General features: G+C 48.6%; 6 protein-coding genes and 1 pseudogene across 9 annotated transcripts; 3 read left to right on the plus strand and 4 right to left on the minus strand.

Annotated features, from left to right (window-relative positions):
• Positions 1 to 1,872: 1,872 nt before the first annotated feature.
• On the minus strand, positions 1,873 to 15,429 carry SERPINA11 (serpin family A member 11). 3 transcript variants are annotated; one of them, XM_081227845.1, is made up of 6 exons: positions 15,376 to 15,429; positions 11,497 to 12,142; positions 9,816 to 10,089; positions 6,437 to 6,584; positions 4,170 to 4,291; positions 3,911 to 4,017 (listed from the first exon to the last, which is right to left on the minus strand). In XM_081227845.1, the coding sequence occupies exons 2-6, from the start codon at positions 12,137 to 12,139 to the stop codon at positions 3,990 to 3,992; spliced, it is 1,215 nt and encodes a 404-aa protein (XP_081083971.1). In that variant the 5' UTR covers positions 12,140 to 12,142; positions 15,376 to 15,429; the 3' UTR covers positions 3,911 to 3,989. The 3 variants fall into 3 exon arrangements, with proteins under 3 accessions (XP_081083969.1, XP_081083970.1, XP_081083971.1); XM_081227843.1 differs by lacking the exon at positions 4,170 to 4,291 and having other exon boundaries at positions 1,873 to 4,017; XM_081227844.1 differs by lacking the exons at positions 4,170 to 4,291; positions 15,376 to 15,429 and adding an exon at positions 12,834 to 12,840 and having other exon boundaries at positions 1,873 to 4,017.
• A 3,895-nt stretch (positions 15,430 to 19,324) lies between these two features.
• Positions 19,325 to 27,124, minus strand: LOC308614115 (uteroferrin-associated basic protein 2-like; the record flags this gene model as incomplete). The annotated part of the gene is made up of 4 exons (XM_081228308.1): positions 19,325 to 19,531; positions 21,574 to 21,721; positions 23,440 to 23,707; positions 26,497 to 27,124. The coding sequence occupies 4 exons, from the start codon at positions 27,122 to 27,124 to the stop codon at positions 19,325 to 19,327; spliced, it is 1,251 nt and encodes a 416-aa protein (XP_081084434.1).
• Positions 27,125 to 37,053: 9,929 nt separating this feature from the next.
• On the minus strand, positions 37,054 to 44,022 carry LOC308614116 (serpin A9-like; annotated as a pseudogene). The gene is made up of 4 exons: positions 43,978 to 44,022; positions 41,237 to 41,507; positions 38,942 to 39,079; positions 37,054 to 37,253 (listed from the first exon to the last, which is right to left on the minus strand). The product of its transcript is annotated as a serpin A9-like (transcript).
• Positions 44,023 to 54,824: 10,802 nt separating this feature from the next.
• LOC308614209 (serpin A12-like) lies at positions 54,825 to 66,049 on the minus strand (the record flags this gene model as incomplete). Its single annotated transcript, XM_081228425.1, has 4 exons — positions 54,825 to 54,953; positions 56,574 to 56,721; positions 63,431 to 63,701; positions 65,416 to 66,049. The coding sequence occupies 4 exons, from the start codon at positions 66,047 to 66,049 to the stop codon at positions 54,825 to 54,827; spliced, it is 1,182 nt and encodes a 393-aa protein (XP_081084551.1).
• Positions 66,050 to 68,869: 2,820 nt separating this feature from the next.
• SERPINA4 (serpin family A member 4) lies at positions 68,870 to 99,326 on the plus strand (the record flags this gene model as incomplete). The annotated part of the gene is given in 10 exon segments (XM_081228309.1): positions 68,870 to 68,925; positions 70,383 to 70,516; positions 92,642 to 92,937; positions 92,941 to 93,304; positions 97,028 to 97,224; positions 97,228 to 97,281; positions 97,283 to 97,302; positions 98,193 to 98,298; positions 98,302 to 98,352; positions 99,129 to 99,326. Coding segments are annotated over 10 exon segments (1,476 nt in total).
• A 5,739-nt stretch (positions 99,327 to 105,065) lies between these two features.
• Positions 105,066 to 115,588, plus strand: SERPINA5 (serpin family A member 5). The gene is made up of 5 exons (XM_081229131.1): positions 105,066 to 105,146; positions 111,094 to 111,715; positions 113,044 to 113,314; positions 113,673 to 113,820; positions 114,568 to 115,588. The coding sequence occupies exons 2-5, from the start codon at positions 111,109 to 111,111 to the stop codon at positions 114,754 to 114,756; spliced, it is 1,215 nt and encodes a 404-aa protein (XP_081085257.1). The 5' UTR covers positions 105,066 to 105,146; positions 111,094 to 111,108; the 3' UTR covers positions 114,757 to 115,588.
• A 12,876-nt stretch (positions 115,589 to 128,464) lies between these two features.
• Positions 128,465 to 137,236, plus strand: SERPINA3 (serpin family A member 3; the record flags this gene model as incomplete). The annotated part of the gene is given in 9 exon segments (XM_081228310.1): positions 128,465 to 128,487; positions 129,183 to 129,234; positions 129,236 to 129,312; positions 130,994 to 131,199; positions 132,884 to 133,015; positions 133,018 to 133,156; positions 135,819 to 135,915; positions 135,917 to 135,973; positions 137,042 to 137,236. Coding segments are annotated over 9 exon segments (978 nt in total).
• Positions 137,237 to 141,833: the final 4,597 nt, after the last annotated feature.

Consider the following 141,833-nt stretch of genomic DNA (forward strand, 5'->3'; position numbering starts at 1 on the left):
ATTTTTGATATACATTGTTCGGCATCTAGTAAAAAATGACCAGGCATAACAAATAACAGAAAAAAAATAACTGAAAATGAAAAGTAGAGAATAAATACTCACAGGTATCTAGATATTGGAGTCATCAGACACAGACTTTAACCATGATTATTCTGTATAATAAAATAGATGAAAAGATAGAAAATTTCACAGAGAAGTGGAATCCATAAGAAGAATCAAAACTCTAGTACTAAAAAATTAAAATATCTGCAATTAAGAATAAAATAGAGGTATTTAACAGCAGATCAAACAGAGCAAAAGAGAGCAGAAGTGAGAGATGGGCAAGTAGAAAATATCCAGATTAAGGCCAGAGAGAAAAAAGAATAGAAAATGCAGAAAAGCACATAAGAGACATATGGGACATGACTGGAACATCTAATATATGCATAACTGTGGTCCCAGAAGAAGAAAAAAATTGGAATACAAGCAATTTTTAAAGAGACAGTTTCTGAGAAGTTTTCAAAACAGACATCAAATTGCATTTTCAAGAAGTTATATGAACCCCAAGCAGGATTAATACATGAAAAACTGTACCTAGGGACATCATTTTAAAGCAGTTGAAAGACCAAAAAAAAAGAGAGGAGAGAAAGAATGTAAAGAAGCCAGAGGGGGAAAAATTCATTACCTTCAAAGGATTATAAAAATTATAGATAACTTTTCAACTAAAAATGTGAAAGTCAAATATAATGGAGTGACATATTTCCAGCGCTGAAAGAAAACATCTGCCTACTTAAAGTTCCATACCCAGTAAAATTATCCTTCAAGAATGAAGGCAAAACAAAGGTGTTTTTATCTGAATCCGTCTGGTTCCTTGAACAGGAAAACAGAGGCACTGCAAGTAGTTTTTGTAATAAAGGGTTTTATTATAGGAACTGGGGATCCCATGAGTGTGGGTGGATTGGGGCTGGTATGAAGTTCTGGAAGGCTGCAGCTGGGGAAACAGAGAAAGTCACCAACTACTTTAGCTTGAACTACTGGAGTGGACAGGATGGCAAACAAACATTGAAAGCAAAACAAATTAAAACAAGCTAACAAGAACTTCTGACAAACAAAGCTGGAGGGCTTGGCTTAATATCAAGACTTGCAGAGCTGCGATAATTAAGATGGTGTAGTACTGACGCAAGAAAAGACAAATAGTTCAACAGAAGAGTAAATAGGAGTCTAGAAAACACCCTCTCATACTTGGACAACTTTAAAGCTCTCAGCTCTGTTCCTGGCTGGAATGAAGGGAGAACATTTATGTCCATTTTCATGGACTCTGTGATACTCATGGAAACTTGAGGTAGGGTGACAGTGGCTTTAATGCTATTTTCCCCACGGGGTCCTGTGTATACGTGTAGGTTGTACCTGGCCAGAGGCTTAGTTGAACATTCAAAGCCTATTTACCTGCTTTGACCCAGGGGCAAAATAAGTGTAGCTGGGACTCTACGGCATGGCAGAAATGATTCGAGACCCACCAAAGAGAACATCACAAGATCTTAAAAAATATACATTTTAGGTAGCTGTTGACTTACCTTGAAAATGTTCAGGTTCTTCATGAACTTAGGTTACCAGGAAGGAAGTGTTGGTGGCAGGGATAGATTGGGAGTTTGGGATTGACATGTATACACTGTCATACTTAAAATAGATAACCAACAAGGACCTACTGTATAGCACAGGGAACTCTGCTCAGTATTCTGTAATAACCAAAATGGGAAAAGAATTCAAAAAAGAATAGATACAGGTATACGTATAACTGAATCACTTTGCTGTACACCTGAAACGAACAGTACATTTTTAATCAATTATACTCAAATATAAAATGAAAATTAAAAAAAGAAAATGATCGGGTTCTTCTAGATGGTTAAAAGTTCAGTTTGAAGTATAAATACATATGGAATCTCCACTTGGGGAGAAATTTACTCAATTCACAGATGACTGAAAGTGACAGCTTAAGATGGGAAGAAAGAAAACAACCCAGTGAATGATCACTAACAATCAGGTTTCCAGAGAGAAAACCTGCAGGCTGTCATCCACGTGTGCCTCTGCAGTCTCAGCCCTGATCCCTGGGCCAGCGGCTCCCTCTGGGCGCCCCAGTGCCATCACAGTGAATGTCCCTGTCACAGCAAAAGTCCCTGCAGCAAGAGCAGTCTTGCCCTCCAGATGGAATCTTTCATGCCCGGGCAAAGTCCCTGAAGGCTCTCCATCTACACCTTTGGGTTCTGAGGATGTGCTACCTATGTGGTTTCACTGGGAGGGTTCACATCTGGCACCTGGACCAGTGGCCACTTGGGGGATTTGGACATTCCCTAGACCTGAGCTATGCTCCGTGAGAATAAAGGACAGCCTTGAGGGCTGGGGCAGCCAAAAGAATAGGGTGGAGATGAACAAATGTTCATTGAGCACCTACTGTTTACCAGGTGCTTAATGCTTCACATTCGTGACCTCATTTGATTTTCACAATTCTGTAACTTAGGTTTTATGTTTTCCATTCTTCAGAAGAGACTGAGGCACAGAGGGATCAAGCATCATGTCCAAGGTTGGCTGACCGGTGGGAGGTAAGAATTCACTAGTGTCCAGAAGTCTGCCTCAACGCTGGCATCCAAAGCCTCCAACCCTTGACCTCCAAATCTCTCTCCATCATGACCTTCCACTGTGACCCTACATGAACTTTCTGTTGCTGCAAACCTAGTTTTCTCTTCTTAGAACATACATTTTTCTTTCTTTTCCCCCGTGGCCTTTGCCCATAGTGTGTCTCTTCCACCCTCTCCGGGACTATCTTACCCTCTTTCCCTTTATTTAAGGCTTCCCTTGTTTTCAAGACCCAACTCGAGTCTTGCCTCCTTTGTGTGGGCGTGGGGGAGTTCTACCACTTGTGATTTTTGGTACAGCTTCTTCCTAGACATGTACCACACACAGCCACCCTCTAGGTCTCGACACTGACTTCATTGTGGGGATGTATTGTCACATGTATGGTACATACATGCAGCTAAGATGGCATTTCTGAGTTTCCCCACCACTTCCAGATTGATGCCTTTTTAAGACTGGGGGGCACACTTGTGGGAATGGGACTTCTGACCTCTAAACAATGCATCATTGCCTCTGAATACTGCCCCCGAATTCATCCCACTGACCAAGATTGTGCCTTAAGCCCACTGTCTCACCAGGCCATGTCAACCATTCCACTTTCTTTGATCTTGGGGTTGTCCTTGGGCATTTGACCTCCGTTTCTGGATTGGCCCATTATTGCATTGGCCTATCCTCACATCCCCTTCTTTTCATAGAACATGTCTTAGAGACCCTGCCCCGGCTTCAATCTCCTCTCAAGGTGAACTAACTCCTGACATCGAGGCAATGACGTTTCAGGACGACACTTTGCTGCATAGCCAAGATCGGCCACTATGAAGTGAGAGTGGTGCTTATTCCTCCTGATATCCTTTGTGCCTTTTCCTAGGACCCAAAAGACACTCAGGAAAGATCAGCAGTGGCGGCAGAAGTGGTGGACGTCTCTGAGGAGACCCTAATCGGAGGCTGTTCTCACCTCCAAATTTCTAACCACAGTTGACACTAGATTGGAGGAGATTGTAGAGTGAATGACTGACCGCTGTTCTGCGTGCTCACCCCCCCACCCCTTGTAAGCATCGCCCCTCACTGTTCACAAAACCCAAGGCCAACTTTATTAGCATCTTTGCACACTGATTAAAGGGTCCTCAGAGCAACCCTGAGATGCAGGCTGGCGCTGGCCTTCCTGTTTTTCAGGGAGGGGACAGGACACCCCCTGGCCTCCTACCACCGTCACCCCGCAACTGGGTTGACGACTTTTCCCAGGAAGAGTAGGGTCTGGGTGGTCACCTCCCAAAGCAGCACCAGGAAAGGTCGGTTGAAATGGGCGTGTGGGGCCGACGTTGTGTTCAGAGTCTGGGGCTGGGAGAGGAGGCTGGAGGCCACACCTGCCTCTGTTCCCCGCTCACTCACGTCCACCGCCGCCTTGTGTGACACCTAGAAGGAGAGAAGAGGGGCAGAGACAGCACTGGGGCAGGGCGTTTCCAGGGGCCGATGCCACCTCGTGCGGCACGAGGGAGATGGAGGCAGTCACCCCGTTCAGGTCCCGCCTTCCCAGGCAGCACTCCAACCTTTATTTCATTTCCCACCTGGTCCCGGTTTCTCCGTCTCCATCATTTCCTGGGGAGTCACCCTCACCGTGCTGTTTGTTCTTTGAAGGGGAGACAGATGGGCCTGAACAGGGCTGAGGGCTACCTGAGCATGCACCAGGCTGCAAAAACCCAACAGCGACTTTTAGGGGCATTTCCCAAGCACCTGGGTGCACGTGGCACAGACCCAAGTGTCATTTTCTGCTACGAGCTGCATTTGCCCTCTTTCAGCCTCAGTTTTCTCATCTTTAAAATAGCTTGCTCATCTAATTGGCTTTATTTATTTATTTTTTATTGTAGTAGAGTTGCTTTACAATATTGTCTTAGTTTATACCATACAGCAAAGTGAATCAGACATACGTATGCATATATCCCAATTAGATTAGGAGCTCCAAAACAAAAAGCACGCACATTTTAGAGATATGATGAAAGGTACTCCCATCTTAAAAAATATTTGCATTTTAGAATGTTGAAATTGGTGGATCAAGGTCCTGATTTGATAGGGCAAGTATGATTATAAATTAAAGAAACTTTTTTAAAAAGGTTCTGAAGAACCTGGGGGCAGGACAGGAATAAAGATGCAGACGTAGATAATGGACTTGAGGACACGGGGAGGGGGAAGGGTAAGCTGGGACTAAGTGAGAGAGTGGCATGGACGTATATACACTACCAAATGTAAAATCATAGTTAGTGGGAAGCAGCCGCATAGCACAGGGAGATCGGCTCAGTGCTTTGTGACCACCTAGAGGGATGGGATAGGGAGGTGGGAAGGAGGGAGATGCAAGAGGGAGGAGATACGGGGACATGTGTATATGTATAGCTGATTCACTTTGTTACACAGCAGAAACTAACACACCATTGTAAAGCAGTTATACTCCAATAAAGATGTTAAAAAATAAAATTTTTTAAAAAAGAAACTTTTAAAAAAAAACATGAAAAATGGATTGCTCAGCCTGAGTCAACGGTTTTCAAAATAAGCTCAGTGAAACCAGGTTGTCTGATGTGCCGAGCCCTCCACTGGGCTCCATGAAAACAATTCTGTTTTTTTAAAACCTCATTTTCACACAACTCCTTAGGAAGGATTCTGAGGCTTTAACTAAAAAAAGTTGAAACACATTGGTGTTGACAGTCTCTTTCATTTCCGAAAAGTCTATGAAGAGATAAATCTAACATCTGAGGTCACTGTGGAAGAAATTCTGTAAAAAACTAAACTATTTCTTTTCCTTTTTGTTTACCTTCTCCACAGAGGGTGCACATGCGCAATCACACACACACACACACACACACACACACACAAGACCACATCCCTGTTCCTTGGTTTCACATTCCAAATCTCAGCTGGTCTTTCCCAAATAAAAGAGAGTAAACTTTCCTTATGAAATTTCTAATAAAGACCCAACTGATAATGACTCTATCTTAGGAAGATGATGGAAGAACAGAGAAGGGTCTTTTTTTGCCTTCCCCCCTGTGGAAAATTGCATTATTATTCTCAAGTATGAACTCTCCCTTCCTGTAGGATGTCATCAGCCCTCGCCCATGCCTTGTGGCTTACAGGAGGTCACGAGCCCACCCCATTGACGATGGTCTTGACTGTGGGACTTGCTTTAGCCAATGACTTGTGAGTGGCCTTGACAGAGACCACACGTGAGGAGAAGTGTTAAGAGATACAGCACATTATCTCTGCTTTTTTCCCACTGCTATAAGAATGGTATGTCCCAAATAGGAGCTTCTCCTTTGACCTACATTCTAGAAGAAAGAAAACATGAGAAGTAGATCTGTAGCCAGATGGTAGTGACACACCTCTGACATGTCATATGGCCAGGTAATAAATCTCTGTGATGATAAGGCACTGAGATTTGGGGATCATTTGTTATTGCAGCAAAACTGATGGATATACTTCCGGTTCATGTCCACTACTCTCTATAGCTATAACAAAGGCAGATAGAATCTCACCACCTGCCCTCGGAGGAAGTTTAAGGGATTAAAAACAAGGCTAGTCCCACACCTGGGGAAACTCTGGCTCTGTGGATGACCCTGAATGTGTGTCTACTCTATTCAAGACTCTGTCCCTGCTTTGAAGAATATAAAGGTCTAGAAGAAGTGGGTGGGGATGGAAAGGGAGATGCTTATGAAAAGAAGCCTTAAAGATTGTGATATTAAAAAGCCAGAATAGAAAAAAGGGGGAAGTTGACTTTCAAATGCACCTCATGTCAGAGGAGAAAAGACACCCCGCCTCTGCCAACACACATCCACACTCACCACCTTACCCTGGAGATAGTTCTGTTGAGCTGCCCAGTGATTCCTGAGAAGTCAGCTTCTAAGTTGAATAAGCTGGTGAGACCAATATGGGGGAGTATCTCTTCCAGGTTATATGTTCCAGAAATGGAAAACCTTGGCAAATGCAAATCCATCAGGCTGGGGAGAGAATCAGATGGAGAAGCGCTGCTGTCTTGTTATCTGTGCTGCTTTTGCCCTGTCTGGGGGCAGCCCGAGCTTTGGGAAGGAGATGTGCTTCTCAGAGTGTGGGAACCAGTCTTCTCATGACACTACCTGCTGTGCCAGGACATTCCACAACCCAGAGCTTCCTTCTCTTCAGACGTCACAGAGAGTCTGTGTGTGGATCTGAGAAGACTCCTGGCATAGCCATAGGTCTTCGTCTTTGTCACATTTCTGGAGGGCTTTCTAGGTGCCAGACATTGGATTACAAGGCTTCACTGATTGAAGCCATGTAATAACCATGGAAGTTAAGTACTGTTAATATTATCCCACCTCCATATCCGATTCATCAGCAAGCTCTGTTGGCTCAGATTCTGAACTATATCCTAAAACCATCTACTGGCAACCCCCTAATAGAAGGTGCACCATCTCTCACCTGTCTGAGCTTCACGGCCTGTTGAAGATCTGATGAGAGATCATGCATGTACAGTGTGGGCACAAATCAATGGAATAACTCTCCCTCCTGTTATTGTCATGCCTTTGCCATCAGATTGCCATATTCCTTGTGTTACATTCACAAGTTTCTTGTGACCCATAGAAAAGCTGTCCCTTTCTTCCTGGGATTATTCTCCTCTGGAATTATTGTCTGACTGTTGCCATGACACCTGCAAGCTTGCTTAGTTAATACCCAGCTTGGAAACTTCTGCCTCGAATGAATTCAGATTAGAGATGCTAATTCAGGTTAGAGCATCTTTACCGGTTTAACTCCTGGGCCAATATGAGGGTCCAGATGTCTAACTGAAGTGGGAGGTAGTTGGAAGTCAGGGGTTGAATGGTGAAAAAAAGGAAAAAAATGTGGACAACAGAAAACAGGGCTTACTTGACATAATTTTTTCACAGGTAGAACTTGGAGAGTAGGCCCTACCAGGGAGGGGGCTTTGAGTACAGTCTAGCTGAGGGGTGTCTGTTAGAGAACCCAACGTACAGTAGGTGTTCAATCAGTGTAAATGAAGAAATGGAGTTACCAGGAAGCATGATTCCTCTGAAAAAACTAACCTTTCTCACAGCTGAATGGAGAGAAACCTGGCAGCCTGAATTTTCCAAGTCTGAAAGCACATTCAAATGCTGCCATGAGGGCTTCCCTGGTGGCGCAGCGGTTGAGAGTCCGCCTGCCGATGCAGGGGACACGGGTTCCTGCCCCGGTCCGGGAGGATCCCACATGTCATGGAGCAGTTGGGGCCGTGTGCCATGACCGCTGGGCCTGCGCATCCGGAGCCTGTGCTCCGCAACGGGAGGGGCCACAACAGTGAGAGGCCCGCGTACCGCAAAAAAAAAAAAAAAAAAGAACATATGCTGCCATGATATTGTAACTCTCGGGCACAGGAAATGGTATCAGGGAGCATCTGAGGTTTAGAAAAATAACTTGGATTGGTTTTGATTTTTTTTTTGCGGTACGCGGGCCTCTCACTGCTGTGGCCTCTCCCGTTGCGGAGCACAGGCTCTGGACGCACAGGCTCAGCGGCCATGGCTCACGGGACCAGCCGCTCCGTGGCATGTGGGATCTTCCCGGACCGGGGCACGAACCCGTGTCCCCTACATCGGCAGGCGGACTCTCAACCGCTGCGCCACCAGGGAAACCCTGGTTTTGATTTTTGAAGGTCTAAGTGGGAGGTCAAAAGAGACCCTTCCTAAGGGGAAACCTACTGGTCTAGAAGATCCTATAGTATTTCCTCCTGTGATGGGGGAAGGGGCAGGTTCACTCCAAGGGAGCTTAGGAATATGGGGCTGGAATCAGAAACTGACCAGAGCTATGTAGATTCACAGACAACAGGAATAATACTTTAAATCCTGGCTTCTGTTCTTCACCTGTGTCTCTTTTATTTGGTACTTGAATCTCTACCCCAAAACAAAACACCCTTTCTCTATCCTTGATACCCCAATGTCACTGGGGTGCTGAGAGAAGGCTCCCGTGGACATGCAGGTGACTGATACCTACCAGTTGGTGATGGGGGATTAAAGATGGCCATCAAGATGTTTAGTCTATACGCTCCCCGTCCCTTGAATCTGGTGGGTTCTGTGAAAGATCTGATCAATAGAATATGGCAGAAATGACACTGGCAAATTTCTGAGCCCAGGCCTTAAGAGAGTGGGAGCCTTTACTTCCTGCCTTTTAGAACGCTCCTTCTTGGGACGCTGAGCTGTCATATAACAATATCAACTGTGCTGAGCTGCTGTGCAGAGAAGCCCAAGCTAGCCTCATGGACATGCTGCATGGAGAGAGAGGTGCCTGCTCGGCCCTTAGCTCTCAGCCAGCTGGCCAGCCCAGCCTCCAGACATCTGAGTGGAGGAGTCTTCAATGTTCCACCCCTGGCCACCATCTGACTCCATCCTTGAGAGCCCCAAGTGAGAACCACCCAGCTGAGCCCAGTCCACCACAGAATTGAGAGAGATACCAGATGGGTTTTTTTCAAGCCATTCCATTTTGGGATGGTTTGTTATCCAGCAAGAGGTAATTAGAACTTGAGGCCAGATTTTATCCCAGAGTGCCCCATAAAGGAAGATACATTTCAAGAGTGGGTAGCTGGAGTATGGGGTCTAGGGAAACCAGAAAAGGCTAAAACCACTGTGAGAAAAACCACAAACCAAAAAGCAAGTGAGGTGGAAGGGGGTAGGTAGAGATTCCCCCAAACTGGCAATTGGCATTTTGATTTTTACAATGTCTTTCTTGGTATTTAATTTTTTTAAGAAATGTTTTAATTAAAACAGAGGCACTCTTGAGAAATACCCACTGTTCTGTGGGGGTCATAATTATTCTTAATAATTGTCCTTGATCTGATTTGTTGCCTACACTTAACTACCTTCTGGTAGTAAATTATTATTTGGAGAAAAAGAGAAGAGCAAAGGCAGAAAGATGTCTGGGAGGGGATAAGAATGATTAATGCCTGGTGAGCACTTCTCCTGCACCAGGTACCAATTTCATATTCTATACATATTAACTCGATTAATCCTCCAACCAACCAGTGTGGTGGTTATTATGGCCCCATTTTACATGTGAGGAAATTCAAGGCCCGAAGAGCAAGAATTGCCCAAGACCACACAGTTGGTTAGCTGGTAGGGCAGTGAGCCAAGCCAGGGCTTAGGGTCTTGCAACTGGAGTTGATCAAGCCCTGCTCGAGTTCTTGAACAAAGTCCTTGCACTCTGGCACTTACCTGGGGAGGAGCAGTTGATCCCATTTCCTCAGGGTCTCTGGCTGCAGGGCATCCTCCACCTGAGCCATCTTTCCCGGGTCAGGGAGGATCAGCAGGGCCAGGGCGTTTCCACTGTATTCCATCTGGAGGACGGTGCAGGCCATCTCCTGGTCGTAGAGGAACCTGTGCATTTCCTTTTGGTGCATCATGGGGATGCGGAGAGAGGTCCTCTCATCCACAAAGAAGCTCTCTTGCTTTGGAGTCTGGTAGCAATTCAAAGGATGCTTCCACTTGGCTTAGGACACAAACCCCACAAAACCATGAGAACAGACTCTAAGACAGCAAGTTAGGCAGACATGCACTAAGCCACACTGGTTAGAGATGCAGAATCTGTCACAGTCTTGTCCCCGTGTGTAGTATCTCGTCTCTTTCTACTTATAATCTCCACTGACAACCACCTCCTGACTTGACCTCCTGAAAGCACCGATCTTGGTGACAGGGAGAGGAGGTTGGCTCATCCTGTCCCTCATGCCCACTTCCAAGTGACCAAGTACTGCTGATTCTGCCTCCAAAGCCACACCTTGATTTGAGGCCACCGTCTTACTTTGAACCATCTCACTAAGCTAACTTGTCTCTGTTCTTCCACCCTTATTCTCCTCCAACCATTTCCCAAATTGTAGCCAGACTGAACTTTCTACAACAGGTATGTCACTGCACTGCTTCGAACTTTTTGGTGATTTGGGGATCCCAAGATAAAGTCTAGGGTTCTCAACACAGCCCCTGATTACTTTTTTTATTACAACTCTCAGCACTCCCATCTAGGCATTCCACTATTGTGTTCTATGCTCCAGTCCAACTAAATTTGTTTGTTTCTTGAAAGTCAATGGCAGCTCTTTTCCTTGGCCCTTTCCTTACCTTTGGAGAATCAAAGATGATTCAGACTCAGACCGTAATGGTTGAACCCATGGTTGTGAGGGATACACACCAACCCTAGGATAGCGGTTGCCTCTGGGGAGGGATCGAAGGAGGAAAATGGGACCAAGGGATGATTAAAAAGGAATTGAACTGTATCTGCAATATTACATTAAAAAAAATAAAATAAAAATCTGAAGTAAATAGTAAAAATGTTAATACTTGCTAATTCTTGGTGGGGGGGAGTGCATGGTGGATTCTATGTCATTCTCTGCATATTTCTGTAGGTTTGAAATAGGCAATAATATAAAAAATAAAATATTTCTCTGAAAAATGAAGTATTAATAGAAAAGTGAGATTGAGTGTCAGTGGTATTAAAAGTCAGGATAAAAGTAGAATAGGAAAAACATGGCAAGAGAAATCAAATATTGATAAATTAAGAAGTAGCCCTTGGGCTTCCCTGGTGTCGCAGTGGTTAAGAGTCTGCCTGACGATGCAGGGGACACGGGTTCGTGCCCCGGTCCGGGAAGATCCCACATGCCGCGGAGCGGCTGGGCCCATGAGCCATGGCCGCTGAGCCTGCGCGTCCGGAACCTGTGCTCCGCAACGGGAGAGGCCACAACAGTGAGAGGCCCGCGTATGGAAAAAAAAAAAAAAAAAAAAGAAGTAGCCCTATAAGAACATTATTTAAATATGCAGAGGTAACTTTCAGAAGAAACAGCTACAGGCTTCTAGAGAGGTGCCTTTTAGGGGCAGGGCTGGGGATGGAGGAGCCGGAGGCAGCCCTCACCTTTGAAGAACATGTAATTCAAGAGAACCATGAGCGTGTCTTGGGTGAACTCCTCCAGGCAGTCCACGACCTGCCCATACGTTTGCTTCCTCACGAAGTCATTTATCTGCCTCCTAGTTGTATTAGAGTCCGTGAAATTGACAGAAAAAGCGAAAGCCCGGTACAGCTCCCTGATGTTGTCCAAAAAGTGCTGCTGAGGCTTCAGCTGCTTGTCCAGGAACAGGGAGTTGCCTACTTTCAGTTCAAGTTTGGGGCTGGGCAGGTCAAGGGTGTGGATGAGGCTCTGGAAGCCCCGGTGGATGTCAGCTTCTGGGGTCTCCGTGAGGTTGAAGCCGAGGCCTTCCAGAATCTGAGCTGGAGTGTCACCTTGAGCCCCCAGAGAGAGCAGGGCCAGGGTGCTGGAGATGCTCACCGGGGAGAAGAAGATGTTTCCTGAGGTTTCTGCTGCCAGCTGCTTATATAGACGCAAAGCGAAGTTGGTAATGGTGGGTGTGATTTTGCGGTAGGCGGGGAGGGCTTCCGAGAGCTGGCCACGGGGAGCTTCAGGCACCCCCAGGCTCTTATCTCCGCGGGCAGGAAAGGGCTGCGAGTAGACAGAGGCCAGGATCCCCGCTCCCAGCAGCCACTGCCACGCTGGCCCCATCCTCTAAAAACAAGAAGGTGAACACGTCATTCTCCTTCATAAATAGCTTCACAGTGTTTCATGTTTACACCGCAAAACTCCCATCCAAACTGGATCCCACAGAGGTGTCAGGCGGGGTATTGTAGAGCAGGGGTCCCCAACCCCTGGGCCGCACAGCAAGAGGGGAGCAGCGGGCAAGCAAGCAAAGCTTCATCTGCCGCTCCCCATTGCCTGCATTACCGCCTGCACCATCGCAACGCAGCTCCGTCCATGGAAAAATGGTCTTCCACGAAACCGGTACCTGGTGCCAAAAAGTTTGGGGACCGCTGCTATGGAGGGCGGGGCGGGGATGAGCCAGCGGGCTCCAGACGCTTTCCCCCAGGCTAGAGTCAGAGCAGCGGCCTCTTGTCTGCTTTACACATTGATTTGACTATAAGATTTTGCTGAGAAAAGGACTCTAGGCTATTAAAAAAAGAACTTCCGTGGTCTTTTCTGCCTGCCTTCCTCCCTGCATCTATCTTTCCTCCCTCTCTTCCTTCCTTCCTTCTTTTTCTTTTATCTTTCTCCTTTCCGGGCATTTTTTCAATCACTCATTAACTTTCAAAGACTGGGGCAACCCTCAGTACTATGGAACAAATGGTCAGGACACTGTGACACGAGTGATGTTGGGCTTCCCCTGCACCTAGGTGTTGCCAGGAACTAGAATCTTGCTCACTGGAGGGGAGAGGATGACGTGTGGAACTCCTGGGCCAGGCTGTCCCAGAAGAGGAGTGCCCTCTACTTTTCTGGTCTTCATTCGCTGGAGTGTGGATGCGACGACCAGCCTTGGGAACCTTGCGGGTGGGCACAGCTCATGAGGATGAGGGGTGGCAAAGCCGCAGGATGGATGGAGCCTGAGGGTGGGGAAGAGACAAGGAAGATCTACTCTGTCCCCATCAAACCTGCTATTTCGAGTACCTCTTGTCACACGCAAGGGCTGAAACCTGTAACTTAGTTGATGGAGAGTTTAAGGAAAGATATCTGTTAACTTGTATCCCCCACCCCACAAATTCATATGTTGAAGTCCCTATCCCCAGCATGTCAGAATGTGACCTTGTTTGGAAATAGTGTCATTGAGATGTAACTAGTTAATATGAGGTTGATATGGGCCCTAATCTAATACGACTGGTGTTTTTGTAAAAAGGGGAAATTGGACACAGAGATACACACAGGGAGAAGGAGATGTAAAGATGAAGGCAGAAATCAATCAGGGTGATGCTCTACAAGCCACGGAACACCCGAGATTGCCAGCAAACCCCCAGAAGCAAAGAGAGAGGCCTGGAACAGACTGTCCCTCGGAGCCTCCGAAGGAACCAGCCCTGTCAAACACCTTGATCTTGGACTTCTAGTCCTCAGAACTGTAAGAATCGGTTCCTGTTGTTTAAGCTGGGTGGAAGTTTGTGGAAGTTTGTTATGGCAGCCCTAGGAAACAAATGCAGTAACTCCTGTGCTTTAAGTTATAAAATGTGCCAGAAGAGCCTTCGTGTCACCTGAGGGGGTCAAAGTGCTTCAGGGTTGGGAGCGAAGCTCCAGCTTGAGGTGAAGCTGCAGTGTAGACAATGTGCTTGTCACACACACATCCCCACGTGCACACACTCGGACCCCCCCATCCCCCGCCTTGCTGTCCTCCGTAAGGTGTCTCGTCCCCTCGCTCCCTTCAAAACTGACCCTGCTGTTGTCCCATTGCCACAGTGGCTGTCCACAGTTAATCACCCCATCCTTGTTGCTCATCTGTCCTGATAAATTTTGTGTCTTAATTAGCACCTTTAATACCTTTTGCCCAAGCCAATGATCTCTGGGTCGCTTACATATTTTTGTAGATGATTTACAGCGCCTGGTGCTCTAAATACCCAACCAAACCCCCAAGGCCAGTTGTCAGGAGGGACGAATCTAGCCGCATTATCGATTACATTGAAACACATTTGCTGGTCAAAGTACTGCAGGCAGTTTCCCAATGCCACGTCCTACCCCCTCCAGCACAGCTTGCTGTAGGCCCGCTTAATTTCTCTTCATATTGGGAAGCAGAACAATTTAAAATTGGTCTGCTCCTGGGGAAAATTAGAAGTACAGCTGTAATAAAACTATTTCCAGTTTATTCTTTTTACCCCAATGAACTCACCACCATTTTCTACTTACTGAACCCCCAGGATACCCAAACTTGCAGAGGACCTACTTCCCAGAGGACTGAATTGTAAGTCAGGGGATCCGGGTTTGAATCAAGGCTCTGCAGTTAAATCCCTGGGTGATATATGTAAAGGAAGCTCTCTGAACTGCAGTGTGTTACTTGCAAAATGCAAATGACAATGCCTACCTCCTGGGGGTGGGGTTGCTTGTGGATTATAAGACATAATATCATGTATATAGCACGTGGCACATAGGAAGTATGCAGTGTTAATTTTCACTCCTTTCTACTGAGGCTGGATATAGTTACACCCAATTTATTCCTTTATTCCTTTTCCAGAAAGATCCCAGAGGAAAATTAAGAACTCCATGAATTTATTATAATAACCCTATTTGTTATTTCTTTTATGGTAGGGATATTAGCTATATTGTATCATTGGTTCCCAGCCAGATTTGTTCTCAAATGCAGGGGGAGGGGTGTGTGTGAAGCGGGGATAGTATTTGGATCATCTCAAAGTCTGGAGAAGGAGGTGCTATTATTGGAGTTTAATGGGAGAGAGAAAACTCTCGAAATGCTAGAATAGTCACAGCCAAAGAAGAAGGGTCCGTCCCAAATGCCAGCAGTGCCCCAGTGGAGAAAAACTTGCTTAATTTCTTTAAATTGAATCCTTATGAGAACCTTAAGACCTTGGTAATATTATCCCTGGAGAGAAACACCTATTAAGGAGAGAAACACCTATTAAGTGGCAGGGGCATGATTCAAATTCCAGACCAGGCCCCTGAATCATCATTCTTTCATATAACAGAGTTTCCAATAAAGTTGCTGCAACAACTTTATCATTTTGTTTTGGGTTTTATTGTTCCGTTTTCTTGTCTAACTTCGAGGAATACTGGGAGCTTCTCAAAAAATTTAAAGGCCAAGTTATCCATAAAATGTTATTTAAAACCTGAAGTTCCTACTTCAAGCCTTAGAAGGAGTACATCATCACGTTTTCCCTTTAGGGGACTCAGTTCTCCCATTTATTCTGCCAAAGTGAGAGAGAGAGACAGAGAGCTGCCACCCCGGCCTTCATTTCAGACACAAGCGTGGTACTCACAGTAAGGTCCCTGGGCTGGGAGCCCTGGGTCTTCAGCACTGCATCACCTCCTACCCACAGGAAAATAGTGTTTGAAGATCATGGCAGCCTAGTCAATATTTGTCAGGTCAATTCCTGGAACTGGTATGAAAACAGGAAGTGACCTTTTCTTCAAAGTTTCTGCCCTGCCGGCCTGTCCTACAAAGTGAATTGTGATTCTGGACCCAGCTTGGTTTGAGGATATTCTCATGTTGGAGATGGCAGCAGGTTGTCGCGATGCGGTGGCTGTTGATCCATTACCTGGGTTTGGTGTGTTCCAGGCAGTTTTCTTTATGAATCACTCTCACAATAGTAATGTGAAAAGTTAACTATACCTACTGTGATGATCATTTCACAGTATCTGTAAATCAAACCATCATGCTGTATACCTTTAACTTATACAGTGATGGATGTCAATTATTTCTCAATAAAACTGGGGAAAAAATGCGAGAGGCATGATTCTCTCTACTTTACAAATGGGAAGCTGAGGCCCAGTGAGGTCAGTAACTCGTCCGCTCACTAAGTGGGTGGTGGGGCCATCCTCAGAAGACAGACCTGACCCCCCAGCTGAGGCCTTCACTACAACGATAAACCGTTCCGGTATTTTACTGATGCTTTAAATAAATATGATCCATGTACAGGAAAAAAAAAAAGACTGGAAGGAAATTCAGAGAATAGAGCAAAATTTTCTCTCCCGCCATATCAAAAGCTTTGTAAAGTGGGATCATTGATTTTTGTTTACCTAAGATCTAGAACCAAGCGTGGAACTAAATGAATATTTTTTATGAGTGAGTCTTTTGGTGATGGAATTGGGTAACTTTTATGTTCTTTGTAGATTTTTGTCTTCTCTTAATTTCTCAAAAAGAGCATGCATTTTATTTTTAACACAAAACAATAAAACATTGTTAAAAAGTAGAATTATTTAATTGTACACGTAAAGCAAAATAAAAGCTCATTCAGGTTGGCACAGTGGTTCCAATCAAAAGGCACTTTTAAAACATAAAGGCTCCTAGGATACTGAATCTGATGCTATGATAGGGTGGGGCTGGAGGTACCTCTGGCCCGTCTGGTGTGTTAAAGCCCCACTTGGAGAGCAGAAGGTACTCACAGTAGGACCCAACTGGTGTGTGCTGGAAAGGTGAAAGCCAAGGACACTTTGGCCAGGCACTGATGGAGTCTGGTACACCCACTGATGTTTGAGACGCTACCCCTGGGTCTAGAACAGTGCCGAGAACTTTCTGGGTGTTTTATAAAGACACATTTGCAGTATGAATAAACAAAAAAATTGAAGTACACGGCCAGAGTTCCTTTCTCACTTAAGAGGAATCCAGTTCACTCTTGGCTTGCACATAAATTACTTGGCGCTTTACAACCATGTGTCACGCGCTAGGGAAGAAGAAACAATCCCAGGAGACTCACATTTTGGAATCTATTACAGACCCCTCCACAGTAGAGACCCTCACAGAGCTGTGGTGGGAATGAAACGTTTGTACATGGGCAACGTTTATGCAGTGCCTGGCCCAGAGCAAGGAGAGAGAGAGAGAGAGAGAGAGAGAGAGAGAGAGAGAGATTTTAAGGAACTGGTTCACACACGTGATTATGGAGGATGGCAAGTCCAAAATCTACAGAGTAGCCTATCAGCTTGGAGACCCAAGAAGATTGGATGTTGCAGGTCAAGTCCAAAGGCTGCCTGCTGGTAGAATCCCTTCTTGTTCAGGGGAGGTCACTCTTTGTTCTATTAAGGCCTTCAACTTATAGAAGGCAGTCTGCTTTACCCAAAGTCCACCAATTTAAATGTCCATCATCCCCCAAAACACCCTCACCAAAACATCCAGAAGAATGTTCGACCACATATGTGGGCACTGTGGCCCAGGCAAGTTGACACCTAAAACTAACCATCACACATGTCATGTGTTAGTAGGAAAGGGGATTGAGTACCACGTCCTTGGGTTGCTTGGTTTCCTTCCTGGGGTGCAAACCTTTGACCTTGGTGCACAGACACCTCACCTGTGTGTCCAATCTCAGAGTCAAGGGGCAGGAAAATGTGCCCTTACACATATGAAAGTAAACTTCTCTCACCATCAACCTTGGAATCACTCCAGCTCACTGCTGCAGTCATAAAAAAAAAGCCTACCCTGGCCTCTAGTGAAGGCACCACATTTGTGGCACCAAAGTTTGTGAGATGGCACAGCTCACCATGAGTTTGGGCAGATGGGCTTTGTTAAGTCTGTAGAGTTGACCTGGGTGCCTACTGCTTCTCAGTCGTTTCCTGGGCTTTTTCCTGTATGTGCCAATAATCTTCTTGGTTCACGTGCCACTGCCTACCTCCCTTTAGCATGTGGGACACTGGACCCTCAATATCCTCCATGAATACTCTCTACTAAATGGGTCCAGGCCCCCAACATCCTCACGAGCACCTTCCCCCTCTGCTTCTGCCGTGGATCTGCTTGGAGATAAGCCATACACCAGCATGGATATCTAGCCCTTCCTCCCTCTGGTTATGCTGTTGACTCACTTCCTGCACATTTTCTAGAACAATCTATTTTACTGTTCCTCTCTCGAGTTAGCTTCCTTATTGAGCTACTTCTCCAAGCTGCTCTTGTGGCCCATCCCCAGGCCTCTTCTTTCTTGGAGCTTGGGTTGTAAGTGGTGATGAAAGTGACAAGCTCTTTTCTTGGGCGTTTGAGCATCCTTGTTAAAGGAATGAAAGTTTTAGCCCTGAAGTGACTCCTTTGGTAGTGGATGGAGTTCCTTCAGGGTCACATCGTACCCAGAAGAGAATACTTGGGTTGTGTCCTAAACCCCACCACAGAGGGACTTCTGTGGTTTGGGGTGACCAGCCCTCTTCTCATCCAGTCCAAGGCTCCTGGGTCTAATTGTGGCCCCCCAGGTAGCTCTGGCTTGGTCATGTCATCGCATGGCTCTGCAGTCAGTCCCCCCCTGCCTCCAGTCTCATTCCTGGCCTTGTGTTTTCAGCACTGAGCCTGGGCTCTCTACCAGAAGAGTTTTATTTCACCCTCTGTCCTAGTCTGCTGCAGTTGCTGCTCTGAACTAGCCCACCCAGGCAAGGTTCCGTCTCTTGGGTATCACTCTTGTGTCAGCCTGTTTGGCCAGTGTCTTTGCCAGCTGTGCCCATGGCCTCTGGATCTGACTTCCCTTGTCAAATGTCTGGTTTCCATCAGATTCCATGATCCCTCCCATATGTCCAAGGCAAGTCATGGCCAGCCAACTAGTTCCCAAGTCCCAGCCTCTCAAACACACACACACACACACACACACACACACACACACTCCTGTTTTCCCCTCATCAGTTTTACTTCCTTTCCAGTAGGGGGCAGTAATAACTCCCTCATAGAGAGCTGTTGTAAAGATGAAAAGAGACTAGAGCATGGGGCAGAGAAGCCGCTGCCAACATATCTGGGATTCTCTGCTTCTCCAGGTATCCCCATTTCCCCTTGGAGCTGGGTGAACACATGGAAGCCCACCGAGGTGTCTGTGGGTACCAACCCTCTTCCCAGCCTCCTCTCTGCTGTGGGACCTGCCTCTGCCCGGAGCTGCCTGGGGGAGTTAGTACAGCTCCTCTTGTACAGATGAGACGACAGGCTCTGATTGCCAGCTGGACAGGAAGCAAGGCTGATGAGACAGTCACCGATGGAAACAGCTCCCCCGCACCTGCTCACCCCCTCAGAATTGCTTCCCTGCCTATGTCAGCCTTCTTCCAGGACAGAAGGTGTCCCAGCCAAATGTCTCTGGCAGGCCCCCAACCTGCTTCTTATCCTGCTCTGTTCTTGGACAGAAGACCAGCAGTGGCCCTCCCCACTCCATTCCCAGACCACACTTCTCAGTCTCAGCATTTTGATGCACAGGGTGGTGAATTGTATTCATTTTATTCATGACCAGCTAAGTTCCTGCGCAGCACAGCCTGGCCCCTCTACTCAGTTTTGGGGTTTAAGACTTTGCCCACAAAGAGGTCTCTTTGAGTCATCTGATCCTCCACAAACAGCAAGAAGGGTCTATTGAACTTCACGACCACAGGGACCTCCTTCGTGTCCACGGGGACCTTCCACACGTCCGCGTCCTTGGCTGCATCCGTGACTGAGCCATGCTCGCTCACCTCTATCTCAGCTTGATGCACGGCCTGGGAGAGACAGTTTCCCTCTCAGCTCTGGGAGTGAACTCACCTGGCTGGCTGGAGAACAAGCTGGGGCGGTGTGCCCAACAATCTCCTGTGGTCAAGATCAGGGAGGCAGCTTCCCTCCATGGCCGATGGCAGGTGGAGGAAAGCTGACTTCCATTCCTAGAAAACCACCCTCAGCTCCCAGCAGCTGGGTTCACCATTGAAGGCCAGACGTCCCCGAGTGGGGTTGATACTAGGGTTGGTAATTGTTGAGTTCAGACTTTTTCAGCGCAGGGCAGACAGCTCAAGGTGTTAACATGTTTAAAAGGGAGGAAAGGGGAATAAAACACCAAGGAAGGCTGGGTGGTCTGTAGGCTTAGAAAAAAATCCCATAGAACGACTGAGAGATAGTCATTTCCAACACTTTCAAGAAGGTTGTGATAAAAACTATTAGGGGCTAGTTTTTCTTGTCTCCATCCATGTAAGGACAATTTAACCTCCGTGTGAAAGTGCTTGTGCCAGAACATGCAGGTTGGCCTCCCTGATCTGCAAGAGGCCCTGCTGGGGAATGTGGCCATGACATTGCTTGCATTACTGGTGATGGATTCAACATCTCTCAAACCCAGCCCAACAACCAGCACTCAGGGCACACCTGCCAGGTGGGTTCTGTTTGAAATGGACATGGTAAGTAGTGCTTACACCCACTGGGCCATGGGAAGCACGGCATCCCCTCGGGGTCCCAAACCTGGGAACTCCATCCAATGTCTGTGAGTGACAGGTTCATCATTTCCCAATTAAAGAACAGGACCCCTGCCCTGTCCCGACTCCCAAGGTCATTGGGAGACTCGAGCAAGAGAAACCATGAAAAAGTGCTTTGTAATTTGTCAGGTGCTGTATCATGGGGAGAGACTGTGTTTGCTATTTATGTCCTGGGCAAAGTCCTCAAAGTACCCTGGCCCCTATGGTGGCCACAAAGCAGCCAGCCAGTTAGTGACCTTGGTGGAGTCATTGGAGGGCAGCCCCTGTGCCCACCGGGATGGGTAAAATTATCTCATAAATAAATGTTCCCCGGCATCTGGATGTCTAACTGGCACCTCAAGTTTAGAGAGCCAGTCTCCCTCTGCTCCCCCAAACCACTCCTGCTCCATCTTTCCTGCCTCAGGCATTGGCTCCCTCGTTTCCCAGGCTCCAGCTTACAAACCCGACTCTTCCCTCCCTGCTCCCCAGCTCTGTCTTCAAAAGGCACACAGAGCCTTCTCACCACAGCTAACCCTCTCTCGAAGGTCCCATCCATCCTCCATCACCTCTCACCTGGGTTACCCGCCAAGCTTCCTAATGGGTCCCCCTCTTCCTCCAGGGCCATTGCCTGTTCTCCGCATGGCAAAAAGTGGTCTTTTGTAAAACATATGTCAGCTCATGTCAGCCTCGGTGGTCTCCCATGTCAGTCAGAATAAACCCCCATCCTGTCCAGGGCCTGGGACACCTACATGGCCTGGCCCTGCCTGATTTCTGCCCTCATCTCCTACCAGGCTCCATCTTACTCAGCGCTCTAACTGCCTGGGCCTTCTTGGGGTTCCTCAAAAATTTCAAGTTCCCATTCCCTTAGGATACACTTGCTCTCTTTGTCTGGGACACACGTCCCCAGGTATTTGCCCCCTTCTCTCTCCCGCCCTTCATTCAGGCCTTGGCATAAAGGCCAGCCCAGGCCTTCTCAAGCCTGCTCACTGCACCCCCGTGTGCTGCTCCCAGGTTCTCTGCTTTCCTTTCTTCACAGGAAGTATCACTGGTGGACTTAATACATATCTGCCTGTTGCCGTGCTCACTGTCTACCCCGTCAATAGAATGGAACGGCTGTTAGAGTAAGATGTTGTCTGGCTGGCTCACGACTTCACCCTCAGTGTCTTAGTGCTTGATGCAATTCCTTTTGAGTGACTGAATGATGAAAGAACCCCCAAAGCCCAGGGACCCAGTCAGATAAGAGCTATCACTGCTGTATTAAAAAAATGTTTCTCAATCAGGACTGTGGTGGATAAAACAGAGACTCTAGAACTTGCCCCACTCACCTCCAAAACAGATAGAGAAGCCTTCTTTTTGATGCTCTGGGTGGCCGCTGTTGTAGTAGGCTTATCTTTGATGTCAATCTTGGGAAGCAGATGTTTTAAGTCTATCTTGGAGGAGATCTTGAACTTGGGCAAAACTAAGTGCACCAATCTGTTGAGAATGAAAACAACAAGGAAGCTGAGCAATGTCCCTCTCCTGGGGTCTAGGGGAAGCACCTTGCTTAGGCTGAAAGACCTCTTCCGAGTGAAAAGGTAACAGAAGTGTTTGTTCTGAAGTGCTGACTTGGGGGGAGATGAAAGATGCTGGGGTATGAGCTGCAATGTTGAATTTCCAAGCAAACCACTTACTCAAAATAGACCTTGCTATTCAAATGATTCCCTTCACAGGCTCTCTATGCAAGAGAAGATGAGGGTCAGACCAAGAGCATCCAGCCCTGAGTCCTTCCAATCCTTCTTCTGGAAGCAGGGGTTTAAATGGGGCAGTGACCCTAAATGTGGTGAGGGAGATGGAGGGCATGAGGTCCCCGTGCTGCAGGTAGAGTAGAGGGAGTTTTCACAGGATAGGAAGCTCCAGCCTGGATGATAAGCTTTCGAACAGAGAGGAGGACTCTTCCCTCTATAGACCAGCAACTCTATGACTAAGGGAGAATATCAGAATGCATAGCGTCAGCCTTCCCACCCAAACTTTTAGACTATGTCAGTGTGGTGTTGAGCTTCTGATTGGCTAGCAACCTGTTCAGTTGGGTCTCTCTACTGCTGTACCCCCTCTGTCCCAACCAGGAATGCTGTGGTAGGCACAACCATGGCAGAAGATGGCAGACCCCCTCTGCTGTGGCCCTCAACTGTAGGAGTAAATGCTGTTGAGAGATTTCTTCCCAATCTACACATTTATTGCCTGAAGACTGTCCCCCCACCCCTGCCTCTCAGATCAGTGGGCCATTGAAAATCATGAGTTCACTATTTAATTTATCCACATTTGATGGGACCTTGGTGAATATCATACCCAAGCTGGGTTAGTTCAATGCTCCCTTCCAGGAATATGCAGCAGGAATCGAAAGATACTCAGTTTAGTGTGGGGTGGAGCATTTGATTGAATGAAAGAGAGCCATGCCTGTCTACAGTGGTCTCAGCTTGGAATTTACCTGCTTAGGCTCCTTCCCTGACCCTCATAACTAATTAAGAGCCCTAATTAATACTTCACAATGGAATTCGCTGATGTCACCCCACTCATTATCTCCTTAGCTTTTACTACAATTTGAAATTGTGTATTTGTTAGTTGACTTTCTACCTCTTCCACCAGACTGAAAATTCCACGATAGTAGGGAAATGTTTGGCTAACCATTATATTCCCAGCACCAAGCAATTTCTCGCATACAATAAGTGCTCAGAAAATATTTTTTGGGTGAGTGGATCACGGGCTAACATGTGTGTGAAAAGTTGGTTTGCTGAGCTAGAGAGTTTAGAAGCAAGGACTAGTGACACCAAGAGAGATGGGGTTCTGGGTGCCCTTGTTGTCCCTTGCTCCAATCCCTCATGAGACCTGGCTGTGTTTATTCCCTGGGGTTCTGTGAAATTCCCATGTATCTTTCCAATAAATTCCTCTCTTTACCCATCCTGAGCTTGTATGAAGTGGGTTTCTGATACTGTACATGTGACAAAAAGAACCATAACTAACAGTTAAGGGGCTTCTGGCTGGTAAGGGGACTCAGGCTGCTATTCTTTCTTTTTGGCTTGTTTCATTTTCTACAAATATGCTAGGAAATAACCAGATCCCAAACTCCCCCCCACCAATAAGGCTTTTACATAGAGGAAGTGAGGGCTGAGCAAAAATGCAATGGGAATCTAGAATGTTCCTCCAGAACAGGATACCTGAAGTCACTGGCTTTCTGAAGTCTAGCTCGCTTAGCAGTTATCTCTCTTAGAGCAAAGTGGAATTGTCCTACATCTGGGAGCACGAGAATGATGGACACATTTCCTTTGTAAGGCATCTTAACCATCGTAGCAAGCAGCTCCTCTGAGTGGCTGTAAATCATCCGTTCTGTCTTCCTCATCATGTCCACCTGCACTTTGGTGTTTTCATTCACAAAGAAGTCCTCCTTCTGCTTGAGGTCGGTCTTAAAAGCTCTTTCCCAAATGCCTGGGGGAATCAGGAAGGAAAAAGTCAAAGAGTGATCTGGCAGAAAATCATCACCACCCCCAGGTTTGGGGAACCCAGAGGTCATCAGCTTGGGAAGGAAACAGTCTATTTTTGGTGATACCTTGACCATAGTGAACAGAATATTTAAAATTCTAGACTGGTGCAAAGGAAAGAAAAGCTAACACGTGATTTTCAAAGATATTCACCATAGAATTTCTTTAAATCTGTATTTCTCAAAGGATGTTTACCAAAATACCTGCCTCTGGAACTATAACACCAAGAAAGGATTCTGTCATCAAATAATTTAGGAAACATTGATCACAGCAACCCTCCTTTGAAAACTCTCACTGCATTTGAGTGTATTAAGAGTTCAAAGAAGTCCTATGGTAAAGAAATCTGTTTAAAATTTATGTAACTTATTCCAGGAGGGAAGCTTTTCATCAGAAAGACACACACCTGCACATACTTGCACACCACTGTGTGAAATCCTACTTTAACTAATGTACTTCCCCAGTGGATTTAAAAAAAGATTCAAGGTACACACCAGTTAAAAAATGCACCTGTCACCCAGAGTGACGGCCATCTAGTTTGGTCTGGAAAATCTCTGCAAGTGTTAGCCAGGCTTATGGTCCTCTCTGTTCTGTTTTTATGACTTGCCTTCTAAAGTGTGATATAGATAAAGCTTTTGGAAAGCTTTTAAGAGGGAATCATGCCCGAGAGTTCTCTGAAGCATCCAGAGACATGACCCCTCCAAGATCATTTGTGGAGCACTTTCTATGTCCTAGGCACCTAGTTTGGAACTGTGAGTCCAAATATGAATAATGGTCCCAGTAGCCTGAGCAAGCATCCTGTGCTGGGAAGCATTGTTTTATGAGCATTTCCTTCACTTATCATGTAAAGAACAAACAATCTTCATGTCCTGGTAGGAACCATGTTTAATCCACAGCAGTTTATCCATTAATTGACTCATTCAAATCTGAAATTTCTTGAGCTCAAAAAATGTGCCAGGTACCATACTAAGTACTGAGGTTATAGCAGTGAATAAAACAGAGGACCTGTGTCCTCATGGAGTTTACTTTCTAAGGGGGATACAGAGAGAAAAGCAATCCACCACTGTAAATGGTTAAAAGTGTAATGAGCATTAGGAAAGATGCAAGTAAGGAGAAGAGTGCTAGCATGGAAGCACTTCCTCTGAAAGGCCAGGGAAGGCCTTCTTGAGGAGGGAGCATTGAGGCTGAGGCGTAAAAGAAGAGGGTGCTCCATCTGGCAAAGAAGGGGAGGGAGAACATTCCTAGGGAAGGAACATCATGGACTAAGACAGGAAAAAGCAGGATGCATTTAAGGAAGAAGGGAAGGTCTTTGTGGGCAAAGCATAACAATGAGAGGGGTAGTGATGGGGAGACACTGGAGGGGTCAGCAGGGCTCAAAGCACGCACAGCTGGGTCTGGGTGGGATTGCATGCCAAGTGCATCAGGACACTATGGAAGGGCTTCAGATGGGGCAATGATGTGATGTATGTTTTAAGAAAATTGTGCTGGTCTTTTAATGGAGAAGGGATTGGAGGCAGGCACGAATGGAAACATAGTAATTAGACAGCTGGGGCAAGTCATCTAGGCAAGAGATAGTGGTGGCCTTGGCTACAAAGGTGGTAGACCAGATGGTGAGAAGTGAACACATTCCAGATCAGTTCTGCAGGCAGAATCCATAGGACTTACTGTGTTCTTGAATCTGGAGGCTGGAGGGGAGGTTTTGTCAGGAGAAAGTGGGTGAATGGCATTGTGATTCTCTGAGGCGAGCAGATGCTGGGAGTGAATGGGGGGATTGTGTTCAAGGGTCTGTGAAACATCCCCAAAGAGATGTCAGTAGGCAGATGAGTATTAGAGTCTGGATCTCAGAAGAGGTGGTCCAGGCTGCATCTAGAGTGCGGGGAATAGTCAGAGTACAGATGGTGTTTGAGGTCGTGAGCTCAGGTGAGGCAGGAGACAGTTTTAGAAGTCAGAAGAGGAGAAACCAGCAAAGGAGACAAAAGAGGCATGAGCTATGGGGTAAGAGGAAAGTGGAGGGAGTCCTTGGGCAAGGAAGACGGATGGGGACCTGCCTTGAGGAAGGGGAGGGGACAAGCACTCCTTCACTGTGACCAGAGGGGTGAGTGAGAGGAGAGGTGTGTGAGCCTTGGGCAGCACATGGAGGACATCCTGTCAGAACTGCTTTCTTGTCCCCATTCGGGCAGGAGGCAAGGTCATTGGCTGAGAGTCCATGGAGGAAGGAGACTGGTAATGCTAAGTGGAGGAAGAGGGTATAAATAGATGCCAGTGAGCGGTAACTCTGAGCCCACCTGAAGAAACAAGGGCAACATCAAGATCTGTGACCAGGAATTTAAACTGCTCTTTTAGACACCTGGTGCGTGATCCTGAATTCAACAATGGACACAACTTTGAAAAGCATCTCATCTCACGCTGATCTGACCTTACAAAACAAGTGAATTAGCCAATGCTCTTGCCTCTGCAAAAAGATTTCTTTTTCCCTTTTTTACCAGCAAGAGTCATTGCCTTTTTACTCCAAAATATCTTAAGCACGGCAAACAAGATGACTGAGAAGATTAAGAGGAGAAATACTGAAAAATGCTAGACAACACAATGATATCAAAGTCAATTTAAAAAGTTTTGGGTCTACTGGTTTCTGGGAAATGGGATATACTGACAAAAATTTTTTTCCTGACTTAAATCTTTTAGGAAACACAAGGGCAAAGTTTACCCCAAATGGGAATTCATGCATTTAATAAACCTCACCTTTGAAGAAAACATAGTTGACAAGACATAGGACAGTCTGAGGGTCCAGGCGGGTGATTAAGTCTTTGACTTTCTTATGTATCTTTTCAGCCACATAGTGGTTGATGGCCTTCTTGGTTTTTTCTGTATCTTTAAAGTCAATCGTCTGGATGTCCACTTCATGTACTCTCTCTATCTCCTGCAGAAACATCTGGTTGATCTTCCTGTTGTTATCAATAAAGAGAATGTCCTTGTGCTTCAGTTGCTCTTGCTTCACTAGCTCATGCCACTTCTGGACAAGATGCTTGTCCTTGTCCAACACTTGGATTTTTCTGAGGTCAAGTCCCAGGTCCTCAATGAGGTTGGTGTGTGTTGTGGATTTGACCCCCAGGGAGAGGGTGGCCAGGGCGATGGAGATGGCCACAGGGGAGAAGATGATATTCTTTCTGGGATCCTCAATTATCAAAGCCCTGAACAATTCTTGGGCAAACGCCTTATAGTCAGCTTCCGTCTTCTGGGAGAGAGATGGAATTTTCTTTAATTTGATATTCTGTTGGGAGTCTTGTTGCTTTTCACAGAAGATGCTATTAAAAAGGCCACAGAGGATGAGGACCAGAGACAGCACCAGATGTATTTTCCTGTGGGACATTTCTGCAACAATCCAGAGCTGTTATTGGAAGGAAGAGGTATACAGGTGAATATTCTATGGAATGTGCTCTCAATGCTGAGGGGATTGAAAAAGGCTTATTCTTATCTGGGTGCAGTTCACCTGGGTGGGGTTGCTATTTGTCCTTAATTGAAGGATCCTAGCTAAGTCTAACAAGGAAAGTCTAATGAGTATTCTGGAACATGACTTCAGACAAATTAAAGGTACATGACCTGATTAACGGGGATTCCGCTCTGCCCCTAGCCTATGCTGCAAGTGGGTCTTCTCCATCCACACTGGGGTTTCTTTTATCTTTTTTGCTTGCTCTTCTTTTTTTTTTTTTTTTAATACAGGGCTCGTGACAAAAATCCTGAAAAGTGTGGAAAGGAAAGAAACAAGAGGAGAGAGAGAGCACAGATTGCAGATTCAAACACCTGCAGAGATCTGGCCAGAAATACCCACGTGGAAAGACAGCCAGTATAATGCAATAAGGTGTGCTGGGGACTGTGGAAAATGGGTCATTGTGGCTAAGCTGAAGAAGCAGGTGTCACTCAGCTCCAGCTATGATTAGTGGCAGTGCTGGGTCAGTGGTGCCGGATTTTTTTTGTTTCTGAAGCATCTAGAAATCCAGATTTTTACATGGAAATTAAATCTTGCCAAAAGCACCTTGCTAGCAGCAGCTGGCCCAGATTCAGCCCAGCCAGATCTGGCTCTAGAGCTGCCAGCATGATTTCTAAAGTAAAGCTCAGGTGGTGCTCAGGTGACTTGGACATCAGCTGAATCAAGGGCCTGGCAAAGATCATCTCAGGAAATCCTGGTCACCTCGCTTAAGCCCTCCCTGTGCTCACACCTATGGTCCCTCACCCACTGTCAGGGCAAAAACCCTCTCTGCCCCCATAAGTGCCCCCATGATTGACTGAGACCAAAAGTCAGGCCTTGCATCTGAAGGGGGCACCAATGGTGGATTTCTGGCCCCACGGATGGGAAAGGAGAAGAAGAGAACCATGACCTGAGTTTGCGTTCAAGTTTCACCTCTTTAGGGCAGGGCCATGTCCTCCCTTCCTTATTTTCCTACAGTAACCAGCTCAGCTCTGGGTACAGGGCCCACCTCTCTGCACCGTCACTGCCACCACTGGTGACCTTTTTCATGGCTACTGAAATAGCATCTGCTGTGGACTAAGGCAGATGCTACTTGAACCATAGCAAAAGAGCAATAAAATGCCTACCCATGTGGACCCTCAGTGTCCCCAAGAGGAGAAAGATGACTTACCCTCCAGGGGAGCCTGCTGTTGTCTACTGCTGTTGTTCTCTGCATCCATCAGTGACTTATTTATACAGCCACTGGTGTAATGAAATGGATAAACCTGAATTAATATTAACTTGGCCAAAAGATTGTGTTCAAATATTGTCTAGAACAAACAAGAGATGAATCATTTCAGTTCCCAGTGAAACAATAAACACATTAATGGATTGTTGTACCGTTTGAGCTACTGTTCATTAAATTACTCCTGTGTTATTTCAATAAACACTTACTTAGCTCCTACTAAGAGCCATGCTCTGGGATAGGGACTGGGGGAACACACGACTTAAGGCCTGACCTCCACCCTTGAGGAGACTTCACCCTTGAATTCAAGGAGATCTTGGTTTTGAGGAAGAAACAAACATGTAAAAGGACTGTGGGCTACATTTTGACTAGTTCATGGGGAGTCCACATTACCAGTAAGGGGCTGTGCATGGAAAGAGAAGGGCACAGTTAATAATCTAGGACAATTAGGAGAGATTGAGTAACATTTCCTCTAAGTCTTAAAAAAATACACAAGAGTTAATGTATTGTCCGGGAAGCCTGAAGAGGGAATTCTGGATGCTGGGCTGGGGTGAAGTTCCCTGGGGGAGTGGTGGTCAAGGCTGTGTGTGCAGGGTTTTTCCAAGTCTAGGAGAAATTCACTTCTGGCATGGTGGAATGAGGTGAATGACAAATCTCTTCAATAGCAACTGAAGAGGTGGACAAAATTGTCAAAAACAACCATTTCGGTGCTATAGAAAATCCACCAAAGGCCCACAGCAAACAGATAAGTGTTCATTCATGAAAAGTACTGAACTCTGTGTAAGAACAGAGTGAGCCTGTGACATGCTTGTCTGGGGCTGCTTCCACCCTAATCCAGCTCTGCTGGTGGGTTGTCTAACCAGAGTGGGGTTGCTGTCGCCAGAGCAGACTCACTTGACTTGGAGCATTGTCAATTAAAGTGATGACATCGGTGGCAAGCAAAGTGTGTGTGAGTGTGGGTGGGGGCAGTGGTTCTGTTAGCCTGGAGTTGTGTTTGGAGCAATAAAGGGACTAATGGATTAGCAGGGGATTAAACAGGGAGTACCAAGAGGTGTTACAGCTACTGGGGGCTTGATGAGCTCTCTGCATATCCCAAGTTGAAAGGAGGTTCTGCACATGTGCAAACAGAGACTGGAGCAGACCCAAGCTACCCACACCTCCCTGGCCCTTGGGGAAGCAAGAGAGAAAGGTGGAAAGTAAAATATGATGGTACTTGAGGTTTGAACAGGCTCATCAGCCTACACACAGATCCATCAGCAGAAAGTAGAACCTTTATTGGCTCGACGTGTTTGAAAACAATTTCTGGCCAATATGTGGCTGAACAATAAGCAATACAGACACAGGGCTGACCTCTAGGAGGCAGGTTTAAAAATAAGGAAAAGCTGAGAAGAAACATCATTTATCATAAATTTCACGGGAAACACACTTCACAGATTCAGTCCAAGCAAATTACTAAACAAACAAAAACAAAAACTCTCAAGAGGGAAGAGTCAGAATCCAGTTACTGCTATATGTTATCTAAAATGTCCAGCATTCAACCAAAAAAATTGTGAGAAATGAAAAGAAATAAGAAAGTGTGATCCATACTCAGGAAAAAAGAAGTCAATAGAAGTGGTCTCTGAGTGTCCCTAGATGTCGGATTTAGCTGCCAAAGACTTCATAGCAGCTGTAATAAACATGTCAAAAGAACTAAAGGAAACCAGTTTAAAGAATGAAAGAAAAATACGAAGACATTGATACAACAAATAGGGAAACTCAGTAAAGAGATAGAAATTAATTTTTAACGGGAATTCTGGATTTGTAAGTACAATAACTGACATAAAAATCCACTGAAGGACTCAACAATAGATCTGAGATGGTGGAAGAAAGAATCAGTGAACTTGAAGCTAGACCAATAGAAATGCTCCAATATGAGCAGAGAAAGGAAAATTTAAAAATTGAAAAATAAGTGAACAGAGCCTCATTGACCAGTGATACAACATCAAGCATACTAACATAACTGTAATGGGAGTCCCAGAGGAGAGGAGAGATAGAAAAGGGCAGAAAAAATATTTGAAGAAATACCGATGGAAAGCTCCTCAAATTTGGTGTAAAAACATTAATCTACAAATCCAAGAAGCTCAAAGAGATCCACACCTAGGCACCATAATTAAATTATTGAAAGGCAAAGACAAAGGGAAAATCATGAAAGCAGCAAGAGAAAAAATAACTTATCACATGCAAGGGAATAACAAAACAATTAGTGGCTGACTTCTAGTTAGAAACAATAGAGGGAGGAATGCAGTTGGATGACATAGTTAAAGTGCTGAATGAAAGAAAAACCTGTCAACAAAAAATTCTATCCAGCAAAACTGGGTAGAAAAATGAAGGTGAAATAATAACATTTACAGGTAAACAAATACTCAGAGAATAGTTGCTAGAGAACCTCCTTTACAATAAATACTAAAACAAGTCCTTCAGACTGAAAGGAAATGACACCAGATCATAACTTGAATCTACAGGAAGAAATAAACAATGATAAAAATGGTAAATATGTAGGTAAATATAGAGACTTTAAATACGTTTTCTCATTCTTCTCTTAACTTTTCTAAAATACATAAGATTGTGTAAAGCAGTAAATACAACAATGTGTTGTTGCATTTATAACATATATACACACAATATATACACAATAATAGCAAAAAGGAGGAGGAGGAAATGAAGCTATATTGGTCTCAAGTTTTTATATTTTACTGAAATTAATACTATTTTGAAGTAGACTGTGATAAGTTAGGGTGTATATTGTAATCCCTAGAGCCAACAAAAAGAAAAAAATTTTCAAAGAGGAATTAAAGTGATATACTAAAATTTTTTATTTAACCCCAAAGAAGGCAATAAAGGAGGAACAGAAAAGCAAAAAAGGCATGAGGCTGGCAAAATGTGAGACATAATTCAAATATATCAATAAATACATTAGATATGAATGCACTAAACATTGCATTTAAGTGAAACAAACTGTCAGGCTGAATACAAAAGCAAGACCAACCTACCTGCTGTCTACAAGAGACACAGCTTAGATTCAAAGACATGAATAGGTTAAAATGATGGGAAATGTTATTCAGGATAGCATATAGTCTGGTCAACAAAACAGGTCTAACAATAAATTGAAAAGACAGAAATTATAAGAAGTATGGTGTCTGACTATGACACGTTTACAACAGAAAGAAATCTGAAAAAGCCATAAATATGTGGAAAACAAACAAAGCACTTCTATATAACTCATGGTTCAAAGAAAGTATCACAGGGGAAAGTAAAAATATTTTAAACTAAATGAAACAAAAAAAATCAACATTTCAAAATTTATGGGATGCAGCTAAAGCAGCTGTTAGAGGGAAAATTATAACTTTAAATACCTATATCAGAAAAGAAGGTGTCAAGATAATTAAAGGGGGAGAGGATTAGTCTTTACAATGAATGGTGCTTGGAAAACTGAGAATTCATCTGCAAAAGTAAAACCAAAAAGCTTATAGCCTTACCTCTCGACAGATACCAAATTCAACTCAAATGGGACATAGATTTAAGTTTGTGTTAAAATCATTACATTTCTAGAAGAAAACAGAGGAAATTATCTTTGTGAACTTGGTTTAAGCAAAGTCTTCTTAGACCTGACACCAAAAGCATGAGTCATACAAGAATAAAAAAAATGATAAGTTAGACTTCATTAAAACTTTGGTGCTTTGGACATAATGAAAATGAAATATCTAGGCACAGACTGGGAGAAAATTTTTACAAAACGTATATCTAATTAGGGACTTGTATCCTGAATATGCAAATAACTCTTATAACTCAACAATAAAAAGAAAAACAACCCAATTTAAAAATGGGCTAAAGGGACTTTCCTGGTGGCACAGTGGTTAAGAATCCGCTTGCCAATGCAGAGGACATGGGTTCAAGCCCTGGTCCGGGAAGATCCCACATGTCGCGGAGCAACTAAGCCCATGCGCCACAGCTACTGAGCCTGTGCTCTAGAGCCCTCGAGCCACAACTACTGAAGCCTGTGCACCTAGAGCCCATGCTCCACAACAAGAGAAGCCACCACAGTGAGACGCCCGTACACCACAACAAAGAGTAGCCCCCGCTCACCACAACTAGAGAAAGCTCATGCGCATCAATGAAGACCCAATGCAGCCAAAAATAAATAAATTAATTAATTTTTTTAAAAATGGGCAAAAGACTCTATAGTCATTTTACCAAAGAAGACATATGAATAGCTAATAAGCACGTGAAAATGTGCTCAGCATCATTAGTCATTAGGGAAATGCAAATTTAACACATGATGAGATAACATTACACTCCCATCAGAATAGCTATTATAAAAAAGAAAATATCAATTGTTGATAAGGATGTGGAGAAACTGGAACCCTCATATTAATACATTATTGCAGGTTGGAATGTAAAACACTGATACCTGCTACAGCATCAATGAACTCCAAAAGCATTATAGTCTAGTGAAAAAGGCCAGACTCAAAAGACTATGTAAGATACAACTTATATAAGAAATCCAGAAAAGGTAAATTTTCAGAAAGAGAAAGCAGATTAGTGGTGGCCTGGAGCTGAGAATGAGTACTAGGATAGGCTGAAAATGGGCTTGAGGATGTTTTTTGGTAGTTAAAATGCTCTAAAACTGGATAGAGGTGATGCTGCAGAATGTTATGAATGAATGAGAAATCATTGAATTATACATGTACAATCGGTGAATTTTTCGGTATGCAAATTATGAACTCAATAAAGCTATTTTAAAAAATAGAAAGATGGACAGTGGCGGCAGGCTTTGTGGGAAAGATAATGGGCTGCGGTCACATGGACCTGAAAGTGAAGACCAGAGCCCTGACTGTCGTCTGCGGGGCCACCTTGAGCAAGTTATTCATCTTTCTGAGCCTTAGCTTCCTCCTCTGTAATGGAGGAAATAGTATCTATTTTGTAGCTTGTTCTGAGAGCTTGATGACTTAATGTATGTACACAGTAGGCACCCAATACAGGATGCTCTCCTGGCTGACATCTGATACTCTATGGGGTTCTGAGTCCCCTGGGAGCCAGGCACTGTTCCTCCTGCCTTGGAACCCTGTCTCCACTCCTCTTCCTTCTCAGGCTAACTCAGCTCCTACCCAATCTTCAGGATTCCGCTCAGATCTCTCCTTGAGAAAGCCTTTCCTGACAGTTACCCTTCTCTCCTTCCACCTGGGCCGGGTTAGGCTCTGTGAGCTCCCATAATACTCCGTGCTCACCTCTCATCACGCTGGCTCACAGAATACTTGGATTCATTTCCTCAAGTCTGTGAAATCTTTGTTGGAATAATCTGTATGTAATTCATGATTCTCTCCTTTGTGCTGGCACACAGTAGGTGTACAAACATTGAGTAAATGAACAAATGAGTACATTATGTTCCTCTGAGGGACGCTGTCTTCACAGAGAAGCCCCCATTCCCTCCCAAGGGCCATCCCTCTCTGCTCATATGAGGTGGGTCCCTTGGGGCATTTCTGAGCTAGAGGAGGTGGGGGTCCCAGTCCTCCTTCTGCCTAGACCACTGTGTACGCTGAATAGCAACCGTGGTCACCCCTGTGCTGAATGGCACCGAGTGTCACACCTGAGCTGCAGCATCTCATTTAACCCTCACAACAATCGCACCAAGGCAGGTGGTATTATTACTGTTCCTGTTTTAGAGCTGTGGATCCAGGCTCAGAGAGGTTCAGTAACTCACCCACCGTCACACAGCTAGCAGGGGACAAAGCTGGGATTCACCCCCACGTCTACCTGACACCACAGCCGTGCTCCTAACCCAGTCATCTCCTGGCCACTCATCTCCTCTTTTGGTAGTAGATCCTGGACTAAAGGGTAGCGAGCAAACTTTCAGAGATAAGGGCTTTTAAAAATTCTTTAAATGCTTCCTCTCGTCTTCCGTAATGACATTATTTATCAAGGACGGCAACGTCAGCCTCCTTTCTTAAGTAAATTTTACCTAAGTTCCTCGGTACAGAGAGATTTTAATTTTTGGCTTCAACTAATAAATATGCCCCAGAGTATTTCATTTTAAAGCTGGGCCTCTGAACACATTTTCTGTGGGATCTGCTGAGCCGGGGGGAGTGAGGGTGTATCAGTACCAGAGATCAGCCCCACACCGGGGAATGAAAAGGGACCCTTTGGGTTGTAGATGGTCCTGAGGTCTGAGTGGGACAGACGATGCCGGGCACACTGTGAGGGGCGTTCGGGGGCACAAGATTCTGCACAAATGCTTGCCTTTTCTCCTCAACTCCCAGCTGGGAAAGGAGCAAGAAAGAAACGTCTTTGTTGTTTTAAAATGTTCCTGATATGGAAACAGTGAGAACAATGCCATTAATGGGTAGCCTTCACTGGACGCGGACAGTTTGCAAGGCATTGTCCCGAGGACTTTCTGTGTTGACTCACATGACCACCCAGTGATGCAGGAGCCCTGGGTTTCCGACCGTGACTGGGAGCTGGAACTGGAGGCTTTTGAAATCCTTTTTCCTGAGCTTCGTTGTCCCTTTTGTCCCTGTGCTGTGTAACTGTCCCGCACAGGGGTGGAGCTGGGGGGGGGCGGGGGGCGGTCACGGATGCCACATCCCCAGGCCCAGCTTCTGCCTGTCTCGGCACATGGGTGGCCGCCGTTCCCCAGGGAGCAGTGGTACCATTTGAGGTGACTGTGCTGCACTCGGAGGGCTTCCTTAGTGCTTGTGCCCCACGTGGATGCTTTCGAGTCACATCAGTAGCTCCAGATTCTTGTCCTAAAATTTCGTGAAGGGCCGTATTGAACCATCATTTACGGTATCTCCCCCTCCTCCACTCTGGATTGTAAACCCCATGAGGCAGGATTAGTTCCTTGTTGTAGCCTCAGCCTCAGTGCTGTGTCTGGTCCACAGAATGTACTCAACTCACCTCAATGCCTGCACGTGGATCCACTGGGCAGGTGACTGGGCAGGTGGAGAAGAAACACTCACCTAGAAAAGCCAGATGTTCCAATGTCCTGAGTGACCATATTTCTATGATGTCCTTGCACAGACATGAGGGAGGTATCAATTGTTTTTATTTACATTCTGGGGATAGTTAGTTAACAACTGAGGAATCCCATTAGCAATAGACACTGCAGGGGGAGTTAGCTTTCAAAAGCGGTGGCTGCCATGCTCTGGCTAACTAGCATCAACACTAGGTTGATCTGGAACATTGGATCAATTAGAACTCAGATCTCAGTTCCCTCACCAGGGCTCAAACCCACGCCCCTGCAGTGGAAGCGTGGAGTCTTAACCACTGGACCGCCAGGTTTCAGTCCCCGTTTCTTTCTGTGTAAAGAACTTGGAAAAGACAACGTGAGCCCCCCTAGCACATCTGAGGTGGTGTGGGACACTGGTGCCCTCAGAATCTGAAAAAGAAGGAGCCAGAAGAGCCTGTCTGCAGAGGGGGTTGGGATGGGGGAGGAGGGAGGATGACGGAGCCGTCTCTGCCTGACACCTGTGGCCCTTGCACCTCTGCAACTCTGGTCCTGAGGAATCAGAGTAAGGCAGCCAGGCCATCGTCACTACCAACCAGCAGGGAGGAGGAGGACGAACGCAAGGGCTGTGTGTACGTGTGTGACAGTGTCAGAGCCAGGAAGGCAGCAGCCCTGATGATGGAAAACCATCGCACAGACTCAGAGAGGTCTTCACAGCCCATACCTTAACGCTTCATTTTCCGGTTTGAGAAACTCAACTGGTTTAATGCCCTCTCCCCACACACCCAGACTCCCTTCCTTAGCCAATAACACCCTACGCGGTCTGACCTCCCCTTACCTCTCTGACCTTGGTTCTGCCATTCCAGCCACAAGGGCATCCTGCTGTCCTTCCAACACACCTGCTCAGCCCAGACTCAGCCTTTGTGCTCACAGAAACACCCCTCGCCATCTCGTTGCCTTCAAATCATCCTATTCCATACCTTCACAGCACTGATCGTAACCCGCAACCATCATGTTTATTTATAGGTTTGGTTTTACAGTTGCGGTGGTGGCCGTCTGTTGCTCCCATGTAGGCCCAATTGGCCAGGGACTTGTTTGTCGGGTTGACTCCTAGCACATAGTAGGTGCTCAATAAGTTTTTGTTGAATGAATGGATGAACGAATTCATGCAGCCCCTGAACTGTCACATACTAACAACCCAGCCACTGCCAGTTAGCAAGATAGACCATCTTCAGGTGAAGACCCTGGAGGCGTGTGGGAACACTGTTGCTGGCTGAATTCACATTTTGGGTTTATTGAACTTATTATTGTAATTCTGCAATAAAGGGGACTGACCTATATGTCACCCTTCCCAGGGGCTCCGAGGACTGGAAATACACCAACCCAGAATTGTTCCATGAAGCTAGTCACCTGGAAGAATTTGTGGAAAAGAAACTGGAGGTTAATGGGCTTTGGCTTGCGACTGGGATCTCTGCTGCCTTTGATGACTGGGGTGAATGCGGCTCTGCCAGGGTCAGGTGGAACCTGAGAGCAGAAGGCGGCACGCCTCCACATCAGGGGCGTCAGGCAGCATGGATGATCATTGTCTCTGCATGTCAATGTGTCTTCAGATGACAGGGCTTTTTCCACCTAGAACTCAGTGGAGTTCCCAAGTTTCCCAAGGGAGAGCATGGTCTGTGTGTCTTTGTTTATAGTCAGCAGCATGAAGGACCTATTGAAACAGATGGTGGAGTAAGAAGGGACATGGGCTGGACTATGAGTTTGGTGATGGTGGCTGCTGCAGCCTGGGTCCCCTCCTCTCTGACGTCCAGCACAGCCTCCTGAGCCACCTGCCAAGGGAAAAAGAAACATCAGCAGTTCGCAGGCAGACACCTTTATTTACTGAGTTTTGGTGTTTCGCCTAGGAACAGGGACACCCCCTCGAGAGGCTCCAAGGTGATACCTGGCCTTGGGTTTGCTCAACTAACTACAGCTGTTGTGGTTACTGGTCAGCTGGCCCTTAAGCACGGAGTTACATGAGTCCCAGTGCTGCCACCTACTGTGGCAGAACTTATTTGGGTGCTGTGTGCTTCAATTTTCATTTCTATTAAACGATGATCATAACTGCATGCCTCCCACAAATTTATCCAGTGAGTTAAAGACCCTACAAAGCAAGTGCTCATGAACTTGCTAGCAATTGTAATCACTACAATTGTTGCACAGGAGACCTAGGTGAGGGGTTACTAAGTGGTGGATCCCTGCTTGGTCTTCTAGGGAAGAAATTAATGTACTCCCAACTGCAGGGGGCTGGAGAACCCCCGACAATTACAATCATGGTTTTTCTTTTTCTTTTTTAACATTTGAACTTTAATCACTGTTTTTCATATGTGCAGAAAAGCATCTCATGGGAAAGGTTCATTATGGTCATCATATTCCAGTGGGACCTGTCTGCATTCTTTCCCTGAACACCAGTGACAAAGATTCCCCTTCTGTGGCCCAGGACCACTTCTGACCGTTATAATCTGTTATAAAAATAAATGTTTAGGTTGGGGATCAGAAACTCATATGTGGACAGGGGCTGGGCCGGTAACCCCCATGAGATGATGAGATGTCTTGTAAGAGCAGGGGGCACATGGGGAACCCGGAGGGCTCCCTTGGGCTGACTGTTTGGGCTGACTGTTGCCATGTGGGGATTGGGCTTGGCACATAGTAAATGCTCAATAAAGAGAATCAGAATCTAAATTTTTAGGTCCAGTATGTTACATTTTAGAAGTCAGCTCCCTTTTCTCCCTTCCTCCCTCCTTCTTTTCTTTGCTCCCTCCCTCCCTCCCTCTCTTTTTTCCTTTCTTTCTTTTTTTTTTTTTTGCGGTACGCGGGCCTCTCACTGTTGTGGCCTCTCCCGTTGCGGAGCACAGGCTCCGGACGCGCAGGCTCAGCGGCCATGGCTCACGGGCCCAGCCGCTCTGCGGCATGTGGGATCCTCCCAGACTGGGGCACGAACCTGTGTCCCCTGCATCGGCAGGCGGACTCTCAACCACTGCGCCACCAAGGAAGCCCTCTTTTTTTCTTTTTCTTCCTCCCTTTCTTCTTCTCCTTCTTCCTTTCTTTTGACTGCAGACCAAACACAACACATCTACAGGGTACTCATGGCCTATGAGCAGCCACATTATGACCACGGTGTGAGCACCTAGGCTTTAGGGAGGTGAGGTCAAACGCCAGGGGACAGCTACTCATCTGCAGTGGGTTTGGGGCAGCAGAGCTGCCTGCCAAGTAGAGGTCTGATTCTCAGAGCACTGTAGTTGGACCTTAGGAACATTTATTTGAAGAAGGATAAAAAATGCCTGTGTATCAGTGATATGACGGCCATAAAGCCACAGGCCTGGCAGCCGTGAGATCCAGCCCTCCTGTTACAGAGAAGTCACTTTGCCTCTTGGGGCCTCTGGTTGCTAATCAATGAGATGAGGGGGCTCCACAGGCCAGTCTCTACAGGCCCTTCCGCCTCACGCTTTCATGCAAATATGCTAATCAACCAACTCACTTTGGAAACTTGAAGGAAGTCTTTCTTTGTGATTCCAGAAAAATCAGCATTTTTGTCAAGGGCATCCCAGATGCCCATCTTTGGGAGGATATTTCCAGGTTATAGGACAGGAAATGGAACATTTTGGAATGAACACCTCTAAGCACCTGTGGAAAAGAAGAAAGAACAAGATGTGATCACGAGCCCATGGTGACCATTCTAGGTGACATTTCAGGAGACTCCGCTCTTCCTCCAGGCACTGGTTGCTGCCAGAGGGATCAATACATCCCAGACCACCAGCCCAGCTTGCTCTGGAAGTAAGCCTCCTGGATGAGCAAGTCCAACTTTGGAGATATACGAGATGAACAATGGGCCCCTTAATGAAGTAGGGGCAGAGCTGAGAAGGGGGACAAGCACAGGTGACTATAGCAGAGGCAGCGATGGAAGTGTGTCACCATCCCTGGCCCAGAGTGCCTCTCACCACCCTTTCTGAGACAAACCCTGCTAATCCCTGAGAGCAGCAAAGTTCAGTAGAACTTTCTGCAAAGTTAGAAATATTCTCTACCTGTGCTGTTCAACATGGTAGTCACTAGCCAGACCCACGTGGCTATTAAGCAACTTAAACGTGGATAGTGCCAAGAAGTAAATTTAAAATTTTACCTAAATTTAAGTAATTTAAATTTAGATTATGACATGTGGCTGGTGGCTCCTATATTGAACAGCATAGGCCTAGAGTTTGGTACACTTTTTTCTTTCTCTGCGGTGTTTTTTTCTGAACCAAGGGTGAATAGCTCACGTTTACTGAGCGTTTATTATGTGCCAGGCATTGTCCCAGACACATTCATCAACATTATCTACATTTTAAAGATGGCAAACCTGGGCTTCCCTGGTGGCGCAGTGGTTGAGAGTCCGCCTGCCGATGCAGGGGACGCGGGTTCGTGTCCCGGTCCGGGAAGATCCCACATGCCGCGGAGCGGCTGGGCCCGTGAACCATGGCCGCTGGGCCTGTGCCTCCGGAGCCTGTGCTCCGCAACGGGAGAGGCCACAGCAGTGAGAGGCCCGCGTAAAAATAATAATAATAAAATAAAAGTAAATAAAGATGGTAAATCGTAGTTTTAGGGCTTTTCCCAAGGCCATGTACTCAGTCACAAAAGTGAAAGCACCAAAGTGTTGGATGACCACTTCAGTTCCTCATTGGGGGACTTCTTGGGACATCCAGCACAATGGACAGCTCTCTCGCCCCCGTTACTGTCTCCTGCACTGGCCTGGCCATCTCCATCTTCTTTCTGCTCCGTCTGCTGCTCTTTAGAGACCCCTCCCGCACCCCAGTCTCCATGCTGCCTCCTCTTTCTCTACCCATCCCTGGTTGCAGTCTAGGAAAGGAGGAAACTCTGAAACACCCTACAGTGTCCCTTGATCCCCACTTTGCCTTTGTGAGTGCTGTTTCCTTTACCAAAATACCCTTCCCAAGCCCCTATGTCCTTTCCATACCTGTGGCTCAAATGTGCCACTTCACTGAGGCCTTCCCTCATATCCCAGCTTCAGTTGTGATCTCTCTTTGCTCAGAAGTGCCTCAGAACTCTGCCCACCCATTGACCTTTGTCTTTCTTGAATTACAGTTATCCCTAAAACTATCTTTTCTCTCCTCCTAGACTCTGAGCACCTGGGAATGATGCTAACAATGCCCAGAAAGTATTGCTAAGAGACTGTGCATAAGACTTTGACATGCCTTTTTATCTTATGATTCACGTCCTTTTGATACTCTCTATAATAACTACAGAACTAATAAGAATATTACTACTGACTAACATTTATTGAACACTTACCATCCCTCAGACATTCTTCTAAGCACTTCAAAAATAGTAACTTATTCTATCCTTTCAACAACCTGTGAGTTTGATAATATTCTTATCCTCCTTGTATAGGTGAATAGCAATGTTGTGTGTGTGGGGGTTTATGCAATAATTCTATAGAATTCAATATCGAATTGGCTGATAGAATGACCTCTGCTAGCACAGAATAGCTACCGTGACATAATACTTTTGCAGTGATCTATTAGCTACATGACCTGGGACAATTCACTTCTCTTTTTGGAGCCTCTATTTCCTTATCTGTGAATGGGGGTGGTAACACTTCTCATCTGTCAGGTATTCGTGAAGTTCAAGGGAGAACATGTCTGCAGGCCCAAGCTCACTGTCCAGCATGTAGTTGGTGCTCAATTTGCAGGAGTGATTATTCAACAGCTGTTATTATGACCTTTTCCTCATCCTTGGGTATGCAGCATCACCTGCCTCAGGCCACAGCAAATTGGCATACATACCCACCTCTTCTGGAGTGAGCGGCGCCACTTCAGTGTCCTGGCTGACAAGGCGTGTTCCAGCTGCCTCATCCTGCCCTCACCAGGAAGGACAAAGAAGGCCACAATGTCTCCGCTGTAGTCCATCTGCAGCACAGAGTAGTTCAGCTCTGGATCCACCCCAAAAGGAAATTGTTCTACCTGGTGCATCATTGGAACATGCACAGTGGTCCTCTTGCTCACCAGGAATGGGAAGCTTTTACTTGTATATGCAGGGTTAAAGGGCTTCTCCTACTTGGCTAGCACAAAGAGAGAAGAGATGTCTTTATGTCAAAGTACAATTAGTGAGGTGAAGACAGCAAGAATGGTGAAGTCAGGACCTCTGAAAACTCATTCCTCCATAAAAACAATGAGAAAACTTCAACAATGGTCAGAATTAACTTTTTTAGAACTCTGGAAATTAACCAAATGCTTTCAGAAAATCAGGGGACAATTTATTAAAGAAAAACAACTAAATCTTGGTAAGAACAGTGAGCTTTGTGGTATTTTAACTTGCCCTAGTTCCATTCTCCACTTCCCAGCCTGTTGTAGCCTGAAAAAATAATGGCCTGAATTCGCAGTGAGATATAGCAGCCTGGCAGTCACTGAAAGGAAAAAAATAGGGCTGGAATACTAGAACAAAGTGAGAGGACTGACACTAGCCAACTTCAGTACTTACTATAAAGCTACAGTAATCAAGACAGTGTGTTATTGATAAAAGAACAGACAAATAGACCAATGGAACAGAATAGGGAGCCCCCACCTTGACCCACATAAATACAGTCAACTGATCTTTGACAAAGGAGCAAAGGTAATACAATGGAGCAAAAAGTCTTTTCAACAAATGGTGCTGGAACAACAGACATTGATAGGCAAAAAAAAAAAAAAAAAAAAAAAAAAGTTAAGGAGAAATCAGGACGTTTTCCAATAATAAACAAAAACAGAGCTTTTGTCACTAGCACACCTGCCCTATAAGAATACTAAAATTCCTGCTCCCTCCACGGGCCTCATCCAGCAAGACTGGCGCCAGGAGGATTTTAGACTAAGTGCCCGACAGCAGCTGGCAACTCCGGCAGTTTTGGAGTAAGTCAGTGTTGGGCTTGTATCAGCTCCGACGTTCACGATGGGCACGTTTTTAACCTCTCTGGACTTCCATTTTCTTTCTCCGCTCTGTGACATAGGGGTAATTACCTGTATCCTGTAGAGTTGCTCAGAGGATCAAGAGCAATAGGGCCCTTGCCTATGTCAGGCCAGTCCCAACGTGATAGCCACGTTCCCAACAGCCTCTTTGTTGAAACTAAGTTTATGTAAATTGGATATAACACTTTATTGTACCAAATACGACTAAAATTAGAGGAAAGTATACGAGGAATCTTTTTGCTGAATGAGTAATTCCTTTAGGAAACTGCAAATTTCTCTCCATTTCCCTTTATTTGATTCACCAATGTTTTGTTTTGTAGCTTTGTGTCTGTTTGACTAGAGTTGAGTTTTCTCTCTAAGCTGGGCTCACATAGATCCACCCACCTACTGGACTCTTTATCCACACGCTCTAAGCTGAGCCCCTAAGCCATCCCCACCCTGGGCCCGGTGGGCATAGATCAAAGCCGCTTCTCCTTCATGGCTCTGGTGCTTCTGTGCTCTTCACTTGGGAGCGGGGTGGAGAGACAGGCTTGTGGCTGGATATTTGCGACTGTGAGGGGGGAGAGGCTGTAGGCCTGGACCAGAGGGAAGGGAGTTGCTGCCAGGTTCAGGGATGAGGCACCAGGGAGCGCCGGGCCATCCTACCAGGGGCCAGAGTCCCATCCTGGAGAGGTCTTGGTCGGGTGGGGCACCCGTTAACACCGTGTGCCTCCCCGGAAGCCCACATCCCCATCAGCCGACATGGCCTTGCTGGAGGACTTCGGACTCCGTACCCCAATCCTGCTGAGCAGGGATCTGGGCTGAGCAGGGGGCACCCTCTGAACTAGTAGCCTCTCAGGGGTGTTGGCTTGTAGGAGTCCCAGCCCCGTCAATGGCGCTGGCCTCCACGTGACCTTGGGCAAGTTGCTGCTTCTCTCTGGGCCTCAGGGAGGAGGCCTCAAAGGGCTCCTTACTTGACAGCCTGGGCTGCATGTCCACAGGCCTCAAGAGGCAGGTCTTTATGCTTTTGGGGGAAAAGCAAAAGGAAAAAAGCTTATTCTGTTGGCTCTTAAAATCCAACCTCCTGAGACTTCCCTGGCAGTCCAGTGGTTAAGATTTGGCGCTTCCACTGCGGGGGTTCGATACTTGGTCGGGGAACTAAGATCCCACATGCCTCACAGTGCAGCAAAAAAAAAAAAAAAAAAAAAAAAAAAAAAAATCCAACCTCTTTCCCCGCTTGTCCTCTCTCCTCCCAAACTCCTGTCCACCCGAGGCCACTCCTTCTCTCTCCCAGCCCCACGAAGACCCTTGCCCCTCGCTCTGTGGTGACGACTGTGGCCTGGAGGTATGTGTGCGTCCTGCCGGGTGCTCTGCCTGACGGGGTGACAGGGACACTCCGTCCTCTCTGTGCTCGCCCCGTCTGGGGTCCTCCTTCCCAGACCCCACTGTCTTCATTTCACACTCCACAGGCTCACACCCCCTCAATCCCTCACAGTCTTCCAGCCCCAGTCACTAACCACACTGCAAACAGCCTGAGCTTCCCCCAGATGCAAATCTCGGGGGTCACCCACCTGCTCAGATCCCTCTATGGCTCCCCACCAACCTGGGGAGGGATGCCCAACTCCTGGTGTTCAAGGTCCTTCTCCATTGGGCCCCAACTTACCTGCCCCACCAGCTTTACCCTGGAGCACACAGCTGGTCCTGTTTCCTGGACAGCTGGTCCCATTTCCCTTAGTCCACCCACCCTCTCCTGTCTTCATTTGCCTCCTTATCTAGCTTGGCTGTCAAAGAGCTTCATTTCCTTCCCAAACCCTATGCTCCCGGGGCCGTTGTGTCTGTGACACTCACTTTTGGTGAGTCCCCAAACCTGGAATGAGCCACCTCTCTGCTCTTTCTCTGCCAGTGCTGCGGGGATGGAGGCTCAGCAAGGCAGGCTGGTCCACTGTGAATTCCCAACCAGCCACCTCTATTTGCCTGGAAACAGAGCTCTCATCAACGCACTCGCGCACGGACTTTGGGGAATCTCTCAACCTTTTCCTTTTCCTTGAGATGGACTCCTCACCCTGCCACAAACGCATGTACCCATGCATGCGTGCACACACATACGCACACCAGACAACCTTGCCTCCTACCTCACATTAAAGAGAGACCCTCAGAAAAGGAACTTCCTCCCCTCCCCCATCAGACATACCCCTGCTTTCCCCAGCACTCCTCCCCTCCCCCATTACTTCTAAGGTCCACCTCCCTCCCCAAACTCTAGAAAACTTCCTTCATCTCCATCACAGGACCCTTATATCTCTCTCTTCTGTGTTTAAACACTACTCAACTGGATCCTTGCCACTGGCTTTTAAAAATAATTAATTAATTATCTTTTATTGAAGTATAGTTAGTTTACAACTAAACTTGAGTTAGTTTCAGGTGTACAGCAAAGTGATTCAGTTATACATACATATATATCTATTCTTTTTCATATTCTTTTCCCTTACAGGTTATTACACGATATTGAGTATAGTTCCTGTGCTATACAGTAGGTCCTTGCTGGTTATCTAGTTTATGTATGGTAGTGTGTATATGTTAATCCCAAAGCCTTGATTTATCCTTCCCCTTTCCCCTTTGGTACCCATAAGTTTGTTTTTATTTATTTATAAATACGTTCAAGTCTTGTCCATTACGACAAACCACCACCAACAGCAACACATTGCCTTCTAGCTATTGCTCTATCTCCATCCTCCCCATCACGGCCCAAATCTGAAAGAGCTGTGTATTCATGGCCTCACCTTCCACTCACCCCCTGGCCCACTCTAGCCTGGCTTCTGGGTCCACAGAACCAGGACCAGGCCATGAACATATCTAAGTTCTCATCTTACCTGACTTCCCAGGAGCTTCTGACACTGGAGACCACACTCAGCCCTAAGCATTCCCTCCCCTTGGCTCTGGGACACTGCGTCCTCCTAGATGTATCGTATCTCTCTGCTTCTCCCCCTTGTCTCCTCTGCTGGTTCCTCTTCTCCCAGTCCTCACATGTTGGCGAGCCTGCCAGCATCTGTACTTGGCTGTGTTGCCCTCTTCACTTTAATCTCTCCTTTCTCTCCAGCTGACCTCATCACGCCCATGGTTTCATTACTAAGAGATGCAAATCATTCATTACTTTCAAGCTCCAGCCCAGACCTTTCTTCTGAACTTCATGTATTTAACCACCTACTTGATATCTCCTTCTGATGTCACAAATAAACCTTAGGCTCAATGTGACCCAAATGGGACTGAGACTCTTTCCCAAGCACCATCTCCCAACCAAAGTTACAACCGAAACTTCCTTTCAACATCTCCTTCCACGGCACCACCACTCACCTAGTTATTCAAACCCAGGACTCATCCTTGCACCTCCTTCTTCCTCACTCCCCTTGTCAACATATCACTTACGTAGTTTAAATGTTCCAACAGCCTCCTATTTCCCAGAGTGGGCACTGATCTTTAATCTAACCCACAGAGCCTGTGCTCTGCTGGCCTCTCTAACTTCATCACACATCTCAAAGCCAATGCTCAGACTGCTATGTCCAGCCATTCTGCCCATTTTCATGATCCTCACAGGTGATGCTTGTTGGACCCTACTCCTAGAGTGTTACCCACACTCCCCTCACTGACCTTCCCCCTAATTAATTCATATTCATTGTTTAGATCTTAGCTCATGTTGCTTCCTCAAGGAAGATCTCTTGGACTGCCCAGATAAGAAAAATTCCTCCTACGAAATGTTTTCATAGCACCATTAACCTCTTAGTGAAATACCTAACACTGTCATAATTTTGCTTTTATTTGTGTGGCTGAAAATTTAATGAATCAGGAAGTTGTCTATATTGTTCTCCCTGTACAGCACTGTTTCGCCAATAATAAGTGCTCAATAATTGAAATAAAATTAGACGAGCAATTTATCTCTGAGGGGTGATACTGACTGGATATGAGCAAAGGAGGCTTTTTTAGGGTCTTAATTAGGATGATCATCCCACAGGTATATACGTATATAAAATTTGAATTGACTTACACTTCTGGCCAAGATAAGTCTGACATTGGACTTGCAGTTAGAAAACTGGACAAAATATATGAAACAGTTGAGACACAAAAAATATGAAACAATTCAGACACTGAACTACAGGCAGAGAAGGGAAACAAATGAGGTAAGTCCAATAATTGTTTCAATTTTCTGCCTACTGGCACGTTCTGTACACAGGGAGGGGAGCCCAAGGAGAACATGGTAGGTTTGCTTAGAAGATGGGCATCAGAGTTTGGGAAAGCTGAAGAAGCTACAATTTGTGCAGCAAAAATGTACATTAGCTTAAATCCAAAGCTAAGTGCTCACCTCTGCATGCACAAAGTGAAATTCCACAAAGTTGGTCCAAAACAAAAATAAACAAACAAAAAAACCCTGCTGTTAAGATGTAAGCAGAACAATTCCTAGGATTCACATAGCATGTGGAGATATTTAGGTTATAACCAGCCAGAGTGAAGAGACCTCATGGAACACCTGGGGCATTCAGTAGAGACCCTGGAAGTTTTGCATCTTGACATTAGGCTAAATTAACTTTGGTTTAAAGCTGTTCTAGGCACCCTAACAAAACCTGAAAATATGCATTGACAGGATAAAGCAGTTTTGTAGGTAATTTAGTTCACTGTCAAAACCAATGTCAACACACCATAGAGGAATTCAACAAAACCCGGATCAAAAAATTGTAGTGCCACAATGTCCAGCATCCAATCAAAAATTGTTAAATATTCTAAGAAATGGGAACATGTGATCCATGTCCAGAAGAAAAAAATCAGTCAGTGGAAACAGACACAGACATGACTGAAATTATGGAATTAACAGACAAGGACTTTAAAATAGCTATTTAAATATGCCTAAACAGTAAAACATCGACACAATGTGATAAAAATCAAATGTATAGAAAAGAATCAAATTGACCTTTTAGAGATGAAAAATTCAGTATCCAAAATGAAAAATTCACTGGCTAGGCTCATGAGAAAATCTAAATTGTAGAAGAGGTCAGTAAGCTTGAAAATAGAGCAATAGGAGCTCTCCAAACTGAAGAGAGCAAACTGGGGGAAAAAATAACAGTGTCCCAGTGACCTGTGGGACAAAATCAAGTGGCCTAACATATGTGTAATTGGAGTCTAGGCAAAAAGTGGGTAGGGGAGGACAGAAGAAGCTTTGAAGAAAAAATGGCCAGAAATATATGTGTAATTTACACTATATAAACTATACCTAAGTAAAATAGACTAAATAAAATAAAATGAAATGAATGCAGCCCTGCCATTTCTTTCCCTATGCAGTATGATCACACATGATTTTCAGTCTGTCTAGATTGCCCTTGCCACTCTCTCACCTGACAAACTCCTTTCCACCTGCCAGCTCCAGTTCCAAATCACCCACTCACCAAGTATTCCTGGATCCCATAAAAAGTCTGTCCCTCCCTTTACAAACACCTGGAGCAAACCAGAGCGACTTACATTCCTACGTGTCTGTCTTCCTGGTCAGACAGTCTGGACCTTGTGTGGCTTCCTCCAGGACAGGGACTATGATCAGGGAGTGATGGGGAGAAGAATAAAGGGAACTATAAAGATGATGGAGGCAGTGGGAGGGCAGTGGGAGGAAAGGTGGGAGCCCCGAGGGCCAGGCTTTGCTGATTCACCCTCGCCCAGGGACTTTTGTAAAGACCTACAGTTGGCGAAACACAAGTTGGCAACCTAAAGGAGTATGGGGTTTTCCAAGCTTGGCTAATTGTCAGGAGAGCCTGTAGTCTTGTAAAAATTCAGACTCCCGGGCCCAACCTAGAACTGCAGAGTCAGGCTTTCCAGGGAAATATGAGAAGGCTTGGGAGTGGAGAAAGCTGGGCGCTCCCTCCCCACACCGCTTGTGCCCTGGCCCCAGAGAGAAGCTCTCCAAGATTACTTTTGGCTCTGAGCTCCTCAGCTGCTGAGGTCTTGGACTTCCTGGAAAGTAAAGGCCTGTTTCTCCCCAGATCATAAGACCAATCTGGCTGGATCAGCAACAAAGCAGGAGAGGACCCCCATTCACGGTACCATCAAGATGGAATCTTTCTCCCAAGTCCATCCTCCAACTGCCTCTCCTGCTGTGTTTGGGCCACTCTAGACTCTTCCTTTCTGGGCTATAGGATCTCCTGCCTGCCTCACATATCCTTATGCTTTGGTCCCATTCCTGGTTTATGAAGATCTTCATATCACTTCATATACTTTTCTCTTCATATGTATATATTTAATGTATTTTTGCTATTAACTGTGGAGCAGATTGGGTGCCTCAAGGCTGACCTTGCAATGCCATCTTAACCAGAAGTGACCCTTCAGAGCCTCCCAACAAGGACCCAACATTACCCACTGTGGACCTGTGCACCTGTCTCAAGGGGAAGGGCTACCCAGAGCTCCTGGCAACCTCTTTTGCTGCAACTTTGCTCATTTCTTAGCCTGCCTGGATGATCACCTGACTTTTAGGAATCTGAGTCAAGCTGAGGGTGGAGATGTGGAAAGGGGGTAGGTCTAGACAGATGCCCAAGCCCTGAGGAGGTTTTTTTTTTTTTTTTTTTTTTTCTGACTGTTCATCTGTTTCTGGCTGGTTTTGGAGAGGAGGTCTCTATTTCAACATTATGAAACACACAGGCTTCCCGCTCCAGAAGGGATCTTTCTCCTTAGGGGGCCCTTTCCCCAGCCTATTCCAGGAATCTGTGAGTCTTTTGTTTACATCATGCCAAGAAAAACAACAGCCAAAATGTTACCTGTGCTGGAAGGACAAGCGGCTTTCATGGAAGTGCACACAGTACACTTCCCTCCCCAGCCTGGATGCCTTTAACAGCCATCACAGATATGGATGAATGTTTACCAGGTGCAAAGTAGATTCACAAGCGTTACATCATGGAAGCCCCCTCAAGTACCCTGTGAGACGTCTCTGACGATCCCCACTTCACAGAGAGGAAAAACTAAGGATTGGGCCCAATTAAGTGCCTTGCCTAATGCCACAAACCAAATGCAAGACAGAGCTGGAATTTGAAGTTCAGCCTATCTGACGCCAGGGCCTCCTGCCAACCTCCAGTGCCTTGAAGCCCCTGCCAAAGTCCTTAAAGTGAAAGGCCATTAAATGCAACACAGTATCTTGGGTTTGAGCCTGGAACAGACAAAAGGATATTAGTGAAAAAAAACTGTTGAAATCCAAATGAAGTTCAGTTAATAGTAATGTACCAACATTAGTTCCTTAATTGTGTCAGGTGCCTCATGGTTATGTAAGATGTTAACATTGAGGAAATCGGGGCCAGGGGAAGCAGAAACCCTGTACTATCTTCACAACTTTTCTGTAAATCTAAAGTTATTCAAAAGTTTAAAATTTATTTTAAGAAAGAAGAATGGCCAATCAGGCTCATAAGTCATGAACACTTTCCAACCTTGGCCTGAGACTCCGGGGCAGGGGATGGGGGAGATGACTCCATGAAACAACCTCAAGTGCTTTCTACCTGTGACATGGACCCATGCAGTAGCAATATCCTTCCTTTACCAGCTCTCCTTCCTGATCTCCTCAAGGAGGAAGTCTCTCCTTGGTGCCAGCATGTCTTTACAGCCATTGGGTGGCTGCTAACTTTCCTTTTTAACAAAGTAGAGCAGGCTTCAGGTTCAGAGCCTGCAGGAGAAAACGGTCTCGGTGGAATATAATCACCACCTTGGTTGTGTTGTATATTTTTACAATTAATTTTTATTTGTGTCAAGTTTTTATTTTTCGTTTTCTATATTTGGTTGTGATATTAATTTTTCTGCTTAAACTTTTTTTTTTGCTTTTTTTTTCAAAGGTGCATTGATTTAAAGATCAATCTAGGTAAATAAGGGAATGAAAGAGATGGGGGTTCAGCCACAATCATAAAAGTGGTTCAGGAGTGGATGAAAGTTGGGAAATTAAGTGGAAATGGAAGGCACGTTTCACAAAGAAAAAGGGTGCCTTGACCTTGGACTCTTATTGTCACACCTGATCACTGACGTGGTGACCCAGGAGGGTGGGAAACGCTCTCTTGGCAGGGCCTGAGCCAGAGGAAGACGGCCACGGGACCCTAAGCTCTCGCCTGGCTTTCCCACACTGGCACCCTGTCTGGCACAGACTCAAATGCTCAAAAAATATTTGTTGACTCAATGAATGCATGGAAGAATGAACATGCAGATAAAACTCTGGAGTCCGTTCTGTCATTTCCAATATGAGTGTCAAAGTATTGTCTGAGATAGAAGGGTCTTGGGGGACCATCCAGGGCCACCCCATCATGGCACAAATGGGAAATGGAGGCCTGGGAAGAAGAAGGTGTTTGCCCGAGCCACACAGTTTGCAGGAAAAGCAGGGCCAGGAAGGAGGGCTTCTCACCTGTGATTATCCTCGCCAGGATACCAGCCTGTCACTTCCGGTGTGTGACCACACGAATGACCTCAGCCCAGGCAGACAGGAAACCAGCCTCCTGGCACCCTGCGTGTGCTTGAAAAGCCGTCTGCTCGGAAGCCACATAAAGGCTTTCTGCATTACTGGAAGGTCAAGTTGGATCACATCCCAGGGGCCTTCCTACCCTGGGATTGTGATGTTGGACACTTCCGTCCTTGGCTGAGGCTAGCCTCTCTCCTCTCATCAAGTACACCCACTCGTGGGCATCTCCTGGGCCAGAAGTCTCCAGACACCGATCATACCTCAGAGACCACGGAAAGCAGAATCTCAGGGACGCCACCTTCCCAAAGAGGTCGACCTGACCACCACCAGTCCCTCCAATCGCCCTGACCTGCTCTATGCAATGTTCTTATTTAGTTATCACTCCTGTTGTTTGTTATCTGCCTCTGTCTCCCAGCCTGGAAGCCCCACAAGGGCAAGGAGTTTGATATATTTTGTTTACTGATGTGTCTCAGCCCCTGGAACAGTCCCTGGCACAGAGTGGACACTCGGCAAATATTTGTTGGATGGATGGACGGATGGACAAATGTTCCAGAGTCCTAGCTCTGTGGCTTTCTAGCTGTGGGGATTTGGGCAAATTAAGTGATCTTCTGGAGCCTCAGTTTTCTCATCCGTAGAATGGAATGGCTACACTAACTTGAAGGGTTGGGGTGTCAGGGGTTTGGGGAAAGGCCTTATGCAGTGCCGGGCTTCTGAGAGGCATATAGTCAGTGTTGGTTACATCAAAGTCAAAACACATTCATCCGCTCATGTGGTCTGTCAGTCCCCAAACATGTGGCCTGGTAAGGTTTCTTAGAAGAAGTAGGAGTCAGCCTTTTCTGGACGGATGAGTAACACGTTGAAAGGAACTGGTGGGGAACAAGGTGAGCATCCGGGCGGGCTGGGATGGCAGGAGCAGGGCAGGGAGGTGGCGATGCAGAGGGTGTGTTGAAGAAGCAGGCATGGCTGAGCCCCACGGCAGGCCTGCCAGGCAAAGGCACAGGGCCTTCCCTCCCTGAGGAGAGAAGAGCTCTGGATGGGGCTGGCTGTGTCCAGAACATGGGTGATTTCTGGGACAGTCTTTCTTTTCAGCAAACATGTACTGAGCATGTTATCCATGATGTGCCCTGGCCCTGAGCCCAGGGGACACAGGGACACCCAGTCTGCAGCCATCGGGACACTTAACAACGCACGAGTTTGTCTGGGTCACCCTCCAACTAAATGCCTGATAAAGCTGTCCACAGTCCTTCAGTTAAAGACCAGCATTCTCCCTGTGGCCCACAAGGCCCCAGCCTACCTCTCCAGCCTCACCGCCCACTTCCTCCCACCTTATTTTGTTGCTCTGGCATGTTCATCTCATTTCAGTTTTTTGTCCACACCACCATCCCACCTCAGGGCCTTTGCACATACTGTTCCCTCTTCTTGGTACAGTTGCCCTCTGATCCCCATCCCAGCTGCTTCCCCCTCTTTTTTGCCCAGGTAGAATTTATTTCTGTAGTGAAGAATGAAAATATGACTGTGAAAGTAGGAAATCATATAGAAAAATATTGAAGAGGTGCAACAGTCCTTTTTAGAATAAAGTTAATTAAAAGAAAGATGATTAAAGCACTAGATTTAAGCTTCATTTCCATTTGAAAGACGAACCAGGGTTTTCCATATGAGGAAAATACATGAGGAAAAATACACCCATATGCAGTTTTAATTAATAGCTATGGTTCAAAAACAGATGCTCCCAGCATTCAGAGCTTTTCCCAATTGTCATGTTCCCAGGGCCTGATCCCCCACTCTGGGTCAGACCCTCCTATTATAAACTCTCAAAGCACCCCATGACCACCTTTCATCATGTTCACTAGAGCTCATGATCATACATTTATGTGTTGTTACTCGATTCATGGCTGTTTCTTTCACTGGATATTAACTCCATGAAGGCAGGGGCCAGATCTGTTTGTATCAGCTTCTAGCCCAGGGAGTGCTGCCCCATAAGTCATTGTTTCATGCAGGATTTGATTGTAGCCCACATGGGGGTGGAGGGAAAATTCGGACCCAGGAGCCATCACAATGCGTGGAGGTGAGTACTTTACTGAAGGACTTCTTGGTAGAGAAAATTCCATAAAGAGGTCATAATGGATTGGGCACTGAAGGATGAGTAGGAGCTCTTTAGGCAGGAGGTGAGCGTGCCCAGTAGAGGGGACAGCACCTTTCAACAAAGGAGGGGGTGCTGAGGCTCAGAGGCTTTAAATGACATGCCCAAGTCACCCAGCTACTAAGTGGCTTACCCTCCTGTCCCATGTCCCCAGTGGCATACGTCATGGACCTGAGACGACTTCTGAGGGTTCTGGTGTTCATCTGGTGTCCTCCTACCTCCACCCCCAGGCTGGTGCCAGGGAAATGGTGACTGTCAGCAAAGTACTCCACGGGGGTCCTTTTGCTCCCACATCTGTGTCCTGGGTGCAGGATCTCAACCTTCTTGCCCTCCCCACCCTCTCAGAGAGAGGCTGCTTACTCTGGTGCTCCCCCATCTTGACACTTAACACCCTAAACCAGCTCTATCCCTCTCCAGGCTGCCTTCCTTACCACCTTTTGTGGGGGGTGGATCTCCAGGGCCCTGTGGGTATCCAGGACAGAGGAGAAGGTGCTTATTGAATACACACACGTGTACACGCGCACACACACACATGCGCGCGCTAACCGGGACGGGGCAGCTCTCTTACCTTGGACTGGAGCTGAGGAATGACTAGCCGGACGCCCAGGTCTATGGGGAACCCCTCCCTTCCTGCCCAAACCAGATGTCATAGCTGTTTGCTGCCTGTGGCTGACCACTAGGACAAAGGGAAGTCACTTCACCTCTCTGAGCCTCATTTTCCACATCTGGCCTATGACTGTCCATTCTGACTGCTGGAGGGATAGCTGAGACCAGAACACAGAAGGCATTGTGAGCTGTGAATGCTAGGGGTTGGCAACTGCTGCCAGCTCAGGCTCCTTAGGGTCAAGCCAGGGAGGGTTCCCCTCCTCCCAAAACACCTTCAGATTTGGCTTTGGGAATTCACAGCATGAAACAACGGAATCAAGTGCTTAAAGAAACCTCGTACTCGTATTCTTAGCCCTGTGAACACTGGTGCCCCCTAGTGGTCATATGCAGACCCTGCAGGGGCACGCTTTCCAGGAGCGGTGCATGGACCCCATTCACTCTTCAGCTGAGCTTGCTGACAGGTTCAAACCCCAGGGCTCTTCACTTTGGGTCGAAACAGTGGCTCTGGAGTCAGACAAACCTGGCATTGAGTCCCGACTGCTGCTACTCTAGGTTGCATGTACTCTAATGCTGGACCAGCCCCACTCCTGTTTTGCTGGGCTGAGTCCAGAGCTCCCATGTGGACCCTGTTGGGGAGATATCTGTGTAGCTCACATGCCAACCACTCAAAGCCAAGGGCTCTCAAAGGGGAATTAACCTCTCTGAAGCAGTGCGCTAGTCTCCTCAGAGCCCTAGAGGGGATTATCATTTATCCTCAATCATTGTCTATTTCTATAGGGAAACAGGGGCACAGAGAGGGTATGGCTTTCCCAAAGACACTTTGTTTCTAAGATTAGAACCCGGGTCTCACTCATTCCGGACCCCAGGTACTCGTCTTGGCTCACAGCTTCCCCATATTGTCCACCAACAGTCAGCAGACCTTGGGGGTGTTGTTTATTAAATCACAAAACCCCTCCACCTGCCGGGGTGAGATCACTGTCAAGTGGATGTGGGTGGGGCATCTAATCCTGACATTTGAATGGGGAGAAAACTGACGGCCAGAAGTCAATGGTGCGGCCTGTTTGGACAGTGGTTTGGGGAGCCCATGATAGTGTGAGATTAGGTGAGAAAGTCCCTGTGGTCTCATTCCCAGGGAGACAAAACGTATTCAACCCCAGAACACAGTAGGGGTCTGTAGCAAGTCAGATTTCCCCCTTATCTCCCAGAAGGATTAACAATCTTTCCAAGGAAGAGCAGGTTATTCATTCTATTCTCCCTAATCATCAGCAGAAAGCGTGTTTATCTTGACCTTAAACGGTGTCTCCATGGGCAGTGTCTGTGCTCCGGAGCCCGCGGCCCCCTCTGTGGTCTTCTCATCCATCTTCAGGGCAGCCTTGTGCACCGCCTGAGGGAAACAGGAGCGAAGTCAGTGCTTGGGAAGCCACTTGGAGGTCCTGGATGGGCAAAGGCCAGCAAGAGGCCCAGAGAGGGAGAGGCCTCTGCCAGAGTCACCCAGCACAGCAGTAACTTGGCTGGTGCCAGCGGCCCCAGGGCTCCTGGCTTTTCTGCTGTCATCCCTGAAGGATGCTCAACAAGTAGATGCAGCATGAAGGAAATAAATGATGCAGGGGGAGCATCAGCTACAGGGAGGGGGACAGAGTGGGGTTTGCTATGTTTCCCATGACTTCCAGGGAAGCATCAATGGTAATAAACGCAGAAAGGCTATCCTGAACTTTAGCTGGATGGAAGGGAGATGGGGGCATCCCTGGCCCAAAGCCTCCAGCCCGCTTCACACTCCTTTCATCCTCCCTGTGGAATGTTAAGAAGGAGTCAGCTTCCAGGGTCTGATGACTCAGACCCCAGATCCACCTGAAAGGGCATCAACATCTGTGACTAAGTATTTGACACTGGGCAATTGATGGGCTTCTGTGAAATACTGACACATTTCATTCCGTTCTACAAAATGCTAACAGTTTTACTGGCAAGCCAAGAGCTGATGTTTACATATAGAATGGCAGCTATCAACACATCTGACTGCGGAAAAGAAAAGGGCCACTGTACTCAATAAAGGCCTATAGGAAAGGGGCAGGTGGTATTGAATGTGTATGCAAAGTCTGCAGCGGGCAAACTTTGAAAAGCAATAACATTCTATGAACTGTCTTCCTTCCTGTGGCAGCTAGAAAATGCAGCTGAGTGAGCCACCCAGTGTCAGCTCATCTTGGCAACTCAGGTCCTTCCTAGATTGGCTTGAATCTAGCCCCAGCCAATCCCCACCCACTTGAGCTCCATGCCTTCCCACTTCCTATCCTTAGGCCATGCTGCTCCCCCTACAGGAAGATCTTGACCGCACCCTTCTCTGCTTGCTGAAATCTTCCCCCTTCTCAGTGCCCTTTAAGCCTAAAAGTAGGGTTGCCAGATAAAATACAGGATGTCCAGTTAAATTTGAATTTCAGATAAACGATGAAATTTTTAGCACAAGTATATCCCACGCGATATTCAGGATATACTTATACTAAAAAAAATCATTCATCACTTATCTGAAATTTGAATTTCACTGATGTCCTGTGTTCTGTCTGCTAAATCTGGGCACCCTACCCCGAGTGGTCCTCTTTGATTGCCGCCAATAGGCAGGTGCTCAGCCTTGCTGGAGACCACGGAGTCCTTTGCTTGCTTATCTCTACATTACGTAGAACATGTTCACGACTTAATCCTCACAAGCCTGGGTCAGTTCTAGGCCTGATGAATGTTCCAAGCCTCCATCCATTGTTTGTTGCATTGAATCAACTTCCAAAGTAGGACCAGGAGATTGATGGTTCAGATTTTAAAGACTAGAAACACGAGGCTTGGGAGGTTATGTGATTTGCTCAGGATCATACGGCTGGTTAGAGGCGGAGCTGGATTCGAGCCCTGCCTGACTGGTGGGTGAGCTCTTGGCTCGTACAGCTGCTGGGACAGTGGCTCTGGCCTGGGGCTGTATGAAGGCTCCCTGTGCTGGAGGGGGCAGCGTCGGGCCAGGCAGGCTTACCTCACCCACTTTCAGGCTTCCATGATGGGAGATTCTGGTGAGATCACCGTGTTCCTCAAAGATTCTGGTGATACCCAGGTAGGAAAGAGTCTTCTTCAGGTCGAGGTTTCTGGTGATGAACAACCGAGGCACAAACACATCTGTGACCCTAGGGAGTAGAAAGTGACCCAGATGAGCAGCAGGACCCTGCCGTTTTTCCAGGCAGGCTTTAGGAGAGGTGATGATGAGGCATGTGTCCTCCCAGCCCCTGAGGTCTCAGAACTTCTCTCTATCCACAGAACGAGGAGAGGCTCCTTAAGCCTGGGATGGGGTTTTAAAACATCCATGCTCTCTGAACTGTGCTCCTACTTCCTATCAAAACTGCCCGTGCCCTCATCCACAGAAATGTCCTCGAGTCCCCGTGTCTCAGGACGCCTTCAGCGCAGCCATGGAGGGTCTCCCCACTGTAGCCTCAGCCATGCCCAAGCCCTGAGCTAATTGTGACCCCAACAATCTGGTGCTAGAAGCAGCAGGGCCCTGAGGTCGGAAGCCAGTCAGAACTGAGTTCAAATCCACTCTGCCTTCCATGAGCTCTGTGGCTTGGAGCAAATGATTTCACCTCTCTAAGCCACTTGTATGAAAATGATGATGGTAGCACCCACAGGACCAGAAGAGGGCTAAAGTGAATGCACGGAAGGTTCTCAGCAGCATCAGTGATCAGCAAGTGTTCTCCCCTTGGCCTTGAAGGAGCAGCTTCACGTCCTCCGTGGGTGGGACCTGGGTTGGCCTCCCTGCCCTGGGCCTGGGGTAGGATGTCCTGAGGCACCTGTGGACCCTGGATTCCTGTCCACCTGGTCGTGGACCCCATTTCTTCTTGCTTCTGCAAGGACCTCATTCCTGCCTTCGTTTCCTTTTTCTCCTGCACCGTCCATAGATGACATCTACTGGATCACCCTCCGGGGCAGACTGCAGGCTCTAACAACCCCCATCCTCAAATCAAAAGCAAAAACATCTCCCTTGGCCCCTAGTCACGCCTCCAGCTTCCAGCCCATGTCTTTTCTTTCTTTCAGGGCAGAAGCTGCCTCTACCTCTATCTCCACGTTCCCCCATTATCGCCTCAACCCATTTCTCCAGAGTTGCCGCTGACGTTGCCTTGCTAGAGCCAGCAGCCACATCTCCGAGAGCGGCGCTAGACAGTCAGTGCTTTGTTCCATTTCGAAGCGCTCCCACCCAAGTCCACCCAAGTCCATGCCCTCTGCTCTCCCGGTCCTTCACCGGCCGCTCCTCTCGTCCTCTGCGGCTCCGCCTCCTCGCCTGTCTCTCATCACCATAGTGCTCCCAGGCTCCCCACTTCTCCTCTTCTCTTGTATATCTTTTCTTCCTCCTGAGGGATTTCATTCTGTGTCGTGGATTTAAACACCAACGATAGGCCCAGTGACTCTCAAACTTACCTTTCCACTCATCCATTCATTAAACACTTTTTTTTTTTTTTTTTTGCGGTACGCGGGCCTCTCACTGTTGTGGCCTCTCCAGTTGCGGAGCACAGGCTCCGGACGCGCAGGCTCAGCGGCCATGGCTCACGGGCCCAGCCGCTCTGCGGCATGTGGGATCTTCCCGGACCGGGGCACGAACCCGTGTCCCCTGCATCGGCAGGTGGACTCTCAACCACTGCGCCACCAGGGAAGCCCAACACATATTTCTTTTTTTTTATTTATTTTTATTTTTTAAAAGCTATCAAGATAATTTTAATTATGAGAAGAAGGAGAAGGAGAGAAGGAGAAGGAAAATAATTGCATATTCTCATCAGCTATGTTTGATCATCGTGCCTCCCCCAACACATCTTTCTTAAGTGCCTGTTCTACATGCTTAGATGCATCTAGAACAGGCAAAAATCCATGCTCTCGAACTTGTGCTCTAAAAGGGAAGACGGGAAGTAAAACCATCACAACAAAAGTGAGACATAAGCCTAGATACATGGAGTGGTAGTCTCAGTAAGTGCTATGGAAGAAAAATACAGATTGATCTAGGGGGATCAGGAATGCTGGAGTAAAGGGAAGATTTGAGCAAGCTTTCAAGGGGGCAAAGCAGTTCCGCAAGTTATATTTTCTTCTTTTTTGGGTGTGGTTATTTTTTTTTATAAGTGAAATGGCGAGCCATAGTTGGGTTTTGAACTGATGAGTGACATGGTCTTGATGTGGGTTTAAAGCGATCATTTTGTCAGCTCTATTAATCATATACTCTTGGTGGTGGGGATAGGGATGGGAGTTGATGCCAGGAGACCATGTGGAAGCTAGTGAGCGCAGTGGTCAGATGCTGGGAGTCATAGAGATGGTGGGCAGAGGCCAGACTCCAGCTATATCTTAAAGTAGGGCTACTGGGATTCCCTGGTGGACTGAATGAGGGACTGAGAGAATGATCAAGGAGGACCCCAGGGTTTTTAGCTTGAGCTCCTGAAAGGATGGAGTGGTCATTGAATGAGATCAGAAGCTTGAGGAGTCTCCATGGGGGGAGATCAGGATGTTCATTCCGGACATGTTGAGACTAAGGTCTCATCAGGCATCGGGAGAGATCCTGGATAAGCAGATGGATATGCGACTCTAGAGTTTGGGAGAGAGAACTGAGGCTAGGGATAGAATGATGTGGAAGTCGTGGTTGTACAGGTGGTGCTGAAAGCTCTGAGGCTGATGCACACACTCAGAGGTGAGTATCAGTGAAAGAGAGGCACTCAGTTCTGAGACCTGGAGGAGAATGGGGGCAGTGAGGGAGACTGAGCAGGAGAGAGGTGAGAGGAGGGGTCCTGGAAGCCGAGTGAAGGACACCTCTTAAGAAGGTGGGGTGGCCAAGCTGGGTCAAATGCTGCTGACAGATTGAGAAGGAAGGTCTGAAACTGGCCCAGGATTCAGCCACATGGATGCCCTTGGTAACCTTGGTGATGGAGGTCTCCATGGAGAGGTGAGTGCAAAGGCTGACTGCAGTGGGTCTAAGAGAAGATGGGAGGGGAGGAGCTGGGTACGGTGAGCAGAGGCAACTGCTTGAAGGTATTTACCTGCAAAGGGGAGCAAAGAATGGAGCAACAGTGGAGGAAGTAAGGTCAAGAGAAGATTGTTTTTTGTTGGGAGAAATGAGAGCATCTTCCTATCTGATGGAAAGGACTCAGTGGAGAGCAAACACATTTGCTGATGTAGGAGAAAAGGGAGTTTCTAGGGTGATATTTTTGAGTAGTGAGGGGAGATAGGGCATAAATGGGGCATAAATGGGGAGGTTGACTTTAGTTCATGCCAGAATGGGAAGGCAGATGCTGGAAAGCAGATACACATCCCAGTAAATTTGTATACGTGTGATGGGGTACCCAGGCTGGCAATGGACCCTCAAAATTTTTACCGAGAAAATGGATATATCAGCAGTTTGATGTCTCCTATAGGTAGAGCTTTCTATTTGCCTTTGAGAAAACTGAGCCTTTCCTCTGGGGAACTCACCATGGCAGGTCTCTATGCAAAAATCAAAGCAGACATCTTTCTTCTGAACAGACAAGAGTCCAGGCTGTAGTCACCCACAGCCTAAATTCCCAGGTGTCCTGCACAGACAGCTAATTGGGGTGTATCATTTAGGTGTGTGTCTGTTGACTTGGTCACTTCTCCTGGGGGGGAAAAGGTGAGTTTTCTCTTCAGCCTCTCCTAGAACACATGCAAGAGTCCATCCCCCTGCCCTCACCTAGAGAGGACCGATGCAGAGGTATGGACTTGACAACTTGTCCTTCAGACCCAGTGAGCTCAGAGGGTAGGAACGTTGGACCCTCATTCAGATGAAACACAATTTCCTCCTTGGGAACCATGGGCGAGACCATTGCCCTGCATGGTGGTGTGGAGTTTCCCATGTAGGGGTGGACTTTACTGCTCTCAGCCATCCTGGGTCCAGAAGTGACTGGGGAGACAGGACCTCAGCTGGGGTGAGAAGAACACTCCTCTCCATGGTGCTCCTGGCAGGGATTCCTGGCTTCTAGGCACGGAGATTCTGGGAGCAGTCATGGCCAGGGGGAGGCAGACCAGGAGCTAGCTGGGAGGGCGCTCTGGAAGGGACCCTGAGAGCAGCCTGTGCCTGGACTCCATGAGAGACCACCTCCATGCACTGTAGGTATCCCTGGGCCCAGACTTGCTGGCCTGCAGGAGATCTCAAAGCGCTTATCGCACACTTGGGTGGAGGAGCAAAGGAAGGAGGGTGGGGCCCTATCCTGAAACCAGAGACATGGCGACAGTCCCCCAGGAACATCTGTATGTGGTTAGTAGTGGCCTCGTGGTGGTGTCAGCTCCGGGGGCTTCAGAGGGGCTTGGTGAGGGGAGCATGAAACACCAAACATTGGCACCAGAGCTTCAGCCCAAGGAAAATTGTCAGAAATGACTGGGAGAAGGAGATGGGGGCTCTAAGGATGCGAGTCCCAGTGATACAACTGCCAGGTCTCAAGCCACCATGATTTGAACAATAAATGACATGGGATCTTCTGAAGTCCACGTCTCATGAGGCCAGGACTTCTGGGTGAAATGAGGATGGGGGAGCTGGAGTCCTTCCACTTTCTTTTCCCCTTACACATCCCTCAACCCCTTAGGGAGGTCCCCAGGACTTCTCTGTGAACCTAAAACTCTGTAGAGCTCAGGCTGGGCACCACCAGTCTCTTTGAGGGCATGCCTGTGTTACGGGAACCCACGCCTTCACCTTCACCCGATGAGCTGACGTCCTGAGGTTCTCACCTGAGGGTAGGAGTAGGAGAACCAGATTTGCAGGACTCCTGTCATTCAACAAGCCAGAGGTTCAACAGATCTGAGGACCTGGCAACTCTTCCTCTTCAACCTGTTAGAAGGGGAGGGAGAAAGGACCTTACTCTCGTGGCATGCCCTCTGGGGGGCAACACTGTGCTCAGGCATGTTTAATTCTCTCGAGTCTTATGAAGTCGGCATCGTATGACCACGTCATAGATGAGAAAGCTGGGTCTCAGCTAAGGTTGGAACCCAGACTCTTGTTTCTGTCTCAGGCGCCAGACTTTGCCAACCCGAGCCCCCTGGTTTGCAGCAGGGAGGATCAGGGGGTGTTGTGTAGAACCCAGGGTGTAATAACCCTCATGGGGCCAGCCATTTAGCCTGCTGCTTTTCCCTACCCACTCCCACCCCCTCCAAATAGTGACTTCATCTAAAGCATTCAGAACTAGAATTTCTTTCCCATGAGCTTGCAGCGATATCTAGATATCTGAAATGCATTCTGCAATTCCCCCAAGGGTGTGTTCCCAGGTGAAGGAAGTTGCATTCGCTCAGTTACCACCCATGGACAGCCCAGCTCAGTCCTAGCATTGTCTCTGCCTCTCTTAGAACCCTCCTCAGTTCCCGACAGCACGTTGGGCATGGCAGAGCTTCTCAATAAACACCTTTTGGATGGAGAATGATGGTGGGGTCAGGTGGAAGAGAGGACAAAAGGACCAAGGAGGAGGACGTCCTGATACCGCTTCTACCCAATGGAAGTTGCCCTTTCCACCTCATAGACCCACTGAAATGGAGCAGGACCTTATGGTTCTCGCCCCCCCATGTCCTCAGCCTGCCTTTTGTCTGTAGAAAAACTTTAGCCAAAGAATAAGTTTAATCAGAGAAGTGAGAAAAATGCAGAAACAAAAGAAAACAGTCAAATGAGACCAAATAATAATAGTTTAGTCATTATAGCAAAGGCAAGGAGCTTTAGTTCCTCAAGGACTATGGGTAATATTCTGAATCATATTTGTTGAGCTGTCTTATAGACCCTGACACCCGCACCAGGTGGAGGACGTTAACTACATGATGACCAGTCTGTAGCCATGACATAAGTTGTCACAATTCTGAGAACTGGCCTCAAAGGAATGGGAACAAACTGACCCTGGAACTAAAGACTAACTGTACTTAAAACAATGAAGATGACACAGATCAGACCACTGTATGACCAATTTCAAGATGACGGTCAGAGCTGACTATGCTGTTTCTGCATGTAGCTCCGTCCCTCCATCTATAAAAGCTCTTGCCCACTGATTGGGGTGGGAGGGAGTTGGCCTTTGGTCAGGAGTCTGCCCTTCCCCCCACCCCCTCCCCCACCCCATTGCTGGCATCTGACAGAAAGCAAACTTTCCTTTCCATCAACTTGCCTCTTTTTTGGCTTTGAGTGGTGACCAGCTGGACCCTTACTTTCGGTGCCACAGACCCTGTCCTAGCCCAGCAACTTTCAAGATACCTTGAAGGTCTACACTGACATCAAGCCCCGAGGCCTTAACTCTAATGCTAGCTCTCATCTTTCCTGAGAAAAGCTATTAGGTGGCAAATGCCTGGGAAGGATTCTGGAGGCTTACCCTAAATCTGTTGTAATTTTATGTTTTAAAAGAAAATTATTTACTCACTTTGGTTCTTCAACTATTATTAGTATAACTTATTGGGGTACACTTCACTGGTTTTATGACACCACAGTTGAAAAGAGTCTATGTACAATGTACAACTCACAGCTCCCTTTGACACTTCAAGTGCTTGTGCTCACAGTTTCCCTCTGACTATGATTCTGTCGCTCCTATCCCTTCCATATGTACCGCTATTCAGCCCTGAAGATGGCACCAATGTCACCTATGCCGTGAAGCCCTCTCTGACCACCACTGCCCGTCAAATTTTGCTTCATCCTCTGCACTCTCATAATGTTTAAGCATCTATATTTTTATGACTTGTTTTCCAGTCTACCTCCTACCAAAATATAAGTTCATCATGGAGCCCAGAATAGGGCTTATCCATGGGGTAAGAGCTCAGTAACTCTGGGATAGAAGAAGCCAAGACAGTGGGAGGAGACGGAGGAAGAAGGAAGACACTGCATGTGTAAGGCACCCTGTGTACCTTCGTATGAGTAATTGTTTCCATCTGGCAAAAGTGTTCATCCCCAAGGCTTCCTCCACGTGCTTCATTTTGCCCTCATCAGGAAGAATGAAGACCGTCGTCATGTTGCCCTGGTAGGGCATTTCCAGGACAGTACAGGAAAGCTGGTCATCATGACCAACTTCATACATGCCCATGTGGAACATCATGGGCACCTTCACTGCCTTGTTTCCATCCAGAATGAAATCTTCCTGTTTAGTTGCCTTTGGATCAAATTCATGTTGCCACCTGGCTTAAGATTGAAGAAGAACAAAGTGACATGTGTGTCCTGAGGGAGAAGAGGTTACTGGATCCAGTTAACCCCTGGGTCTCTGTCCACATGGACTTAAGGAAGGGGTTTGGATACTCGGGGATATCAGAGTAGGTCCACAGGAATTCCTGACCTCATGCCATGCCCTGAAGACTTCTGGTGAGGTGAGCTTGGTCCCAGGGATCTGTTCCCAATGAAGCCAAGACTAGTGTTGCTGACTGAGAGGGGAGCTTCAGACTGTCCTAAGCCCAGGTGCTCCCGAGGCTGAGAAACCCTTGGATTCTGTTACAGAAGCAGGAAGTGGATTACACTTAGTGGGGGCTATTTGGGTCTGATGTGAGTGAAAACTCTCAAGTCTATTCTAAGTCAGCCCTGGAGGAGCCACTTGCATATGGGACTAAGAAAACTAAATTAACAGGCTGCCCTTGGGAGCGTGCTGAAAAGCAGCGAACTCCTAAAGCTGGGTGTTTTGACCCCTCCTTTTTCACCCTAAGGACTCTTTGATGGCATAAACTCAGACCTGGGTCTTTTCACACTTGCTACCCTCAGAGCCCCCAGTATAAGGCCCTTAGGGCCAAGTCACTGAGTTCAAATTTCTGGCTTTATTGCTGTAGAAGGATGACCTTGGACAAGTATCTCAATCTCCCTGGGCTTCAGTGTCCTTATCTGCCAAATGGGGATATTGATGGGAATCTCATAGGGCTGCTGTGAGACTTAGTAGGGAAAGGCAGCACAGCTCAGTGACTGTGTGTAGTGAGTGTTGAGTGGATGCTAGTCATTATCAGCATCATTGTCGTTGTTCTTGTTGTAATCTAGGGGATGTAGGGACTTTGGGAAATTCTTGATTCTCCTTTCTTCCCTGCCTTGGGCAGACTGAGATTTCAGTCTACTATTATCACTCCTTTTTTTTTTTTTTTTTTCTATAGCCATCAATCTCCTTGTGGATTTTGGGAGAGCTGAAGTTCCATATTCAGGACCATGTTGCTGACAGCCCAGTAGTGATCTTGCCTGGCCTGACGGTTATTGGCCTCTCATTCTCACCTATGTTGGCCAACATTTGTGTGTGTGTGTGGTGTGTGAGTGGATGTGTATGGTGGTGGTGGATGAAACTTGGATTGGAGAATATTTTTCCAGCTTCTTTTTCAGTACCTTACCCTCAGACTTGAACAATCTATAACATGTGGTAAGAAGACAAGGCACCGACCAATGTGATCATGATCACCACCATCAACACCATCACCATCCTGGGCATCTACTGGAGCTATGGAAAGCACAGCCCTCAGGTCAAGAGAAGTGGATTCTAGTCCTGACTTTCATTGGCTGGCTTTGTAACTTTGAGTAAGTCAATTAATCTCTCTCTGAATTTCACTCTCCTGATCTAAGAAATGGGGAAAAGAATGTCACTCCAACCTCTACAACCAATGTTGTGTTAGGATAATCAGTAATAATAAAAATGCACATATGGAGAATAGACTTCAAAGAATTCATTTCTCATACATTTTCACTTTGAATTCCAATAACCACCCTATGAGCTATGTATCGAGGTACTCTTTTTTCGGGTAGGAGAAATAGGATTCAAAGAGACTAATTACATGTGAATTCAGGGTTACAGAGCAAGCGAGTGGACCACCCATGTATTTAATTCAAGTCTACTGGTCATCCTATCCTTTTCAAGTCAACATGCCCTAAGCCTTACCTTGAAAGAAAACATAATTGATAAGAAGCATCACAGTGTCAGGGGCTATCTTCTTGATTAGGTTGTTGATTCTCCACTGGGTTTTCACGCTGACATAGTCATTGACCTGCTTCTGAGCATTTTCCGAGTTCTGGAAGTTGGTGGGGACAGTGTCTGCCTTGTACAGGTTCTTGACATCTGTCAGAAACTTCTTCTGTGGCTTTAGCTTCTGGTCAATAAACAAGGCATTCCCGAGTCTCAGCTTATGGTCCTGGTTCGCCTGGTTCAGCCTGTGGATGAGGTAATGGAAGCCTTCATGAAGGTCTTTCTCAGGTATATTCCTGAAATTGAAGGCTTCCTTGATCTCAGCCAGGGTGGAGTCCTGGGCACCCAGACACAGCATGGCAAAGGCTATAGAGATGCTCCAGGGGGAGAACAAGATATTATTTTCAGGGCTGTTGAAGGACAGCTTCTTGAACACCTTGAGACCAAAGTCTGTGTTTCGCTTTGCAAGCTCCTGAGCTGTCATCCTTCCCTTCCCTGCTTGGCCCTGACTCACAGCTTCATGATTCTTTGGAGAGAAGTTGGGCTTCAGAAGACCTTCCACGGTGAGGAGCCCAGCCAGAAGCAGGCCCGGGCCCAGCATGGGGTTCATTTTCCTTGGAGATTGTCCTGTTGAGTAGTAGACCCGAGGTTAGCAGAAAAGAGGACAAAAGAACCCCATTACCCCTGTCTTATCCACAAGGAAGACCAATGAAAGAAGTGACACAGTGACCAGCATGTGCTGTGCATAGCAGTTCATAAGTGCTTTGACATCCATCACAGCATGTAGCCTTTGCAGTCACCTCAGAGAATAGAAGTGATTACATAACTGAGAAGTCTGAGTGTAGAGGAGTCTTATAGTAAGAGGATCTCAGTTCCTTTAAGGAACTGCTTCCTCCCTCCATTGGATCACAATAAGAATACCCCATGGTGTGGGCATCTGATGCAGGCTAAGCCATCATAACACTGTATTCCCCTGCCACACTGATTAGTTAAGCAATGAGAGGGTGACAAAAATCAGATAAATCAGTGTCTTTCTTTGAGAATGCAAAGTCCTCTTAACTCTGGGGTGACTGGCTTAATGGGAAAGCCTTGGACCTGAATGTGGACATGACATCCACATATAGAAGGAAAGATGAGAGAGAGAGAGATGGGAAGAGAGAAATAAGAAGACATATTTGGTGACATCTTTGGAGTTCCTGGATTGAGCTTTACCTGAAGCCACCCACTGCCATTTTTCAAAGTTACAAGAGCCAGTAAATATCCCTTTCAGAGCTGGCTGGCTTGAGTTGGAGTATTTTTCCTTACAACCAGAGATAAAGTTCTTTGTCTAAGATCACATGGTAAGTGGTAGATACCCACCCCAGGAGAACCCAGGTCTCTAGCAAACTTCCTTCCCTAGACCTTTTCCAGGGAAGAAAAGAGGACAGCGTTATGGAGAGAAAAGGCCAACTCTGCCTGGCTCCAGGACTGCTGCTTCTTTCACCACCTCTCAGGTTTGACATCTCCCCATAAGACTGTGAGCTTTTGGGGGACAAAAATTTCATTTTCCGTTTTCCTTTAATCTTTAGCCCTTATGCTGCCAAAATACAGTATTCCAAAAAGTGTGTTCATTTCAGTAGTTAGACATGTTGATGATTCTTTAGACCAACTTATATGTCAAATAAAGGGAGATTTCTTTGCTTGGTCCTCTGTTATCATTTCCTGTGTTTTTTCCTGTGATTTACATCTTTACATACTGGTAATCTGTGGGAAATATTGAGCTGCTCAACAATAAAGGCTATTCCTGGTGGTTTAGATTGGGTTCCTGAGAAGCAGAGCCTGAGACAAGGGTTCAGGTATATATTGTATAATGGGGGAATGATCTTAGGATGAGCCCCTCAGGAAGTGAGGGAAGCAGGGCTGGAAAGGGAAGGAGCTCAGTGAGGATGTGGCCTCAGATAACATCTAGTCTGGACCGGATCCACAGGGCATGTCCATGCCCTGGAGCATGGACACCCTGGAAGCATTGACCTTCTGAGGCAAGAGGACTGGCTTTTCAGAGGGAAATAGTCAGTGGCTGTGGTCTGCCCCTCAGGATGTAGGGCTTAGGGCATCACTTTCTGGGTCAATTAGCTCCTATCAGCCAAGGGAAGTTTTCTGGAGAGGAAAGGGCAGCTGTGAGCTGGTAGCCGCCAACTTTCACAGCATCACCAGCCCCGGGGACCTGGGCCCAGCAGAGTAGAGTCCACTGCAGCTAAATCCCTAGCGCCTGGCACCAAGTAGGCTCTTTCCAATTGATTGAAGGAGAGGACCAATGAGGAGCAGCACAAGGCCTGCACCTAGGAGCGCCCCCAAATCCCCACGTTCTTTGTGGCCCCAAAACCTCTATGCCAGGTCCTGTGGATATGGCCATCATCACAGCAGACATGAGTCTTCAGGGAGCTTGTGGCCCAGTGTTTGATACTGTACTGCCATTGCTTCCCATGATCCCTTCTGTCTTCCTAAGGAAACTTCACTTTTTTTTTTCAGGTGTCTACCTCAGGCAGCTCACATGCTCAGGGACAGGGAACCCCTCCCCAGCTCTAAGGGTAGCCCTGAATGAGTCAGGGTAACCTCCACTCCCCTGCTAGTGACTGGTCCCCAAGCCAGGCCTAATCCAATCAGTGCACAGTGAGTTTCTGCCCTGAGAGTTGTTCAAGGAGGGCCACGGGACTGAAGTGATCCAGTGAGGGTGTATTTCAGGGCTCTTTGCTGGAATGTTGGGGTGTTGCCTTCTCTCTTCCTCTGGATGTCCAGACAGATGTAGATGCCAGGGACTACCATAGCCCTTTGTCCCAAGAGGGGAGTGACTCTAGGACAAAGCCAGAACACAAAGAGGGTGCATACAAAGACTTTGCCAAGAAACTGGGGCGGGGGCCCAGAATAAGTTCAGCTGGAGCCCATCCTACCCCTAGACTTCCAGTGATGCTAGTGTGAGTTATGTGGTCAGTTACTTCAAGGTGAAAGTATCCTAACAAATACGAGGTTTTTTATTCTTATTCATTTTTTATTTTTTGTGCTGGGACTACTTACCAGGCAGACAGGAGTCCTGGCTCTGATCTTGCACTTCATAGCTGTGTGAAACTGTGGAAGGGCCTTCCCCTCTCTGAGCCTAGGTGACCTCTAAATACCTTTCACTCCTAATGACTCATTGTTTAGTAAAAATTAAAAACAGCTGGTGATGAACCAGGGCTCTAGGGACTGTCTGAAAATAGATTATAGAAGTGAAGATCAATAAAATCCCCGAGGTTGTTTCAGATAAAGGAAAGAAAACAAAATGGAAAGGACTCAGTCTCTCAGGTTGGACCATACAATGTCTGCCTGATTAAAAATAGAAACTTCTCCTATTCAGAGTAGCAGGCCACCTTTGTGTTCATTATTTCCCAATGACTGGAAATGTAGAAGTTAAGACATGGCCGTCAAGGAGCTGAGAGAACATTCTAGCAGCAGGGTGACCAGCCAGGTGAGGTGTGAAGCAATTTGAGCAGGTTGCCCCAGGAGCCAAGTATGGATCAGGGCAGGACAGGGCTAGAACTCAGAGCAGAGAAGGGAAACTGCAGGAAACTCCATCCTAGAAGCATTTTCTGGCACAGACAGCTCACATAGGCAGTTCTACAGTGATGCCTGGTCAGTGACCCCTAAAAGTTTTTTCCTACTCCACTGAGTTTCAGAAGTAAGAACTGATTATGGAATTAGAAGACTGAATCCTGGTCTTCTCCTGCTTATGTGTTTGTTCAGTGGCTCCCAATAAGCCTCTTTACCCTCCAGAAACTTAATATCTTCATCTATTAAATGGGCAGGAGGTGATACCTTGTCCCCACTGGGGACCCTGCTCAGGCCCACTGGGTGCTAACAGCCTGGCCTTTCTCCCCTCCAAGCAGCCCACACTAGCCCCATTTCTGTGTCCTTCCATCTGTCACCACAGGCCCTACACTGACCCAAACTTGTCAGATGGATACTAGTCCCAGATGCCCGAGTAGGCTAATTTTGATCCCATCAATTAAAATACCCAAGGGACTGGTTATTTCCCAATAAACGGATAGATTGCCCAAGTTGAGCAATTCTTTGTTCATTTTTATTAGGGACTGTGTTTATTTGGTTTTATTTACTCGAAATAAAATAAGTAAATAAAATAAAGAAGGAAAAGAACAGGATAGAAACCGAACTCTGTGGAGTACACATGGGGCAGATAAAGCTGTAATCAGAATTTCCACTCTTCTCTGACTATCCTGGGTCCACATTCCCTAGTAATTTGGGAAAATATTTTTCTTCTCTTGAGAGTAGTAGAACTAGCATGGCATGGACTCAGGACTCATTGATCCTAAAGACAGATCCAAACCAGGTATATTCCAGGTATAAACAAGAAGCCCTTTGGACGAGTGGTTGAGGTGCCTGAAGTCTACACAAGGGGTGGGGGCGGGGTTACCCACAGGGGGCGGGGCAGCCGGCGCTGCTGTGATGCCCCGCACCATCCTCAAGCCCGGTGACTGGAATACCCTCATTACAGTGACTAAGGGATGGGAGCAGTGAGATATGATAACACTTTTAACAATAATAATATTTGTAATTTTACAAAGTACACGTGTTATCACCAGTAGTTTGAGGAAACAACACACCAACAAATGGAGCACACACAGGGTACAGAAGAATTACTCCATGCATGGTGCTTTGACTTCATGGCGAAAAGACCTCCCCCAACCCTCCCCAGGTCGCCTGTCTCCTGACCGTCTGCTATCCTATTTCTCTTGTCTGTGATGAAACTGAGCGAAAAGGAAAAGTTTAGTGGTGTCCGTCCTCAAGCCAATGAGACTAAAAAGTTTGCGATGCTTGGGACGAGCTCCCATCCCCAATCACTTGAGCCCTAATGAGCGAGTGTCCACCAGCCAGAGGGCCCCTGCTCAGTGAGGGGGTCTCTGCCTGCACAGGCTGGACACAGGTGTCCTGCCCCACACTGCAGCATCTGAGTCAGCGGGAGATACGGGGTTTCAAGAAGGCCCGGGTCGCGAGAGCTGTGACGTGAAGCTACCAGAAGCTTCCACCTGCTCCGACCTCTGCACTGGTTTGTGTGCCAGCTTTATTCTCTCTCTCTCTGCAAACTGGCTTCTGCTGTGATCAGCTGGGCTTCCGTCAGGGCAGCAAAACCAAGGAGAATTATGGGATATAAGGGATTACTCCAGGGATGGGGTTCCCCAGGGTTCTGGGAGCCGGTGAGAAGTCTGTGGAAGGTCCCTGCGTCTGGTGGCCAGCCATCTGGTGGTGATACTGATAGTGGTGCTGGTGGTGTAGTGTTGGTGATGGTGGTAGTAGTGACAGTGGTGGAGGCGGTGCAGACAGTCAACAAATCCTTATCCTAATAAATATTTAATTACAATTTCTGGCTGACAGAAAAAGTGCTCTTATATCCCTTTTCCTTGAAATATGTTTTAATCTTCAAGCCCCTCAGCTTTGATGTGTTTTCGGTCATCTATCCCTAAATGGGAATAAAGGTTCTGAAGGGATCCAGGTAGCCTTTGACAGACAGGTGGGAGAAATAGCAGAGGGTTCCTAGAGTGGGACAGGGGGTGCCCAAGATGGAATTCCCGCTCTCAGCCTGCCCTCCAAGACCATTCATTCATTCATCCAAGTCTTCACTGACTGTTTCTCTGGGCCTAGCACTGTGGTAGCCTTCGGGGCTACAATGCTAAAATATTCCCCCAGGTTGCCACAAATGTAGGTTTGCCCTAGAAAAATACAGTGGCTCCCTCTCCTTTTATCTGGAATCCAGTGGGAGAAAGGTCTAAAAATTCATCTCTAGGTTTGCTATGTCAAAGTCTGCTGATGTAGATAATTTAGTCCCCAAACCTGGATATTTAATAAAAGGAAAAAAATACAGGCTATAACCCCTCAGCTGAACTCCGTGCTTGAGTGGCAAAGGAATTGAGGTGACAATCAGGGTGGCCAGCGTCTTGGGAATTTTGGGGGCTTCAGGAGTCGCCTGGGAGGAAGTGAGAAGGAAGGAGGGTCCAGGAGGGCAGAAGCCCCTCTGGACCTGGAATGCAGCCTGGGGAGAGCTCCCTGCAGTGCAGACAGGAGGCACTGAGCATGATCAGGTGATCTCCGGGTTGGCACGTGCCGCCCGATGGCTCTTCTCCCCACTCTGTCTCTAGTCGACGGGATAACTTGTGCCAGCAGTTCTCATCTCCCACCTGGATGGTGACAGCCACAGCCATAGGGGTTTCTTTGGATGATGAAAGCTCCACTCTGCCTCTAGAGGATTGTGGTGGAAAACAGCTTTCTCTGTCACTTCTTGGGTTGCTGTGATCCTGTTTCCTTTCTGTCCTTCCCAGCAGTTTCTAAAGAGATGCCCTAAGCCAACATTCCCTTGAACTTCTCTTTCAACAGGACTTTGATTCTGGACCCGTTGCATAACGTCACTATCTAAGGGGGCCCAACCTCCCACCATCAGTCTGCCTGGCTGACCTGCTCCTGTTTCCGAAGCAGCCCCCACAGGAGTCTGGTTCTGTGCTGTGGTGCTGGGTCTTCAAAGAGAAAGCAAGGGCATCTTCCATCGCCGGGTAAGTGTTTGTCCTCACAGCTGAGCTTTTTGCAGTTCATCACTCCCCCATGAGTTGGCCTCTACCCACCTTTCCAGAAGCATTCCTGCTAGCCCTTCACATGTCCACACTGCAGCTGACGCTGCACATCCCTTCTCCCAAACATCCAGGGGCTGCACTGCCTCTTGGAAACTTCCTCGCATCCAGCTCCCTAGAGCTGCAGACAAATAGACCCTTCAAGTCAAATTCCACCACCTCCAGAGAGCCTCTGGGGTTGTCTGCAGTTAGAAGAGGCCACACTCTTCTCTTTCCCACTGTACCCGACCTGCACGTTTCCTAGGGCACGGCTCATGGGCTGTTTGCTGCTTGTCATTTGCTCACTGCCCTGGTTTCAACACTACCTTCACCAAGAGCACCCATGACCTTATGAACCTGTGTGTCCAGCCCGAGTCTGGTGGACATGGAGGCTCACTGCCTTCAGCCACGGGGGTGTGGTCGGAAGACAGAGCTCAGCTCTTGGCTCCTTTAACCGAGAAAGATGGGGATTTAAAAGTCCAGCCAATTCAGCCCAAGATGGACAACTCTACTGAACAATGTTCCCCCTTGGCCAAAGCTTTGTGGGGCTGGTCACGCAGTTCCACTTTCCCGTCTGCTCCATCCCACCTCCCTCACTTCCGTTCACAGGTGTTGATCCCCGTCAAGCATCTTCTACCCAAACTCCAACTCAGCCAGTAGCGCTGGGCCTTCTCCTGGGCTTCTTCATTTGTTCTTTCATTCAGCAAATCTTGATCCAGCCCTGGCCATGTGCAGACACCGTTCTGAGCAATTGAAATTTGGCAGCAAGCAATGTGGGACTTAAAGACCTGCGGGGAGAGAGACTAGAAACAAGCAAATAAATGAACAAGACACTGTAAATGCTGTGAGAATGGACAGGCAATGGATCAGAGAGTGACTTGGAGGTAACCACCCTGGATGGAGGGAGTGTATGGAGAAGCTTCTCTGAAGAGGAGATGTTTGATCCGAGTGCTGAAGGTTGAGAAGCAGCCAGCCATGGGAAATGCTGTTCTATCAGGTTATTTTTGTCTGACTGCCCTGGACATCTCACCAAATGCTCCCAGGCCCCAAGTGGCCTCCCCTGTCCCCAGTCCTTACTACACTCCTCTGCCTGGGTTCATGACCTTGGGGGATGCCACGCCTGTCCACCAGGCACTCAGCCCAGATCCTTGCAGTCCCCTGCCCCTTCCCTGTCCCTCATCACCAGGTCCTGGTGCCACCAGTCTTCTGGGGTGACCACACCCCCAAGCCAACCGCAGGCGGCCAGCACCCGTCATCAGCTGTTGCAATACTCACCTGACAGGTTGCCCTTCTCCATCTTTCACCAGCCTTCTGACTCGTCTTCGTTTTTTTTTTGATACACATGTTCTTTTTTTTGTAAATTAAAAGAAATTTTTTTTTGGCTGCATTGGGTCTTTGTTGCTGCACACGGGCTTTCTCTAGTTGTGGCAAGCAGGGGCTACTCTTCAATGCGCTGCACAGGCTTCTCACTGCAGTGGCTTCTCTTTGCTGTGGAGCACGGGTTCTAGGTGCATGGGCTTCAGTAGTTGTGACACATGGGCTCAGTAGTTGTGGCTTGCGGGCTTTAGAGCACCGGCTCAGTAGTTGAGGTGCACAGGCTTAGTTGCTCCACGTCATGTGGGATCTACTGGACCAGGGATCAAACCCGTGTCCCCTGCATTGGCAGGTGGATTCTTAATCAAACCCGTGTCCGCCTGCATTGGCACCACCAGGGAAGCCCTGACATCAGTTATTTATTGCCATAATAATGCTGCATAACAAACAACCATAAAACTTCAGTGGTATATGATCAGCACTGGTGGTGTGTATGAATGGAGTCAGCTAGGGGACTGGGTGCTGTTGATTTTTTTCTGGGCTTTGCTGGCATGTCTGGAAGTTGGCTGACTGCCACCTAATCTAAGCTGGCTTCCCCCAAGATGCTGGAGTGACTTAGCTCTGTTCCACATATCTCTCATTCTCCCTTAGACCAGCCTGGGTATCTTCTTCTCCTGGTGATGACAGAGGCCAAAGAACTCAAGTGGAAATATGCAAGGCCAGGGCTGAGAAATAGTAACCTTAATCTGTTGGCCAAAGTAAGTCTTGTGGTCGAACGGGATCCGAGCAGAGGGCACTACACATCGATGTGCAAAGCAAATGTGTGCAGGAAGGGGTGAAGAGTCGGGGTGATGTTTGTCACCTACACCAGGGATGCTTAAGATCATGAACACATATAAAAACGAAGACTTTAATGGTCCCTATTCTTGGTGTGAGAGTGCTCAGTAAATGTAGGCTAATGTTATAATCCTTATCATGACTGTGAAGTATACTTTACAGACCCAGTACCCAGTAAAGGGGGTCAAAACTAGTATTCTCACTGCTCCAGATAAACTTGCAGGAACTCATGGACCTTCACTCTGTCCGTCTCACAGTTCCGAGCCCTCCCCACCACTGCCAACTGTAAACCCACTTCAGATGCATCTCATTTCTCCTCCGCTCTGGTTGGGGAGATGCGCTATTCATCCCTGTGAGCAGGAGCTCCTGCCTGGTCCCCGTCAACTCACAACCCTTCCCAGATTGCTCAGGGCCTCCAGTCACAACCTGTTCTCCAGTCGCATTTGTTCTCCTTTTCAGTATGGCCCCGACCTGCTCTTCTGACCTCATCTCTTCTTTTTCTGCCATTTTTACCCTGCGGTTCAGTCAGATGGGATCACTACTACCCATCCCCTGCCACATTTGCCAGGCCCCATGCTCCATGTCAGTCACGGGTTGGCTGCTGGTCTGCTCCAAACCATCTTCACTCTGGAACCCCGATTCCCTCCCAGACACTGCCAGCCTCGGTGGAGGTGGGAAAAGAGCAGGGTGAGCTGCGCTTGCTCGTGAAGCCTGGTCCCAGAAGGGACACGCATCATTTCTGCACTTACTTGAATGCCCGGAGTCAGCACATCAGCTTTTCTTAGCGAGGCGGCAGCTCTACTCCAGGTTCAGAATCCCTGAAACTCTTTGTTGGGAAAAAAAATTAAGTAGATTGGAAAATTTTGTTGCCAAGTGTTTTCAGGTTTACAGATATGGGGATATTTGCAGGTGACACCTTTACATGGCTTTCCGCAGCTACATTGCATAACAATAGAAATGTTTCCATACATCTGTTTTCAAGAGATGTTCAAAGCATGAGGCTGGTTTTTATTTTATTTATTTATTTTTTGCGGTACGTGGGCTTCTCACTGTTGTGGCCTCTCCCGTTGCGGAGCACAGACTCCGGACGCGCAGGCTCAGTGGCCATGGCTCATGGGCCCAGCCACTCTGCGGCATGTGGGATCCTCCCGGACTGGGGGCACGAACCCGTGTCCCCTGCATTCCAGGCGGACTCTCAACCACTGCGCCACCAGGGAAGCCCTGGTTTTTATTTGTTTGTCTTTTGAAAACTGTTACTTTCTCACTCATTATTAAAACCTTTTTTATATCAAAGAGACAGATTGTTTTTTGGAAATAAATCTTTGAAATGAGACCCATTTTTAATTGCAGAGGAAAAAGTCAACAAATTTGAAACACCTATCCTGTGTAAAAGAAAAAAAAATGTGCAGCTCATCTTTAAGAATCATACTTTCAAATACCTTACATAAGATAAGCAGAAAATTTCTGTGTGGTATCAAAGCTTTCAATATAAGTAATTCCCTATCCTATGATTCCTAAAGATTCAATCTGAGAAACTTATTTTATAAAACTCATTATATTGACAATATCTTTCAAATAAAGACTTTAAAAATGACTGTCTTACTATATAAAGTGTGTTTTGATAATATAACACACATTGATAATGTAGTTTGCTTTCACTTATATAAGGAGTTTCACATGTGGTGCTACTTGTATAAACATATCCCTGAATTCTTTGTATCTTCTAGTCTAAACAAATGCAGCATCTGTGCCTACACTCTTTTTTTTTTTTTTTTTGTGGCCTCTCCCGTTGCGGAGCACAGGCTCCGGACGCACAGGCCCAGCGGCCATGGCTCACGGGCCCAGCCGCTCTGCAGCATGTGGGATCTTCCCGGACCGGGGCACGAACCCGTGTCCCCTGCATCAGCAGGCGGACTCTCAACCACTGCGCCACCAGGGAAGCCCCTGTGCCTACACTCTTTCCCCATAAAAATATTGTTTTGACTTAAGACAACATAGTGTTGAAAAAAATATATTCTCCAGTAACGTTTCCTTTAGTGTTTCACCAAAATAATAATAGTTTTTTAGGTATATTTCACTGCTGAAACAGAATCTAGCAAACTCTAGGTTGAAGAGACTCTAGCAAACATCCTAATTTGAGACATATTAGTCTCAGTACTGTCATCTAACTATAGAACAAACCACCCATATGAGGAATTTGTTTGATTCTAATCCCTGCTTCGGATCTTCAGCAGTGTTTTCTCTGATTCATTAAACAGCATTTCCTAACAAATGAATTCATTTTAGTTTGTTGCCATATTATTTTCCATGCACTAGTTCAGTTATTTTTCTAAGACCGACAGTATGTGACTTTTTGTTTTCATTATTAAGAAAGATATCTAAAAAGAGGCTTCTCCTGAGAAACTGGTCACATTATCTTTCTTGATCTGGATCCTGGCTATTTGGATGGGTTCAGTTTGTGAATAATTAATGAGCTGTACACTTATAATACGTGCTTGTTTCTGAATGTGTATTACACTTCAATAAAACATATTTAAAGAGATTTCTAAAATGTGTTATTAAAATGAATAGTATTTTGTAATGTGACAGATTGAATACATGAGTTTAGACAATGCTGAAAAAATCTAGAGATTGGTCTTAGTTTTTAAATAGCTGGCTAATTGTGATGATTCCACACGATCAGAGCTAATATTTCAGGGAATAACATCTGCTGAGGAGTCAGCCTTCTGGAACTGTGTTCAGCTGCAAGTAACACAAGACTTGACCAAATAACAGCTTAAACAAATTAGAAGGTTTTTTCATACAACAGAAAGATGACAGTTCTTGGCATTGTTTCAGCAGCTCACAGACGTCAGGACTAGTCTTTACCACTGTTTTGTCCTTTCTCTCAAGATCACAACAGAGCTGCCACACCTCTAGTCATCACATCTGCATTACAGAAAGGAGGAAGGAGGAAGCCACAAGGAGGAAGGGTATTACCTATGTTAGAAAAAGACAATTCTCCCCAAATCCTTAGAAGATGTCCCATTATTTCTCTTTAGCCAGATTTCTGCTCAATTATCATCTTTAGTAGGAAGGGAAACTAGGAATGGAGCTTTTTTGGAGAGCACATGGCTGCTCTGTATAAAACTGGGGTTCTGCTAGCAAGAAGGAGAGGCTGGCTGTTGGAGAAGCATTGAGCAGGGTCACAAGGCGAGGCCTGGAGTGGTTACGCTCATGGGTGTAAACCCGTATTTCAAATGATCTTTGAGGCCTTTGGAGCACTTTGGCTGATGCCTTATGAGATGTGGTTTGACCTTCAGAGTGCCTTGTGCTGGGGCTGATGGGAAGCCAGTATTCGGAGCAGGAGTGGACCAGAGCAGCCTTTGGGCTGGTGGGGAAAAGGCATTCTGCCTAGACGTATACAGCCCCTCACTTGGGAGGAAGGACTGGCCAGTGCAGTATAGATGGATTTCAGCCCCCACTTGCCTCCTGCCCAAGTGACCTTGTGCAGTTCGCAACCTGCACAACTGTGTGCAGCAGCAACACATGTCAGTTCCGCCATTTCCTGTTTGTACAGTTCTCTTTGCATAATTGGTTTTATTATCCATAATCCATAGCTGCTTTGTAGGAATCTCTTTAAGTGGGTTATTCATGTTGTGAGGGTTAGTTTACTTAACCCCCGGGTAATATAGCCTGTATACTCTGTCAGTGCGCTGAGCCAGAAACTGCCATCTGAACCAATCATCAGAAGTTGAACCAAGGACCAAGGACAATACTGCCCCTTGCACACCGTGGGGTGCTCCCCCCACCAACATAACTTGGACTCTGCACGTGGAGTTGGCTGGGTGATAGGTAACTGAGTAAGAGAGCCGGTGCAAATCACGTATTACAAACGAGCAGAGCTTCATTTCTTTTATATTAAAACAATAAAAGGTAAACAAAGTTCTAATATTTTCTTCCATGTTTTCCAGGATGCTCTAAATGCATCTTGATGTTTGTTTATCTGTTTTACAGTGAATCAATTCAGAGGACTTAGGATTTTTAAGAAAAGTCCTCTCTAAGGGAATCTTTTCCTCCCAGTCTTCTGATCATCTATTCTAGGATAAGCAAAATGGCTGAATTTCTGATTATCTGGTTCTGCACTCATAGCAGACATGACTAGTCAATCCTAGGACTCTTACCTGCGGAGCCCAGCACCTCTCAACCACGTGCTCTGGGCAGCTGTTAACATCTGATTTGGAGGCAACGCCAAAACGCACCTATAGCTATTGCCCATCTTCAGACGAGGAGGGGCCGATTCAATCCAGTTCAGTCAACTTTTCCTGAGCACTTCTGCTGGACGCAGGGAGAGAGACAAAGAAATCAGACCCCCTGCCCTCAAGCATAGGTACTTATAGACCCTCATCACAGAGTTTTCATCTCATCTTATCACTACATCCTATAACCATACTGGGAAGCCACCATACAATTAAGCTCTTCCTCTGTGTCCTCTGTTTATCCATCTATCAACAGGGGTTTCTCAACCTCGGCACAATTGACATTCAGGGCTGGATCATTCCTGGTGCCGGAGGCTGTCGTGTGCATCATGGGGTGTTCAGCCTCGTCTTTGGTCTCTACCCATTAGATGGCAGTAGCCATCCCTCCCCCAACGATGACGATCCAAAATGTCTCCAGACATCACCAGAGGTTCCCTGGGGGGCAAAATCCGCCCCCACCCCAAGCTGAGGAGGGGGGCACTAAAGCCCCTTTCAGCACCAGATTCTCAGACTAACTCAGGACACAGAGAAGAAATCAGCATTCACAGAGGTCTGGGAAGGATTTCTGCGCCATCTGCTGGCGACTCGAAGCCTTGTCCTTGCCGAGCCTGGCGAACTGCCCTGCAATCAGCCAGATGGAAGCACCCCTGGGAGATGGATGCTCCCAGGCTTAGCCTGGGGAAAGGGCTGGAAAAGAAAATGGAGAATGTAAGACTTGTGTTTGTGCTTTGTATAAGATTCACACATTAGAGCATAAACCAAGGCTGCCGGGGTCCTTGGTGAAGAGCTGCGGTCTTCTCTACCTGTTTCTCAGTGGGGTGACTTTGCCTCTCAGGGGACATTTGGCAATGTCTGGAGAGGTTTGGGGTCGTTACAGCTGTGTGGGGGCGGGGGCTCCTGGCACCTAGTGGGTAGAGACCAGGGATGCTGCTAAACATCCTTCATTGCACAGGACAGCACCCACCCCCCAGTCCCAAATGTCAAGAGTGTCAGGTTGAGAAACTCTGCTCTAAACCAAGCACTGAGCTTCCCAGAGTGTTCCTTGCCTCCTGGGGCAGACCCTGGGCTTGGGTGCACACTTATACACTCGGACACACACGCGACGAGCCTGAAGAAGTGCCCCAGACTTCATGGGAAACGCGTTTGGAATAACGCAGGATCAGAGGGGGCTTGGAACCCAGCCAGCATGGTTGTTTTCCCTCCTTGTGAAGCAAGCAACCCACCAGCAGCACACATTTACATGATGATTCCTGCAGACCCAGCCCTGGGCTGAGTGGACAAGCGAGTTGATTGCTGCGACCAGCGTTTCTGAGGAATGCAGAATATGGAGTTAGAAAGACCAGACTTGAACATTGGCTCTGTTACTTTCTCCCTGGGTGAGCTGGGGAAAGTAGTTTACCTCTCAGGACCTCAGTTTCCTCATCTGTAAAATGGGCGCAATACCAGCAGTACTAAGCTTACACAGTAGTTGAGCTTATTTGGAGGAAGTAAGGGGGGGAGAGGGAGGGTCTGGGCAGCCACACTGTCAGCTCACGCTCAGGGCTGGAACCACCCTTGGGCACAATCCACTCAGCTGCCAGGCACTCAGGAGGGGGCGAATGTCCCTGTCCTGAAGGTGACTCAACTCCTCCCTACCTTTGCCGCCTCTGTTCCTGTATCTGCCTCTGCCTCTGCCTCCCCAGTTCCTCTGCAGCTTCGGGGCTCCTGAACCTCACCACCCCACGCTAATGCACTCTGCCGTGCCTCCCTGAGAGAGGGGCCCTCACTGGTCAACCAGTCACTGGCCGCGCTTGGGGCCAGATCAGGGGCACTTCCCATGGCCCCCAAGGCCTCTAGCCCCCGTGGGAGGGGGAACGAGCTGTGGGTGAGACCCCCAGCCGAAGCCATGGCAGGGGACTCAATGGCACACGGTAGGGTCACCCTCAGGGGGCTGAGGGTGTGGCAGGTGCGGGTGGGGGAGGGAGGCGGAGCATTCAGGGGTACGTGGCCACGTATGTGCTGTCAAGGGCAGGAGGACACAGTCAGTGAAAGGAGAACCCGGTGAAGGGTAGAGCGGTGGCTTCTGGAAAAGAAGGAGGTGCACCGGGACGTGGCCTGTCCACTGAAGTGAGTAGGCTGACCGGGTGTCTGAGACTGCGTCCGTGCGTTTGGCCAGACCTTGGAGATTCACAAAGCTCTTTTCGGCTTCCTCTTCCAGCTGATCCTCAGAAACCCCTCTGTGGTTGCAAGGACATCCTTATTTTCCAGATGTGGAAATTGAGGCCCAGCTGGGGAAATCGCTACCCGCTGGACATGCAAACAGCAAGGGCCAAGGCCAGGCCCAACGGCAGGTGTAACAGCAAGCTTTGTACAGCACAGCTGCCTGGAGCCAGGGCCACTTGGGAGAGCGGATGGAGGCTTCCCCTCCATGGTCTGGAATGTCTCCTTCATGGCCCGGAGCCCTGGTGCATCAGCACTTGGGGGGCGTGGGCTGCTACCTTGTGGAGACAGCCATGCTGAAGCATCATCCCTTCAGAGGCCTCTGCATCAAGAGATCCGGCAGCTTTGTGGGATGGGGGGCCGGGGGCGTGCAGCACTCCTTACTCCTTGGCACAACGGCAGGAGTAAATCCCCCCAGTCAGATACTGGAGCCCGTTAAAGCCCTGCTCCCTCTTCCAGCAGAGGACGTGGGGACTCCAATCTCAGCAGGTCCGGGGTATCTGCTCAGAGCCCCCCAGTTTAAGGCCTGCCAAGAGAGAAATCGCATTTGGTTCTGGAAAGTTCTTCCTGGAGAACAGTGGCCTTCTCATGGCCCTCTCTCCCCATGGGGGGCTTCCCCGCTGTCTCTGCCAGGACTCCTGTCACGTGAGGCTGTGCTTTGGAGGCTGGGGGGGGAGGGGGAGGGGACCGCTGCTTCTGTCAGCTGTCGCTGCCTCGCTGGCCGTAGATTGCAGGCCTCCGTGTGTGGACACCAGTGACCCGCCACGTGCGTCTGCACGGCTCTGAGTGAGCGCAGTGCCACCGCCGCCCCTCATCAAGCCTGCATTAAAAGCCTCAGCCCTAAGTCTGGCCACGTGCCTCTGAGGCCCGTTTCCCTGCCGGTTTCCTGTATGAGGAAAACCCAATGATGGTAGCACCTAGGGGTTCTGTTCCTACAAAGTCGTAAGTTCTTCCTCCTCTCTCCTCTGCCTGTGGGAGTGTGGGCACGAGCTCACACATGTCGTATAGAACTCCATTATAGAATAGAATGTAAATCATCTGTGTCTATAGAGAGAACTATATAGAACACTTATTATAGGATAGAATATAGAGCATACCGTATAGAACTCTCATTATAGAATAGAATATAAATCATCCGTGTCTATAGAGAGAAACGGAGATTCTAGAGACAGAGGGTATGCAGACCTCTGCGTAACCAAGTACAGACAACGTGTGTGACACATACAGAGGAAGGGGTGAGATTGGAAGGCTGAACTGTCTAGGTCTAAGTATGGATCAAAATAAAGGTCCCCCCAGAGCCACAGTGCCAGGCTTCCTTTTGTCCAGTCTGCCACTTTGGGAGCAGCTGCAAGGTTTTCGAGAGACCTGGGGGGCATCCTCTCGTCTTGGGGTGCTCGCTCAGCTGCTTGATGGCCCAGTGAGGCTGATCCCCTTCCCACTGCTCCAGCAACTCCCAGACCCCGCTGGCATCGCATTGCCTTGGAGACGAGATTGAACGCACAGATGCCCAGGTCCACCCGACCTGCTGAGTTGGCAGCTTCAGTGCGGGGTCTGGAATCCGCAGGTGATCCTGTAGCGTCAGGGTGAGTGTGTCTGGGTGACTCTGACACGGTGGGGCTGGGCTAGCATGTACTGGAAGGAGCCCTGGCAGCTTATTTGAGGGCAGACCTGCCGAGGGTGAAAGAATTGGGTCCCACAGTAGAGCAGGCCAGTTAAGAATCACCAGACTCCAGCCCAGCTAGTTGTACTGTCTTCCTCCACCCTCTCAGTTTTCAACTTCAGAGAATATCGACCCAGAGAGGGCTACCGTTGCCCGCCACTTTCCCCACCTCAATGCTGAGCCCAGGCCCTTGTCACCTGTTTCCTGAGGTCAAGACCTCCGGCCACCCCATCTGTTTCCCAGGCACCTGGCCGCCTGCTACTGGGCTGCCTTCTCGGGCTACGCTTACAGCCAGGGCCTCCGGGTCTCCACACACCAGGCTGTGAGGTCCCACATGCTCCCCGGGGGTCCCTGAAGTTGCACGAGCTGCCTTGGATGAAGAGTAACAGGCAGACACCCGCACTGGACCCCAGCTGGCAAAGCACAGCCCCAAAGCCCCCGATCTCCTCTGACCCACTGAAAACCAGGGACTATTATCCCTGGGTACTGGAGGTGAAACAAGTCTCGGAGAATCAAAAGGTTTCCCCAAGGCCATTGCAAAAATGTGACAGAAAGGGGCATCCTGGTATGTGTCACTGGTGTGGGAAGTGGGGGAGCTTCTCCATGGAGGGCAATTGGTCAAGGGTATCTGGAGTGGGGTGAATTGTATGTCCTTGTCCTAAGCCCTGGCCCCTGCAAAGGCAACTTTATTTGGAAAAAGAGTCTTTGTAGATATAATTAAGGATCTCAAGGTGAAATCATCCTGGATTATCTAGGTGGCCCCAAATCCTGTGACAGGTGTCCTTATAAGAGAAAGGCAGGGTGACATGTGAGACACAAAGAGACGTATGGGAGAAGCCACATGAAGACGGAGGCAGAGATTGCAGTGATGCAGCCACAGCCAAAGAACGAGTGGCGCCTCCAGAGGCTGGAAGAGTCAAGGAAGGATCCTTCCCTAGAGCCTTTAGAGGGAACCCCCTGTCCACACGTTTTTGGCTTTTTTTTTTTAAGGTTTTTATAACACTTTTATTTATTTATTTGTTCATTTACTTATTTGTCTGAGTTTGACTATTTTATTTTATTTTACTTTTTATTGGAATATAGTTGACTTAGAATGTTGTGTTAGTTTCAGGTGTACAGCAAAGTGAATCAGTTCTACATATACATATATCCACTCTTTTTTAGATTCGAATGTGGGGTTATGTTTAACATTAGTTGCTGGTACCTGCAGGGACCACATGAAGGTTACCACCATGCTTCTCCCCAGCTGGCTGAAGGCCAATGCCTAAAGAAGGAAAAAACTAAATTGATTACCTTCCTTACCTCCGGGCTGCCTTTTCTGTCTGAGTATCTGACTTCCTGCTTGAATTCACTTCTCCTTTCTTGCCCTTATATGTAGTGCTGTTTTTTGGACAAAGGAAAGCTGGCTCTAAAATATCTGGATGTCTATGTTCTTATTCCACATTTTTATTTACTTATTATTATTTTTTTATTGAAGTATAATTGCCTTACAGTGTTGTGTTAGTTTCTGCTAATTGTATTTTTTGACAGTTTCAATGTGTATTTCACAAAATATTGGCTACATTCCCTGTGTTGTACAATATATCCTTGTAGCTTATTTTATACATGATAGTTTGTACTTCTTAATCCCCTACGCTTATTTTTCCCTTCCCTACGGGTAACCACTAGTCTGTTCTCTATATCTGTGAGTCTGCTGCTTTGTTGTTGGCCCTGTCCACACCTTGAATCTGGATTTTCTTACCTTCAAAGCTGTGAGAGAATAATATTTCTGTTGGTTAAGCCACTTAGCTTACGGTGCTTTGTTAAGCAGCCCTTGGAGACCAATGTAGGATCACAGCCCAGATCCTGCTTCAAGGACTCGGTCCTAAGGAAGAGATGGGGAACAGACGTGCATTTAGGTCTAACGATGTACATTCCCCATAATCTCCTAAGGCTCAAAAGGAATTCAGAAGTAACTGAAATGTCCAGCGGCAGGGGATTGCCTAAATAAATGATGGCAGATCCTGAAGAAGTGATATTTTGGATGTTTGGAAGAATGTTGTAGTGCGGGGGATGACAGTCTAATGCTGGGTGGGAAGTGCAGGACACAAAGCTCTGTGTGTTAGATTGAAGTATACGAATTGCTGGTGCTCGGCCATTTTTGACCTCAACATCCACAGCGGTATGAAGGAGCTTCTAGAAGGAACATCTCTGACTTGGCGCTGGGGGCTGAGTGGAGGGATTAGGGAAGGGAGGGGCTCCTGGTCAGCAGGAACAGGAGACGGCCACCCAAGTGGGACAACGGCATGAGCTAAGGAAGCGAGCAAACCAACAGTGCATCTGCGGCTGCGCATCTCAGGCTGATCTTTATCTGGCCACGCTGGGCTGGACCTGGAGCAATCTGAAGGCTCCCCTTTTATCGTACTCCCTCAGCCTGGACCTGAGACAGGCCTGAGCCCACAGATCTTCCTTCTCTCCCAGTGGACCCAAGGGAGGCAGCTCCTGAGCTCCCTGCTCTGGCCATCCTGACAGCCCTTCTCCTCTGCATCCTAGGAAGAGGAAGGGTAGGGTGTGTAGCCAGAGGGAGCTGGAGACATTCCCAAGGGATAAGTTAGGGGCTGCTTTATGAAGAACCTTCCTTGCTTCCAGCTTCCTTGCCCACATGAGCAGTGAAAACCATGTAAGTGAACGTGACCCTTGTGACCTTGGTCTCTAGGAAGCGTAGCAGCAAATAGCCTTGTGAAAACTTCTAGCTCATAAATATGCACTTTCTTTGACTTTCCAGCTGTGGCATTCTGTTTCTGGTAATTTACTGTGACTTTGATAATATCTCAAAATCCGGTAGGGTAAGCCCTCCAGGTTTGTTCTTTTTTATCACTGCTTTGATCAGCATTCCAACTTCATTTATATTTTTCCTGACGGTGTGTCTGATTTTTTAATTTTTAACTTTTAACTTTAAATCTGGGGAGGTCTCCTAAGCCAGCCTCAAACCCTTTAACGAATCAAGTGTGACATAAACATTATTTTTTCCTCCGACGAATGCAGAGCTGGAAAAGGCCTTGAAAATCTGCTAGTACCAAGGTTATTGCAAACTGGCAGCAAACAGGTTGAACCGGTAGAAGCCGTACTGTTTGAAATGGATGGATTTTAAAAAAACTCATTTAAATTAGGGGCCCACATTTTCAAATTGGGATAGTTCACATTAAAAAAGAAATCCAGATTTCCAACTCCCTTGGGACAATCAGAAGGTCTCTTGGCGCCATCATTAGATCAGGCACCAGGTCCATCTAGCCCCTCAACAAATTTACTGAGCATCTACTACATGGCAGACGTGGCCCTGGCCACTGATGCTTTCCTGCGGTGCTCCTGTGACTTGCCTCATTATCCTGTTAACAGCCTGGTCCCCGAGAAGGTCCAGTGTGCAGCCCTTACTGGTCCAGCCCCTTCCATTTATAAATGGGGAAACTGAGGCCAGAGAGGGAAAGGGACCTGCTGAAGGCCACCCAGAGACCACTGACCATCAAGGAACTGGAACCCGGGCCTCCTGACTCCCGTTCCCAGCTACCCGGCCGCCCGCGCTGCCTTCAGTTGGGGGAGCTTGCTACTTTCACACCTCCCAGTTCAAGTTCATGTTTGTTATCAGCACATTCTCAGCAGCACTGGGGGCTCGCAGGCATCTGACTAATCAGAACCCAGGAAGCCTGCCAACTGAGTGACTCTGCAGCCTCTTTCTAGGGTTGTATTTTTTTTTTTTAACTTACTGTGATCCAACCGTCACCAGGCACATGCAACCCAGCCATCCCTGCACTGAAAGCAGTCGTTGCAACGGATGCAGAGTTAATTGTCAGCTAACTGTCTCTGATGCATTTGACTTCTGCCTGTACATCTGTGGGACGTTGGTAGGTTGGTCCCCCTCGCTGGTTTCTCCTCCCGCTGCTCCGGTTCCCTCTGGCAGGGTTTCTATGGTGATTGAGGAATGAGGAAGAGGAACTCCACTTTCTTTTGTTCGCGGGCCTCTCAGTGCTGTGGCCTCTCCCGTTGCGGAGCACAGGCTATGGACGCGCAGGCTCAGTGGCCATGGCTCACGGGCCCAGCCGCTCCGCGGCATGTTGGATCTTCCCGGACCGGGTCACGAACCCGTGTCCCCTGCATCGGCAGGCGGACTCCCAACCACTGCGCCACCAGGGAAGCCCTCCACTTTCTTTTTCAGAAGGTGTCTGTGGCAACGGGAGCTGTGGCTTCAGAGGCCCCCTGGGGCTGCTCAGATGCCCGCCACCCGCCTCACCGGTGACATCCTCTTTGATTTGGGCATCGCACTTTCCCCTCGGCCTGGACTCCGGCCACACTTGTCTGCATGCTTGTCCTTGTCCCTTCTCTTCATGCAGGTCTTAGCTCAAAAGCCACCTCCTCAGGGTGGACTGCCCAGCCCCAGTTGTTACTGAGTCCAAGCTCGCTCTGTTCACTGCACAACATACCGATGAATCGGAGACGAGGTGTTGAGGCAAAGAATCCGACTTTATTCGAAAGCCGGCAGACCGAGAAGACGGAGGACTAATGTCTCTAAATAACCATCTTATCGGGGTTTGGATGCCAGTTTCTTTTATAGCACAGAGATGGGGAGGAGATGAGGAAGTAAAGTCAAAAGGCCATAAATTTTGCAAATATCCCCTGGAATGGCCAGCCTGGGGGAGGGGATGCGTTCATTTCTTCTTTCTTGCAGCCATCCCCAGGTGGACAGGGTCTGGATGTTTCCCTGAACAAAGGCACTCTGGTTTAACATCCAGGCAGAGGGGCAGGGTTCCCCAAGGCAGGCCATTATGTATACACAGTATCCTTTTAGTGAACAAAATCAATGGGAAGCAAAGGTTAAAGTAAAAGAAACAGATCCAACGTGTAGTCCGATTGGGCTCTTCCTGTTACACAATCCGTCTGTATCTCCTCTTCCCCCCATGTTCCTTTTGGCACGGATCTGAAATTCTATTATGTGTTTATTTGTTTCCTGTCCATCACCTGGACTAGGATGTAAGTTCCATGAGGGCGGGGACTTTGTCCTCCCCAAGGCTCAACTCCCAGAGCCCTGCACAGTGCCAGGCACATAGTAGGTTCTCAGTAAATGACTGATGACTCAGTGAATGGACTTGTGCCTCGTCTCCAGCCCCCGCCTTCCTCATCCTTGAGAATATCACCCGTCCCGTGTGGTGTCCTGCTACTTAGTGTCTGTCAGGTGACCTGTGCTTCAGAGTTCTTCCAAAAGAAAAAGGAAAAAAGAACTGCTCTAGGAAAACCCTAAGTCTGGGACTGTTTGGAAGATTCATGGTTATGTAACAAACCACCCCAAACCTCAGTGGTTGAAAACAACAATCACTTTACTTTCTCACTTTTTTTTTTTTTTTCGGTACGCAGGCCTCTCACTGTTGTGGCCTCTCCCGTTGTGGAGCACAGGCTCCGCGGCCATGGCTCACGGGCCTAGCCGCTCCGCAGCATGTGGGATATTCCCGGAGCGGGGCACGAACCCGTGTTCCCTGCATCAGCAGGCGGACTGGCAACCACTGCGCCACCAGGGAAGCCCCACTTTCTCACTTTTATCGGGCTTAGATGGGTGGGAAATTCAGGCAGGGCTTAGCCAAGTGGTTCTTCTGCTCTACAGGGTGCTGGCTGGGGTCATTCGCTTGGCTGTGCTCAGACTGTGGGTGGGCTGGGTAAAGAGGTCCCTGGAGGCTTCATCCACGTGTCTGCTGACTCAGTGCTCCTCCACGTGACACCTCCCCCCCTTTCTCTCTCTCCCCCACCGCCCACCCATTTGGTTAGCTTGGGCTTCCTTACAGCATGGCAGCTCCAGGTCAGCCTCCTTACCTGGCAGCTGGCTTCCAAGAAAGAATGGACCAGCATGTGAAAGCAGAAGTTGATGATCTCAAGGCTCAGCCTCAGGAGTTTACACAGCATCACTTATGCCCCAAAGGATTAAGACAAGTCACAGGGGAAGCCCTGACTCAAAGGGAGGGAGGGGAAATAGACTCCACCTCCTGACGGAAGGAGCAGCACAGACTGTGCAGCCATATTTAATCCATCACAGGGACTGATCCCTTCCCAGGCCCTGTTTAAAGGACCTGGATAAAGGCATACTCCAGGGCACATGAGCTAGGGCCTCACCCAGTGCCACTAACTTGAGGATTGCAATTATTTACACCATGTCTAAGCCAAATGATGGGCTAATACAAAGGAAGGGTTTACTGCTCAGTAAACCCTGTGTAAACTCTTACTAAGGACAAAATTGAGGGAGAATATCAGCCCAAATTAAGAGATCAGCATTTGTTATTCATTAAAATATGTGTGTTTTTTTGTTTTGTTTTGTTTTGTTTTGCGGCACGCGGACCTCTCACTGTTGTGGTCTCTTCCGTTGTGGAGCACAGGCTCCGGACGCGCAGGCTCAGTGGCCATGGCTCACGGGCCCAGCCGCTCCGCGGCATGTGGGATCTTCCGAGACCAGGGCACGAACCCACGTCCCCTGCATCGGCAGGCGGACTCTCAACCACTGCGCCATCAGGGAAGCCTTTAATTACCTCTTTAAGACCTCTATCTCCAAATATGGTCACATTCTGGGGGCACCGGGGGTAGAACCTCAACATATGATTGGGGGGCACATAATTCAGCCCATAATAAACCGCCACCTAGAATTTGTTTTGAATGTCAAGACTGATGACACCACACGTGCACCCAGAGGGCATGGGGAGGTTTATTGTTCACATAATGAGGCTTGCTGGGGAGGACAAGGCAGGGTCCCAAGCTGGTCCAAAAATGGCCCGAGAAAGCAGGAATGGGAGGCCGGCTTGGGGTTTTTACAGTGGCAGGTGGGAGGGGCTGGGGTGAGGATTGAACTACCAGTGGGCTTTCTCATCAGCTCGTCCAGATGTGGGGCAGAAGGGGGAGGAGGGATGCGGCTGAGAAGCGGTCAGCCGCCAAGTATCAGAAAGTGGAGTGAGTCTCCATCAGGAGAGCCTGCTGCAAATCCCTATATGTGCACAGTCTTTCATAAAGCCCCACCCTCCCTTATCTCACTATCCTTAAGAGCCCTAAATGGGCTGTCAGAACCCAGGTGGCTCTGAGCTGAGGGGTCCAGAGGGGCTCAAAGTCTAGACTGTGTGTTCTACCTGCCTTTGGTTAGACCTGAACAGAGCCAGCAGTGCTCACAGAAGGGCCTGATGGGGGCTGGAAACATGGGAGGGAGGGAGACAGAGTTTGAAAGACTCAGCTGGGCCTTGAAGACAAGAGATCCTCATCCCCTCCCTCCCCTCTTAGTCCAGAATGACTTTCACCTTCTGGAATCACCTGCTCAGGATCAGATAGGAAATCCTCATGGCTAAGATGCTGCTGCTCTGCACAGTCAGAGAGAGGAGTCTAATGCCCTTGAATCAGACCAAACCACGATCAACCTAAATGCCCCCTCCTCCATGAAGCCCGCCCTGTCTCTCCCTTCCAATCCCTTGCTCTAAGGCGTATGGACGTGCCTGGGGCTGCCTCATGCTGTTGCTGTTCTTGGTCACACCTCGTCTCCTGCCCCCTAAGGTCAAGGTGGTGTCTTGTGCACCTGTGTGTCCCGGATGCTGCCTCTCCCATCCTCTCCCACCCCCTGTCCTTCATGCCCTGACCCTCAGGCACACTGGGGTCTTTGCACCCATCATTTTTCCATGATTCATTCTTCTGCAGAACATTTTTTCATGCTGTTCCCCTATCTGGAACACTGTTCCCTGCTCTAACCCCTCTCCTTTAACTTGGGAACTCATCATCCGTCTCAGCTCTGATGTCCCTTCCCCAGGACACCCTTCCTAACCCCCGTCCCCCCCTGCAGCCAGAGTAATTCCCTGTACAGTCAATCCTAACTCCTGAACTTATTCTTCACAATTATGTCCTACAGTGTGTGTATCCAGCCAATGAGAATGTAACAATGCTGTTTACCATAGCAGGAGCTCAGCAAGGAGCTGGATGATTGATTGAATGAATGAATGAAGGAAGGAATGGATTCAGAGATCAGCTGAAGTCTTCTCCTCCTTGAGCCATATGGCCTGAGAAGCAGCCAGACATCACCCCTACCTGCAGCTGTCCCAGAGTGATCCAAGGGTCCTGAGGTTCCCTGATTACTGGCGAGAGAGCAGCTTCAGCTCCATGATTAGAGAGGAAATGAGCGATTGGATTCCTGGACCAAGGAGGCATCTGTTCCCGCCTTTGCTCCTGGGGTGCGCTGTCCTTGCAGTCTACCATGTGACATCTTAGGAGGTTCCATCACAGAACCACGCCACTATAAAGCTGGCAGGCTTCCCAGAAACCACGTAGTCCAGGACTGCACACTGGAAGCCCTGGGCAGGATCTAGCCCCTAGATGGGTCTTGTCTGGCCACAGAGAGCTGATACCAGTTCCGCGTGCCCACTGTTTCCCACCATGTCATCCCGGAAGCTGCCTTCCCAAGTTTGTGAAGGCGCTGGAGTTTGCTGCCCCTGGTCTGGCCCAGCTCTTTATTTGCAGGGGCAGGGATATGGCTAAAATGGTGGTGCGGGGCAACAGAAACCCAGAGAGGGGGATGGTAGTACTTAAGTTCACATGGCAGTTGAGGGTCAGAGTGGAGACCAGGCCCACTAAGGGGCTCCCTTGAGCCACGGGAAAAGCAAGTATCAGGTGAACCTCAGCAAATAACACAAGCAGGAAGGGGTGAACTCTCTTGGGCCCCCCAGGAGGGAAAGGGGGTTCTCCTGGGAGGAGGTGAGCCAACTTGCAGTGAGTTTTCTCTCTCTATTGAGACTCCACACTGTACCCATGGGTCGGTTCATTAATAATTACCTAATCAGGGAGGTGGTAGGTGGTACGGAGAGGTTTCTCCAATCTTCCTGGGCTTGATAAATCCAAGCCACATCTAGAGCTCAGACAGGCACCCAAGGGCCGCTCCAGGATTGACTGTGCCGTGAGTAACCCTACGAGGGTCATAGTAGAGACTAAAAGGAGGATGACCAGCTGTCCCAGTTTGCCTAGGACTGGGAGTTCTGGGACAAGACTTTCAGCGCTAAAAGTAGGAAAGTCCTGGGCAAACTGGAACAATTGGTCACCCTAATTAGAGGTGACAAAGGCTAGAAAGACCCCTACATATGACTGCACCAACCTCCTTGCTGCACTGGGCAAGGAACTGGTGCTCAGACCCAGAAGAGCCTCCTGCAAGGCCACGTACAGCTGGGGACCCAGGTCTTCTGGCTCCAGCTGCTTTTGGAGGGCTCCTGTCAGAGCTTCTGGGTAATCTCACTGCAAAGCCGGTGAGAAGGGTGTGAGAGGGGGTGAGGAGTGGTTGGTATAGGTTGGTAGGAAGCCATGTTAGGGGGAGGGGTGTTCCTTGTTATGGTCCCTCTCCAGTGAGCACAGCAAAGTTGAGTAGATGTAATAGTGACTGTATGGTCCCCACAGCCAAAGATATTTACTATCTGGCTCTTTATAGGAAAAGTTTTCTGACCTCTGGTCTGGGTGAAAAATGATGGAGAGTTGCATGAGGGTCAAGAGGGACTGAGAGATTAAATGGGGTGGGATGGATGGAAGGCCAGATGGATGTTAGGGGTGACAACTGGGTTTGGGGCTGAGAACTAGGTAATGGTAGGGCCACTTGATGGGGCAGAGAAGATTTGGTGGAGAAAATCGAGCATCCTGTTCGGGGCAGGTTAAGTTCATTAGGGAAAGGGACCAATTCTATGCCTGAGACTTTGGACAAATCATGTGTTGAGAATCGGTGATCTCATCTGTACAGAGTGGTGATAAGAATACCAGCTCTGTTGACCTCTACCTGGATAAGAGGGTCAAACAAAATGGCATAAAGGCGATTTTGCAAAGTGTAAAGCACACCACGGATGTCTGTGGGGTAGTCGCTAACATAGCCTTTGGCGTGAGCACCTTTGACGTGATGGGTCACTGGGCTAAGGAAATAAACTCAGATGGTGCAAGGCACCCCAGGCTGAGAGTCCGGAGACCTGTGTTCTAGCTCAGATATTTACTAGTTCGGTGACTTGGTTAAGTCACTTTTGGAGTCTCTGTTTCCCTTTCTCTGTAATGAGAATGGAGTCCAGTGCCGTGCAGAGCTCACAGAGATGGGAAAGGAAATGGGATGGTGGACAACGAGCTGCTTTGTAAATCTGAAGCCCTGCTACAGAGTGTCGTGGCCCCACACACGTGGAAGTACTGGGTGTTTGCTACTCCCCTGCAAGCTCATCTGCAGGAGTTGAGAGTATCACTTAGATCCCTGGGGCCCTGCCTTCTGCCTGGCATCTCAGTGGGGTTGGGCCTTCTGCTGGGGAGTTTCCTGGGCACATTCTTTCCTCTTGTAGACCTGAGAGCACAGAAGGTGCATCTTGCCGACTGCCTGCTCCTCCTTCTGGCTGGACTACTGGTCCTTTCTCAAGGTCAGCGGCATCCCGGGCATCACGGCCAGGGTCACATCCACTGCCCCCATCAGGAGGCTCCAGGCACAGGTGAGGGCTCCCCCAGCCTCAAGGTCACTGCAGGCAATACTGCCTTTGCTCTCCGCTTCTACCACCTGATGGCTTCCCAACCCTACGGGAGCAACATCTTCTCCCCGCTGAGCATCTTCGCCACCTACGCCATGCTGTCCCTTGGGGTCCGTTAGCACAGCCGGACCCAGATCCTCGAGGGTCTCGGCTTCAACCTCACAGAGGTGTCAGTATCTGACATGCACAGGGGCTTCCAGAACCTGCTGCACACCCTCCACCTCCCGGCCGACAGGCTGGAGATACGCATGGGCAGCACCCTGTTGTTGAGCCTGGAGCTGCCGCTCCTTCCGAGATTCCTTAACAACTCCATGACCTCCTATGAGTCCAAACTCTTCCACACCAACTTCGACGACTCTGAGGGCACAGCCCAGCTTATCAACAACCAAGTCAGGGAGGAAACTCGAGGGAAGATTGTGGATTTGGTCAACGAGCTCAGCGCAGATACCACGATGGTGCTGGTGAATCACATGTACTTCAAAGGTAAGAGTCAATTCGTTGGTGGGTCCTACATCTTCCCTTTCCCCCTAATTTGTTGAAGGATCACATAGAAACTCCCCCCAAACAGAAAGTGGATGGGTTGGGTCTTATAGGGTTGAGCAGCCTTCTGAAAATTTAATGTTAGAGCCTCAGATAGTTAAGTTTGTGTAGTATTGATTTCCACCCCTTCATATCTTTAGACATATTTTCTTATTTTTTAAAAAAAATAACAGCAATGTATGAAATGCATTCTACCCAACGGTGACAAGTTGAACTGCTGGATTCATATCCAGCTTTGCCACTTACCAACAGTACAAACAGGGCAGGTTGTTTGCTTGAAGGACTCTTATAAGCATATAAGAGTCCCTGCTTCAAAGTTTTGTTTCTGAGAATCAAAAGATGTCACATATTTGAATACTCCTTAGAAGAGGGCCTGAAGGGATCAGCAAACTACAGCTCCTGGCCAAACCTGAACGCCACCTGTTTTTGTAAATAAAGTTTTATTGGCACACAGCCACGCCCATTCATTTCTGTATTATCTCTGGCTGCTTTCACGGGACAGAGATTAGTAGTTGCTACTGAGACAGAATGACCTGCAAAGCATAAAATATTTACTTTCTTGCCCTTTGCAGAAGTTTGCCACCCCCTGACCATTATATATGCTCAATAAATAGAGAATTTGTAATTATTCTAATGATAACAATTTTGAAGACCTTTAAAAATACATCTATGTATAAAAGAAAAAATAGAAATTGCCCAGAATCCTACCTTCCTGAGGGAACCAACATTAACATTTTAGCCTAATTCCTTCCAGTCTTCCATTCACACACATGTTAATAGAGTTGAAATCACAGGTAGGAACGGTTTTGTACAGTGTGTATCACTTAGGGTGCCATCCAGGAAGCATGGTCACCGTGAGTGGGAAGGGAAAGGGGGTTGTGAGAGGAATTAGTCCTGGCATGTTTGTGGGTAGGACTCGGGAAGTGAAGGTATGGAGGAAGAGGGAGTTGGAGGGACAGAGAAAAAGTCACTGGAGCCAGTGGACACGTTGGAACGTATCAGGAAATCTACACGCCAGGCACATCCAGCCGCCAGAGTGGTTCCATGTAAGGAGAGCTTGGAGAGAGGCCCAGGCTGAGCACCTGGCAGTGGTCTGGAGACACTGTTGGTCAGCAGGGTAGAGCTGGACAATGAACTTGGCGGAGAGCATAGGTGAGCTGGAGCACACAGCCCCTCTGGTCTGTTCATCATTTCGTCTGCCTTCAGCGGGCAATTGCTGCTTCATATCTGCCTCTCAATCCCCTGCTGTAACCACCTTGAATCTACAGGGAACAGATTCTGGGGAACAGTCCCAGACTAATAATCCAGCCAAACTGGTCACTGCTTGCATTTTTACATGTGGAATTTTCAGGCACCACTGAAAACTTTAAAAAAATTTTCTTTTAATTCTGCAATAAGTATAAATTCATAGGGAGTTGCAAAGTTGTACAGAGTGGTTCCATGTACCTTTCACTCAGATTCCTCTAGATAACATCTTATGTAACTGTAGTACAGTAGCAAACCAGGAAGCTGACGTTGGTGATGATCTATAGACTTTATTCGGATGTTATCAATTTTCACATGCACTCGTGTGTGTGTGTGTGTGTGTGTGTGTAGTTTTACGCTATTGAAAACTTTATTTAGATCTCATTTTAGTGGCTGCACAATATTCTATTGACTCCATTCCATTTAAAATATAATATAATTTACATGTGTAGTATACACCATCACCACACCCAAAGCTCTGGCCAGAAATAATGAAGATTTTGGTGCTCTCTTCCTGAAAGAGACCTCGCTGCAGTTGTGTTAGTGCTCGTGGCACAGAGAAGGAGGTGCTCCAGAAATAGACAGGAAATAGACATCTTGCCCTCCAACACATCTGCCCGTCACTCTGGGGACACAAATGTAGCCCCAAGACCTCAGTCCAGGTCACATGGTGATAGTAGTAGAACAACTGTGGCTTATCTTAAAAAACGGAAAGTCCCTAGAAGAAAACAAACCAAAGATATGCAGAATCTCTGTAGATAAAATTATATCGAGAGATATTAAAGTCGACAAATAAAAAATAGATATACCGTATTTATGGATAGGAAGACTTAACATGGTAAAGATGTCGGTTCCCGCCCAAATTGATCTAAATGTTTTAAAGTAATCCCAACAGGTTTTTAAAAGATTCTTTTTGGTACCAGTTAACAAGTTGATTCTAAAGTGTATATGGGAGAGCAAAGGGCCAAGAATAGTTACAAAGAAAGAATCTGTCTGCTGGGGAGCAATACTGGTTATAAATATTAATTTAGACTGTGTGGTATGCATAGACCAATGGGACCGAACAGAGAGGCTGGAATGGAACCCAGAAATGGCTCCATGGATATATGGACATTTGATATTTGACAAAGCCTGCGTGATAGAGCATTGAGAAAAAGCATAGATTTTTATTATTTTTTTATTTTTATTTTTATTAGTTTCTGCTTTATAACATAGTGAATCAGTCATACATATACATCTGTTCCCACATCCCTTCCCTCTTGCGTCTCCCTCCCTCCCACCCTCCCTATCCCACCCCTCCAGGCGGTCACAAAGCACCGAGCTGATCTCCCTGTGCTAAGAAGCATAGATTTTTAAAAAGCAGTCCTGGGACAGTATCCTCATGGAAAAAAAATGATTTTGTACCCCTCCATCCTACAGATCATAAGCATTCACTGCAGGTGAAGTAAAGTCCTAAATGCAAAAGGTAAGAGTAAACCTTGTAGATGAAATAGGGGAGTATCTTCATGACCTGGAGGTAGGAAAATTTTTCCTAAGCAGGACACAGAGATCGAACCATAAAGGAAAAACCTGATATGCTCACTGCATAGTGAAGAATTTCAATCATCAAAACACACAATTATGAAAGTGAAAAGACAAGTCACAGAGGAAGAGAACACATTGGCAACACACAGAACTGATAGACAACTAGTGTTCAGAGAACTCCTGCAAATCACTAAGAAACAGCCCTATAGAAATATGGGTAAAAAAGTGAACTAGCACTGAACTAAAAAATAATAATAAAATAAATAAAAAACCAAACAAAAACCCCAAAATAAAAAAAAAAATCCCCCCAAACTTCTAGTTGATCCATAAACATACTAAAGACTACTCAACCTTATTTTTTTATTTATTTATTTTTTTGCAGTACGCGGGCCTCTCACTGCTGTGGCCTTTCCCATTGCGGAGCACAGGCTCCGGATGCGCAGGCTCAGCAGCCATGGCTCACGGGCCCAGCCGCTCTGTGGCATGTGGGATCTTCCCGGACCGGGGCACGAACCCATGTCCCCTGCATCGGCAGGCGGACTCTCAACCACTGCGCCATGGGGAAAGCCCTACTCAACCTTATTTTAAAACAAGAAAGTGCGTGTCCAAACCACAGTGAGCTACCACTCTACGAACATCAGGTTGGCAAAATTATTTAAGTCCAATGATTTCAAGTCATTGGTGAAGACAGGAAACAACCTTACTGGCATCCTCTGGGGTCTCTTATGTTAGAGCCTATCTGAACCCCCAGATCCATTCTCCAGGCAGGTCAGGTGCTGAACGGATGAGATGGTGGAGGGTGAGTCTTGAGTGATGATGGGGGGATGCACTCCCGGGCTGGAGGTTTGGCTTGTTGGTCCACGGCTGCTCTGTATCTTCTTCCCTTCGTCCCTCCAGCTCTGTGGGGGACACCATCCATCCCCTTGATGACCGCTCCCCATGACTTCTATGTTGATGAGGATACAGTAGTCAAGGTGCCTGTGATGCTGCAGGATACCCAGCACCACTGGTATCTTCACGACAGATACTTGCCCTGTTCGGTGCTATGGATGGATTACAAAGGAGACGCAACAGCCGTTTTCATCCTTCCTAACTGAGGGAAAATGGAGCAGGTGGAAGAGGTTTTGACTCCAGAGATGCTGACAAGGTGGAGGTCACCTGCTTCAGAAGAGGTAATCCATCAGGGCATGGTGCGGTGCAGAGTCTGCAGCAGTGCCCTTCACATGGACCCTTCCAATGAAAGCCAGTGCCCCACATGGGAGTGGAGGGGATCGCCAAATTATGGAAGAATTCTTACTTCCTTCAAGACTTCCCTTGGGTTTCCTTAAATAAGGAACACTCCTATTGTACCCAAAATGTGATTTCGCTCTCATCAGTGAAAAGAGAAGCAGACTAGGAGTTAGGAGTCTGGGTTCTAGATGTAGCCCTTGTACTGCACAAGCCTGGGGTGCAGTGACACTGGCTCTCTGAGGGACCACCCTGTGCAATGAATGGATAGACCTCCCGTCAAGATGGCTGACTGAGCTGGCGTAGAGAGGTTTCCACCCACCCCAGGAAATAGCAGGGAAGCTTTCACGTCACCATGGGGTTATGAGCAGGAAACGTCTCCAGCCACACATAAGAAAAAGACCTCAGGCCAAGGCCACATGTGGATGGAAGATTCACACAGCCCATGTGGTGGAGGAATTCCACCCAAAGAAATCAATGGGTCCCAAACAAGGGAAAAGCACGGGGCCTCATCAGAGACAAAGGCAAAACTGCCACACCAGGAGACTTGCATCTCCCTGGGCACCTGGCGTGTCTGCAGAAAACAACCTCTGCTGAAGACGAACTCCCAAAGGAAGGAGGTCCTGCAGACGGCAGGCCCTGAGGGCAAAGAAGGAGCCTGGCTTTAAGCCCCTGGCAGCACTCATCCGAGGGAGCGGCACAGGCAAAGTGTGTTTGTGACCCCCGAACTCAGATGGAATGTGGGCAGTGAGCACACGCAGTCAAGGAGAGCGCAGCCAGCTGGGACACTTGGCTAATTCCTGAGTCCAGTGTTTTAACCCAGTGCCTCTTTCAGGTATTTTTACAGGAAGCTCAAATTGTATATCCCCAAATTCTCCATTTCTAGCTCCTATAAATTAGATCAGATTTTGCCCAAGCTGGGCATCACGGACTTGTTCTTGTAGCGGGCTGACTTGTCTGGCATCACTGAACAGCTAAACCTGCAGGTGTCCAAGGTAAGTCATCAATGGATATCAACTCCTAGAGAGCTCAGAGGGGAACCTCCACCTCTTGGAAGGAGCTGGGTGCTGGGTGCTCTCCCTGCCACCACGTGAAGTCTCAGAGTCCAAGTTTTATTTAAGCATCCACTGGCATAGGGAGCAAAGAACAAACCCACCATGTGCTGGGTGTGGTGCTTGGTGCTGCAGATCTAGGGTCCATCAGGTCCCTGCCCTCAGAGAGCTCTTCCAGTCAAGTCCAGGAGACAGCGCCCTCATAGATCATGGCAACTGAGAGTGACAAGTGCAATGACAGAAACAGAGGAAGGATACAGATGAGGCTGAGTTGTGTGTGTGTGTGTGTGTAGCGTAAATTTCTTAGACCAGAGAAAGGGACCTATGACCTCAGCTACATACAACAAAGGTGCACTAGAGGGTAGAGTCTTGGGTTTGAGAGTTCAAATTCCAGTTCTGCCTCTTATGACCTTAAAGGGTTACCCAGTCTCTGGATTTATTTTCCACATCTATAAAACAGACATAATACATTGACCTCTTAGGATGGTTATGAAGATTAAAAAGAGCATAGGCACATAGTATGTGCTCAATTAATGATTGCAATGGTTATTTATGAATAAGAGGTCATTCAGCTCAATAACCACCCCCCCCAGTATAGATATTCTTGCTGTGATACCCCAACAAGTGGCTTTGATCTTCAGTGGTCTCTGGTTCCCCTCGTCTTCCCTAAGCCCCAGCTCATGCTCTCTCGGAGGTAACGCTTGTGATTTCCTTCCCAGAGTTTCCACAAGGCCATCCTGGAGGTGGATGAGGTTGGCACCCAGGCTGCAGCAGCCACCAGTGGCTTTGTCACCTTCTGGTCCCGGGACAATCACCAAGCCCTTTGGTTTAACCGGCCCTTCCTTGTGGTGATCTTTTCCACCAACACCCAGAGCATCCTCTTTCTGGGAAAGGTTGTCAACTCCACGAAACCATAGCCCTCCAGGGCTGGCTTGTCTGTTACAAGCAGGAGGACTTGGCCTGGAGGGCTGAGTTTGAGCAGCTCTGGATTTGGAGTGAGGGATGCAGAAGCTGCTGAGGATCCCAGGCAGAAGTTGTTGGTGAAGGTGAGGGATGTGGGTGGTACCAGACCGGTGTGGACTGACACCCAGCTCCTCAGGGCTATGACACCTCACACAGATCATCTAACCTCTTTGAACAGGTTTCCACCCCGGAAAGTGGCAGAAACCCCCCAGGGTAGTTGTACAGATTAAACGAAATGATGGCTCTGAGGAGTCTGCCTCTGCAACACGGCTCTGAGCTGGGCGGGGCAGCCTCAGGAGTCACCGACAGATGGAAGGTCCCACAGGAGGACATCGCTCAGCAAGACCAGCCCAGAGTTAATCACACCAGCTCCAGGCTACAGGGTCAAGGACCTGCAAGTGCTCAGCACCCAGAGTCCTCCAAGGCTCAGAGGAATGCACACCCCCCTTGCCGCCCCCTGGTTTAATTGGTCCATCTCCCCCCTGCACTTTCTGGGATGTTGGATTCTGTTTTTTAACAGCCAGGCAAGAAATAAAGTCAGGCCCAGGCTGACGCACTCCCCCGCCTGCCCCTACAGAGGCAGGGGGTGGGTGGATTTAAGAGTCCCAGACAAGCCTGCAAGAAGATGCAGGCCTAGGGTTACTATGGCAACGACACCGCTGGGGTGATGTGTGAAAGTGAAGCCCTGGTGTGAAAAAGGTGAGAAAAGGGAGGCAGTCACCGCCGCCCCCCCCACCCCGTTTAGCCTTGAGGGTGATGCCTCCTCATTTTGCTTTAGCTCATCCCTCCCCTGCTCAGAAGGACTCAATGGCTCCCTATTGCCTACAGGATGAAGTTCACACTCCTCTAACTGCAGTCAAGGTCCTCCCTGATCTGGTCCCTGCCTGCCTCTCGTGCCCCAGCCCCTCCTGTTGTTCTCATGGACCGAATGACTGCAGTCACGGAAACTCTTGCTGTCTTTCCAGGTTGCCCATAGCTTCCCACCTTCGGGCCTCTGGTCCCCGCAGACCCCCATCACCCAGAATGCTCCCTTCCCCATCCCTGAGATTCTACCAGGATTTCCAACAAACGCCTCCTCCCCTCCTTAAGGCAGACTGTCATCCTACCAACAGACATGATTGGCTGACATTAATCTCTGCCCCGCATCCCGGCCAACCCTCGTCCCTCTTAGAAGGAGCATCTCAGAGGCAGGACCCTGTTCACCCTGCATTCTCTTCACTCACCCCAGTAACTGGCCTCAGCGCTGATGGTATGGTCTGGTATGTGGCTGAGGCCCAACCAATAGTTGGTGAATGAATGAATGAATGGAAAAGGCTTGCCCTGAGCAAGGTCCTCAAGCTATTTGTTCTGCATCACCACCCCCTGACACATCCCCGGAATTGGTTGGGTAAATATTTAGTCCAGCTTCTCAGATTTCAAAATGCCCTTTTGGAGCATTAAAAAAAGAGATCTACGGGGCTGTGTGTGACCTATGTTTTACCTCTCGGGAGGCACACTTCTTTGGGACCGGGCGGGTATGCTAGCGATTTCTGTCATTCTCCTCTGGCAGGAAAGGCGAAATCTTTTTTGTACTTTGTGATGGAAGGGCAGAGGGAGGCAAGTGAGTGTCATGAGTGTCATCGTGGAGCCTGGGGGACCCAGGTGCCAGTGGAGGGACGAATTTCATGGCCCTCGTAAGCAGGTGTGGAGAGAAGCATCATGGGTTCATTTGGTTATTCATTCTCTCATTCAACAAAGAGTTACTGAGTGGAGATTGGCCACTAGCCAGGAAGCCAGAGGGATTTCCTCAGTGGAGGAAGAGGCACTTGAAATTTGGGGTGAGAGAGAAAGCCTGCAGTCCCAGCCTCTCCGTTACCTGTGCTGAGGGGCTAGCTCGAACCTCTCCGGATCTCGGTTTCTGCACCTGTAAGTGGGCGTGTAATCCCACAGCAGCTGTAGCAGTGGGGGGTGGGGTGGTGGATGGACGTGGGATCCTTGGAAGATACTGGCCTGGGAGCCGCTAACTCTGACGGAGCATGTGAACGTGTGAACATGTGGAGGGCAGGAGGGTGTCTGCTCCATCCCTGGCTGCCTGGGAAGGTGAGGAGTCCTTTTCTGAGACAGAGAAGGTCTAAGACTAATGGTTTCCAAGCTCTGTGCACCTGCAACGAGCAAGGCCCAGTGACAAACGCTTTCCGGGAGTTACCAAGGGGCCACAGAGGAACCTGGACTTTGGAGTCAGAATGCCTGTGTTTGAACCTGGAATCTACCAATGACGGAGTATACTACTTGGTTAGTGTATTAGTTCTGCTCTAACAAAGGACCACATCGGAGTGGTTTAACAACAGAAATGTACTGTTCCACTCTTCTGGAGGCCAGAAGATCAAGGTGATGGCAGAGTTGACTCCTTCTGAGGCTGTGAGGGAGCATCTGTCCCAGGCCTCTCCCCTGGATTCTGGGGGCTTGCTGGCCATCTTTGGTGTTCCTTGGCTTCTAGATCTCTGCCTTCATATTCACATGGCATTCTCCCTGTGTGTGTGTCTCTGTCCAGATTTCCCCCTTTTACAAGGACGTCAGTCTTATTGGATTAAGCACCCACCCTAGTTCAGTATGACCTCATCTGAACTAATTACATCAGCAACAACCTTATTTCCAAATAAGGTCACATGCTGAGATACTGGTGGTTAAGTCTTCAATTCTGGGGGGACACAGTGGAACCCATGACATGGTGTGGGACTTGGGCCACCCCTCTGTGCCTCAGTTCCCTCACCTGTAAAATGGAAATGATGCTACCTAACACATAAGCCTACTGTAGATTCTGGATGAGGTTCTGTATGTAAAGCACACATCTTTGCTGTTCCACAAATGTTCATTATTGTTATTTCATTTCATCTTTGATCACAACTCTCCTCTAAAGCAGGGTCACAACTTCACATGCCTGCCAGAGCTAGCAAGTCACCTGAACAGGTAAAGTGGGCTGACGGTGGTGGGGACCAGGCAGGTGGAATAGTAAGAGCCCCCATTGGAAGGCATTTCTGTTCCACATTGTCCCACACACACTCAGGGGGGTGACAGAACCCAGCTCTGCCCAGGGTGAGACTTGCCTATTGGGAATGGTGCTCTCTGTTGCTCTTGAGGTCAATGGAAAAATAAATCTAGCATGACTTACTGGGTCCTTTAAATTCCCATATTCTGGCCACTGGCCATCTTACTCTCTCACCCCAGTTGTCATGGACTGAATTGTGTCCTCTGAAACTTCATCATATATATTGAAGCCTGAACCCCCAACGTGATTGTATTTGGAGAAAGGGCCTAATAGAAGTTCAATGAGGTCATAAGGATGGGGCCCTAATCCCACTGAACTAGTATCCTTATAAGAGGAAGAGACACCAGAGCTTGCTTCTCCTCCCTTGCTTTCTCTCTCCCCCTCTTTCTCGGTCCCCCCATATGTACACAGAAGAGGCTGTGTGAGGATTCAGCAAGAAGGCACCATCTACAAGCCAGGAAGACAGATCTCACCAGAAATTAACCCTGACATCACCTTGATCTTGGACTTCCAACCTCCAGAACTGTGAGAAACACATTTCCGCTGTTTAAGCCTCTCAGTTTGTAGTACTTTGTTCTGGCAGCCAGAGCAGACTAATCCATGCCCTGAGACACCCTCGAAACTTTTCCAAGAGTACCCATTCCCAGCCCCCGTTCCTTCAGAACCCTTCTGAGTGACAATAGGCAGTCAGGGTTTGCCCCGTTCCCCAAATTCTCAAGATAGTCCTTAAAACGTAAGGACTGGGACATGGTACGTGGGGTGTCTCCACAGACAGGCACATGGGCTGGAGAAGTCCTTCAGCATCTGCTTAGTCCCATCTTTCCCACATAGTTTCATCGGGAACCTGTTTTGGAGTATTATACTAGTTTCCTGTTGCTGCAGTAACCAATTATGACACACTTAGTGGCTTAAAGCAACACAATTTATTCTCTTACAGTTCTGGAGGTCAGAAGTCCAAATGGGTTCCTGGGCCAACCTCAAGATGTTGGCAGGGTTTGCTTCTGGAGTGCTTTGGCCCACGGCCTCACATCACATTGTTTTTCTCCTCCTGCTTTCCTGATCACATCGCCTCCTCTGACTCTGATCTCCCACCTCTCTCTCTCTCTCTCTCCTCTCTCTCTTTCTCTCTCTCTCTCTCATAAGGAAGGACCCTTGTGGTTATGTTTAGGACCCACCTGGGAAATCCATAATAGTCCCCCCCGCCGCCATCATTTCAAGATCCTTAACTCAATCACATCTGCAAATCCCTTTTGTTATATAAGGTCACATTCACAGGTTCTGGGTATTAGGATGTGGATATCTTTGGGGAACTGCTATCCATCCTACAAAAGTAGGTAACAGTGATTCCCTCCTTATAGAACATAGTTTGGGAATCTCTAGACTATGAGATGAAGGACTCTTGCTTATGTCACATGGCACAATGGACAGAAAGCAAAACCTGGACAGAAGGGACCTACTTCCTCCTGTTAATGCCTCTCCCTATTAGCTGTGTACCTTTGGGCTGATCACCTAACCTCTCTCAGCTTCCGTCTTCTCACGGATTCCATGGGGGGGATGCTGGTGCCCACCATCTAGCGCGTTGCGAGGGCAGGGAGCACAAAGCAAGCACCTGATGCCTGGTAGTGACTGAGCTTATCTCTAGGTTGAGATAAAGTTCAGTATTATACCCTTTGCAGGGTGGTTGTAAGGACTAAAAGAGATAACGGGCCATAACTGGGCCCAGAATCAGGGAGCAAGAAGGGGGACATCTCAGAGGTTGTGGAGCGACCCTGGGTGCTGAGCGTCAGGATCGCTTCCTCTGGGTACCGCCTGGCCCTCTGTTTCCTCCACCAACTCCACACGCGACCGTCACCCACACAACCTCTGGGTCATGGCCACACACTGGATACCCCGGTATTAGGGAGCCCCAGGCATGGGAACCTTGGAAATGAAACAAGGGTTGAGCCAACACCCTAGCACTTGGAAATGTTCTTGAAAGTGTGGGGCTGAGTTTTGAAGCCCCAGTTTCAAGGTAGAAAAGGACAGTCCAAGTGAGCCCACAGAAATCCTGGAGACAGACCTTTGCTTAGCAAAGAGCACTGGCCCTGGAGCCAGCGACCTGGGCATTCAGCCCCACCCTGTCCCTAACTGATGCACATCTCTGAAAAGTTCCGTCATCTCTCTGAGCCTCGGTTCAGTTATGAGTGCAATAAGAGGGGTGGATACAGTGACCCCTCATCTCAGCCATTGTGAGACCCTCTCAATCCATCTAATTTCCACCAGGATCTGGCGATGGGGAGTCCATGAGTCTAGTAAGCGCACAAGCCTTTGAAGAACTTGGGTCCTCACTCCTCCAGATCTGCAGCCAATTGGCTGCAGGAAACAAAGGGATCAGCCTGGAGGAAGGGAGGAGGTTTGAGAGGCGGTCCCCTTCCCTGTGTCTGGACCAGCCGGCAGCTGGTCACCTGTCCATCCTGGTCTGCCTGGGATGCTCGTGCCAGTGCTGGCAGTTGGTGGCTGGTGTAGGGCTTTTGGGCCAATGACGAGACGGCCCTGGTCAGAGTTCAGATGGCTTTGGCTTGGTAGGCCTAGGAGCCCTGCCAGGACAGGACAGGGTGAGGCTGGCTGGGGCGGGGCCAGGGGAGGGGTGGAGCCAGGGCCCCGCTGTAGTCGGTGACAGATGCTGGCTCCAGTCCAGCCAGCCCTCTGCTCTTTACCGAGCCCAGCCGACCGTCGCGTCTGCTGTGTGCACGCTCGGCCACTGGACACAGTAAGTACAGGCACAGTGGACGGAGGGCCGTGGGCTCAGGGGCGAGGAATGGACTCTGGAGTCATGGGATTTGGAGGGCTTAGAAACTTTGGAGGTGCCCCAGGGTGAGCAGGACACCGTGGTGGGGAGGGAGCCAGGGCCTCTGGAGCAGAGAAGTGGGGGACACCCCGCCCCTTGCTGTGTGGCCTTGGGGATGACACTAAATCTGGCCGAGCCTCAGCTTCCTTGCGGATAAGATGCAAATGACTGCACCCCTTGCACCGTGTGACTGTGAAGATTAGATTAGTGGTGGTTCTCACCCAAGTATGATGTTCCCCGCCGGGCACATCTGGTATGTGTGGAGGCATTTTTAGTTGTCATAACTGGGGCACGGGGGTTGCTATTGGCTTCCAGTGAGTAGAGACCAGGGATGCTGCTAAACACCCTGCAATGCACAGGACAGCACCCACCACAAAGAATGATCTGGCTCCAAATGCCAATAGTGCTGAGAAACCCTGAACGGGGACAAAATGTCTGGTACCCAGGACGTGCTCGATAAACCGTAGCTTCTATTGTTTTCTGTTCCTGGAACCTTGGACTTTTAGAAACCAGGAAAAATGTTCAAATATAATCTGTTTCCCTGAGATAAGGCTGCCCTGCCCAGGGGCTGCTACCCAGAGTGGTTGTTAGAGCTCCAGATGCCATTTTGCCGTTTGTTAAATAAACAAAATGTGGATGTGAAGTGAGTGAAATGTTCAGTTTTTCTAAGGATGGGGCTTTTGGCATGAAATGCAACAGTAAAAGGGAAACTGCTCCCCTGGGCCAACAGCCTTACTGACAGATCCAGAAACTGCAGCTTGAAGAATAAAGGGGGCGGGAGGGAACTTCGGGAGGTGATGGATGTGTTCAGGCGTTGATGGTGGTGATGGTTTCACGGGTGTGTACTTCTCTCCAAGCTCATCGAGTTGTCTACATTAAATATGTACAGGTTTTGGGGTGTCAGTCCGGCCTCAATAAAGTGGTTTTAAAAAAGAAAGAGAAAGGAAACTGAAGCTGCGCTATTCAAGGTCAGCTGAGTTATTCAAGGTCAGCTGGCATGTTAGCCCCAGGGCCGTGAGGGCTCAGTCCTGGATGCCCAGCCTGGCTCATTCCCACAACTCGGTGGCCAGCGTGTGGTCTAACACCTCTGAACTACAGAGAAGGAGACAGGGTCCATTCATCCATCCACTCATCCATCCACTCATTCATTCATTCACAGGGGTGCCTGAGCATCACCCCTTGACTGAAAGTGTCATGGCGGGACCAGCACAGATGAGGGTCTTCTCTTACAAGCACATGTTCTAGTGGGGGAGAGGCCGGAACAAGAGGGGTCAACAGCACACGCATACGTAATTGCACTTCTGTAACTGATGGAGCCATGAGAGAAACAATCAAAGGGGCTGTTATAGAGAATAACCGCGGAGAGGGCGTGGTCATGTGTGGACAAGGTGCCACCAAGAAGTGACAGTTAAGTGGAGGTCTGGACTCAGGCAGAAACTGGTCCTTGTGAGAAAGGTGGAGAGACGGTTCCAGGAGGGAGAGCAGAGTGTGCAAGGGCCCGGGGCTGGGATGGGGCTTCTGTGTTAGGAATTGAAAAAGAAGAAGTGTGCCCTGGGAGACAGAGTTGGTCACGTGAGGCTGGGGACAGCAAGACAGCGCCAGACGGCATGCATCCTCACGGCTTATCGCACAAATCAGAGTTCGGTGTTACCAAGCCAGTAGGCAGCAAGAACGTTCTTAGGTAGGGGAGCGCCTTGACCGTGTCTGTGATTGAAGGCGTGTACACTCTTTCAGAGTGTACTTATGTATGTAGGATGGCTCTCAGGCCCAGGAGAAGTGGGGTCCAGGTGAAAGAAAAAAAAAAAAAAGGCTTCCATTAGGATGGTGGCAGGGAAAATGGGGAGAGGCAGGCAGATTTCGGAGCTACAAACTGGCAAGCCTTGCTGATAGTCTGGAGATGGGGAGGGAGGTTAGGAAAGCCCCCCAGGTCACTGATTCCAGGAAGCTCTGCCCCCTGGTCTTTAGGATCCAGGGGAAGTTGTGATTTTGTCTTTCGCTCTCTGCCTGGGCTCCATATCTTGTATCTAGCTCCTTGCGTAATTAGCAGATAGTGGACAGACCCTTCTGAGCTGCACACCTCCCATGGCTGAGTCCAAAGTCTACCTCAGTGGGACTTTGTTGCCTAACATTTGGAATACACGCCAGCAGATTTTGGGTCTGGATGGTGGGGGACCAGGGGAAGGACTGCCCAGGGCCTGCTTACCCCATGCCCACCCTCTGTCGCCGTAAGTCCCTTTGACCTGGGATGCCAGATGAAATTGATCGATCTGCTCTCTTCCCTCTGACATGTGGGAGCATCTCTGCAGACACACTGGCGTCAGGGGCCCAGGAGAGGGTCAGCCAGGCCAGGCTCTGCCGGCACGCTGCGGGGGCTGGTGTCCTGAGAGCCAGGCTCACAGAGCCTGGAGCAGACTCTCCACTGGCTCAAAGTTGGCACAAAACTCTGTAAGCTGTATATTTGTACCAGAGGCCCAGGAGTGTAATGGCAAAGACTGGGCTTAGAAACTAGGAAACCTGAAATGAGTACCCCCAGGGCTCCACTTTCTCAGAAGTAACCTCTCTGACCCTCTGTTTCCTCTTCCGTACAATTGTGACAAGGATACCAACTCCATGTTGCTGTGGAGGACTGTAAATGAGCTAATTCAGGTGAGAGAGACCCAGGAATACTCACCAGTAGCCACAGAGGAGGGGGAACAAATGTGTCATTCCTCAGAGCCATGAAAGGGAGCCAAGAGGCAGTGTGTACACCAGTCAGAGGAATCTGGATTTTAACCTGGTTCCATCACTCACTGGCTGGGACAAGCTTTTCCATTTTGCTAAGCCTCAGTTTATTTGGCTGTAAAATGGGGCTAATAACACTTTTGGTAAAGATGAAATGCAGTAATATTTATAGAGTGTCTAACAGGTCCTTAATAAACAGTGGCTTCAATAAGAGGGAGAGAGAGAGAGCTAAATGGAGCAAGGTTTTCTGGGTCCCAAACCTGCAGCCCAGGGGAGCCTGAGGGAAGCTGAGCCCTTGCTCTCTACGGGGACTCATGGGGCGTTCAGAGAAGTGGCTCTGGCCCATCAGATCGCTAGTGTTTCAGGGGGGTCAGGCAGTGGTGGAGCCACAGCACCAGACCTCTAGGTTTTTATGAAGAAACTGAAGCCTGAGAGGGGAAGGGCCTGGCTCAAGGTCACCAGGCTGCAGGGGTGGCAGGATGGGAGACTGGAACTCTCACTCCTGCTCCCCCGCCAGCTGCCCCTGGGCTCCGTCCAAGCAGAAAACTCCTCTGCAGTCTGTAGCTATTCTTTGAAAGTATTTCTTTTAGGGTAATTATCAGCTCGGTGTTAATCTGTGTCTGGGAGCTGGGGGGTTGGTGAGCTGAACTGCTTCTTCAGCAGCATCCTGCTACATGGATGATTCTAACACTCCGCACGCTAAAGGACACAGAGATCACACCACCCACCCGTGTCCTTTAAAGACCTCCATGAAGGCAAGTCTCAAAGTGGGAACAAAAAGGGAGTGTCAGCATGGGAAGCCTGTTTCTTAATTCTCTGCAGAGGAGGGGCTATCGGTGGTGACCGTGGAGGCCAAGAATACAAGATCCGGAGGCTGTGATACAGAGGAGGAGGACCAGGGATCTGGGGGAACTAAATGGTGTGGCGGTTCAGAGCGTGAGTTGTGAGGGTCAGAACTAGGTCTGAACCCTAGTAGCTTTGCCACCACTAGCAAGCAAGGCATCCTCTCTGAGCCTGATGACCCATCTGTAAAATGGAGCCAGTAATAGAACCTGCCTCCGTGGGCGGGTGTGAGGCTAAAGCCTCACACTTGATATATGTCAAGACAGTGCAGCACCCCGCAGTGGCGGGTGCTGGCGATGCACCTGGGCCTCCCACAGGCATGGGGACTGCTCAGGTGCTATATTTGGTTCAGGGTAGCTGGAGGTTCTGCAGACAGAATATTCTAAATGAACTTCCTTTGTGGGCTCAGTTGCAGTTTGGAGGCCAGGGGTGGTGGTGAGCATGACTTGCTTGAGTCTGTCAGTTTCATTCAGACAAAGACGGCCAGGACTGCTGATCCCCAGGCTCCCTGGTGTCCCCCACGCCAGCCACATCCGATGCAGCTCTTTGGGGCTCTTTGAAGTTTGGTTTTGCGTGGGTCTGTGACTCTGTGTCTGTGCTTGCCCTGGGCCTGGGGCATCTGATGACACGGTGTCCACCGGTGGATGCATGCCAAGCAAGAGGTCTCATCAGGGGTCAGTCAGGCCACCGTGGGAATTAGTTGTCCAGCCGCCACCAGGCTGCCACGAGAGTGTGTGTGTGAAAGCATGTACCCCACGGTACAGCTGGGGAAACGGGGGTCTCGGGTGGGGCTCTGGCCAGTCACTGCCACACCGACAACTCACACCTGGACAGCATGTCTGCACCGGGCACTGCTCCAAGCACGTTACATATGTTGATCATTAAAGCCCCAGCCCCTGGTGGAGGTTCTGTCTAGACCTCCATTGTACAGGTGGGGCAGTGGCATGGGTGTAACTGACTTGCACCGCGTCACACGTTGGAGGAAGCAGTGGGACTGAGGCTTGAACCCAAGCTGCTGGGCTGCAGAGTCTGCACTGTTCACAGGGGTGGAAGGAAGGCTTTACGAGGCCTGGGCACAGGAAGGGTTGGTTTCTGGTTGGAGAGGAGGGGTCTAGGAAGGTGGTCATGGGAGAGACTGTGGGCGGAGGACAAGGCCAGAATGATGGAAGAGCCCCCAGGGCCCACCTTAGAGGCTGTAGACAGACAAAAGGAAGCTGAGGGCCTCCTCACCTGGGGGAGACACAGAAAAAGAGATGCCTGGGGGCTCAAACAACACACGTTTATGGTCTCACAGTCCTGGAGGCTGGAAGTCCAAGATCAGCAGGGCTGGTTCCTCCTAGGGCTTCTCTCCTTGGCTTGTATGTGAATGTCTCCTCCTCCCTGTGTCCTCACGTTCCTCACGTGGTCACCCCTCAGTCTGTGTGTGTCTGTGTCCTCGTGTCCTCTTCTTCTAAGGACACCAGCCACATTGGATCAGGGCCCACTCGATCTCATTTTAACTTAATGACTTCTTGAAAGGCCCTGTCTCCAATACAGTCACGTTCTGAGGTACAGGGGGTTAGGACTTCAATGAATGGATTTGGGGGACACAATTCAGCCCATCACAGAAGAGAAGGGAAGTTGGGGGGCTCACGTTAAGAGGGCAGAATTTCCTCCGGGGGGGAAGGTGCCTCTGATGAGGGACAAGGGTGGCTTTGAGGGGTCCTGGAGCAGCCCCTGGGGAAGGAGAGGGGGACTGAGGGCATCGTGTGTTCACTGATGAACCACAGGAGGCTGGCACGCTAGCCACCGCGCCATGGAGCAGATGCTCCAAATGAACAGGGACGAATCCAGCAGTGTGGCAGGGGCCACGGCGGGTAGTTGCCCTGAGCTCATAGAAGGACGTGGGTCTTGCAAGGAAAGGAAGTGAGGGTTAGGGGCCATGTATGGAAACAGGCTGCCAGGTTCCGGTAACCTCAGAGACGCTAAGCCGGCAGAACACAGGAGAACCCTCCACCCCACGGCCCATCCCCCTGTGACGTGTACTTCGATGCGGGTGAGGGAGGCTTCTCGCCTTGGTGGCCAGTCCCCACCTGGGATCTCGCCCCTCCGCCTGGTCCTTGCTCTCCCCACCCACCGATGCCCATGTCCTCAAGTCTCTGTGCTGCACTCCCTCCCGCGCTACCTAAACCCTCGCTCGCAGCCTCTCCGAGTCATCATCGCCCTTTGAGGCTGCTGGTTGATGGTGCCGCCCCCCAGGAACGTCAGCCTTGCTTGTGATCTTCCCATCCTCCCTCTGAGGTCACCTTCCCACCCTCCCTTTCAGGCCTGGGCAGCCACGATGCGGCTCTGCTTACTCCTGTGCCTGGCGCTCCTGAGCCCGCCGATGGCCGCCCTGCGCCGCCCCCAGAAGAAGAGAGTTCAGGAGCTGCCGCCCGCAGTTGCCACGGTGGCCCCCGGCAGCCGGGACTTTGTCTTCGACCTCTACAGGGCCTTGGCCGCAGCTGCCCCCGACCAGAACATCTTCTTCTCCCCGCTGAGCATCTCCGTGAGCCTGGCCATGCTCTCCCTGGGGGCGCGGTGCAACACGAAGGCGCAGGTCCTGGCGGGCCTGGGCCTGAGCCCCCAGGAGGGCCAAGAGGAGGAGCTCCACAGCGCCTCCCAGCGGCTGCTGCGGGAGCTCGAGCGGCCCAGAGACAGCCTCCAGCTGAGCCTCGGCAACGCCCTGTTCGCCAAGCCCGGGGTGCCCATCGAGGCGGCCTTCCTGGGCGCCATGAGGACGCTGTACCTGGCAGACACTTTCCCCACCGACTTTGGGGACCCTGAAGGGGCCCAGAAGCAGATCAATGATTACGTGTCAAAGCAAACGAAGGGCAAGATTGTGGACTTGGTTAAGGGCCTGGATGGCAACGAGGTCATGGTCATAGTGAATTACATTTTCTTTAAAGGTAAGGCCCTGAACTTTCTCTTCTAAGATGCTTTTGTCAAAAAACAAACAAACAAAACAAAACAACCAACTCCCGCACACGTGAAAGAGTGGGAGTGGATTTATTCTTTTCTGATCCTGTTGATAGAGTGAAGCCAACAGCAGCTGGGTGAGACTGCATAAGGTGGAGTGAAAGACCCCAGATGCTGTTTCCTCCACTGGGGAAGAGCTGGTTCCTGTTTGTGCCCCTGGGGGCACTTAAAGCAACAGTTTCCACACAGGCTCTGAAGCACGAGTTTGTCGAGGCCACGATGCCAAAGAAACTGACAGCATGGCTACTCAGGGCAGGATTGTGGGCCTTAGAAGGGCCTTAGAGGGCATTCCCCCAGATACTTCCTGGTACCCATATCCTCCTAGGGGCTGTTTCCTCAGCCGAGAAATCCTGGAACAAGAGCCTGTTCCCCTGAACAGTCCTCTCTCCCCTCCCCAAGAGCTGACCTCCGCATCTTTATCTCCCTGGCATTTCTTGTAAATATCCCTACTCATCTCAGCTTGTACACCTGCTTCTCCTTCTAGATACTGAGCTCCTGAGCACCCTGCACGGGGCCTGCTGAGGATGGGGGAGGGGCAGGGAGGGAAGAGGAAAGAGGAAAATAGTTAAACTGTTAACCAAGCCCCCCTCTTCCCGTGGTCACAGATGGTGAGTATCAGGCTCGGACTCTAAGATTACTTGTCTAGGGCTAGGCTGCAGAGGACAGCTGTGAAATAATCTAAGTGGGGCATGCGGGCGGGATCTATATTTGATAACTAGTAAGAAAATGGAAACAATTACTTGTCCCACTTTGAACAAAACGTCCCAAGCAGACAAAGCAAGAAGCATAATCACAGACTTCCCAGCAGGAAAAGTCCTGTTTTTGCAGGAACCTTACCAACCTTTCTCCCAAACCCAGATTGAGATCCAATATTGGGAAAAGAGTGAAAATGAGAATAACCCACCCAGATATAGTGTAGCTTTGTCAGCCATACATATTCGTTACCCTCTTCACTGGGATGTTTGACCTTGAGTAGCAACATCAGAGATTCAGACAAAGAACATTAGGGGTGAAGGGTCTCTGAAGACACGAAAACCAACCTCCTTGTTTTGCAAATGTGGAAATAAAGCCCCACAAAAAGTTCAAGCCTGTCCCCCGAATTAGGAAGGGGCTTGTCTTTATATTCAAGAGGTTTGGCAGTCACTTCCGCCAGTAAGACTGCTCCAAAGAGGATGCTGTCCGTTTGGTAGGTTTACTGTCTGCACACTTTTCGTTGGCAGCTGAGAATGTTTAATTCCTTTTCCATTTTAATCTTTAGCTAAGTGGGAGACAAGCTTCAACCGCCAAAGCACCCACGAGCAGGACTTCCACGTGACCTCGGAGACGGTGGTGCGGGTACCCATGATGAACCGAGTGGACCAGTTTTACTACCTCCTGGACCGAAACCTCTCCTGCAGAGTGGTCGGGGTCCCCTACCAAGGGAACGCCACCGCCTTCTTCATTCTCCCCCGCGAGGGCGGGATGGGGCAGCTGGAAAATGGCCTAAAAGAGAAAACACTGAGGAAGTGGCTCAAGATATCCATGAAGAGGTATTCTTCCCACTATTCCAGGGCCGGCCTGCTGCTGCACACCTGCAGGGCCACACGGCAGTGGTGGGAGAACTCACCTGGCCTGGGAGCCGCCTCCCAGCCCAGAGGCATCATGTGAAGTCCCAGCCCCCTGGCCTGACCCAGCTAGAGGGAGCAGGGCTGGAAGCTGGGTTTTCTGGCAGGGCCATCAGAGTGGGCAGTGACCTCTGGGGACAGCCCAGGTCCAAGTCCAGAGTAGGATGGGTTCCATTGTAGGCAGCAGGCTGGAGGAGCATTATGAAACCAAGAGGAGATGGCAGGAATACGAGCTCAGTAGCCAGTGCCCTGGGAGGGTCCAAGAAAGGTCTTCTCTTTCCAGGCAGCTTGAGCTTTACTTACCCAAGTTCTCCATTGAGGGCTCCTATCGGCTGGAGAAAGTCCTCCCCAAGCTGGGGATCAGAGATGTCTTCACCTCCCATGCTGACCTGACCGGCATCTCCAACCATTCCAGCATCCAGGTGTCTGAGGTGAGCCCAGAAGCTCCTGAGCACCTGCTTTCAGAAATTCCTATCCTATCCTATCTTATCCTATCCTATCCTATCCTATCCTATCCTATCCTATCCTATCCTATCCTATCCTATCTTAGCCTAGCCTAGCCTAGCCTAGCCTAGCCTATCTTATCCTAGCCTATCCTATCCTATCCTATCTTATCTTATCCTATCCTATCCTATCCTATCCTATCCTATCCTATCCTATTCCATCCTATTCCATCCCATTCCTCATTCCAAATCCTTTCTCTCTCTCTCTCCTCTTTTCCCTCAGGAAGCAAAGGTTTCACTTTGCATCTTGTCCTCTGAACAATGGGAAACCCTATCCAGCACCGTGCCTTGGGGGAAGGTATCTTGTCTGAAGCAATCAAAACTAAAAATTGGATGCTAGCTCCTTCACTCACCAGCTGTGTGACCTCCAGCAATTACTTGACCTCTCTGAGCCTCCTTTCTCTCTATAAACTTGGAGAGTCACACCCTTGCTGCTAGATGATTTGAGAATTCAATGAAAGACACTCATGCAAAAAAAAAAAAAAAGACACGCATGCGCTCACCTGTAAGCCGTGGTACGCAGTAGTTGATCAATCACATCATCTCCTATCTGCTTCATGGCTCAGGAGCACAGGAACGTTGACAGTGATGCTGCGGGCAGAAGCTTGTCCGTTTCCCCCTGATGGCATCTCCCAGCCCCTGGTGGCTCGGTGACGCCTGATGTCTCCCCTGCAGATGGTGCACAAAGCCATGGTGGAGGTGGACGAGTCGGGAACCCAAGCAGCTGCAGCCACGGGGACGATCTTCATGTTCAGATCTGCCCGGATGAGCTCTCAAAGGGTAGTATTCAACAGGCCCTTTCTGATGCTCATTGTGGAGAACAGCAAACACATCCTTTTCCTCGGCAAAGTGACTCGCCCTTGAGATGGGGATTTCTCCTGAAAGGCACGGGCTTCCATAGTGGAAGATGAGGGTGGACTACGGCCATGTATCTGCTGGTAGCTGGTGATATACACAGGTTTAATTGACTAATGAGGCTTCCACAAATAATAATAATAACAATAACATTGAAATACTGATGATTGCTTCTTTTCACATGATTGCAAGACGGGTGCTTTGGAGAACATTTGGTTTTGCTCTCACCTTTCATCAATGGAGATTAGCACTGAGATCCAGAGAGGCCACACAGCATGCTAGTGGCAGAGAGAAGCTCAGAATCCAATCCAGGAGGATTGTTCCAGTAGATATTTCCACCAGGAAGCATATTCCCAAGCCTAGTTCCCCACCCGTCTGCAATACCAGCTACCAGTTTGCCATGGTTTGGAAAGGACACTGGAATGGGGGCATGAAGTGGGGTTTCTGTCCCAGCTGTGTGACGTTGGGTAACACTGTCACTCTCTGGACTTCGGTTTCCCCACGTATGTGATGAAGGGTCAGGTCAAGGACTGGAGGATCCTTGAAATCATATAAAAAGTGTAGAATGTTCCCCACAAATCAGTTGATTTCAGTGCATCCAAGTGCCACCCATCTTTTAAGGAAAGCAGGTGGAGGGCAGGGTGGACACGGCCATCCCAGGTTTGTACCGTCCTGTGGGTACATTTACAACCTCATGGGCTTGGCTGGGGGTGGGAGAATGGAGGCCTGTTGCCAATACTAGAGTATCAGTTGAAGGCCCTGATGACTAACTGTGGGTTTTAGTGTCAGCAATAACAATAAAGCATTTTGCAAACACTGGGTGTCATTGGCCTTCTGGAAGTAGCTCTGGGAACAGCAATATTAATAGCTTATATTCCAGAACTGATGCTAGGTGCTTAATCTGGATGGTTTCATTTACCCCTCACAATATCCTGTACCAGGCAGGCACTCCTATTATCCCCACTTTACAGGTAGGGAAGGTGAGGCTTGTAGAGAACAGGTAATATACCCGGTCACACAGCTCCTTGGCGGTGGAGGCAGGATTTGACCCCAGGAGTGTGGCCCCTGGACCACCCTCTCAGCCCTGGGCTCTGCCACAGAGGAGACATGAGCCAGAAACAGAAGGCCAGGTCAAGTGCATCAGGGCACCAGCTCCCTTGTCATCCAGGTAGGATCACTCTCCTCCTTCACAAAACCCACCATGCTTCCTTGTCTATCAAATAAAGGGGATTGGACACTTTCAAGAATCAATGAATGAATGAGTGAATGAGTCCTTCACTCAGTCTCAGACTTTCCCCTAATTAGCTGCCCCCAAGTCTGACCCCGGAGTGCCTGTCGCCCCACCTTACATGCCCAAAGCTTGCTTTCCATGAGCCTGCGCCCAGCACTCTGACCCCAGAGACTGGACAGTGTGGGTGCCCCTTAGAACTAACAGGGTCAGAACCCCAAGCTTTGACCATCCCTTAAAGTACTGAGCACCTACTATGTGCCAGCTGTGGGGACACTTTGCATCTGTGATGTCATTAATCCTTCAACAACCCTGTAAGGTCTATCTCAGCGTCCTCATTTCACAGAGGGCAACATAAGTGCTTGCCCAGAGCCCCCCTGCTGGTGACAGTGTAAGGCCCAGGCTCGGGGACCCAGATGGCACAGGTGTCGGCCGGTGGCAGGGTAGATGGCTACAACCAGAGCCAGACGGCTTGTCTGCGTTTTTGCTTTGGGCTTGGGAACCTCTGGAGGATGGGGCCTCCTCATGGAGCCAGACCCACTCCTGTGTGCCTTTTCCTTTCGCAACACCTGGTTTTTTTGGCAAATATTTTTCTCAGAGTCTACTCAGCCAGTCCAAGGTCAGGGGGAGGTCCTGGCTGTGCCATGTGTGTAAGGCCAAGGTCCAGCGCTGTCTAAAGTTCACTCAGCAAACAGTCACAAAACAGCTCCCGTGTGGGGATCGGGCCGGGCTCAGGGCGGCCAATTTGGGGTGTCATGGAAGGAAGCTCCGAGCTGGGAGTCACAGCAGGTCATGTAAGTCAACTGTCACACGATCCTGGGCTGAACAAACTGATAGAGCAACTCAGAGACAGGGAAAGAGAGTTAACTTCTGAGGGCTCAGGGAAGGTTTTGCTGAAGAAGTGACACTGAGCTGATCTTGAAAAGCATGTAGGGCTTCACAGACAGCAGACTTGGGAACAGAGCTGAAGGGAACAGCTGGAGAGAGCATGAGGCTGAGTGAGCTGCAGTGTGGATGGGAAATTGTGGAGACTTCAGCCTGGACCAGGGCCAGGAGTGGGAAGGAGAGCAAGGAGGAAAGAGGGGACGGTGTTTGCAGTCCAGTGACAGGGACTCTGAACACGAGGCCCAGGTTTTGTCTCTTCTCTCTCCTCCTGATTTCAGGGTAGTTTGGCCATCCACGCCCCACCTAAATCATTCCCTGGACCTCTTCCTGCCCCTCACTCTCCTATCTGTGCATACCATAGATGCTTCACTCATCCCCCTAGGGGGCGCTCACACCCCTCCACACCTGCTTCTCCATCAGCCCCACCTGCCCCACCCTGGGATCGACCTCATTCATCAGGTGAGATAAAGTACCAGGTCTGTCAGAGCCCGCATTATAGGCATGTCTGTCCCCCTCAGGATCCCCTTTCTTAGCCGGCGTATTCATTTACTAGGGCTGCCATAACAAAGTCCCACAGACGGAGTGGCTTAATATAAATGTATTATCTTACAGTCCTGGAGGCTGGAAGTCTGAGATCAAGGTGTCATCAGGGCTGGTTCCTTCTGAGGGCTCTCTTTTGTGTTTGTAGACGATCGTCTTCTCTCTGTGTCCTCACATGGGCTTCCCTGTGTGTGTGTATGTCTGTGTCCAGATCTTCTCATCTCCCAATCTCCACCCGTCATATTGGATTGGGGCCCTCCCTAATTTTAAGTTAATCATCTCTTTAAAGATGCCATCTCCAAATCCAGTCATGTTCTGAGGTACTGGGGGTTAGGACTTCAACATATGAATTTGGGGGGACACAATTCAACCCATAGCAGTCACCCCACCTTTGAGTTTCTTGGCAGCTGTTACCAAGTTCATTCGTGTTCTTAGGAACCCACTTTCATTTCCCTCTCTGACCACGTGCACTCTGAGGTCCTCCCCGTGTGGACTCCGCTGCTGCCAGAAAGTGGAGGAACAGAGCTAGGGCCCAGAACTCCTTCCCCCACCTCTCCCTGCAGAAACCCATACCAAAAAGAATGAACTTGGTCTCCAGAGGAAGCACTTCATGCCCCATTAAACAGCCTTGCCCAGACTACACTTATTTATTTAGCTCTTTCATCCAAAGGCCATTACTCATGGGGTGCCTACAGGGAATCAGGCAAGGAGCTAGTAAAAGGGTGTAATGGTGAGCCCATCAGATGCAGGCTTAGGCAATAACCAGGTACACAAACAAACAAACAGAATTACAAACTGTGATGAGGGTAATTCTTTTGTCCACAGATGTTTATTGAATATCCCCTGGCACTGCTCCAGGTGCTGGAGATAAATGAAGAAAACAACAAAGATCTCTGCTCTGGAGGAAATATATTCTAGTGTGGAGTGACAATAACAAAAAAAATAACAAAGAATAAAAAAGAAAAGTAAAATACATCTCATGTCAGTTGATGGCAAATGCTATGGAGTGTGAGTTTGACAATTAGAACAGGAAGTAAAGAATAGTAGTGCTAGGTGGAGAGACCTGACATCCACGACCTTGGGTGAAGTACCTTGACTGTGTGGTCAAGGTCAACTTCACCAGTGGTATGTGGTGTTATCATCTTGTTTCTTCTGATATGGGGTGATGAGAAGGGAGCATTGCCTCTGTGGGATCTTCCCCCAAACACATAACCTCACTCTGATCATGAGAAAACAGCATACAGACCCCAACTGAGGGACATTCAACAAAATACCGGACCAGCAGTACTCTTCAAAAGTGCCAAGATTATGCAAAACAAGGAAAGCCTGATGCTATGAACTGAAGGTTTGTGTTCCCTCAAAATTCATATGTTGAAATCCTCACCCCCAGTGTGATGGTATTAGAAGGTGGTGTCATGGAGATGTGACGAGGTCATGAGGATGGAGCCTTCATGAACAGGATTAGTGCCTTTAAAAGAGACCCCAGATGGGCTTCCCTGGTGGTGCAGTGGTTGAAAGTCCGCCTGCCAATGCAGGGGACATGGGTTCGTGCCCCGGTCCTGGAAGATCCCACATGCCGTGGAGAGGCTGGGCCCGTGAGCCATGGCCGCTGAGCCTGCGCGTCTGGAGCCTGTGCTCCACAACGGGAGAGGCCACAACGGTGAGAGGCCTGCGTACTTACTGCAAAAAAAAAAACAAAGAGACCCCAGAGGTGAGGGTTGTGGTGTGATGAATTGGGAGATTGGGATTGACATGTATACACTGATGTATATAAAATGGATGACTAATAAGAAAAAAAATTAAAAGAAACAAAAAAAGAGACCCCAGAGCTCTCTCTCACCCCTTCCCATGTGCGGACACAAGCAGAAGAGAGCCCTCACCTGGCCATGCTGGTTTCCGGATCTCCAGCCTGGATGTCCAGCCTTCAAAACTGTAAAGAGTAGATTTCCACCATGTACAAGCCACTCAGCCTGTGGTATTTTGTTATGGCAGTCAGGACAAATTAAGACTCCTGAGAAACTGTCACAGGCCAGGTAAAACTAAGGAGACCTGGAAAGTAAGTGTAATGTGGTTTCTTGGATGGGATCCTGGAGAAGAAAAGGGACATTAGTGGAAAAAGTGAAATCCAAATGAGTCTATACAGTAAAAAGTTTCACTCCTTAGTTTTCAGAAATATACCATGGCTATGTAAGATGTTTATGTCGCAGGAGCTCTCTGCACTGTCATTACAACTTTTCTGTATATCTAAAATTGTTTCAAACTAGAAAGTTGACTTTTTTAGTGAAACGTTAAAAAAAAAAGTAGGGAAGAGAATAGGTGTGGGGTTAGGGTTGTGAAGGCAGAAGCAGGAGACCAGTTAAGGAGGAGAACAGGGCGCTAAGAGAGATAGTTAAGGACTTTCTACAGCTGGGGCTCCAGAGGGAGCTCTGGGGTGGTGGCATTGAAGCCAAGAGCTGAGGGACAAGCAGGAGTGAACGGAACGAATGTTACTTGTGCACAACGTGAGTGAAGAAGACCCAGAGGTGGGAGAGTGTGTCCTGTTCACGGAACTGATGGGACACGGGTGGCTGGAGCCTGGGAGGCTCGCTCTTCACCAGCACCTGTTAGGCTGTGCAGGGTGCTGGGGGTGGGGGAGGCACTCCTAACACTGGGTAGCACTTGGATGCCACCTACAGCGTGCCTGGCACTCTTCTAGGCCCTCTGCATATATCGTCTCAGTTAATGAAGAGGCAGAGAGGCACCTGTGTAAGGGTTTGGGATGGCAAGTGGGTGACGTCAGTGACCTTCTCCTGTTTCCTAGAGAGCTGCACCCCGAAGTGGACTATCTGCCACCTATCCCCAAGGAATGAGGTGGGAACGAGGTGACCCTGAAGTGGCAACATCTACAGACACAAAAATGCTTTGGCCACTTGGGAGAATCCAGTACGAGAGACCACATGCCATTCCTGATGGTGATTTTCTGTGAAGACGCAGAGAAGAGATAATGAAATGCTCCTACATGCCCGCATTGTTAACTCGCCCATATGTACACACGTGGGCGCACACAGCCTTCTGGAGATGGGTGGCTTCTCAGCAGCTACTATAGCTGCAGCCTCTGGTTGTACCAGGAGCTGAGCATTCATTGTGTACCTGGGCAGGGCGGGGTGGGAGAGATGGTGCTCAGAGTCTTCCCCTCTCTGGGCCCCTGCTTCTCCATCAGTCTCCCAGAGAGGCTGCTAGGAACCATTCGTGGCTTTGATCAGCAGGTACATTTCCTTCACAGATGTTAAGGGACCCGGGCGGGGTGGGGGTGGGGTGGGCTGGGGGTTGGGAAGATGGGTCTGGTGGGCGTGGGGTAAAGGAATATGGGACAAGGGCCTGGCCTCTGCTCCCAGGTGTGCTGAGCAAACACACGTGTCCATTTCCCCCACTGCCCGATGGGGTGATGACAACAGGGCTGTTTGAAGGCTTGGAGGAAGCCAGGCAGGGGAAGGGGCCCTGACCTACAGCAGCATTTCTCAGACTGTGACCAACATCACCCAGAGAGCTTGTTAGAAATGCCTATTCCTGGCCCTTACCCGAAAAATCAGCGTGTTTTAACAAACCCCCTCAGGATTCGGATGCACAGGGAGACAGAAGACCACGGGGTTTCCGATTTGGCTCAGGCCCCAGGGAATCTGTGCCCCCTCCTCCCTGCAGCTGCCACCACCCAGCTTCAGGGCCTGAAGACTCTTATACTCTACAAGCCTAGGGCCCAGACACTCTTTAGTATTAGGCATTTCTCCAGCTAGTCCTTGTCGAGCCACAGCTGGTAATAAACACAAACCCAGGCACATCCTCAGGACTCTGCCCAGAGGTCCATCCGTGGTGGAGCTTTCCTGACTCCCCCAGACCATCTCTGGTCCCCCACACCCACCCCTCCCTCCACCACTTCCCCCACTGTATAGTTATCATCTCTCTATGTTTCTGTGTCTCTCACACATCAGGAAATCCCTGAGGGTTTGCCCCAGCGCCTGCCATGGGCCTTGGCCCAAAGTGCCCTCAACAAATGTTGGGTGAATGAATGAAGGGGCTAAGTGGGAGGCTGCAGAAGATTCCATGCCTCTGCAAGTCCTCAGGCCACTGCCTAAGACCCCCTGTTCCTTGAGCCCTGGACCCCTACCCGAGTACATCGTGCAGGTGGGGCTGCTAATAACATATAGGACACCCAAATAAATATGAATTCCAGATAATGAATCATTTTTTAGCATAAGTATGTCCCAGGAATTGTGGGGTAGGTCCCAGGAATTCGTTTGCCAAATCTGGCAGCTCTGTCTCTAGGGAACAAGGGTGAGCGAGAAGCAGCCATCCCCACAACTAAAAGCCAACAGTGCTCCCTGCAGAGCTAAGGGGAAGTCACATCATAGGGACAGCAGGTAAAGGCTCTTGCTGTAAGGGGAGTGGGAATGGGTTTGGAGGAGTCAGAGGAGGGGCTATTCCACCAAGAAGGACCAGGGAGGGCTTCCTGCCACATGCTGTGCAGCCCTAGGTATAACAAAGTGGTTGACTCATGGGTGATTGCATCAGACTGAAGCCTGAGACAGAATGTTCTCAGAGGTCCCCTTGTTTATAAAGGGAGTTGAAACCCTCCCTTCTCCTGGCATGAGTTGAGGGACCTGTGGGCTCTGCAGGGACAGCTCTACACTCAGGAATGTGCTTGGGGACCTGGTGCTGGTGTCCCAGCTGCAGAGGTGGGCAGGTCCAGACTACGTGGGTGCTGCTGGACCAGAGGATGGAAGGGAGGCCTGGGGTTGGAGGTGGGGACTTCAAACAGAAGAGTGCCCTGAACAGCCTGTATCCCTAAAGATGTTCTGGGGACCTTGCAGAAAACAGACTCGGAAGGAGCAGGCGGGGAGGAGTGCAGACAACCCAGTGGTCACTGACACAGGGACCAGGAGCTTGGACCAGAGTGTGGGCACCAGAGATGGAGAATAAGAAGTGGCTTCCAGGGATGTGGAAGAGGGAGATCTTGCTCCTCACTGAAGGGGAGGCTGGAGGAGGGAGGATGACCCCAGGTTCCTGGCTGAGCTGGGACGATAGAGGCACTGTTCACTGAGATGGGAAGCAGAGAACAGTGGGGTGGGGGGTTATTTAGGGCATAGTCAGTGGGATAGATCACCAAAGAGAGAAGCCAAGGAGGAGCTATGTCAAAATTCTGGTTACCAGAAATCTCTGAAACGTGGAGAGAGCTACAGCACCCCAGGTAAGAGGCAGGAGGTGATCGATTGACAGGAGGCCTCCTGCGAAGGAGAGTGGAGAGCCCTGTGATATAGGAGAGGGTCTCAGGCCAGACCAGGCTGCCGAGGGGGTACAGGAGGAAGTGGAGCGCGTGCGAGGGCTTCTGGTCAACAGTACCCACATTAACCAAGAGTCCTGCAGCCTGCAGGTGACTTCATGCTCCAGGATCCCTAAAATCAGAGACCATTACTGTTCTCGTGTTACTGAACCAAACTTGGGTCTGCTCGCCCATGGGCAATGAAACCAGTCTGACACCAGGGTGTGGTAAAGGAAAGTGCAGCGTTTATTGCAGGGTGTCAAGCAAGGAGTACAGGCAGCTAGTGCTCAAAAGACCAGAAACTCCCTGATGGCTTTCAGGGAAATGTTTTTAAAGACAAGGGGAGGGGAGGGGGTTGTGGGGTACATGATCAGCTCATGGACATTCTTCTGATTGGGTGGTGGTGAGGTAATTTGGAGTCAACACCATCAACCTTCTGGTTCAACTGGTCTGGGGTCTATGTGCTAGTGGGCAGCTTCCACCTGCTGGGGTTTCAGTATCTGCAAAATAACTCAAAGGATATGGCTCAGAATATTATCTGTTGCCCTTGAGGAGGAACTAAAGATCCTTGATTTTGTTTAACGGCTAAACTATGATTATTTTGTCTTGCTTGACTGTTTTCCTTTGCTTCACACTGGTCAGTATGGCCATCGTCAAAAAATCTACAAACAATAAATGCTGGAGAGGGTTTGGAGAAAAGGGAAACCTCATCACTGTTGGTGGGAATGTCAATTGGTACAGCCACTATGAAGAACAGTATGGAGGTTCCTTAAAAAACTAAAAATAGAGCTACTACGTGATCCAGCAATCCCACTCCTGGGCATATATCTGGAGAAAGCCATAATTCAAAAAGATATATGCACCCCAATGTTCATTACGGCACTATTTACAATAGCCAAGACATGGAAGCAACCTAAATGTCCATCAACAGAGGAATGGATAAAGATGTGGTATATATATATATATATATATATATATATATATAATGGAATATTACTCAGTCATAAAAAGATGAAATAATGCCATTTACAGCAACATGGATGGACCTAGAGATTGTCATAGTGAATGAAGTAAGTCAGACAGAGGAAAACAAACATCATATATGATATTGCTTATATGTGGAATCTAAAAAATAGGGTACAAATGAACTGATCTACAAAACAGAAATAGAATTACAGATGTAGAAAACAAACTTATGGTTACCAGGGGGTAATGGGGGGAGGGATAAACTGGGAGGTTGGGATTGATATATACACACGACTATATATAAAATATATAACTAATAAGGATCTACTGTATAGCACAGGGAACTCTACTCAGTACTCTGTAATGGCCTATGTGGGAAAAGAATCTAAAAAAGAGTAGACATATGTATATGTATAACTGATTCTCTTTGCTGTACACCTGAAACTAATGCAACGTTGTAAATCAACTATACTCCACTAAAACTTTTTTAAAAAGCTCGTTTAAGTTTGTTAGTTTAATTAATATGGTTGCATCTTTAGAGTTACCAACATTAAGTCTAATACTTTTAGTGAACCCAATTTTAATATAAGATTGGTTAGCAAGAAATATAACTTGGTGTGATAAAATTTTCATAAGTAAATTAAATGTAAATGGGATGAGAGGTTTTAGGTGAACTCTAAGAATAATTGTGTTTTTTGGTAGAACTACTTTAAAATAGTTTCACCAAATCTTTGGATAACTTGAAAAAAACTTGTTTTGTTTCAGAAACTATGTAAAATTCTTGGAAGAGTAATACATCCTGGTATAATGTGATCAGTCATAAATCTAGTTACTTTCTTCAAATGTTGTGTCACAGAAATACCAAATTTTCTTGTCAGTTTCATTATAACCAACTCTCAGATCTTAAATATTGGGTATTTTTAAGTCTTTTTTCATTTACAGAGAGTTATTGTTTACACTGCTTCTTTCACAAATACGTTTCACCTTCAGAGAGATTCACAGGAAGGACTCTGGAGTACAATTTTCTGATAAACTTTCCGATCTTATCACTGAACTGGATAAGAATTTACAGGGCTCGAATGGAGAAACTGATGGTTTCATAAAACTGGGAGAAAAGTTCAAAATCAAGAATGAAATTCATGGGAATGAGTGAACTGATGAAGATGATAATAATTTGTATGACTTTTTGGTTTAAATATTGCTTATTTTTTAATGTTTCATTCTGCCAGATTTAAGGAACCCTCTTCTCTCAAGACATCTATGACTTGCAGCATTTTGATATTGTATAGCTTTGTAAACAAAGATGAAACATTTATCTTTTTCTCCCCATCTGAACTCTCCAGGACTCAGAAACTCTTGATGACTATTCTTATTTTCATGGCAATTTAGTCATTTACATAAATTCAAAATAATCTGCTCTCTTTAGAACAGGACACAATTGGAAAAACATTGATTTATTACCAAGGCTTTGTTTGGAATGTCATATTTAAGAGTAGGCATAAATTCAGATATTACCATCCAGCTTTAAGGAACTAAGATTGACTTTATGTAGCCAAAAATCCCCTTGGAAAAACAGTCTGGTACTTTGTTTACAGAGTTCCCAGCTGTCTAATCAGGTGAGTAAGGAAGGTCACTGCCTGGCAATTGCAGGAAGCTCAAGATATTTTGGGGATCTCAAGAAGGGAGGGATTCACCTAAATCTATAGGTATTGCAGGCAAAGTCTGATGGCAAGTATATGACTTGGCTTTACTGGGCTTGAGAGGCCTTTAAAGGTTCATTCTGAGATTCCTAATGAAAAGTTCCAGGAAAGCAGATTTAAAAGAGCTTGTGTGATCAGTTGCTATTTTTGTTACACTTAGATAAATAAACAGGACAAGTTTATTGATACCAGACTTATGTTAACAAAAAATTAATCTTAACTTGGCAATATTTGCTAGAATGAGGGTGATTTTAGAAAGAAAAATTATGTTTCAGTAATGTACCTTTGTGGATAATAGATTCTGGTGCTATTGACTGTCTTTGATGTTTTGGTATTTACCTGTAAACTGAACTAGATCCTGAATTCTTCTAGTTTCCTCCAATATCTGGCTCTGACTCTCCAAAGTACCGTTAACAGTTTTTCCTCTAATCTTTTTGACTTGGAATCATTGAGAAATAAAACTGCCCTTTTTCTGAAGCCAGGTAAGCTAAAATTGTACAACTTGATATAAACCTCAGGGAAATCACCATGATAGCACATGTATAGACAATCTTTGTGCCTGTTGCTGTATAAGTCACTCAGAAAGATTACCTAAACACACGATGCCATCATCAGAGACATTTTAAACTGCAAAAAGAGACTTAAACCTTGACATCTAGTAATCTTTTTCAGCTGGCTCCCCTCTGGACTTGGTGCCTTATTTTAATCAAGATTGCAACTAGTCTTGCTAATCATTTTTCTAATTTGTCCTCTGTTGGTTTTAAACTTCTTATGTTTTATATCTCCCATTGTTGTACTATGACAGCCTCCAAGGGAGTAATGATAGCTTGACATCTGGAGGTGATTGATTACTCCCATAAGATTCCTCCTAATGAAGATCCACGAATTTCTCCTATATTGAGTGCTGCCTAAGACTTACTTCCTAGATGGCTCCTTATTGCTCAAGTGTGGCCATAAGCTCTCTAAAAGCATGTCTCCTGCACAACCACCTCTTTTCCTCCTCCATGGGACATGATTCTCTGGGAATAAGTCTTCCCAGCACCAAAGAAGTCCACGCCGATGCCAAGTAAACAAATGGTTGATCACCAGTGCTTTCCCCAAAAAGATCTCGAACATAAGGGGGAAATGTGAACGGAAAGTCAAGAATTAAGAATTGTGGCTTATGCACGTCTCTGCTCAAATGGGTTCTGAACTTTGACCAATTATTTTCTTACTATCAACATCCAGAACATCTGCCCAGTCTTCAGACTCAAGATCAGACCCTTACCGTAAAGTAATTTGTGACTACCTATCTACTTATTGGAACCTTACCCTTAAAAAATCATGACAACCTATCTCTTAAGGACAATTATTTCCTTTCTTGTGTCAAAGTCAATCATAATTCTTGCCAGATAACATTAACAGCCTCGTGGGTTTTGTCTTTATAAGCCCCTGACTCTTTCTCTTCCTTGGAACACTCTTTCGGTTTTACCTGAATTGGTATCTTCCAAACTGCAATTCCTAAGACTCTAAAAATACTGGTCTTGTTGCAGGCTTCTGTGTCTTCACAGTCAGCACATTCTGCTCCACTTCACCTGCTTAGGCTATATGGCTGTGCCCCATCAGCCTGTAAGGTGTACATGGATACTTGCGGAGATTATCAGGAGACGGATTCCGTATTAGTAGGTCTGGAGTAAGTCCCAAGAGTTTGCCTTTCTACAAGCTCTCTGCTGTTGGTCTGCAGACCACATTTTGAATATAGCAGGGGTGTCAAAGCTCTATCCCTATGGGCAGGGGTATCTCTTAAGACACCCGTATGCCATTCATTTCTCTTTTTTTCCCCCTTTTGTGTGGTGCAGAAATATTGCCAGGGTCCCCTGGACTCAGAGGAGGGAATATTCAAAAAAGATTGCTGACTCAGGAGGCAAATATCCTTCAGTGATCCTGTAGCCTCAGTGGCCTGTACAGAGATGACCTGGAGGGGACCACTTCAAACATCCTCAGAGTTACTTGGAAAAAGTAGAAAAATGTTCTGCCTTCACAGCGACTGGAGGTTCAGACTAAGTCATTTCAGTTTTAAGGAAAATGAAGGCTCTCCTGGGGCCAGAGAATTTGGGAAAACACTCGGGGAAAATGTTGGGGCAACGTTAGCAGTGATGCCTAATGTTCATTCTCATTTTCTCTCCCCTCCCAGTTTTTAGCTAGGACATGGCACCCAATGTAGAATATTGACTGCACTGAGCAGCTTCCTTTGCAACTAGGTGTGACCATATGACCAAACTCTGGCTGGTGGAACAGAAGTGGAAATAACATAGACAACATTTAGAACATTCCATTCAAAGAAAGGGGTGTGCTTTTACCTTCCCCTCTTGCCCTTAACTGGAAGGTGGACACAGCAATGACCCATCTGGGACATGGCAAATAAACATGAGGAATGGCAGAGCAACAAGATAGAAGGAGCCTGAGTCCTGACAAAGTGGGACCAGACCACCATGTCAACCCACTGCCTGCATCTGGACCTACATGAGAAGGAAATAAACTGCAGTCTTGTTTCAGCCACTATTTTTTTGGATACTGTGTAGCTTAAAAATATGTAACTATTCTGGAACTATTTGGTGTTTGAAAGGACATAAATTGTCATTTCAGGAAGGATGGGACCAAAATCTTTTTAGTCACATCAATGCTTTACAGTCAACAAATATTTACTAAGTAGTAAAAGAGGGAAGCGCTGTACAACCCTCCAACCAAATCCTATCCTACTAGAGCTTACATTTAGTATTATTACACTTAATATTTATAGACAACTCAGTCAGGGAAATTTTGTATCTGCATTTCAGAGGCAAGGAGATTAATGTTGAGGGATTTATGGTAAATTGTTTGAGGTCACACCTGGTGAGTAGTACTTTCTTGATTCAGGTATTCAAGCTAAAGCCATACCCTCACCACTAAGCCAGTGGTTTCCAAACTATGCTTGGTGGAAGCCCCAGGGGTCACAGAGCTGTGTCAAGGGTTGTCATGGAGGGAGGGTTGTGACTAAGAGGGGTAAAAGGGAAGGATTTTCCCTTGAGCTCTAGAAAGGCCTGGGATTAGCTCAAAGAAAAATCTAAGTAGACCTCCAGGCCAGGGATGAAGGTCAACCAGCTCTTAGGGTGAACCAATAGTGAAGGGGTAAGGACAAAGGCCCAGACACAGCAGGCCTCCAAAGACAGATGGCGCCAGAGACCAGAGAACCCTGACACTTGTGCTCTCAGCCCTCAGCACTGAGGCCTTCGGGCCCACGCTCCCTCTCTGGGAATGTAAATCGAGCTGTAGACAAAGTGCATTACCTATGAAAAACATACCTGAGTTTGTGTTTGGACATTCCTATCACATCCAGACAGGTGCACACACATACACAAATCAAAGAAAAGTGACTTATAAAAGAAACACAACATAAGGTTTGGTAGGGCTGTCCCAGAGTGACACAATTCTAGGGACTATTTCCCAATGTCCTTCTCTATATTCTCTGGGGTTTTATGTGGTCTTCAGTGAAGTTATCATAAACATGGGGAAAACTAACGAGACCAATATATTTTTTTAAAGATCCATAATCAGGGATATTTTTCAGTGTCCCTTATTTTTATAGTCTGAGCTTTCACACATACTTAAATGAGTTTTCTTAACAGGAGAAAACACTCTCAAGGGAAATTTTTTTTATTTGTTTATTTTCAGTTTTCTTTTAAGAGACAAAAAGTTAGCGATTTCTGTAACAAGGTTGCTCAAATAGATGTAATAAATCCTGTTACCAGGAATGGTCATCTGCCCATTTCCAGTCTGAGGACAGAACACGGTGTTGTCCCCGCAGACATTTCCCAAGCAGGGGAGGAGATCTTTGCGGGATAAATAGACAGCAGCACCCATGAAAATCCAGCATCCCAGGCAGGTGGCGGCTCTGGATCCACTCCCCACATCCCGCTCTCCCAGGCAGTTAATCCGTGATGCTCCCACACTGAGAGCAAAGGGACCCCCTTTCCAGGGTGGCTCTAGGACCCTGTACGGGGCCTGTGGACCGTGAGGCAGGAGGGAGGTGGGGGGACTGATGTCCGATGCTGGGAGCGTTCTGCCCCCTCGGAAGACCCGTCCTCTCTCTGGGTCTCAGTTTTCATCCTGCAAAGGGAGGGACATGCTACCAGGGTTTCTGGGGACATTTCGGCCTTTGACTCTGTGGGATTCTGATTCGAGCCAGCTGTGCACCCCATACAGCTGTGCATCCACCGTCAGGGTCAGAACTTCCCTGAGGGCCGTGCAGTGCGTCTCCTTGCCTGGCACAGGTGATGCTCTCAGAGAGACGGGTGGATGGAATTAGTGCACAGTGTCCCTCTGGGCAGAGGCTGTGGGGTCGCTAGGGGAGTTTCCTGGGCTCCACTGTCCCTATAGGGCCCCCGGTCAAGCAGACAGGAGGGTGCATCTGTCCAGCAACTGAAAAGACAGACTGCTCAGAAACAGAGCCAGCTCTCCAATCCAGCCCAATAAAAAAAGAACTATTTCTCCAGGAATAATTTTGGAGGAAAACGTTTAACTCGTTTTGAAAGAAACGGTTGCATTGGCCCTGAGTAAACTAAAAGTTGGGGCAATTGATCGCCTCTGTCCCCAGGCTTGTCCTAAGGCCTTTCCACTGGCCTCAGCTCGGCTCCCTCCCCTTCACCCCCTCCTCCTCTCCCCTTCCCTCTCCTCCCCCTCCTCTGCCCCTTTTCTCTCTCTCTTCCTCTCTCCTCCCCTCCCCCCCAGCAGCCCTTTCTCCTCTGGACTCTGAGATGAGGGGCCAGAGGCTGCAGGTAAACAGTCCTGTTTGCTGAGGTCTCCAGCTCTGAACTCAGCCTCTCTCGGACTTTCATGCAGTAGCTCTGTCCTCTGTTCCCTGTCTTCAGGGATCACAGCTCTGGCTTGTAGGGTCCTGGAGAGGGTGGCATGTGGAGGAGGTGACACCTCTGGAACTCCTCTTATGAGCCCAGCACCTTCATACTTTATGTCACCTGAGCCATTCAACATGGACAGAGATGGGAACTGAGGCTCAGAGAGGCTCAGGCACTTGTTTGTCACCACACCGCACTCACAAGGGGTCAAAATGGAATCCTTGTCCAGAGCCTGGCACTCTGAGACCACACTGCTTCTCCCCACTAGGAGGCTTTACAGGTTTATGGTGGAATCAACCACCATGTGTCCACCTGCCAGGGGCTGAAAAGAACACTCTACCCTCCTTTGATCTTTACACCAACACTTATCAGGACCACGTAGGCTCCAGCGCTGTCCCCACTGCTTGTGGTGGCCTCTCTCACTGAACCCTCACTGTGACCCGGCACCACGGTGTGAGTGCCTCCCTAAGGTCACACGCTTGTCATCAAGAGGCCAGGAGAGGTGCTGTGCCCTCTGACTCAGTCCAGGGCTCCGTCCTGGGGGGACAGAGAAGGAACATAGTGGAAACGGAGTCCCTGCTTCCTAGTCCCCTCTGACGGTGGCTGCTCCGCCAGCAGGAGGGGGATGGGTTCTCACTGGACAGCACCTCACACCCATCACCAGCTTCTCCCTCGGAGCCAGGCACCCCAGGCTTCTTACCCTTGCTCCTCCACTCGCTTGCTGGGTGACCTTGGAAAAGCCCCTTTCCCTCTCTGGGCCCAGTTTCTCCATTGGGGAAATTCGTAACAATTACAAGACTTGCTTCAAGTCTTGTAAGGCCTTCTCCACCGACCTCCGGGATTCCGACACTGCCAAGAAGCTCATCAATGACTATGTGAGGAATCAAACGCAGGGGAAAATTGTGGAGTTGTTCAAAAATGTTTCCCAGAGCACAGTGATGGTCCTGGTGAATTACATCTACTTTAAAGGTGGGTACCCTGTTTAATTCAAAAGGAAACACACTTTTGGTTTTGTGTCTTCAGGGCTATTTCTGTCCAGCGTCTGCCAACTGTGTCATTCGGTAAAACATTATAGAGCAGGCTGCTCCCGGCTGAGGGGGGCTTGGGCTCCAAGGCTCTGCCCCGATCATAGGCTTTGTCTATTTCGGGGCTTTCTCAATCACAGCTGACTATGCGGGACATAAGTGCAGGGGAGCCACTAACCCTTTGTCTGAGCCAGAGGGAGACTTTTTATTCTGACTTAAACTTGCCTGGCTGCCAGAAGGAAGGCGTTTTCCTCTCAGCTCTCTCCGGGGTGGCCGGGAACTCCACGTTCCTCCCTGTTGAGATGCTTTCGGACACGCTCAGGAAGGCCTCAGCTGTGTACACTGTGGGCTGTGTCTGACGGGCTCTGTCTAAGGGGACTTAGTCTCTGGTGGTTGAGGTGAGGCTGGTGGCCGTCTTCACAGTGTGACAGCCTCTGAGCAGCCTGGCCAACACAAGGAACTTCAGTTGTGCTCGTTTATGACTAGGAGGGTGGAATTGGCAAGGCCATCATCTGAGGGAAGACTCAGAGGACAGCATCCAGGAAAGACTCTTTTCCAGATTCCAGCTGGCCCAGTGCCCAGTCCCATTGATAGAAACTCAAGATTGCAAACCTCAGCCTGAAAACTCATAAGGATCAGAGTGAAGGCAGAAAGATTTCACACATAGAGCCAGCAGTGCAGATAGGGACACAACATAGATAAAGACAGAAGGAATGATCACTGAGTCAGGGGGTGGTCATGTACCTACGAGACACCAGCTCTGGGGAGACAAGGTAGCCCCGTGCTGGCAGTCCCTGGATGCAGCCATGGCCAGCCCTCCTGGGTCTGTGTTTTCCTCTGTAAATGAAGGCATAGAATCCCATTTCTCTGGAAAACTAATCCAGGCCTGTCCTGCTATGTTTGTTCTTTCAAGCTCCTGTACTTTCCTCTCGTACAACACTGCCCTGGTCTAGGACTTTCTCCTCCCAGATCTCCCCACCAGGGGCACCCCAGCCAGCCTGGCGTTCCCTCTGCTCCTGCCTCTAACTCTGGGGACACAGGCAGGGGTGGAAACAAAGCAGGAAGCAGGGGTGGATACACACTCCATGAAGCCCCAGGGCCCTAATCTCCCCAAGAAGCCCCCATCACTGAATGCTCCATCCTCTCACAGGGAGACCCCAGCCCTCTCCTCTACTGACCCCACCCTGCCCTCCTGGTCCCCATGTGGCTCCTGCTTCAGCCTGGCTCACAAGGCTGCGGGGACATGTGCCCTCCCTGCAAAGCCAGCGACTAACCACTGGTCACTAACACTACTCCCTTTAAGGACCAGGAGCCCCCATTTCTCCGCAGGCCCAGCCTCATCCCATCTCTCCCTTGCCCTGTCCTGTTCCTGTTGATTTCTCACGTAGCACAATTAACCAGGTTTGTTTCATGTCCCCATTCGCAATCCAGACCTGTGGGCTCACCCCCGTCCCCAAGGGCCTACCCACCTGCCCAGGTATATGTGCAAACCTAGCAGGGCCATCCCTAGAGGCACGTGGGGGGCTGCTGGTGTGGGGAGGGTCTTCCCCGCTCAGGGACCAGGGCAGAGGAGGCAGTGGCCAGTGGCTCTTGCACCACCGACCCCTCACCTGTCCCTCCACCTCTAGCCCAGTGGAAGAAGCCCTTTGATCCCAGCTGTACTTATAAGTCAGAGTTCCACGTGAGCGAGGACAGGACAGTGGAGGTGCCCGTGATGACCACGGGGGGCCTGGAAACACCTTACTTCCGGGACGAGGAGCTGCCTGCCCCGCGGCGGAGCTCAAGTACACCAGCGACGACAGCGCGCCCTTCATCCTCCCTGACGAGGGCAAAATGCAGGACGTGGAGGCCAAGCTGCTCCCAGAGACGCTGAGGAGGTGGAGAGACTCCCTGCAGCCCAGGTGACTGTCCCCAGGACCCGGAACTGTGGGCCCACCTGCGCTCTCGGCCGTTCCCCCTCTTCCTGGACTCCGGACCCCCAGTCCCCGGGCCTCAGTAATGTCCAGGGGCAGGGGCAGAGGTGGGAGGGCCCGTCCAAGGGTGACCTTGCCCTTGGCTGCCTGCGTGGCTCTGGGCCTGAACTGTTCCTTCTCTAAGATGATGACATCAGAGGGGGCGGGGCTCAGGGTTCCTCTGACACTAACATGCGCTGAGTCATGGGGATCCTCACACAACCCCCGACACTCATGCTGTTCTCTCCGTGGCTCCACCTCTTGCAGGTGGAGGGGGGCAGATGGGACTGGGATCAGTGAGGGGCTCAGGTGAGACAGACACTGAGCAACAGCTTTGCACTGACTAAACATTAATTCACTCATTTATTCATTCAACCGTTCAGCACTGATTGAATGAATTAATTAAGATCAAGCTATGTCTCAGGGACTAATTTAGACTCTGAGGGTAGGTCAGCGAATAAAACAGTAAATTCCCTGCCCTAATGGCACTTACTTTGTAGTTGGAGGAGACAGACAGGAAATAAATATACTAAATTATTTGGTACTTTGAGAGGGGAGAAATGGGGAGGTGGGGATAGTAAAGCACAGCAAAATCACGAGAAAAATGGGATCCACAAGTAGTTTGTGATTGTAAGCAGGGAGGCCCTTAGGTGATGCTTGAGGTGAGGGACTGAGCCATGTGAACATGGTGGGGAAAAGCATTCCTGGCTGAGGGAACAGCCCGTGCAAAACCTGTAAGACCGGAGGGAGCCCGGTGTGGGAGAGGGTTGGTGAGGCCAGAGCAGCAGGGCAGAGGGAGTGAGAGGGAAAGCTGGGAGAGACCAGGACCCCAGGGTGGGGTCAGGTCACTTGGAGCCTTGCAGACCCCTCGACTCGCCCCCCTCTAAGGGAAATAGAGACTCCTCACAAGGTTTTGGGGCCAAAGAGTGGACGATCTGAGTCATGTTTTAAACGGATCTCCCAGGTTGCCGAATGGAGAACAGACAGCTGAGGACCAGCATGGAGGCAGGGAGACCAGCCGGGAGCCCAGTGCACTCACCCAGGGGAACCACTGGGGGTGGACCAGGAGGAACCGGGAAGGGCGGGAAGGGGTCGGGTTCTGGATAAACTGAGGGCAGACACACAGGCCAGGACATGGAATTCAGGAGACCAATAACAAGGGGGACGGCAGAGGGAGAGGCACTTCTGGGCGCAGTGTCTGCGGGGGGCCTAGGGGAGGGTGTGTGGGCTGCTGCACAGGGGCGGGGGAGCCCCAGACCCAGGGTCCCACTCGCCGGCTCACACTCCCCCGGCCACTCCCTGTGCTTCTCTGGGGCTCAGCTCCCTACTGAGAGGAGAGGGGCGTCCTTGCCCCACTGTCCTGAGTGGGAGGTCCTGCAGATCCACGGGGGGAATGGGTGTGGAGGGCACTTTACAAACCGCAAGGGGCGAGAGACCTGCCTAGACGTGACATTGAGGCTGCAATCCCTTCCCCAACTCCTGTCCAGGGGACCGGACGCCTTGGGGCTGCCTGACTCTCAGCCCCTCCTCACTGCAGATCCCAGGAGACCCCAGGACATGGGGACCCACCCTGTCCCTGCACGTACTCCCTTCCCAACCCTTTCCTTCCTCCAGTACCAAGAGCTACCACAGGGCAGGGGCTCAGTGAAGAGTTGTAAATGGATAGAATATTCATGGGACATCTTTGATTTACAAGCACTGGGGGAACAAGCATCTACACATCCCTGGCCCATGGGGGGCGCTCACTAAGGATCTGTTGAATGAATGGATAAAGGGGAGGGAGGGAGGGAGGGAGGAAAGATGGCCCATGAGGAGGAGTAGGTACCTCCCTGCTCCCAAGGGACTCAACATTTAATGGGAGCCACAGCCTCCTCGTATTTGGCATCTGTAAGAGCTGACACCCTGACAAGAGTCTTAAGGGAAATAGAGACAAAGAGAGAGGAGGCATCTGTTGCTCCAAGAACCTGCTGCCACCTCTGCTCAGAAGCAGATGCATCCCTGCCCTTCAGGAGCTCACTATGGAGGTAAGATGGGATCCTTCAGCTTTTTCATTTATGTCTCCAAGTCTCTTGAATGCAGCCCCCAGCCCTCCAAAAGCCACCCAAGCCCCTGCCCAGCCCCTCACCTCTGTGACCCTCTTGCCTCCCTCTTTCCTGCAAGTGCATCCTCCTGCCTCCTGGACTCCTCTTCATCCAGTCAGCTCCTTCCCCTCCTCCGGGACTCAGGGTCCATGCCACCTCCTGCAGGAAGCCTTCCCGGTGCCTGTGGAGCAGCTGCCCCAGCACAGTCTCCCAGCAGCTGTGGAATCCCTGTTGGAAGAGGGTGTTTCCCGTGCCCTGTGGGCTTCCAGGGAGAAGCAGGGCCAGACGTGGGCACCACCCCAGCCCCAGCCCTGGCGCACTGCCTGACTCGTTAGATTCCTGCCGACGTGATGGATAATTAACGACTTAAGGAGAGTTACCCCGAGGGGTCTAGAAACTGAGGAGAGGAGTCCTTATTCCAGGGAGAAGGGGGTAGCTGGAGCGGAAACCACAGAAGACCAAGCTGTGAGGTGGGAAAAGGCGGGCATCTTTTCAAGCAGAAGTTCAAGTTTATTTTTCTCATTTCCTAGATGGGTAGATGAACTCTACCTGCCAAAATTTTCCATCTCCAGTGACTATGAGCTGAGAGACTTACTCTTCCGGCTTGGCCTTAGGAAAGTCTTCACAGGTCAACAGGGCTGACCTGTCAGGAGTCACAGGGACCAGCAATCTGGTGGTTTCCGAGGTGAGTCTTTAAACTTTGGACAATTCATCCTCCTAATCGGAGCGAGAAAGGTGGAGGCCAGGCAGATGTCAGGTAATCTTGAATTTGCAAAATAATTTCATTTCTTGTAACTCACTCACCCTCCTTGGGACTCCCCAAGCCCAGGAGAGCTGGGTTACAATCATGGTGGGGTCAGGTTCACACCTTCCCTGAAATATAATGTGACACAGAAGCCTGTCACTGGAAAGGACCTGGGATGGAATCAGCCATGCACCCCCATGTCAAGCTCCATCTTTCACTGCCTATAGAGGGAAATAATTAAACTCTGCATCCCTCCAACATTTCATCTTTAAAAGGAACGTGATAGTTCTTGGCTCCTGTGCTATGCCTAGCAGAGCAGGTAAGAGGTTACAGGTGCTAGCAACAGCTACAGGGCTGTCGTGATGGAAATACACGAAAAGCACAGGACAAGAACACCAGGGCCCCTGGTACTGTGTGTGATCCTAGAAGCAGAGAAGTCAGAGTGAATGGGGGAGGCTGGGCAGCCCTGCAGTCTCCCCTGCACCCCACCTGCCAAAGGACCTGGTAAAGGAGGCGCATGTGCCAAGGGGCCTGTGGGGACCAGGGATGGGAAGCCACATCCTCCGCAAAGTAGCCGAGGGCTCAGGGACATTTCCACTGGGGCAGGAGATGAGCAAAAGCAGTGCCCACCCATCTGCTGCTTCAACATGGAGGGACTGTGGACAGTTGCCTGTGAGAACAATGCCTTCCCTTGCCCCTCTCCCCTAAAATGGGGGGTGTTTTGGACTCAGACAGAGAGGGACCCAGATCAGGGAACCCCTGCTCTTTTCCTCTCTGACCCTGGGCCCAGCACTCCCAGCCTTTGACTGCACTTTGCACATCTGTGCATCACGACTATGAACCGGCTGACAGGCTTGTTGGGAGAAACAAACAAGTTGAACAGGTTGACAGCACAGGGACAGCCAGCGGCAGAAGGTGGATGAATGTCAGCCCCCTTAGAGGTACTCAGGCAGCTGCGCACCTCCCACCCGCCCCTTCCCTGGTGGGTAAGGCTCTGGTGTCCCCCCGGTGGTCCACAGCACTGTGCTTGACGTGGACGAGGAGGGCATGGAAGGAGCTGCCGCCACGGGAAGCAACTTGATCTACAAGACTGGAGAAGTGGTCACTATGCATTTCAACAGGCCCTTTATGTTTCCCACACTCAGTAAAGACACCCAGAGCATCACCTTTTTGGGCAAAGTCACCAACCCCAGTCAAGCCTAGAGCTCTCCACTGAGTGGCGGGTGTCCTCACTAAGGAGCTGTGTGCCCAGCTCCCTGGGGGCAGCCTGGCCCCTGTGCCCCAAGGAGCCCCCTGCCTGGTCCCACCTGCTCACCCTTGGGAAGGTGACAGTGACTCTGCTGGGGGTTTCACGTGCCCAGGAAGTCTGTGCCCTGGTTAGAAGGAGGCTCTGAGCCCCACGAAAGCAATAAACCACCTTCCTTGGACTGGACTCTTTCCTGTGTGTCTCCATGCTGATCTGCCTGACTCCATGCTCCTGCCACTGCCTGGGCCCCGAGGCCAAGCCCCCCGACTTCCCACACACATTCAGCCCGCCCCAGACTCTGGGCCCCTCTGTCTCAGCCTCACCAGCCAGCCCAGGAGCAGGCTTTGTGCTTGTGACCAAGCCCACTGGACCTCAGGCCCAGGGCTGGGAGGGGCCCCTGCTACCCGATGCCCACTTCCTGGGGCTCTGGCTCGAGGTCCAGGTTCACTCTTCCATCCCCCAGGGCCCAGGATGTGCCATCGTGCTGACATGCAGGGACTCCGACGCTGACCTCTTCTGGCACAGCCCCTGAATCCCTGTTGAACTGGGCCTTCCTGCCCAGGATCTCCCCTGCTGCCCCCCAGCACCTCAACCTGGGAAACCAGCTACTTCCAGGTTCTCAGATGAGCTCCTCCACCACCTGACGAGTTCCACATCCTCCCCTGACAGAGGATCCCCCTCAGCAGCCAGAACGGGAGTACAGGAGCAAAAGGTCAATAAACACACACCTGCAATAAAAGGAACCCACTTGGTTCTTCATCCCCCTGATGTGATCAGGGTCTGTGTGATCTCCAGGGAGAACAGCTCCTGGCGTAAATGATGACGTCACCCACAACTGAACGGTTGAGATCTCTCTGCCAGGCAGCCTGCTAAGACCTCTACCTGGAATAACCCGTTTAGTCCTTGAAATGATTACATGAGATACGTGCTGTTACTCATTCCATTTTACCGATGAGGAAACTGAGGAACAGAGAGGCTCAGCAATTTCCCCCAAGGCCACACAGCTACTGAATATTGCCGGCAGGATGTTATCCCAACCTCCTGGATCAGAGGAGCACTTTAAACAACAGAATGAATCTGCCCTCAAAGATTTTCACAGCAGTGACCCTCATGGGACTGAGGAACTGATGCGAAGCATGGATGATGAAACAAGGCTCTGGAGGCTGATAGAAGAGGATCAAACTGAGCCTGGGAAGTCAGCGAAGCATTCCTGGAGGAGGTGCTTTTTGTGCTGCCATCAGAGGAAGAATAAAACGTGGTAGGGTAAACAGAGAGGAGAATGTCCTTGGCAAGAGAAAGAGTGAGAAAACATTTTCAAGAAACCGAAGGAAGCTGGGCAGACCTGGAGCAGGAAGTGGAGGGCCTGCAGAGGTGAAGGGGCCATGATGGAACCGCTGGACCACTGGGGGCCTGGCAGCTCAGTAAGGATGCTGGAAAGGTTCCGTAGAGTCCTAGGCAGCTTTAAAGGAATTGAAAAAGAGAGTCTCTCTGAGCAGATTGGCATAGTAGAAAAATGACTCCAGCTGCTGTGTAGAGAAGCAATTCAGGGCCAGGAGAGGGATGCAGGCTGGACATTAAAGGGGATGTTGCAAGAAATGTGGCCAAAGCCCAGGATGGAGAGGGAGAGCAGGGATGAGTGGAAGGCTGTGAAGAGAACCCACGTTTCTGTGAGTGGACGTGGGGAAGAAGGGAAAATAACCCGCATCTGGGTTTGGCTTCTGGATGATGACAGAGCATCCCCTGAGGAGGACCCCCGGCAGGAGGAGCAGGTTGGGAGGAGGGAAGGGGACACCCTCACATTCAGATCCCAGATGTGTGGTTGCCAGGAGGCAGCCAAGGGATCTGCTCAGGGGAGTTCAGGCAAGAATCAGGGCTAGAGGGAAGCATGAGGATTCGTCCCCCAGGATGGGCAGGTGAGCGCTGAGGGGAGGAGGTCCCCTAAGCTGAGTGCCATGGGGTGAGAAGGGGAGGGCACCCGAAAGGGCGGGGCACCAAGGAGAAGGAACAGAGTGGGGAGGAGGGAGTGGCATGGGAGGAAAGCTGTCACCCCAGAACCACAGGAGAGGTACCCAGGGGACAGAGGAGGGGACTTAGGGGTAAGGGAAGGATCAGTGGTCCATGGGATGCAGTGATCTAAAGCCACAGGGGATGGGGCAAGGGCAGGGTGAACAGAGTGAGGGGAGGCCTGCCCTGGGCTGGAGGGGGAGAGAGGGAGAGCAAGAGGGGGTGCAGACGGCCTTTCTGGAGTTTAGCCTTCAGGGTGGTGACAGCTGGGCTGGAATTGGCTTGTGTGCTTTAAAGACCCTGTAACCTTGGGCCCGTTTGTGTGACCTTAGGAAAGATTCAGGAGGTGGGGCGACAGGCACCAGGGCTGCAGCATGGCACAAGTCCTAAGGGACAGTTAATAGAGGTGACTTGACGCCATCCCTAACCTGGGGCTGCACACCCAGCAGGGATGCTGCATGTGATTATCTAGTTTCCCAAATCCATTTTTTGAAGAGAATATCTTTTCCCCATTGATTGGTTTTTTGATTCCTAGTCAAATATTAATTGACTGTATGTGCAAGAGTCAACTTCTGGGCTCTTTATTCTGTTCCTTTCATCTATGTGAGTATTTATGCCAGTACCGTACTATTTGATTACTATAGCTTCGTCATATAGTTTGAAATCAGGAAATGGGATGCCTCCAGCTTTGTTATTTTTTCAGAGGTTTGCTTTGGAAAATTGCAAATATGTGGGGATTAAACAACACACCCCGAGGTGAAGACAAACATCAATGTCACCTTTGGAGAGAATTGAGAACAGGCAGGGGGTCACCCTTTTGGCAGCCCACGGGAATGTGGAGTCTACACTCTGCACATCAAGCCTGGCTCCATAACTGACTCCTGACCTGTCCTTTATTACCTGTGTGACCCTGGGGGTGCTGAGCCCCTGATCACCCTGAGCTTCTGTCTCTTTGTTTGTAAAATGGGGATGAATATTTTACAATAGCGTAATAGTATTATAATATGTAAATACTACTGTTCTCTGTGGTCTCCTTAGCCTCTCTGGAAGGTGGTTAATTTTAGAGGAAAATGTGTATCACTGTGGTACAAGCTGCTCTGAATGTAGGTGTGGATCTGAAGATGAGGCTCTGCCAGGCTTTCAGATCTGGGGCAAGTTACCTAATTTTGGTGTCTCAGTTTTCTTCTCTCTTAATGGACGCAACAGTCTACCTTGTTGGGATGTGAAGATAATTCAATAAAAATTAATAATGTCCCATGCCTGGCATGATAATAAAGCCTTCATACTTAGATTGTGTGTGCGTGTGCATGTGTAAACACTTACATATAACACATGACAAGTGTTCGTAGGTGTGTATATGAGTAATGCCTTACTGGCTCAGGATATAACTTTTCTTCTTTAAAAAATAATCTGTCTGTTCCTCTGTATAATAGGACCATTAATTTTAGCCTTATCAGCTTCAAACGGGTGAGAAGGTCAAAAGAGACTGTGGCCATCAAAACCACTTGAGACCCACAGAGCACTGTACAAATATGAGGAGAATGAATTCAATGCTGAATTAAGAGCGTGGTTAAGGAGGGAAGCATACAATCTTCTTGGCTCTTTTGGAGGAAATCAAAGACCTTGAGGCTTTGGGATTCTTCCTGTTCTAACCCGTGCCTCCTGGGACCTGCCAGAGGAAGGGGACTCATGCCCCTTAATTTAGTGCTTGCTTCCAGGGTTACTTCAAGTGGAGATCACAGCCCTCCTGCAGAAGAATCACCAGAGAGGGGAAGGAAGGAGAGCTTAAATGCAGTGTCCCTGACTTCCCCCTGCCCTAAATCAGAATCTCCTGGGGTAAGTGCAGGATTTTAAACAATCTCCCCAGGCAGTTGTCATGCACACTGAAGGTGCAAAATACTTCTTGGAAAGAAACTCAACAAGTAGCAATAAAATGGGACAGATGATGAGTTCCCCATCACTGGAGGTGTGCAAGCAGATACATCAAGGATTCAGTGGGCAGACAATTATTGATTGCCTCCTATGTCTAAGTCAGCAAGGGAGGCTTCTCAGATGCTGTGGAAACTTAGGGTTGTGGTGTATTGCAACCCTGATTCCGAGATGAAGTTTCCACATTGGATATATGTTCTCTCACCTCTGAGGAGCACGTGATTCTCCAGGACGGCTGTGGTGTCATCCCGAGCTCTTCCACGCAGGCCTCGAACTTCCCCTGGATCTGCCTCTGCATGCTTGTGGATGCTTTTCTGGGCCTCCACCTGTTACTGCATGGCCTCCAGGGGCCCGGGCCATTAAACGTGCACCGGCCCACGGTCAGGGTATCTGAGCAGCAGATCCTGGAAGCAATCCTGGATCTGGGCCTTGGACCCCACGGGGAGGTTGAACCAGGCCCTCCAAGAGGTGGGTCCTGCTGGATGTTGGGGCTCCGAGGAAGAACATGTTCAAGGCCAAAGAGATGGTTACTGGGGAGAAGGGGATGTTCTATCCAGAGGCACCCAAAGCCAAATGCCTGTAGAGGCGGAAGGCAAAGCCTATGTTGCTCTCGGAGATTTT

This window comes from Mesoplodon bidens, assembly GCF_964165515.1.
Source record: "Mesoplodon bidens genome assembly, chromosome: 3".
NCBI classification, from domain to species: domain Eukaryota; kingdom Metazoa; phylum Chordata; class Mammalia; order Artiodactyla; family Ziphiidae; genus Mesoplodon; species Mesoplodon bidens.

Coding starts and splice junctions, on each gene's coding strand:
- SERPINA5 (XM_081229131.1), top strand. CDS start 111,109: ATGCGGCTCTGCTTACTCCTGTGCCTGGCGCTCCTGAGCCCGCCGATG. Junction 111,716..113,043: donor GAATTACATTTTCTTTAAAG/GTAAGGCCCTGA, acceptor TTTAATCTTTAG/CTAAGTGGGAGACAAGCTTC. Junction 113,315..113,672: donor CTCAAGATATCCATGAAGAG/GTATTCTTCCCA, acceptor TTCTCTTTCCAG/GCAGCTTGAGCTTTACTTAC.
- SERPINA11 (XM_081227843.1), bottom strand. CDS start 12,139: ATGGGGCCAGCGTGGCAGTGGCTGCTGGGAGCGGGGATCCTGGCCTCT. Junction 6,585..9,815: donor GATCAACTGCTCCTCCCCAG/GTAAGTGCCAGA, acceptor TTCTCTCCCCAG/CCTGATGGATTTGCATTTGC. Junction 4,018..6,436: donor TCAACAGAACTATCTCCAGG/GTAAGGTGGTGA, acceptor CTCTCCTTCTAG/GTGTCACACAAGGCGGCGGT.